The sequence below is a fragment of the Hyperolius riggenbachi genome, chromosome 2 (genome assembly GCF_040937935.1).
Source record: "Hyperolius riggenbachi isolate aHypRig1 chromosome 2, aHypRig1.pri, whole genome shotgun sequence".
NCBI lineage: Eukaryota > Metazoa > Chordata > Amphibia > Anura > Hyperoliidae > Hyperolius > Hyperolius riggenbachi.
In genome coordinates, this window is record NC_090647.1 from 127,495,173 (window position 1) to 127,630,662 (window position 135,490).

The window sequence follows — 135,490 nt, forward strand, 5'->3', positions numbered from 1 at the left end:
GCAGAGGGTGATGCCGGTGACGGATCAGGGTTGCTAGCCATCTCTGGGCTAGGTACTGTAGTTCTCTTCCTCTCTGGGCAAAAGAACTGTATGTGGCCCGTCTCAACACCCAACTTATACAGGCGAACTGCTGGGGTGTCTGACTGGGGAGCAGCATTAGCAGTATCTGCAGGTCTCAGTGGCTTACAGCTCACCGAACCAGGAGGATTAGATGAAGTAGGCTTACCTCTTTTCCAGTTCCGGGACAGAGTTTTGTGACTGTCCAACACCAGGGTTCTCTGGTTGTCAGGTATAGGAACCTGATGGTACGCCCTCTCAGAGGTGCGTACAGGAAAGTCTCGTTCCGTGCCCTCTACCATGACAGGAAGTTTCACTGTGGGAGTCACGGGTAGAGGTTCACTTCTCTCCACCGAAGCACATGGTGAGGAGTGCAGATTCGCTTGAGCTAGATGGGCCAACTCCGCTTCATGCTGGAGCTTGAACTGACGAAGCCACTCTTAATGCACTTCCTCACGCTGGAGCATCCATGCCTCATGCTGGCGTGTCTCGGCCTATTGATTAAGCTGTTCAATGAAAAATTATCTCCTTCGGAGTCACCGGGAGGAGCTGAGGACAGACGCACGAGTCGGAGGGGGAGCGTCATGACGTGATGACGTGAGTTCCGGGCCCTCCCACGATCCAAGCTGAAACTGAGGAGCATGGCGTCTGGCGTCCCCGCAGCTGAGACGGAGAGACGCTGATCCCGGCTACCGGGTGTAGAGGCTGGGGGAAGGGCGGAGTGGCCTTACTGGCGTGTGGGATCCTAGAGGCCAGTGGAGACTCAAAGAACCGCCCCCCGGGTCACAGCAGAGAGGAGCACTAGGACGCTTGGTTGGAGCGGCTGAGTCTGCTCCATCACCGGGTGTTACTCCAGGGCTCCTGTGAGGACGTTCTGTGGTGCCCTCAAGAGGCTTAAAGGGAGGCATCATACGAAGAGCCTGGTACTTGCGGAGTAAAGGCCGCGTGGAGTTAGGCCTGACAGGTGAGGAGGAGGAGGAGGAAGGAGGAGGCTGTAGTCTCCACGCTGGCCTAACGATATACTGGACTTGGCACGCAAAGTCAGCTTAAGAAGTATGGCGGGGGGTACCAAGAAAAAAGGCACAGAATCTGGTGCTGGCCCAGCAAGTAACCAGGGGATTAATGCCCATAAAACCCCACAGAGAGGGACGATTGATTTCTTTACCCCAGCTGGAGCAAGCAGTCCACGTGAACGGACAGTCGAACATAGTGGTTCCCCACAGAGTCAGTCAAGTAAAAAAAACGCAAGTCTGGAGGAGGTTTGGGCCTACCTTAAGACCCTACCAACGAAGCAGGACATAAGTGAGCAGACGGAGCAGATTCTTGCAGCCACTCATGCTGAAGTAGCAGGGGTAAGGGAAGAGTTGTCTGCTGTTAAAGCTAAGATGGAATTACTTGAGGGGGAATCACGGGAACTCAAAACCGCTATAGCGGAGTTGCAGCAATATAAAAGCAATCAAGTGAAGCTCAATAGAATCCTGTGTGCACAGATGGAGGATATTCAGAACCGATCGCGGCGGCAGAACATCAGGATTAAGGGGATCCAGGAGTCAGTAAATGCAGAGAGCCTGCGAATAACGGTGCAGGGAATTTTTAATAGGATACTGCAAAGACCGGAAGAGCAATCGATAATAATCGATAGGATTCATCGTGCCTTGAGACCAACGCCAAAAGCGGGAGAAAGAGCCAGAGATGTGATCTGTTGCCTACATTACTACGCAGAAAAGGAGGCCATCATGGCAGCAGCATGGAAGAACCCTGAGATATCCCTAGAGGGAAAACCGATTCAGCTGTTCCAGGACCTGGCGGCGTCAACACTCCAGCAAAGAAGAGCCCTGAAGCCTCTGCTACAAGTTTTGCAAAAGGAAGGTGCTGGATATAGGTGGGGACATCCGTTCTCCCTAAACATTAAAAAAGGTGCGGTAGTATTTGTTTTAAGAAACCCGGAGGAACTCCCCGATTTATTTCGGGTATTGAATATACCGGCAGTAGCAGTACCAGACTGGGATCCAGAGGGCATCATGCTGGGTAAGACGCGGAATTTCCGCTGAAAAACTTTAGTGACATTGCTTTTGGTTGAAGATTAGCCCCAGATGTTATTGAACTATCCTATACGCCCCTATCGCCCCCATTGCTCTATACTCTTTTATAAGAAGAAGGGGGGCTCTTGGAGAGACTCATATCTGGCCTCAGAAATTGTACAGGGAATAAGAGCTCTAACCAGGAGAGAGTGGGCCGATATGTATCGAGAGGCTTATATGTGTAGTTCTCTGTTTTTTTTTTCGTTTTTTTTATCTTTTTTTTGTTGTTTCTCTTTTCCCTTTTAAAACTGTAATATAATAATATAGCACATATAGAATCGGGGGGGGGGGGGGGGGGGTGCGAGGGGGGGGGTGGGAGGAGAAAGAGGGAGGGGAAAAATTACTGGGGAGTCAAGTGCCACATGAGGGGAGGGAGGCGCTCTGGGGAGATGCCGTTGGGGTTTCCCTCCAGACTGCACCCTTAAAAATTTATAGGAGGTTGTGGGATAATCTTTACACAGATTTGTTAGATAATGAGGGGGGATTGGTGGGGGGTGAGGAGTGTTGATTTGCTATTTTACTGTTTGCCTTGATAAAAAGGGATCCACCTAAAGAGTTCACTAAAAGGTTGAGTTTAGGTAGTAATAGATGTTATGATTGATTAGATTGTAATACAGTATGTTGTACTAAAAGTTTATTCTGGATGAAATATAGAGAAAGGTGTGGGGTTGAAGCGTCACTAGAGGAGGGGGGTGCGCTCTGGGAGGAGGCTGTGGGGGCCCCCACCCAGACCGCACCTCCAAAGATGTATTGGGGTGGGCAGGGGTGATTTTGCACGAGGTTGGATAAAGGGGAATACTGGGGAGATGTGTGTCATGAGAGGGGAGGGAGGCGTTCTGGGGGGACGCCGAGGGGGCTTCCCTCCAGACCGCATCCTTAAAGATTCATAGGAGGCCGTGGGATGATATTTACACAGATTTTGGGATAACGGGGGGGGGGGGGGAGTGGGGAGGGGAGGGAGGCGCTCTGGGGAGACGCCGTTGGGGCTTCCCTCCAGACTGCACCCTTAAAAATTTATAGGAGGTTGTGGGATAATATTTACACAGATTTGTTAGATAATGGGGGGGGATTGGTGGGGGGTGAGGAGTGTTGATTTGCTATTTTACTGTTTGCCTTGATAAAAAGGGATCCACCTAAAGAGCTCACTAAAAGGTTGAGTGTAGGTAGTAATAGATGTTATGATTGATTAGATTGTAACACAGTATGTTGCACTAAAAGTTTATTCTGGATGAAATATTTTTTTTTTTTTTTTTTTTGTTTTATTTATTTTTTTTTTTTCCCCCTCTCTTCTTGTTTTTTTTGCCTTTCCCTCTCTCTTCTGATTCCCCTTTTGTTACGTGCCCCCTTGAACAGGGGGAAGTTGGGACTTGGATATGAGAAATTAGAAAGTGTGGTAGATTATGTTTGGGGCACTAAGGGGAGACGCGAGGCCCTTTTCCCTGGACCTGTATATATGTTAAAAGCATGTGAAGAGAAATTGGAGTAATGGAGAAGGCAGGGGATAGGAGGGAAATAGGAAGCTCGGGGTGGGGGGGGGGGGGGGAGCCCAGGAGTCCGAGATGATGACTCAACCTCCAGAGGGGCAAGAAGCCCATGAAAAGGGGAGTAGAGAACTTCCCCATATGAGAATAACTCTCGGGGTTCCCCGAGAGGGGACGAGTGGACGACGTCCACTACAACCTTGGAGGCTGTTGACACAGCCTATTTTAATCCTGTTTCTTGATTCTTTTCTTTCTGTTTTCTTGTTCTCTTTCTGTTTCCCTGCCTCTCCATCTGCCCCCCGGTGCCTTGATGGGGGGACAGGGGTACAAGATGAGTTGTGGTACCAAAAGGATAGGATAAGTGGGATTTTAGATGGTGCAACTTAATATGTTCTCCCTCAATGTCCATGGCCTAAATATCCCCGAAAAAAGATCAATACTCCTACAGCAGCTAAGTAAATCACAAATTCAGATTGCGTTTTTGCAGGAAACACATCTTAGAGGGGATCAGCACCCCAAAATAACGAATAGGAGATTCCCGGTAGCAATATACAGTAATAACCCAGACGCTAAAAGTAGCGGGGTAGCAATAATGTTTGCGGGTAGTGTAAGGATAGAGGGAATGGAAGTATGTAGGGATCAGCAGGGGAGATACCTGATGGTCAGAGGACGCTTTAACTCACGTAAAATGACCTTGGGAGTGTTATATGCACCAAACTGGTGGTGGTCGCAGGAGATTTAAATCTTGCATTGGATCCCTCATTGGATTCCTCCACGGGGAGATCTTTTCTTTCTCTGGGAGCCATTCATAAAGCTAGACAAGCCTTGACTAAACGACAATTAATTGATATATGGCGCGTTCAGCACCCGACCACTAGGGATTACACCTTTTATTCCCATCCCCACAATTCCTATTCTCGAATAGATTATTTTTTGATTTCACATAACTTACTCTCGGAAGAAATTAATACTATGATAGACCCCTCCCTGATCTCTGACCACTCCCCTATTAAATTGCAAATTGGGTATGGTAGGGAGAGGGGTGGCCCTTGGAACTGGAGATTGAATGACTCTCTTCTAAAAAATGAGGAGATAGCAGGAAAAATAGCGAGAGATATAAAGTTTTATTTTGAAGAGAACTCTGGGGATGGAATCTCCCCCGTGGTACTGTGGGAGGCGCATAAAGTGGTTATAAGGGGGGCCCTGATAAAGGAGGGTAGTAGACAAAAAAAAGAACGGGAAAGAGAGATTAGGACGTGTCTGGCAGATATTGAAAGATTGGAGTCTTTGCATAAGAGCTTGCTGGCCGGAGATAAATTAGAAGAACTAACCTCGAAAAAAGAGAGGCTTAAGAATATTTTATTCTCAAAGGCTAAGTATGCGATCTCCAGATGTAAAAGGAACTTCTATGAGTTTGGAAATAAGGGGGGAAGACTATTAGCTAGAACATTAAAGCAGCAACAGAGATCTAACTATGTCCCGTTTTTGTGTGACTCACAGGGCCAGAAGCACTATAGAAACAAGTCCCTCACTCGTATGTTTGGCACTTTCTATGAGAGGTTATATAACATAGAAGAGGACCCCATGGGGACAGGGAGAGAATGGAGGAGTATGTGGCAGCCTCGGGCATGGGTAGATTAGACCCCCAGGATATAAGTAGCATGGAGGAAAGGATAACATTGGAGGAACTCTCTGAGGCGGTGGGGCAAATGTCGGGGGGGAAAGCGCCGGGACCTGATGGCTTCTCGTTCGAATATTATAGAAAGTACAAGGACATTCTTGCTCCTTTTTGGTTGAGGGCTTTAAATGCCTTAAGTGGAGAGAATGGGGGTCAGGGGCGACTTGGACGGGACTCTTTGGTATCGCACATCTCCGTAATACTGAAGGAGGGGAAGGATCCCGCCTCCTGTACAGGATATAGGCCCATATCCTTGCTTAATATAGATTTAAAGGTGTTTGCAAAAGTCCTGGCAAACAGAATGGCGGGTTGTATGAAGGACCTGGTGCACTTTGACCAAGTGGGGTTTATACAGGGGAGAGAGGCTCAGGATAATACAATCCGATCGGTGGACATAATTCAGTGGGCCGGATCCTCGCCTGACCCTGTGGTGCTGCTATCAACAGACGCGGAAAAAGCGTTTGACAGGGTCAGGTGGGGATTCATTGAGGTAGTACTAAGACACATAGGCTTGGGCGAAAATATGTGTTCCTGGGTTATGGCAATGTATAGAGATCTGTCGGCTAGGATCAAGGTGAATGGGACACTTTCCTCCCCTATTGAAATAAAGAATGGCACCCGCCAAGGCTGCCCTCTCTCCCCCCTGATATTTGCCCTTACATTGGAGACATTCCTAAGAACTGTTAGAAAGTACGTAGATATCTCGGGGGTGAAAATAGGGCAGGTAGAGCATAAGGTCGCCGCGTATGCGGACGACCTATTATTTTTTATATCAAAACCTAGACTGACTCTACCTAACCTTCTTAAGACCTTTGATGAATATGGATCAATCTCTAACCTAAAAATAAATTGGGATAAATGTGAGGCCCTGGTACTTGGTGCAAAAAAGGAAGAGGTAATGGGGATAAAGAAAAATTTCCCTTTCAAGTGGGCTGAAAATTCCCTAAAATATTTGGGTATTAGATTGGCACCAAGTGTATTGGAAATGGTGAAGTTGAATTATATCCCATTATGGAATACTCTCAAGAGAGATTTAGATAGATGGAGTAAGCTCCAACTGTCATGGTTTGGGAGGATTAACACTCTGAAGATGAATATCATGCCGAGGTTGCTATATCTCTTCCAGACTCTCCCTGTCCCTCCCCCCAGGGGTTATTTGGACGAGGTAAGTAGAACTTTTATGAGCTTTGTTTGGCGGGCCAAAAAAGCAAGAATAAAACAAACTCTCCTAATGCAACCGAAATGTAAAGGGGGACTCGCAGTGCCGGATCCACACAGGTATTTCAAAGCTGCAGTTCTCACTAGGATAATTGATTGGAGTAAGAATAAGGATACCAAACAGTGGGTCTCTCTGGAACAAGAGTTCATTGAGGAATCAATTGACGCCATTCCCTGGCTGCCATACTTGCCTAGGTGTTTTTTATCGGCAGGGGTGTTGATTGAATATACACTTAAAACATTTAAAAGATTAAATAAAAAGTTATCACCAGGCCCCTCCCCGTTAATGTCGATTCTAGGGAACCAAAAATTTGGACTGGGAACACAAAGTAGGAATTATAAGCAATGGAGAGGGGGGGAAAGATTGCAGATCAGAACACTAATCGAAAACAAATTGTGGAAAAATGAGGAGGAGGTGGCACAGCTGTTGCATGTGGAGAGGGTAGACTCTTGGAGTCTAAACCAGTTTAGACATTTTCTCATGACCCTGGGTACTAGGGAGCAACTATCGAGGGATTTGACACAATTTGAGAAACTCTGTGTGGAAAAGGGACAAACAAAGGGTACGTTGGCAAGAATATATTCGTATTTGGGAGAGGGAGTAGATGGGACACGGATATACAAGGAAAGCTGGGAGAGAGACCTGGGTAAAGAACTGAGTATAGCTCAATGGAATAGGGTAATTAAAATGTCATGTGGTGCATCAGTATCAACAAGGCTGAAGAAATCAGGCTATAAGATAATGACACGTTGGTATTATACCCCTGCGAAACTTAATAAGATCTGTGGTGCTGATCCCCTTTGCTGGAGATGTGGGGAGGAAAGGGGGGAACTTTTTCATATACTATGGAGCTGTAGAAAACTATATCCCTTCTGGAAGGGGGTTAGGTACTATATATCTAAGTTGGCCGGGATCCCAGTCTCGGAGGACGCAAGCGTCTATCTTCTGCACCTCAATAGTGGAGGTAAAAAAAAATACAGAGGTTCTTTAGGAATGCACATGATAAATGCGGCAAGGATCGTAATATGTAGAAAATGGAGATCACAGATAGTCCCAACCATGCAGGAATGGCTGAATGAGATAAACCAGACACAGAGAATGGAGGAGCTCTCCAGTATAATCTATGGGAGAGAGGAGAGGAGTTGGGATAGATGGATAGAATTTAAGAGCTCGGTAGAATATCAGGGACTCGTTGTGAGAGGGATGGAAGAAATGAATGGTCATCGGGACATTGACGGGGAACAATGAGTTGGTTCAATTGAATAATAAAGGATAGGGGTACCAACTTTTAAGAACTGGGTCAGGGAGACAGGAACCTTAATCTTTCTTATCTTTTTCCTCTAGTTTCTTTCTTTTTCCGCTTATACTCACTTTTTCTGGTGATTGCTCCGTGATTTGATTCTCTCTACTAATAGGGTGCCCAGGATGGTACTATCCCCCCCCCCTTTTTCTTCTTCTGCCACGCCCACTCGAGAGAGCATGGCCTTAGCAGTGGTATATGGTAGAGCTCGGCCCCCCGTAAAAAGAGAGGGTACAGTGGAGAAGGGCTAAACGTGGGGAGTGGTGGGCGGTGGGTGGAGGCGGGGGGGGGAATGCTAATTGAGATCGGGGGGTTATCCCCAGGTGGGGGGGAGAGTCGGATATATGGAGCTAACATATCTAGGTGTTTGTAATTTGATTGTATGGAAAAAAAAATTAAATTCTTGATAAAATAAAGAATATGAAAAAAAAAATACTGACACATGCATTTTTCTCAACAATGACAGGTGCAAAAACATGTAAATGACAATCAGTTGGCTGTACGTTTGAATCTGATACCTCCCGCACGGCTGCGTTAGGTACAGTAAAGATAGCAGGTAAGGTGTCCCCATCTCCCTGTTTCCCCACAGGTGAGTACAGTACCTGGTTTTGTTCAGGGAGTCCTACTTGGATCTCCTGCATGTCAGCAGGGAATTCCGAAGGGCACACAAGCGTGCCTAGATCAGCGCCAAGCACAGTAGAAGAAGGAATCTCATTGAAAGCCCCCTCTTGAAAACCCAACCCCCATCCAGCCTTCTCAGGACCTGAGACAACAGGGTCGTGGTTGCGCCCGACTTCAGTCAGGGCGAGGAGCTTCCGTGGGAGAATATCTTTCTCAATGGCAAGGTTGGAACGGACTGAGGAAACGTCCGCTTCCAAATCTCTGGAGCAAAAGACGATCTGGTTGTTCCCTGAAGCACTCTGAAGATCTCTGGAACTGTAGGGCATCTCTGACACACTGACAGGCAGTGCAGAGGGTGATGCCGGTGACGGATCAGGGTTGCTAGCCATCTCTGGGCTAGGTACTGTAGTTCTCTTCCTCTCTGGGCAAAAGAACTGTATGTGGCCCGTCTCACCACCCAACTTATACAGGCGAACTGCTGGGGTGTCTGACTGGGGAGCAGCATTAGCAGTATCTGCAGGTCTCAGTGGCTTACAGCTCACCGAACCAGGAGGATTAGATGAAGTAGGCTTACCTCTTTCCCAGTTCCGGGACAGAGTTTTGTGACTGTCCAACACCAGGGTTCTCTGGTTGTCAGGTATAGGAACCTGATGGTACGCCCTCTCAGAGGTGCGTACAGGAAAGTCTTGTTCCGTGCCCTCTACCATGACAGGAAGTTTCACTGTGGGAGTCACGGGTAGAGGTTCACTTCTCTCCACCGAAGCACATGGTGAGGAGTGCAGATTCGCTTGAGCTAGCTGGGCCAACTCCGCTTCATGCTGGAGCTTGAACTGACGAAGCCACTCTTGATGCACTTCCTCACGCTGGAGCATCCATGCCTCATGCTGGCGTGTCTCTGCCTCATTCTGGAGACGAAGTTGCAACAGCCGTTCATCAGACCGGCGTCGCCTCTCTTCAAGAAGTAGCTGCAGGTATGCAGGGTTGCCAGTGTCCCTCAGGTGCTGCAGCAGCTGCTGTTCCACCCGATCAGCAACGGGGAAGGATTGTCCAGGGCTGTCGGTTCCTCTGTGAGTGTCATCCGCAGCATCTTTGGACGCAACAAAGTCCCTGTGGGTACTTTCCGTCTCCTGAGCTGGGTCAGCAACATCAGCACTTTCAGGATCAGGGGTACCGGGTCTCTCTGGACCGGGTTCAGGCGAGGCTTCCATCGCCTGGCCATCTGCTTCCAGGAGGATTCTCCTCAGCCCAGCTTGGGTTTTTCCCCAAATATCGATGCCACGAGCCTGACAAAGGTTTTGTAGGTCGGGCACGGACATGTTTTGGTAATTGACTTGCTCAGACATAGCCAAATAAAAAACGTAACAATCTGGTTCTATGCTATATCAAACTGCACCGTCTATGTGCTCAGAGCTTAAGCTCTGTAGAACAGTTACTTAAATAATAATGTTCTATTGTTCTGAAAATGATCTTCAAACAACTGCAAAACTAACAGCAATTTGGACTCCGCCCCACTGCTGCATACCAATGTGACGAACAGCCCCGCGATCTCGTCTAACTTACTCGAGTACCATCAGAGATTAATCGCCTCTGATGACTTGTAAGACTGTGAGCAAGTTGACGTTAAAATACTGGTTGCTGGGTCGTCATGGAATAATGCGACAACGCGCGCCAATCTTGTCTAATCTGACACCGTTACCATTCAGGGAATAGGCACATCCGATGGTTTGTAATATGGTGAACAGAGTGACGCCAAAGATTGGTCGCACCGCTGCCGGCAATGTGACGTATGCGCAGTCATCCACCAATTCCTGTTCCCTTTGCTGCAGTTTACCATAAGGCCTCAGACCCTGAGGGAATCTCGAAGACAGTCAGAACTGCAGGCAAAGTAACCTTTTGGATTGGTTAGTGAGTCCACACATAGTCCAATTTCGATTGTATATACAATCGATACAATCTGTGCTCTCATATAGAGGCCAGGTCGCTGCCACCAATCCGCAATAAAAGTGTGCGAATGCGCTAATTATAACTCTAGCTAAATCCTGTAGGAAAAAGGGTTAATTTGACAACCTTTCTAGAGATAGCAAAACTAACAATATTTAATATCAAAACAGTTATGGTAACATGTCTCTCTGAAGATGTGAATTCTTTTGGCGGAGATTTGTTTCAGAACAGCACTTAGACGAATGATTTTGTAAAAAATAATGCAGAACAAAATATAGCAATAGAAACAAATGGATACAGAAATAATAAGGGTTCAATATGAAAGTAATAGCTGATTACAGTCTGAGCAGTTTGTCAAGTTACCGTGTCCTTTGCGATAAGTCCCACAGAGATATGTAGTCCAATTCTGGAAAGTTCTGTGGAATGGGTATTAATCCTTTTATCATCCAGCCCAAATCCGTGATGGTACAGGATGGCTGGGGTCTCTCCCTCCAGGCTGAGTGTCAGTCGGTTTTAATCCTTTCCCTGCCAGAGGGTGTGGATGGTAATAAGAGAGGTTTTCACCCTTAACAATCTTACCTTAGGCTGCTGAAGTCCGCCCCTATTGTCTGAGGGACAGAATTGGAAGTTTCTCCAAGTATGCCATAACTCAGCGGATATCTGATATATCATATAAAACCCAACATTTTACATTCCGTCAGCATGCGCTGAACCAATCGATATCAAACTCGTTGGAGTGCCACCTTCCCTGCCTATGTAATCAATATCCCAGGCTGTGAGATGACTAGGAGATCGATTAACGTCTCAGAAGGTGTGCTGTGCTGGTCGCATGGTGCACTATGAGTTGTGGACCACTGGGCCCAAACGGTTCCGCAATATCCATCGAATTATGGACTACTATGCAGTGAGATATCAAAAGCTCATTAAGCCAGGGACATGTCTCTGGGTATTCTCAGGACAGGCAGGAATGTGAATGGGTCCTAATGAGTTTATGAGGGGATCTGTTCCTCTCCTTATCTTTAAAACTAGGATGGGAGAAATTTCCTGGAGAATCTTTATTGCCCCCCTTTTAGATAACCTTTTTCCTGTGTGGATGGTCTGGTTTTAGGGTGAATGGCTTCTTTCAGTAAGTACAAACAAACACTCCCTCACATCCCCCAGGGCAGGGGTGGTGAGATGGAAGAGCACTGAGTTTCTAAAAGCCAGGCATATGAATTAAAGGGGCTCTCCAGATCACAGTTTGGGCACATTTACATACGCTTGCAGCAATGGCGTTTGCGAAATCGTGACATACAACCAGAATCGCTAGTGTATAGCAAGCCTATAGACCCTGCAAGGGATGCAGCCATGGCGGTGACGGAGATGGGGGGTTGTCTTGATTCAGAAGCCATAAGGGGCCCCGTTGGGGGAGAAGTTTATTTTCCCTGTCCTGTGAGACTGGCAACTAAGGGCACGGAGAGAAAAAAAAAAACTTTCTGCACAATTGTTCTAATGTCTGCATCTGTTTAGCTACTGACTAGGAACCATACAAAGATTTGAAGACAGTCCCTATTCAGTGTTCAGCAGGCTCTTGTGTACAGCGTCCAGCCCCCAACCTCTCTACACCTTTCCAAGTCCTCTGTACTGTAGTGTAGTGATGCTGGAGAAGTCTGCAGAGCCAGTTCTACTCCATCAGAGATGGACAGAGTGAGTGTAACAAGCTGAGGCTCCGAGCACACTCGTCTGTCGGTTTTCTGTATGCATTTCCTGCACACCATGTGTGTCTGTATGTATGAAAACATGCACGTTTTGTAACAGATGCTAATGTAATTGATAGAGAAAATGCCTGCAGTGCTTCACTTTTGTCTGTTTTTTATCTGCATGAGGACAACACATGTAAGTGTGCACTAGTCAATTGAATAACAATGTTTCTCAGTTTACCTGTACAGAAAGCGAGGGGAGATGGAGGGGCCCCATCTAAAGTTTCGCAGGGGGGCCCAGTGATTTCTAGTTACGCCCCTGTATAGTTTATAAGCTTTATAGAACCACATCACCCCAACATGAAGACAGCCTGTTGTCATGTCATAATTCAAAAAAACAGAGCACAGTAAGTGATGTTCAATAATGTCATTTATTAAATATTTTGCTTTGAAAAGTGAGTTCCAGTATTTTCATTTCCAGGTGAGGTCTTGTATGTTTCTCCAACTAAGTGATGTTACACATTCTAAAACAAAGAGAAGATGGAGAAGATAGCATGATTAAAATACAACCAACTCAAAAGTGTCAGTCTGAGGACAGTCCGGGAGATTTATAAAATGAGAATTCACTATAACAAGGCACATATGTAATACATGTAAAGCTGTTAAACACCAGATGATTGTTTTTTTTTATACTAGTGTCAAAGGGGCCGATTCAATTCACTTTTTCTCCTAGGTTTTCTCCAAGAATTTTTCAAAATCTTTCCAAGCGCTGGAGCGCAGCGTCACCATTGCCACAGGTCTCCGCCTTCAATGATGCTCACTGTGCTACCACCAACTATACTAGCTATACTGGAGCAGCTATACTGGGGGCAACTATACTACCTATACTGGGGGCAACTATACTACCTATACTGGGGGGCAACTATACTATCTGTACTGGGGCAACTATACTACCTATACTGTGGGGCAACTATACTACCTATACTGTGGGGCAACTATACTACCTATACTGGGGGGCAACTATACTATCTGTACTGGGGCAACTATACTACCTATACTGTGGGGCAACTATACTACTTATACTGGGGCAACTATACTATCTGTACTGGGGCAACTATACTAGCTATACTGGAGCAGTTATACTGGGGGCAACTATACTACCTATACTGGGGGCAACTATACTACCTATACTGGGGGCAACTATACTACCTATACTGGGGGGCAACTATACTATCTGTACTGGGGCAACTATACTAGCTATACTGGAGCAGTTATACTGGGGGCAACTATACTACCTATACTGTGGGGCAACTATACTACCTATACTGGGGGGCAACTATACTATCTGTACTGGGGCAACTATACTAGCTATACTGGGGCAACTATACTAGCTACCTAAACTGGGGACAACTTTATTACATATACTGGGGCAACTATGCTATGTATTCTGGGGCAGCTATATTACCTATACTGGTGGCACCTATACCTGGCATTGCCTGACGTAACACGCTTAGTCTGCCGCACTCGCTCCTTTCCATTTTTTTGGGAGGGGGGCTCACTGCTGGCCCATCACTGCCACTTACGGCCATACTGACTAACTGTAAATCTCAAGAGACGCCAAGCATAGCTTTTCTGAATAAAGAAAGAAGCCACTGCGGAGTTGTTCATCTTATACTGGCAGGCTGGCCCTCAGTTTACCAACTGGCTGGCCATAAATGACAAGGAGGCTTGGTGTTAATTGTCATTGCACAGTATGATTCATTCTCCTTAGCCCCTCCCCTCCATTAATGTAACAACTGGGGCACAGAGGCATGCCAAGCATGGTGCCCCTTCTGTGTGGGTCAATAGCAGATGTATGGCAATAATGGCATTACCTTCTCCTTTTCCTTTGTGGGAGGGATTATATAGATATGAATGTCAGGCTTATAGGGATATATACATGCATACATGACTTTTTACAGTATCTAACAAATATATGAGGAGAAATGTGTGAGGAGAAGTTGGTCTGTCAATATGAATTTTAGTTATGGTTCAAATAAGGCTGGAAATAAGAAAACATTCAATATAGGTGTGAAAGCTTGCAGACATTGTATATGGATATCAAATGAAAACTTACGCTGTTGATCCAGTCGATGTAAGCGGACACTCTGGTGAACACGGTGGGCTTCTGGTAAGCATTGCATCCAAATGCATACACAAAGCTGGTTACACCATGGACCTCGTATGCACCATTAACGAGACAGTTCAGAGGTCCACCGGAATCACCCTGTTATGTGAACACAGAGAGGATATCAGTACTAACATTTAAAAGCTATACCATTATTTTAATTAAAGCTTAATTTTTCATACCATCATAATTAGTCAACGTCTTTGGGCTATATGCAATTAATTTTTTCTCCTGAGTTTTTTGTTTTCAGCACTATGTGATGGAAAACGTACCAAAAAGTGAGTAAAAAAAAGCTTGCTGGTGGTTTAAAAGGCACTTTATTGACAAGTTTGAAAATCTCCCCTAGGAGAAAACTTAAGAGAAAAGGCTAATTGCATATGGGCCCTTGTAATCTGTTTAGTATAGAATTAAAAAGCTATCGGGCTTACACTGCAGCCAGCCTGGGCTCCATTGCCTCCAGCACACACCAAGGTGGTCTTCAAAGTGCTGCCCCAGAAGGATCTGTTAGAGCAGGTTGAGTAGTCAACAAGGGGCAGAGGAGCCTCCTGGAGGATGGAGGGATAAGATCCATAAGCTGAAAGAAAATTCATCAGCAATATTTTAGCAAGGAAACAGCAACATATTTAGCATTGATTGTATAGAATACCCTGAATATGTGACCTTCCTGGAATTGCAATTAGGAATATCCGTGTTTGATTTGGGTTCATATTTTTCTACATTTTTTATTAATGAATTTTTTTTCTAAGCTTATAACTTCATAGGGAGATAGAGATTGGTTGATATAAAAGTTTCATTTACAGATCAGGTCATAATTTCATATCTTTTCCTTTGTTTTTAAATCAGATTCTTTTTATAAAATAAGAGTTTACAGTGCAGTAGAAGCTAAACTTGTTTTTATATATTGAGGTTTTTTAGACCAGCTCGATCTGCTTCCATATTTTTCCCTTGTTAGATTGTGCATTATAATCAAGCCTTGCAAGTAAGATAAAATGTATGCCATCTTATGGTTGCACAGCCCATTGTGATGGATTGATGTTAATGGTTAATATCTGTGGTCAACTTGGCTCCAGGGGCGTAGCAATAGGCCCTGCAGCGCCTGCGCCCGCGGGGGGGCCCGTCCCCCCCCTGGGGCCCGCTCGGGGCCGTTTTTTGGGGGCTGGAGGGGTGGCAGCATGAGGGGAAAGCCTTGCCCACAGTCGGCGGGGAGAGGGGAAGTTCCCCCCTCTCCCTCACCTCGGGGCTCTCCACTCTGCGCCCCCCTCCAGCTAGTGAATGTGTGTGGGCAGCGGGCAGCAGCGGCGGCGGGATACATACCTTCTTCCTTGCGTTCCATCACCGCCTTCTCGCTCTAGCGGCTGACGTCACTTCCGGAAGCGGAAGTGACGTCAGCCGCTAGAGCGAGAAGGCGGCGATGGAACGCAAGGAAGAAGGTATGTATCCCGCCGCCGCTGACGTCACTGCAGGGGGATTTTCAGGTGTCTGCTGCCCATATTATGATTTTCAGGTCACTGCTACCCACATTGTGATTTTCAGGTGTCTGCTGCCCACATTATGATTTTCAGGTGTCTGCTGCCCACATTACGATTTTCTGGTCACTGCTGCCCACATTATGATTTTCAGGTGTCTGCTGTCCACATTACGATTTTCTGGTGTCTGCTGCCCACATTACGATTTTCAGGTGTCTGCTGCCCACATTACGATTTTCAGGTGTCTGCTGCCCACATTAGGATTTTCTGGTGACAGCTGCCTACATTGCGATTTTCAGGTGTCTGCTGCCCACATTGCGATTTTCTGGTGTCTGCTGCCCACATTACGATTTTCAGGTGTCTGCTGCCCACATTGCGATTTTCAGGTGTCTGCTGCCCACATTACGATTTTCAGGTGTCTGCTGCCCACATTACGATTTTCAGGTGCCTGCTGCCCACATTACGATTTTCAGGTGTCTGCTGCCCACATTACGATTTTCAGGTGTCTGCTGCCCACATTACGATTTTCAGGTGTCTGCTGCCCACATTACGATTTTCAGGTGTCTGCTGCCCACATTACGATTTTCAGGTGTCTGCTGCCCACATTACGATTTTCAGGTGTCTGCTGCCCACATTGCGATTTTCAGGTGTCTGCTGCCCACATTACGATTTTCAGGTGTCTGCTGCCCACATTACGATTTTCAGGTGCCTGCTGCCCACATTACGATTTTCAGGTGTCTGCTGCCCACATTACGATTTTCAGGTGTCTGCTGCCCACATTACGATTTTCAGGTGTCTGCTGCCCACATTACGATTTTCAGGTGTCTGCTGCCCACATTACGATTTTCAGGTGTCTGCTGCCCACATTACGATTTTCTGGTGTATGCTGCCCACATTAGGATTTTCTGGTGACTGCTGCCCACATTGCGATTTTCTGGTGACTGTTGCCCACATTGCGATTTTCTGGTGACTGCTGCCCACATTGCGATTTTCTGGTGACTGCTGCCCACATAAGGATTTTCTGGTGACTGCTGCCCACATTAGGATTTTCTGGTGTGTGCTGCCCACATTATGATATTCTGGTGACTGCTGCCCACATTAGGATTTTCTGGTGACTGCTGCCCACATTACGATATTCTGGTGACTGCTGCCCACATTAGGATTTTCTGGTGACTGATGCCCACATTGCGATTTTCTGGTGACTGCTGCCCACATGGCGATTTTCTGGTGACTGCTGCCCACATTGCGATTTTCTGGTGACTGCTGCCCACATAAGGATTTTCTGGTGACTGGTGCCCACATTACGATTTTCTGGTGAACTCTGCCCACATTATGATTTTCTGGTGAACTCTGCCCACATTATGATTTTCTGGTGAACGCTGCCCACATTACGATTGTCTGGTGAATGCTGTCCACGTTACAATTTTCTGGTGACTGGTGCCCACATTACGATTTTCTGGTGAACTCTGCCCACATTATGATTTTCTAAAGGCCCACATTACGATTTTCTGGTGAACTCTGCCCACATTATGATTTTCTGGCCCACATTACGATTGTCTGGTAAAATGCTGCCCACTTTACAATTAATTTACAGTGAAACGCTGCCCCATTACGATTATTTGGCACCTATGGGGGGGGGGGGCCGCATCCAAATATTCGCAGGGGGGCCCAGTGATTTCTAGTTACGCCCCTGCTTGGCTCTGAAGTGTATAGTCAGCTTATACTGAGAAGTACTTTCTGGTTATTAATATTTTGGGGTTATTGTTTGATTTATATGATTTAATTTATAATTATTCTGACAACTTGTGTATTTAATAAATTAATTATTTGAAAAGTAAATAGTTGCTTTGACTTTTCACTCTTTGTACCAGTAGCTTGAGAAACTCACTATAAGAACTTAAGGGTGGGTGTTTAAAGGAATACTATCGATACCCAAGTGTTCTAAAATGACAATGTACAAATAATGTCTAAGTAGCTGTGTAAACATTTTCTTACTTTTCATGTTAAATATCAGAGGCAAAAGCTGTAATTTATTGAGGGTAGGATTTAGCTATATTGGGACAAATCAATTGCAGAAGGGGTGTCTTCTTCAATGCACAGCCAGAGTTGCATATCAGACTACAGAAAGCAAATATCAAACATATCAAACTCTGAAAGCAAAAACAGTATGAAAAAGCTGTGACAATTAGTTACATTTCCTCTGCTCTCTTCAGACACGTCAGTCAGAAACACAGGACATAGGAGCTGCAGCTGTTGGGAGCTCTCTTCTCTGTCACACACAGAGCTGCATATAGAGTTAACTGATCAAGTGTGAGGGGAATTTCCCCTCTCCTCATGGCTCAGTCAGCCATCAGTTTTAGCGTCAGTAAAGTTTGGATGTATATTGATAACAGTAAACAAAGAAGTTGCTACTAAAATATACACACCAGCACTTAGCATCACTTCCCAAACAATTCCTGTGTCAATTGAAAAAAATATGTGAATCGATAGTATTCCTTTAATATAATAAGACTCCTCCCATTTTTTTTGTAGGAGGCCTTAGCTTTTGATTTTATACATCCAGTTATAGTTTATATAACCGTATCGTATAAAAACGGCTGACACTCCCACTTTATGCATTCACTTGTACTCTAGTGGCACCGCCTTTAATAACCCCCTGGTGGTAGTCTAGTGGTATCCCTTGCCTTTTTAACTAATAGTAGTCTAGTGTTATCTCCCCCCCCCCCCTTATCACTGGTAGTCTAATGGTCACTCCCTCCAATTCCCCCTTGCAGAGATCAGTGTGACTGTAAGTATTAGTCACCCTTTCTGGTTCCTGTGGCAATGGGCACTGTCCTCCTCTCATTCATACCACCGACCTTTAGTGTCAGCATGTATTGGGCCCCAGCTGATAAGGTTGTCAAGCTGGGATTCATTACATGAGGACTCAAGAGGATTGAGGTCTGAATGAGAGGAGATGAGAGCCAATCACCGCAGGAACCAGGAGGGGTTATACTTAGCCACCCACACTTCCAGCTGCTACTGAACCAAGCTAGAGAGTTCCAGACACCAGACACCAGTGTATTACACCCTGGTTAGTGCCCTACTTCTTCCCTGCTGTGATGGGCACAAAAGCATGCTAGTGTGCGGGCTGTGCTCATCAATGCTGCAAACTAAAATTCATTTCCTTCTGGTACAACTGGTGGCAGGGAGGATGTAAATGTACTGTTGTCAGTGCACAAGTTTTAATTAGTATTCCACTTACTGGTGAGTCTTCCCCATCCACTAATGGTGCAGCTGTGGTTATGAGCCAAGATAGTTCCTTCAGCGGGAAGAGAAGCCAGTTTTACGTAGCTGTTTATAGTAGCACTGGAAGCCAGATGCAGGATAGCAATGTCATAACTGCAGAGAGAATGACAGACATTTATACATGACAATTTGTCACTATTGCAGACACTGGTGCACATGACAGGTGGGGGCCCCTGGCCTACCTCCACGCGGAACCCCCAACATGGGGGAGAGCACTTCCTAGCACATCTTAGCACATACTAGGCTTAGCACATCCCAGTCTTTCTTTGAGTAATTGTTTTCCAAGAATTGGTGTTTTTAGGCATTTGTATGGGAAAATACAGGTGTAAGGTGCAGAAAACACTTTTTTTTTTGCCCTTCCTAGTTTTCATATCACAAGTAACACTATTATAAAGCATCTCAACGTATATTCTTTGGGTCTTCCTGGTTATAAAAATACCATATAAGCCATATTGCATTACTAGTTGGGCATGTAGTGGAACATTATTGCCAGTCTGTGTGTCTGTAGTGATCGGATGCGATCGCTGGTGTGCACAGTTTGGAAACTCCAGTGCGGTACTAAGGTTTCGCTAAGCAACAGCACAGCAATGCATCTGAACAGCATTTGGGCCCAAGCTGTATAGTGATTGCATCAGATTGCTATAGGTGTCAGATGGCTAAAGCAGCAATTATTGAATTTTAAATAGGTGCAAGAGCATCGGCAATGAGGGTGCACATTGTCAGATTCCTGGTTATAATCACATTGAAACCCTGGGCCATATGCAATTTACTTTTTCTCCTGTGTTTTCTCCTAGGAGATCATTTTGGAATCATCTTTGATTTAAAGAAAAACAACTTTTTGGCCCTTTGCAATAGAAATAGTACCAAAAAGTGGGTGAAAAAGTACAGTGAAAATTATTTTGAGCATTTTCTTGGTTGCTGGTGGTTTGAGAGGAATTGTTTATAATTTCTTCTGGAGACTTAGATAGTAGTTTTAGACAAAGCAAGGTCACCATGTCTTCCTATATATTAGGAATTAAATATTATGCTGAAATTAGTGACGGCAGCAATCCTCAAATGTTACGGTAAACTTAAAATGGCAGACTGATAAAACATTTTAAATTAACAGATTATACTTTATAATCTTTATAAAATTAATATATACAATTCATATTTGTAATACTTCTTTACAAAGCAATAATAAAATTAAATTATTTAGATAATGATCAGTATGCCCCTTATTCTATAAGTATGGTTAAGGTGTTTAAATATGTATTCAATTATAATAGGCTGTAAGCTACAGGTCTACTGTACATGCTTTGCTGGGTCAAAATGGTTGACCCCATTTCAGGAAAAGGACAGACACATTCCAAACTAATTAGAAGAAAGACATATTATCAGAAGTGCGTCATAAAAGATAAAATGAAAATTTTTGGAATGTATGTAGAAGAGCCATGATTGCTTGGCTATAAAGGCCTTATCAGATGGAAGAAGGAAACGCTACTTGGAACTTTTTCATATTATGTATACCGTATATGCTGAATAATAGGAAAATACATTTTTTATATAAAATCAAACACCAAGTGCTCTGATTCATTTCAAGGTATACCCTCAATCTATAATTACTGTTATAGAGGGTTCAGACCCCGCTATGCCAGATTTATATGATAACAATGCTTTAAAGGATAACTGAAGTGAAGAGAATATGGAGACTGCCATATTTATGTCATATTTATTTATTTTTAAACATTTATAATTGCCTGGCAACCCTGCTGATTTATTTGGCTACAGTGGGGTCTGAATAGCACCAGAAACAAGCATGGAGCTAATCTTGTCAGATCTGACAATATTGTCCGAAACCCCTGATCTGCATATGCTTGTTCAGGGTCTATTGCTAAAAGTATTAGAGGCAGAGGGTCAGCAGGACAGCCAAGAATTTGGTATTGATTAAAAGGAAATAAATATAGCAGCCTCCATATACCTCTTATTACAGTTATCCTTTAAAGGCTTGATCCTTTACTGAGTTAGCGATCATGCAAAAGTAAAGAACTGCTCAGGTTTTTGACAACGTGTGCACATGCGGGAGCGCCCATACATGCTTCTATAATCTTTGTTGACCCGTTGATGCCTTGTCACATAAGTCCTGTTACCTTTATTTTCCATGTTTTGCAAAATTAAAATTAAATATTGTATTTATATTTTATAAGTTGGTATCGTACCCAGCGCCAACATTTTTGGTGTCCCAGGAAGTATGAATACGGATTGCAGACACAGAGATCTCCTGTTCAGTTCCGTCATTGTTGCTCAGGTCATGTTCCCCCAACACCACACGATAGGTTTCAGGTCTTAACACAGATAAAGGAATAGTTAGTTTAAATTATATATATATATATATATATATATATATAAGTACATAAGTACCATTTTATATACTGTATTTAAATCATATTCTCTGTTTCAACCAGTAGTTACCAACAGTTCTTTTTGTTTTATGGGCCCAAAATATATTTTATTTATTAAATAAACTGGTATGACGGAACCCTTTACAGATTCACAATTAGTTGAATTAGCTAAATGTCACTACTTTTCCTGTATGTCTTTATAAACCTCCATCATCCTGCTGTTGGGGCAATGATGATGCATATCTAAAGGAATACTAAGGATGAAAACTACGTACCCACATTGAGATTTTTTGGATGATTTTTCCCCCGACCAGTGACTTTCTGCATGACCAGCGATCATGTGACTTGGGTACGTGTATAAGATTAGACGAATTACGCTTTGCGATGCATGGCAATTATGACTGTCACGGCGGATTGGATCTTTAAGATCCCCGATGACACCCCCCACGCAAAGTGCTGCAATCGTTTGAACTCTTGTTCGCGTCTGTCGTGTGCCATCATGTGACGTTGCGTGCTCCCTCGGTTAGGAGGATGGATTGGGAAAAAGCTTGTCCGTCGGGTTGCATAGCTGAACGTTCCCCCAATCCATCTACCAGAGGGTACAGGCCTTAAGGATGTAGCATTTTTATGTTTTACAACCCTGGAACTAATCATGTTGTCATAGCAGTCATAGCTTCCTTCCAGGAAGCGGAGACCTGAGTCACATTATATTAGCATTGCAGTGCACTCTGTTCTGTTCTCTGAGGAACAAGAAGCTGACATACAGGTACACAGCATCATGCTATGTTTGGAAGAGCCCTGACTAGAAGGATTGACATGAAGGAATTTCATGACTGCCACTTCAAACATTTAAGGTCCCTTTTACACATGCAGGATATACCTGCGCTGCGTTACCCTATTTTACTGCAAGGGGCCGCAAAAGCAATCAAAGTCTATGGAGACTTTCACACTTACTGCGGTCCCTTGTGGTGCGCTGGAATTATCTGAGCCAACGTTAGGACAACAGCGCATTACCCTATGCACCGCGTTTAATGCATGTTGCTTGGGGTAATGGTAGGGTAAACAACGGAGCACGTTGCAGCGCACATGTGCAGACTGACAGGAATCCCAGTGACGTATTTCCTGCCCAGCATGGAGTATGTAACTGAGTGGGGGCGGTGTTATGCATATGACCCTGTCAGCGCACTCTGCAGCAGGGTCATATGTTTGTAATTTTTTGAGCTTTGGTGGGAAGCAGCAGGGGCATCACATCACCAGCAAAACACAAAAAAAAAAAAGATGTAAAACTGGCCTAAAAAGCATTGAATTTTTTTTTCCCGATTTTACTTTTACATTAGGGTTGTATGGTTGAGTGCTGTATAGGGCTGCCATCTTATTTCACTCCTTAGCATCCATCTTTTTTTTTTGCACTTATTGCCTGGTGCTACTGGACATTTTTTTTATATGCTTTTGCAATATGATATCTTATAATCTGTTGCAAAGGTCATCTGAGACTTTTGCAAAAATCAGATTCATGTGATAAGAATAAACTCTGGCCACTGAACTATGATATTGTTACCTATCCACACAGTGAGCGGCAGTCAGGACGCGGTTGGCACGGATGAGGGAGCCTCCGCAGGTGTGGAACCAGCTGCTGCCAGAGATGAACTGGAGAGATACCTGGGAGAGAAAACATTATAATGATGACATTGTATAATCAGTGGCCGAACGTGTAAGCCTGTCCCATTGGGCCAGAACAAGCTTTCCCTTTGCCCATGGCAATTACCTGCTCATGGTGATCAGGGGGTGGGTGGGCACATTATGAGACACTACAGCAATTGGTTTTGGGTCATACTCTGGGAGACAAGGCTTCCAGCCCAGAGCTAAGTGGGTGCACAAAGGTGAATCACAATCTCTCCAAATGGTGGGCTCAGCCTGACAGGGCTCCTGAAAACACAGCTCCCATCCTGCTTTAGGATGCTTGAGTAGGTACTGTACAATGCACTGATGTAGCAATAGCCCCCCTTACTCCTGCCATCATGGAGGAGGGGCTTCAGGGGCCCGCTTCCATGGCCACCTTTCAGAGCAGTGACAGCAGAGTGTCACACCTTACCTGGTTCATGCAGTGGGACAGGTCCTCACTTCTCTCTTCAGGGCAACTCTTCTCCATGCAGTCCATCTCCTTGTGGCTCCCATCTCTGCACATCATGTGATGTGGATTGGGAGATGCAAAGTAAAGTATGAAGCTCAGCTGCCACTTCTCTGCTGTATCTTAGGTGGGGGAGGGGGCTACCTAAAACTTGGTTCTTGGGGGATTCAGATTTTCAGATTTTGCTGACGGGGCGGGAGGAAGGGCAGCCAGCAACAACTAGTTACACCCCTTATTTAAACAGAATGTGTGTTGCTCCACCATCGGGTAATGTATAATTGCAAATTAGGGTTGCTGCGGTATACTGGTATACTGCAGTTTGATTTTGCATGGTAATCATACCATGCACAGTCCTCTATTACCGGTTTTGGGGGAGGGGGAAGATGCAGCAGTGGGGGGCACGAACAGCAGCAGGGGTGGGATGCAGCAGCGGGCGCAGAAACAACAGCGGGGTAATCAGACACTCACATTGCCAGTATCCAATCGCTGCATGTACAACTTACTTCTTCCTGTTCCTGCGTTTCATCTCACTTTAATAGTGCCTACATCGTTCCCCACTATCCACAGCGACCTGGAGGAGGAATAGTATTTAACACCACCAGGACTTTTGCATGAGCAGGGTGTGCTGTTTTACAGCTTTACCTTGCGCCCAAATCTCCCGGTGGCTTAATCATATGTATGCCGAGGGAGTGGGGCACATCTGGCTACCATACTGGAGGTGGGGGGGCACATTATTTAATATAAGGGGAGGCCCCGGAGCAAATACTTGTGTAATACCGTATACCGCTTATACGTTCATACCGTGGTATTTTTTTAGACGACTATCATACTGTGAATATTTCATACCATTGCAACCCTACTTGCAAATATGTGGAATTAGCCTGTTTATGAGAATTACAGAATACCCAGATAGCTCAAGGTTACCCAGAGCCAGTAGGACCCAGAGCCAGTATGACAATCAGAGACAGTGGGGTTTTTTGTTTTGTTTGGTTTTTGTTGGGTTTTTTTTCAGGCATTTTGGGGATGACCCAGAAGACTTGGCAAGATTTGGCCCTGTGTGTCCTAAGGAGGTGTGTCTAGCATGTGAAACAGCTGTTATTGTGGTAACAGGAAAAAAGGGTGCAGGCAGCTAGTGGACAAAAAGGACGCCACCATTCACTACCATAGTGCGTAATATGTTGGCGCTTTATAAATACAATAAATAAATAAATAAAATAGTAAATATTGTTTAATGGGCGGCGAACAGGAAAAAAGATTAATAACGTTTTATAAACGGCACCCGGAGATTTTTAATGTTTTATAACTGTGCTTGTGATGATTTACGTTTAGAAAATGTACCTGTGACGAATAACTTTTATAAAAATACTAAACATATTTATCTTATTTAACTAAGACATTACAGTATTTTACTTAAGTATACATACTTACTGTTTGCAAAACATTATTATTCACAAAATAAAGTGATCAGTACGTAACGTAAATTGCAATATATTTTTTAAAGTCACTATTTGTAAAACATTATTATCCACATAATAAAGCGATCACTAAGGGGGGGGTGGTTAGGGTTAGGCAACACCAGGGAGGTGGTTAGGGTTAGGCATCACAAGGAGGGTCTTAGGGTTAGGCACCACCAGGAGGGTCTTACGTCACTTCCGGTTGTAAAATCCGGAGTTTTGTTCGCCGCACGTCCGTTCAGCTGATCTGATACACTTTGGTGACGTCACACCGCAGCGTTTCAGCCAATATCGTTGGCCCTCATCAGGAGGATTTAATCATACCTCAATGTGTTTCAGCCAATATCGTTGGCCCTCATCAGGAGGATTTATTTTCTTGATGAGGGCCAACGATATTGGCTGAAACGCGTTGAGGTTTACTCTGAAATTTGCAACACTCTGCTACAAAGATCTTGAACTTGGCTAGCCGCTAAGCGCGCAGCGGCAACCAGAAATACAAAGTTCTAATGGTCTTAGGTGACGTCACCGAAGTGTATCAGATCAGCTGAAAGGATGTGCGGCGAGCGGAACTCTGGACTTTACAACCGGAAGTGACGTATGCCGCGAATAGAAACCGACAGCGGAGGTAACGAGTACATGAATACTGAGGAGGGGTCCATCTATGTACGACAGATTACCGGTAAGCGGACTAGAAGCCGGGCAAGGACTGGTGTCAGGCAAGGATTGCACTGCGGAAACGTGAGTGATACGCATATAATCAATTGTGGGTGCCTGAGAATAATTGGAATATTGATTAGCCCATATGACCTAATGCTGGGAATAGTACGAACTCTGCCTTTCTTTGCACATGTTTTTTGGACCGTTTTTGGAGAGATTTTAACGGTGTTATTGGTTTTGATGAAATTTAGGAACACTGCAGCCATTTCTAGTTTTTTGCATTTTTTTGGTTTGAATTTTGCTTTTTCATTTTTTCTGAAGTGCCCTTCTGTGAAGGATATGAGTGTTGGGAGTGTATGGTGAAGTAGTGTATTTTTATTTGTTATGTGAATAAAGTATGTTGGGAATCTTTGATTATTCTGTATTTTAACTGATCAGTTTGTCTGCAGAAGCGCATTGTTGTGTAAAAGCTTTCAGTTAAAATGGGGAGATGTGAACTGACTCATAGGGAAACATGGAAATTTCCGCCAACTGGTAAACCAGCCCTATACTATTTTTTGCAGTTTCCAAAAAATATAGTTAAAAAAAAATGTCGGGGGTTATACTGTATTATGAGCTTTATACAAGCTTTTCTTATAGCTATCCATTTTATATACAAGCTTCCTTTACATGATAACAATGCAATGTGCCCCTGTGAGCTTCTATGTATATGAATATCAGCTTCTGCTGTAGCCTTATGTCTCACCTGCCATGGCCAGGCATTCTTAGCGGAATTGGTTCCTCCCACTACACGTGCATTGTCCTGAGAATCTTCAATGTACTGAACATCAAGGCAGTGTCCTTTAGGAAGAAGAGATACATTTAATGACATTTCATTTTATCATTATTGGTTATGGTTAGTCATTCATCTATGAAGTGTCAGGTCTAGTGTAAGATATACAGGTGTCAGGTCCTCTTCAAAGGCCAATCTGCCAAAAATATTGTTTCCATTTTAGTTTGATTTTGGTCAGCTTAACTCAGTGCCAGCTTGTTATCTCTAATGCTGAGAATAAACAATGAGTTTTTAGGCAGATTTACTGGCCTAGCAATTTTCCCTGAACGTTTTTCTGATTGATTCTCTGATAATTTTTCTGATGGATTTCCATTCACTTCTATGAGAAATCAATCAGAAAAACAAACAAAATTAGATTGGACCTGTTGGAAATTATCTATCGAGCCATCTATCTGCCAAAAAACTCATGGTGTATTCCTAGCATAAAGTTCTCTGGTAGCAGGATGTCCCATGAGATGCCGCAGAGTACAGCAGAGAAAATGAATTGTTGGATTAACAATAGCTGTGGACAATGGTGTAGCTAAGTAACTAGGGGCTCCTGTGCAAGTTTTACATTGGGCCCTTCTTAAGCAATTGATATGGAGCACTAAACATACATCTGCAGTGACAGAGAGTTGTAAGCAGGAGAAAGAGAACACTTTGCTGATGATCAACATTATTCAAAGCCCATATAGAGGTGGTCATTACCAGCATAGAACCAATAAAGAGCGAATACAGCAGTTGAAGGAGGGCCCTTAACCATTTATTGCAGTGGAGGCAGTATATCTATGCCCCAGTGGTAACTAATAATGGTTCCAGGGCCGTAGATATTCGTACCTCGCTCCCGATCACGTTCTCGGCCAGCCCGCTAGCACAGTTTCCATTCACCGATCTAAGTGCCGGTTTCAATGATCACTGGCATCAATGAGATGCTGTGTGCTTATTAACAAAATAGAAGTGAAAACATACACGTATTACTTTCTGATAAACCGAGGGGGGGGGGGCATCTAGTGGCCAAATAGTAAACTACACCCTAGTACAGTACATTATATGCAAATACTTTTCTTTCCTATTAAAATTAGCCCCTTCCCTCCCCCACTATCCCATAGTTACCAAAATAAAATATTTGTATTATACTAAAAATCAATGACATAAAAAAATACATAAATACTTATCTTAGGGAATTAACTTTTTTAATATGTATGTCATGAGGGTATATTACTGTTATTTTGGGGCTTGTAATTAGTGCTGAATGCAAAACTGTAAAAAAATTCTCCTTTACTTCCAAATAAAATATTGTCACCATACATTGTAGTAGAGATATAATTTAAATGTTGTAATAACTGGGACAAATGGGCAATTAAAAGGTGTGGCTTTTATCCACAGCAGAATGTTTTATTTTAAAACTATAATGGCGGGAAACTGAGAAATAATACATTTTTTACATTGTCTTCTTATTATTCCCATTAAAATGCATTTTGAATAAAATAATTCTTAGCAAAATGTATCACCCAAAGAAAGCCTAATTGGTGGTGAAAAAAACAAGATATAGATCATTTTGTTGTGATAAGTAGTGATAAAGTTAATGGCAAATGAAAGGGAGGACCGTTGAAAGGTGAAAATTGCTCTGGTCCACAAGGGGTCCACTCTGTATATTAAATAAAACACCATATGTAAGACAAAGTGAAGTGGTCACTTTAAATACACTATATATCAAATAAGTACCATATTGCAGTCTTAATTATCTCTATATTTATCTTTGAATTCATATATCTTACCAGAGAGGACGAATGCAGTGAGTAAGAGGAGCTTGAGCATTTTGGGTAAGTTGATGTGTTGTCAGCTATTACTGCAAGCACCTTTATATATACAGTGTAAGCTATTGGAAACATACATGGGAATATTCACAGATGTCCCATATGCTAAATGTGCAAGCTTTGTGTTTGCCTTTATCTCTTAATGAGGAAACCTAAAATGTTTATGCAATCTACACTTAACTAGAAAGTACAACTTTATGTGAAACTATGCAACTTTAAAGTGACACTGGAGCAAAAATAAACCTTATGATATAATGAATTGTATGTGTAGTACAGATAATAAATAGAACATTAGTAGCAGAGAAAAGAGTCTCATATTTTTATTTTCAGTTATATAGCTTTTATTTTTTGTATAACATTGCATCATACTGTCATATTTGCAATTACAAACCACACTCTGTATTTTAAACTATGAAACAGAACAGAGCTAATGACCATTTGAACTCGCCTGCAGTAAAACCTTATCTGAAGCTGCCTCTCACTGTTTCTTTGATGTATAAGTTGTCAAAAACCCGAGCGGTTCTTGCCTTTTTCATGATTGCTAACTCAGTAAAGGACCAGCCTTTAAAGCGTTGCTATCATATAAATCCGGCATAGCGGGGTCTGAACCCTCTATAACAGTAATTATAGATTGACGGTATACCTTGAAATGAATTAGAGCACTCAGTATATGAGTTTAAATAAAAAATTGTATTTGCTTATCATACAGTATATATACAGAATATGAACAGTTCCAAGTAGCGTTTCCTTCTAACAGTATTCCATCTCATCAAGGCTTTAGAGCCAAGCGCACATCAATCTTCTAAGTACATTCAAAAAAGAATATAACAGTTGTGTTATGTAGAATAAGATCAAAAGCAGTCTCATCTGTATCAATAGCTGTGTATCTAGTAGCTGTGTAAAACTTGTAGTAATCTTCTTAAAGAAATAGCATAAAAATAGCTTCTAAAAAAACTTCTTGCTAACATCTTAACAGAACGTAATGCTGAGAAATGAATAAAGTAAATCACCAGTAGAGATGGCCCGAACCTCCGACTTCCGCGAAAGGTTCGGTTAGCACGAACTTTCGCGAACCGCAATAGACTTCAATGGGGAGGCGAACTTTGAAAAGAAACACTTATGCTGGCCACAAAAGTGATGGAAAATATGTTTCAAGTAGTCTAACACCTGGAGGGGGCATGGCGAAGTGGGATACACGCCAAAAGTCCCGGGGAAAATCTGGATGTGACGCAAAGCAGCGTTTTAAGGGCAGAAATCACATTGAATGCTAAATTGCAGGTCTAAAGTGCTTTAAAACATCTTGCATGTGTATACATCAATCAGGGAGTGTAATTAGAGTACTGCTTCACACTGACACACCAAACGCACTGTGCAACGCACCGCAAACAGTTGTTTGCGTAGTGACGGTCGTGCTGGACTGGTGCGCACCATGGCGAGAGTGCAGGCCGTGGCGGTTTTCAAGCCCATATGGTCGCCAGGCTGTGGTAACTTAATGATAGAACAACAGTGACTGTCCAGCTGATCAAATTTGATCTGTCCACAAAGAAGCAACAACCTTATTATCTTCTTGTATGTAGGTAGGCATAGGTAGGTGCCTCAGTATAAGTAGATAGGCATAGGTAGGTGTCCCAGTATAGGTAGGTAGGCATAGGTAGGTGTCCCAGTATAGGTAGATAGGCATAGGTAGGAGACCCAATATAGGTAGGTAGGCATAGGTAGGTGCCCTAGTATAGGTAGGTAGGTAGGCATAGGTAGGTGTCCCCGTATAGATAGTTAGGCAGGGCCTGGCTGGCACAGTAATAGCAATTACCAAGGTCCAGCTGCAACAGATAGGGCTGTATAATTCAGTGTCAGTGGGCAACACAAAAAAAAAAACACATCAGGAGAACATTAGCTCTCAAAAGAGCTGTTGAGGGGTGCTATTTTAGCAATAACAATCAGCCAGGAGCAAGTAACAAGCCTCCCAAAGCCTAACTAATCTTTCCCTATGAGAGTGTGCCAGCAGCTGTCCCTTCACTAATTAATGCAGGCACACGAGTGAGTGTAATGGCCAGTGTTGCCTGCCTTTTATAAGGGGGAGAGTGGCTCCAGGAGAGAGTGTAGTCTGGCCTGCTGACTGTGATGTGTAGAGGGTCAAAGTTGACCCTAATGGCGCACTATGGGGGCGAACTGAACTTCCGGGAAAAGTTTGCGTTACATGGCAATTGCGAACCACCGGAAGTTCGCCTGGAGCCGTTCGCTGGTGAACCGTTTGGGCCATCTCTAATCACCATAACATTAAGCATATTACCCCTTCTCTGTCATCTCTTCAGCATCTAAAACCACTTGTGGGAAGGTAGCTTCTGCCTCGTGTGTCTTCTCAGGAGATTGGAAGGCTAGTGCAAATTATAAACTTTCAGCTCCTACTTTTATAGGGATTGGATGCAATATGGCTGCCTAATCCCAGGTTCTGATTGACATTTAAAATAACCATAACAGATTTCTATATAAATTCCTTAATTACCTTAGCTTGTGAGAAAATAACGTCATTTGGAGTGTTTGACATTTTGACATTTGATTAAAATGTCATATTTGACGCAGTAAATAAAAATGGACGTCACCAGCCATCTTGTCTGCTGATTTGACTTATTTGACCCAGACATTGGGACTTTCAAACATTAAACAATGTCATTTATGATGCATTTTTGATAATGTGTCCTTCTGCTAATTAGTTTGGAATGTGTCTGTCCTTTTCCAGAAATAAAGTTGGTCAGGTTGACACAGTAACACTGTAAAGTGTCTTCAACAATTTAAGGTTTATTGAAGCATACAGGGCTTATAAATATGAAGCTATTATATAATTCTTCTTAAAACAATTACCGTATTTTTCGGACAATAAGACGCTCTGAACCAAAAGACGCAACTAGATTTAGAGGCCAAAAATCAAGAAAAAAAAATATACTAATCTTGGTGTGTCTATGGTGCAGGGGTGTCTTGTGGAGCTTACCCCTATCCCCAAGCTATTACCAAGCTACACTGCCCAGCTAAGTAACCCCTGCTGCCCCCAGCTACAGTAACCCACACTGCCTACTTACACTAATCCCAATTATACTCCAGTTACAGTAACTCTCACTGCCCACCTACACTAATCCCCACTGCCCCCCAGCTACAGTAACACTCACTGCCCACCTCCACTAATCCCCACTGCCCCCAGCTATAGTAACACTCACTGCCCACCTCCACTAATCCCCACTGCCCCAAGCTATAGTAACACTCACTGCCCACCTCCACTAATCCCCACTGCCCCAAGCTATAGTAACACTCACTGCCCACCTCCACTAATCCCCACTGCCCCCAAGCTATAGTAACACTCACTGCCCACCTCCACTAATCCCCACTGCCCCCAAGCTATAGTAACACTCACTGCCCACCTCCACTAATCCCCACTATCCCCACTGCCCCCAAGCTATAGTAACACTCACTTCCTGGGGCTATCCAGGAACAGGGGAGAAGGCAACATCAGTTTATACACCAGCATCCCCCACCCCACCACACATTATCCCAAAACAAGAAGCTCGGTTGCATGAAAGGATGAACTTTTCACTGTGAGATGACAGAAGCATGGAACTTAACAGTTAAAAGACAGACAGATCAGCTTTCACATTAACAATAAACTGCACAGCCCCCTTCCTCTCCGCACAAAGCACACATTGCCACCAACTCGCACATGTAGAATGGCTACTTACCCCAAGCAACCCCAACTGCTGGCCGTCCCATCCTGAATCTCTGTTGAACTGCTTCGGAGGGCTTTCTGGTCCATGGCCACGCTGCAACTGGAAGTGGAATGGCGGAGGATGCGGTAATGAGCACTGACTACCGGCACTGCGGCAATGACTCCAGACTCCCGGCGCTGCGATGGCGCCAGACTCCCGCGCTGCGATGACTCCAGACTCCCAGTGTTGCGGTAATGACTCCAGACTCCCGGCGCTGCGATGGCGCCAGACTCCTGGCGCTGCGATGGCGCCAGACTCCCACGCTGCGATGACGCCAGACTCCCGGCGCTGCGATGACTCCAGACTCCCAGTGTTGCGGTAATGACTCCAGACTTCGGCGTTCCGATGACTCCAGACTCCCGCGCTGCGATGAAGCCAGACTCCCGGCGCTGCGATGACTCCAGACTCCCAGTGTTGCGGTAATGACTCCAGACTTCGGCGTTCCGATGACTCCAGACTCCCGCGCTGCGATGAAGCCAGACTCCCGGTGCTGCGATGACTCCCGACTCCGGCGCTGCGGCAATGACTCCAGACTCCCGGCGCTGTGATGGCGCCAGACTCCCATGCTGCGATGACGCCAGACGCCCAGCGCTGCGATGACTCCAGACTCCCAGTGTTGTGGTAATGACTCCAGACTTCCGCGCTGCGATGACTCCAGACTCCCGCGCTGCGATGACGCCAGACTCCTGGAGCTGCGATGACGCCAGACTCCTGGCGCTGCGATGACGCCAGACTCCCGGCGCTGCGATGACGCCAGACTTCCGCGATGCAATGACTCCAGACTCCCAGTGTTGCGGTAATGACTCCAGACTTCCGCTCTGCGATGACTCCAGACTTCCGCACTGCGATGACTTCAGACTTCCGTGCTGCGATGACTCCAGACTTCCGCGCTGCGATGACTCCAGACTCCCTGCGCCGCGGTAATGACTCTCGACTACCGACGCTGTGGTGCACCTGTAGTGAAAGTGCCCAGCATGCACCACTATGCCACCACCGGCCGCTCTCTCCCCGATCTGCTCAAGCAACTCGCGGGCACAGCCTAGGTTCATGCAGAAGCTGGAAATACATCCACGTCTGCCACACTCCAATCACTGTGGAGTCACCAACTAGCAATTCCTGTGACCATCCCATAGCGCATTCTAATTGGGCAGGGGTTACAGGAGTCAGAACAGGGTAAGAAGCTGCTGCGGTGACCGCAATGTGACTCCAGGCACCGGTCTGAATTTTAGCATTTGGACCATAAGATGCAGGGACTTTTCCTCCCCTCTCTTGGGGGAGAAAAAGTGTGCGTCTTATGGTCCGAAAAATACGGTAATCATATAAGATATAAGATATCATATAACATATTAAAACTTAATATGAAATCATGTTCTATATATTTGTCTTTCTGATGAAGAAATAAATATAATTTCCACCGCCAGATGTCATTATTTCATCATGTAAATATCAAGCTGTATTAATAATATTAATTATAAGACTATGAAACTGCCAGGTGGTATAATTGTCCTAAATACGGGTCAATAGAAAAAACCTTGTAAAATTGTTCTAAAGGACTTTCATAGTCAAAACATCCTTGTAGAACACATCTAATGTGTTTTGAAACTTTCACTGCAGAATCCAGCATTTAAATATATTTCAAAATAATACATTTTATTATAAGTTTTAACAATAATTATTTCTTTCTTTGGAAGGACTGTATTGATTATTAATATTTAGGTTCATAATATGTATGTATAATAACTGTGCAAATATGTATACATATGATTGCTGCAGTAATGTGACTTTTAAAGATGTTTCTTTCCAGTCTTTACACAGTACGCTTATCTATAACATTGACATCTGAAAGATTATTCTAACTTAAACAAGAATGTTTTTAGCTTCTGTAATGAAAATAGTATAATTATGAGTTTCACTGTTGGGAATATGCTGAGATGTCTCAGAGCAATATTTTAAAGAAGTACTCTAACTTTACAGTTTACAATGAAATTTTGCATAGAACATTAAAACTTAAAACATACACATATGACAGCTTTTCCTGCATAAATAAACCACTAGAATTCTGACAAAGTGCTTCAGAAAATAGGACTGTCTCCGAGCCAATTACGGTCGAAGAGCTCAGAGAAGCTCTTTTGCATAGATAACAACTGATGTTTCCTAATGCTGGGAATACTCAATAAAGTTTTTTTGGGGGACAAATACATGGCTCTATAGATAATTTCTGACAGGTCCGATCTTATTTTGATCACTTTCCTGATTGCTTTTTTTTATAGAAAAGATTTCCTGTTAAGGGCTGGTTCAGACGGACGCTTGTGCAGCGTTTACCGCCAGCGTTCAGGGCTTGGCGTTAAACGCTCCCATTCAAGTGAATGGGAGCATTTGTACCAAGCTTTTACGCGCGTTTACACGAACGCGGCGTTCGGGTCCCGATTTTCACTGGCGTTCAAGGAGCCCCTGGAAGCTACATGTTGCTTCCAGGGGCGGTTAACCATGACGGGTAATGTCCCCCTAGGGGAATAAAAAACGTGAGCACATCCGAACGCAACGCGAACGCTGCTGAAAGCCCGAACGCATTGCCACTGTGACGCCAATGAACGCGACGCCTCCAAACGTCCGTCTGAACCAGCCCTTAAACTGGTCAAAAGAGTGTAGGTGTATACTGGTATTTTTTTTTAGGGTCACATAGATCTATGTACAGTACATAAGTTGTCTTCTAAGTGGGTGTGTGAATGCTCACAGCAGGAACACTATTTGAATGAACACCTTGGCTTGATGGCTGTACTAGTAGCAATCAGGTCATATTTACTATATAACCCGGTGTGACTCACAGTGGAAGATAACATGTATTTGTTTTATTAACAGTGTCAGGTGTTATTTTAAACTAGTGAAACTTGTCAGTATTGTTTCTGTAAAGGTTACAATTTTTCCAAGTCAGGGGTTATCCAACCGAAAACGTTTCATCACCAGGGATGAGCAAAAATGCCCTGACGTTATCATGAAAAGATTGTTGAAATTACAATTGTTCCACGAATTTTCCCAGAAACATTGTTAAGTTGCAGTAAAGTAAACGAGTCGATTTTAATGTAAATAGCAAAGCCCCTATGCATGTTACAACCACCAAATATGCCATTAGTGTGTTGGAGAGCATTGGCAATGGATAAAAATAAAAACAAGTTGCAAAAGATCTTGTGGTTTTCCAGGAATGGCAGTTTATGTGACAGCAGGCCAACAGGATTTTGTGCATGATGCAGCAGTTGGACGTGGAGGTGGTAGAAGGTTGAGAAAGGGTGGCATAATGTAGGAACTTGACCAAGTTGCAGCAGTCTCTGCCGTTGAAACAGCAGGAGACCATGTTGCTAGCTGGCATCATGAACTGGATGACATCTAGGGTGAAGGCCACTTATAAAGGTGTCTAGAAGTGACAATAGAACCAAGGATGGAGAACCAGAGACAGTAGCATGGGTCAGCAAGAGCAGTAGCAATGAATGTCCTCTGTTCAGCTTTTGGCAGGGACACTGCATTGATAAACGGCATGGAGATCTTGGAGATCTGGATGTAGTGCATCATCAATGCTGCCCAGAGTTGTCAAATATAAATGAGGTGCATAGAGGCCTGAAAGGCAGCAGCAGCAGGAGGGGAAGGTGGCAAGCCGTGAGACTGAGCACAGACCGCATAGGTAACTGGCATTGAGAGCTGGGTGTTGTGCATTGTCAGCGTGACCTAGAGTTTGTGAAACATAAGCTAAGTGCACACAGGCCTGACAGGCATCAGCAGCAGGAGGAGAAGGATGAGACGGGCCCTGTGTCAGAGCCTGGACCACAGCGTGGACGTCATCAAACGAGTACTTTGAAGTTATAATAGAGAAGTATGCTGCCAATTACAGAAGAGCCTCCCCCACTACAGGGAAGGTGAGTGATACAATAACAGAAACTCTGCATCAGAGGGAGGGAGGGGAGAAACATGGGGACATAACGCTGCAATGGGGGGGGGGGGGAAACCACAGGGGCAGAATGCTGCAAGTAGAGAGGGGGAGGGAAGCCACTAGACTGTCAAGGATATGGGGGATACCTCCATGCCTGCTGCCACTAACTGCCCTCAGGAGCTTACAGTCTAACCCATGCCTGATGCCACTAACTTTCCTCAGGAGCTCACGATCTAATCCCTTCTTCATGCCACTAACTGTCCTCAGGAGCTTACACTCCCTTTCTCATGTGTAGGGTCTTCATGATGTGAATGGCACCACACTAGCAATCTTGCTATCAAAGAGATAGAAAACAGGCATAATGTTTGTGTATGGATGCATTAGATCATTAACTTCATATTGTGCTTGGCTGAGAGAGACCTTTAGGAATCCCCTCTTGAAAATCCTGTATTTGCCCTGATAGGGTATAATAATAATTATTCTAGTATTTTGTATAGAGCTTTTCTCCTGTTGGGCTCAAAGCGCTTGTGAAGCAGCCGCTAGAGCAGTTGCAGTGTTAGGGAGTCCTGACTAAGAACTCCTTACTGAATAGGCGCTGGCTTGCTGAGATTTGAACCCAGGTCGGAGCCCTTAAAGGACCTCTGTTGTGAAAATCTTAAAATTTAAAATATACGTAAACTTATACATTTAAAGAAAACCTGTAACAAAGAACACCTCCCCTGAGGTTACTAACCTCGGGTGGGGGAAGCCTCTGGATCCTATTGAGGCTTCCCCATCCTCCTCGGTCCCACAGCAGTGGCCATGAAGCTCCCCGAACAGCGTGGATGTAAATATTTACCTTCCCGGCTCCAGTGCAGGCGCAGTATCGGCTCTCCGCTCAGAGATAGGCGGAAATAACCAATCTCTGTCGTCCCGCTCTACTGCGCAGGCACAAGTCTCCTGCACCTGCCCAGTAGGGCAGACCAGACAGAGATCGGCCATTTCCAACTATTTCCGTGGGACGAGCCGCAACAGTGCCCCCCCCCCTCCCCCCCGTCAAGGGAGGGTTGACGGACACTTCGGGGGAGCCTGCGCTGGATTGCCTGCAGCTACTGGGGAGGGGGAAGGCTCATTGGGACCCTGAGGCTTCCCCCTCCCGAGGTGAGTACCCCCCAGGGTAACTTTTTTTTGTTACAGGTTCTCTTTAAGAAGAAGGTTTCTTCCAGAGTAAAATGAGCCATAAGTTACTTTTCTCCTTTGTTGCTGTCACTTACAGTAGGTAGTAGAAATCTGACAGAACTGACAGGCTTTGGACTGGCCCATCTCCTCATGGGAGGTTTACAGAGATTTCTTTTTTTTTTCAAAATGCACTTAGTTAATGGCAGTTGCTCTGTCCAACTGCCAAAAAAGTGTACGATGAGCAGGGAGGCTGGTCAGCATCTTTGTACAAATCTTTTTCATTGAGTGTCTTTATAAAGAATAAAGGCCATGCTGAGAATCGCCTATGGAGAGATGGACTAGCCCAAAACCTGTCGGTAATGTCAGATTTCTCCTACTTACTGTAAATGCCAGCAACATAGGAGAGAGAGTAATTTATGGCTCATTTTACTCAGGAAGAAACGGACTTCTTATTTGTATGTGTTTTAAATTTTAAGATTTTTGCAACAGTTCCTCTTTAAGCATTACAATATTTATTACACTATCCAGCTACTAATTGTCTATATCAACTATTGGCTTACTGGTGGTAGTTTTATCTGGGTTCTCCTTCTCCTTCCTTATGTCTAACCATCTCCCCCCAGTAGACTCCTTCCCAGTACCTAAACTTAAACCATTCTCCCCAATGTAAAGTCCTTCCTGATGCTTAATCTAAATCTTCTATGCAGGATTGATCGTAACAGATGAATTATGAATTTGTCAGAATTCCATGTTCCGCTGGTAAATACCATATTTTGCATTTTGGTTTTCATGTTCAGAAGGCAGTTTCCATTGGAGTCAATGACGCCAATTTCCGTGGTTGCTAACAAAGTCCTGTACATGACATCATTACCAAATTTGACCATGTCTTTTTGAGAAAATGGATTTTAACCTCCCTAGTGTTGAACTCCCTAGTGGTATTATTTCTGGATTTTAGGGTCTTTACTGCATGTTTCAGACCCTAAAATCCGGAAAAAATCATGCTGCCATAAAGCCAGCAGCAGCCCCTACACTCACTCACCTCCCTGGGCTCCAGTGCTGCAATTTTCCCTTTGTTCTCCGGGTGGCGCTGTAACTCTGTAGTGAGATCACTGAGGGCGATCGCACCCGAGTGATTCAGAGGCTCTGAGGACAGGAAAGGAAATGGCTACCGACATCTGGATCCCCCGGGAGGTGAGTAAAAATGACCGCTGCGTGCTATACTCTGCATAGAGCTCCCGGCGGCTAGCCCGAACTTAGCTGGGGCTTACTGCCAGGGAGGTTAAGGATAAGCCTGACTCATCCATTAAATCTAGCTAGGAACGGTATGGATGATTTAGGCTCTTCCAGCAAGTACATTAATGCACCTGCGGCGTCGCTGGCATGCGGGATCCCTCACTGACACCTCGTGGCTTCCCTGCAAGCACATTCCTGATGTCTTCTCAGTGATCTCCAATGGAGATCTCCGCTCTTCCTCCTTAATTGATTCTTGTCCCTCAGCGATCACATGTCCCCCGACGTGACCCTGTGATGACGTTTCCTGAGCCCCCCTTGGTGTCGGACATACGCAGCGGCATGACATCAGACGGCAAGTTAATTTTTTTTGTATTAGATGCAATACAAACATATGTATTGGATGCAATGTTAAAAATTCTAAGTGCTTTTGAAAATGAAACATGTGAGATTCCATCAAGAGGAGATGAACTAGTCTGAAACCTGTCAGTAAGAAGTCAGAAACATCAGATTAAAAACACTTATTGTAACTAACAGCTACCTAGAAATAAAGTAATTTACAGTGCATTTTACTCTGGGACAAAGGTCTTGTACTGTATGTATGTGTACACATGTCTTTTTAAATGTCACAGTTTTCGTCATAGTGTCCCTTTTAGATAACACCTGGCACTGTTACTAAAAAAGATAAAGTTTATCTTCCAATGTGAGTCACACCGGGATATATAGTAAAATTGATCTTGTTGCCATTAGTCCAGCTATCAAGGGAAGGTGTTCTTTCATAGAAATAGTGTTCCTGCTGTGAGCCTTCACACGCCCACTCAGAAGATAACTTATATACTGTACATAGATCTATGTGGCCCTGAAAACATACTATACACTTACACAATCTCTTTTGGCTAGTTTTAACAAAAGCTATAATCATCAATAAAATATTATTTTTTTAATACGAGTTAAAGATCAAAGGTCTAAGGGTAAAGTAAACCGAGCACCATTTTTAGCACCCAGGGCATCTCAATAGCACAATAAAAATGTGTGCAATGTGTCTTGTTATAAAAAAAACTTCCATTTACCTTTTACTTTTACATTTAAAAGTTAGCAGAGGTTTTATAAGCCTACTTCAGCCGATTTCTTAGCCTAGATTCAAAGAGCTTATCCAGAGGGAAGGTGTGAAGATAGCATCTGTGACTTCTGTAAATAAAGACAGCTAGAAGGAGGGGGATATGGCAGCTGCTATAGCTATTAGAAACCAGGAGAAATTCCAGGGAAAAAAGGTGCTTAGTTCCCTTTAACCACAAATTGACAAAAATGCTTAGACTTGAGTTTTGATTGTAAATTATACTTCGCTGCAGACCTTTATGTAGGAAGGAAAGATGATTAGAAACTGAAGTTTGAATAGAGAAAGTTGATATATAGTAAACCCCTCATTATCTGATACTGTAACATTCTGTGGAGATGCAGCTGCGGGCGGTCAGGATGCCCCCGCAGCTGCTTCGGTTTCCTGTCGGGCATTTCTCATGTCTCCTCGGCGTGTAGCACGCCAAGGGGATTGTCAGTGGCTCATAGGGTGGCTTTGTCGTGCGCGCGCACAGACAGGACCTTTATGCGGGGAGGAGGCGCGTCAGCTGACCTGCTGGTCGGCTGACGTCAGAGGAGACTCTCGGCAGCTCTGATTGGCTGATGGGTGTGGGCGTGGCCAAGGGGTCTCCTCCGCTTCTTAAGCCTCCGAGAGTCACTCGCAACTTGTCTGCTGTTGCGAATGCTTCGTGTAAGCACTTAGACCTTAGTTCCAGCGTGCTTTGATCTGAGAGGAAACCAGGGATTTCACACAAGACTAGGAATTATATTACTACTGTTATTATTGCTTGATTATCTGTGTATGACTCTGGCTCTCTTCTGACTACTCTTACGCTATAAGATTCTGTACTTTCGCCCATCTGATCCTGTTGCTGACTCTGCCTGAAATACCTTTATCCTTCTGCCTGCCGATTCTGTACTGTATCCTCCTGTCTGTTGCCGAACCGATCTGTCTGACCACTCTACTCACCAGTGAGCCCTTGTCACTGGTGAGGTTCCTTACTGATAGTACCCACCAGCTCCTCTGGTGAGGTTCCTTACTGATAGTACCCACCAGCTCCTCTGGTGAGGTTCCTTACTGATAGTGCCAACCAGCTCCTCTGGTGAGGTTCTGCTAAAACTAATCAGTATTACTGTTGCACCAAGCACTGTACACTTGCTATTACCTTGCTTACTATACTTGAATTATTGGTGATTCTGCAGATCACCATATAATCAGGTATAGTGTCTGATTTATTGGTGATACTGCAGATCACACAATAACCAGACTTCTGTTTGTCACACCAATCGTTACAGATACCAACGGGGATTGGCTGATGCCGGATAAATGTAGTTTCTGGTTGCTTGAGTTTCAATGTAAAAATAGGCCTAGCTAAAGCAGTACTATACCTCACTCTATATACATACAATGGACTCTGTATTAATGTTAAAATACAGTAAATTAAAACAAATTAAGACAAAACAGACTTAACTAAATGTAACTGTACCATCTAAAGAAGTGAAAAAAAAAAGCTTTATGCATCCTGCAAGGCAAGGACTATTTTCTGGTTGCTTGAGACTTCTGGTTAACTGAGTTCTGGATAACATGGGTTTTACTGTATTGCCAAACTCACTAAAGGTCTTATGAGTGGTAGCAGGTCTCTTCGCTTTCAGTCATTTATCAACTACTGCAGGAGGATATGCCATGGCTAATAGGCCTTTCTCTCAAATTACCAAATTCCAGGCCATCCTTGATTGATACGAATTTGGTAGATGATCATTAATATTCAATTGGAGCAACAAAGGGAACTAATACTGGGAATACACCATGAACATTTTTGGCAGATATATGGATCAATAGATAATTTTCGACATGTCCGATCAGCTTTTCGATCATTTTTCTAATCGATTTCTCATAGAAGTGAATGGAAATCGATCTGAAAAACGATCGGAAAATTGATCTGACAGTAAATCTGTTGAAAAATATCATTGTGTATTTCCGGCATTAGGCCTTTTGAGCTGATAAATAATTACTGCTAGGATGGATAGACTGTGGATTCTGAGCATTTGAAGAAACCTGAACATTATGGGCATTAAGAAAAAGCATAAGCTTTTTGAAAGCTCCAAGTATGAACACTGCCTGGAGGTCTTGAAACCAGGAATATCTGAAAAACCTGTGATCTGTTGAAATGGCAAAGAAGTTTGCCATCATAGATTCCCACTTCTGATCTTTTAGCTGGAAAACAGAAGGATGTAGGGACCACTTAATTCTCGTGTGTGTTCTGGCTTCTAGGTATATAAGCTATTTTATGAGTTGTCCTCTGCTAACATCAAGGTGTGGTAAATATCTTTCAGTAAAGATCTACTCTGCATCTTCTTATATAAAACTGAACTTGTTATCCAGGCCAACAAACAATGAATAGCTTTCTACTTGTGAGGAAAAAATAACTAAAGATTGGATGAGAGCTCATTGTTATTGGACACTAGAACCAAATGCTTGTGCTGGGAAATTCCAAACTGTTTGAGCAGACTGATCTTGGAAAATGACACCCCAGATCCCACAGTGTTAGTATCTGATATTAAGACGTTCCAGTTTGGCTGCAAGAATGTTAATATTTTGCACATTCATCCACCAACTCAGGGACATTTGGTTGCAGGAGACAGAATAATTTGTTGTGGATTTATGTTGGACTTGTCCCACTGGCTAAGAAAGTTCACCTGGAAAGGTAAAAGTTGCCAATGCACCCATTTTACTGTCAACATTGTTAAAAACCTGATGCCTGAGGCTTTTATACAGATTCTGGCTGACAATGCTTGAAAGCATTGCAGGTTGCTCAATTTCTTTATTTGAAGTCGAATATAACCCTGCATTTCATCTTTGCTCTAAAACATTATTTACAGCATATTAAATGCAACCAGTTGTTTTTTTTTTCACTAGACCAGCATTCGAAGGGTTACACACAGAGCTTGAAAGTTGAGTGCAGTGAATTGCAGACACATCCAAACTTTAGATAATGTTATCTTGTGTTTACTTAAATGTATCAAGTGAGGAATGTGACACATTCTCTGACTGTGCAGGAGCTGCTGGAGAAAGAGAGACACTGAAAGCATGTCTGCCTGCAAAACAGCAACTAATGAAAACAGTTATTAATAAAATGCAAAGTTAGCTCACAAAGCAAAAAACTGTACTTTTGGAAACCTATAAAAATGAATAATAATACTTATGCACAAATGCAAATATGATAACCGTATGGCATATAAAAAGTAGGTAATCATGTTTTTATTGAATATTATGTCAGGGTTTTAAACCGCTTTAAGTCTCCTTTGTGAATAAAAGAAAGTGTAGCGCAATGTATGTACATTTACAAAAGTTAGGAAAACAAATTCCCTCACTAAAGATGTCTGAGAGGGCACTTCTGCCCTGAGTTTACATAGACTGGCAATGCCTATGCCCGGTACCTGCAGATAGGTGCCAGGAGAGGAGAGGCTCACGGCTGAGAGAGTACAGGAGGGAGTTCCTGGGGAGCATGCCCTAAATAATAACAAATAACAAGTTAAACCACCTCCCACCAGGCAGCAGAAACAAAATAATAGGAAAAACCTTTTTTTTAAATGTAAGTGCAGAACTTATCAGAAATCATAATGCTCATCCGGATCCGGGTACCCTGGTAAACCCGGGTATCCGACCATTTTTCCGCTATCCAGTCAGATCCAGATTCCGGATACCTGGGGCCGGCCCCGGATAGCTCTATGCAGGTATCTGGCCGCATAATCCGGATACCCGAGGGGAACCCGCGGATATCCGACGGATATCCGGATCCGGGTACTGTAACAAGGGAGATTATGTCATTGAGCCAATCAGAGGGCTCCCAGCCAATCAGAGGGCTCCCAACAGAAGCCCTAGCAACCAATCACAGAGGGGAACTCTGGCCAGCCCCACCTGACCTCATTGAGCCAATCAGAGGCCTCCCAGCCTAAGCCCTGGGACCCAATCACAGAAGGGAACCCTGGCCAGCCCCCCTGTGTAATAAGAGGGCTGGCATAATGAGACAGATCGTCCTTGCCTGTGTGGCTGGCTGTCTGGTCACTGACAGACTTGCTCCAGTGCTGTTGGCTTAGCAAGTGCTGCCTGTATACAGTGATAAACCTAAAGCTTTGAATGCTAAACACCTTCACTACACTATTGTTCTATTGTTTTTTTTTTAGATAGCTAGTGTAATTGTTTAATTTCATTCACTCAGTTAGGTCCTGTCTGTGTCTGTGTGTGCTGTGCAGGCCAGCAGGACAGTATAGGTTAGGGAATAGGATTACTGTGTTATTGTATTGTATTATATAGTTAGTTAGTACTGCAGTTAGTTGTTAGAGAGAGTAGTACTGTGTTAGCTTACTACAGGTTACTGCAGTGCTGCTGTGCTGAGCATTGTCAGTGTGACAGTTAGACAGATAGTGTGCACTGTCTGTCCTCTACTCTGCGGTCTGTCACTCCGTGCTGATTTGATTTAAAGTCCAACCCCGATTTCATTAAAGTAAAAGTACCCCACATCATCTGGTGACATCATCACGTATAGGTTGTACTGTGTCTGCTGGCACCGGCAGCCGGGGGAGGGGCAGCAAGGGCAAGAGGACAGGGAGCAACATTACGGCCACCCTCAGGTCTGCCGTGTCAGTGTCGACCCCAGCGGGCAGCCTACCCTCAGTCAGCGAGCTTTTCGCTCCAGGCGCCACGATTGAACTCAGGGCTGTTAGCCACAAGGAGTTTGAGGAGGATGTTCTGGGTTTTGAGGAGGGGGGGGTATGATGTTGATGATGGGATGAAGGACCGTGACTACCATCCACAGGATGGGGATGTCAGCTCTGACTCTGAGGAGGAGGATGCGTCGGTGGGTTTCGCACTGAGGATCAGCATTGCAGACAGTGGCCGTGGAATGCGGGACCCACCACATCCTTCTGCCACTACCACCAGCCGCACCACTAAACCCCCAACTGCCACAGGGAGAAAAGCCGCAGCATCCCATTCAGGCCACAGGGGAATGTTCACCTCCCCAATCTGGCGGTTTTTCACTCTGCCCTCATTGGACAGCAAGTTTGCCATATGCAATGTGTGCAAACTACAGATGAGCAGAGGTTGTGACCCCTACAAGTATGGCACCTCCAACTACATCACCCATCTGGCCAAAAAACATGTTGTTGAGCATGAGGAGTTCAAGAGGCTGAAGCAAGCTGGCACTGGCTCCCACCGCCACGGTGCCACAGGCCACTGCTGCTGATACCGCCACCTATATTCAACCCAAAACACAATTGCGGTGTCATTTTTTGGAGGTGTCTGGGCTGAAAACTGTCATGTCCCAGTTACGATTGGACTTTGGACACAATGTGGGCTGCACGACCGCTGTCTGGAACCTAGTCCTGATGTTAATTGACAGCTTTTTTTTGTTGTTGTTGTTTTCATTTTATGTCCACCAAATAATAAATTAGTGTTTCCTTTTAAAAAAACATGATGCTACATGCATCATTTACCCTAAAAATCTTTTTAAAGCTATTTAACCACTTGAGGACCATAGTCTTTCTACCCCTTAAGGACCAGAGACTTTTTCTCCATTCAGACCACTTCAGCTTTCACGGTGTATTGCTCGGTCATACAACCTACCACCTAAATGAATTTTACCTCCTTTTCTTGTCACTAATAAAGCTTTCTTTTGGTGCTATTTGATTGCCACTGCGAGTTTTACTTTTTATTATATTCATCAAAAAAGACATGAATTTTGTAAAAAAAATTACTTTTTTAACTTTCTGTGCTGACATAATCATTTTTCAAATAAAGTACAATTTCCTATACATTTGAGCGCGAAAGTTATTCTGCTACATGTCTTTGATAAAAAGAAAAACATTCAGTGTATATTTATTGGATTGGGTAAAAGTTATAGCGTTTACAAACTATGGTGCCAAAAGTGAATTTTCCCAATTTTAAGCATCTCTGACTTTTCTGCCCACCTGTCATGTTTCATGAGGGGCTAAAATTCCAGGATAGTATAAATACCCCCCCAAATGACCCCATTTTGGAAAGAAGACATCCCAAAGTATTCACTGAGAGGCATGGTGAGTTCATAGAAGATTTTATTTTTTGTCACAAGTTAGCGGAAAATGACACTTTGTGACAAAAAAAAAAGAAAAAAAAAGTTTCCATTTCTTCTAACTTGCGACAAAAAAAAATAAAATCTGCCACGGACTCACTATGCTCCTCTCTGAATACCTTGAAGGGTCTACTTTCCAAAATGGGGTCATTTGTGGGGTGTGTTTACTGTCCTTGCATTTTGGGGGGTGCTAAATTGTAAGCACCCCTGTAAAGCCTAAAGGTGCTCTTTGGACTTTGGGCCCCTTAGCGCAGTTAGGCTGCAAAAAAGTGCCACACATGTGGTATTGCCGTACTCAGGAGAAGTAGTATAATTTGTTTTCGGGTGTATTTTTACACATACCCATGCTGAGTGGGAGAAATATCTCTGTAAATGGACAATTGTGTGTAAAAAAAATCAAACAATTGTCATTTACAGAGATATTTCTCCCACCCAGCATGGGTATATGTAAAAATACACCCCAAAACACATTATACTACTTCTCCTGAGTACGGCGGTACCACATGTGTGGCACTTTTTTGCACCCTAACTGCGCTAAGGGGCCCAAAGTCCAATGAGTACCTTTAGGATTTCAAGGGTCATTTTGAGACATTTGCTTTTAAGACTACTCCTCACAGTTAAGGGCCCCTAAAATGCCAGGGCAGTATAGGAACCCCACAAATGACCCCATTTTAGAAAGAGGACACCCCAAGGTATTCCGTTAGGAGTATGGTGAGTTCATAGAAGATTTTATTTTTTGTCACAAGTTAGCGGAAATTGATTTTAAGTGATTTTTTTCTCAAAGTGTCATTTTCCGCTAACTTGTGACAAAAAATAAAATCTTCTATGAACTTACCATACTCCTAACGGAATACCTTTGGGTGTCTTCTTTCTAAAATGGGGTCATTTGTTGGGTTCCTATACTGCCCTGGCATTTTAGGGGCCCTAAACTGTGAGGAGTAGTCTTAAAAACAAATGTCTCAAAATGACCCTTGAAATCCTAAAGGTACTCATTGGACTTTGGGCCCCTTAGCGCAGTTAGGGTGCAAAAAAGTGCCACACATGTGGTACCGCCGTACTCAGGAGAAGTAGTATAATGTGTTTTGGGGTGTATTTTTACATATACCCATGCCGGGTGGGAGAAATATCTCTGTAAATGACAATTGTTTGATTTTTTTTACACACAATTGTCCATTTTCAGAGATATTTCTCCCACTCAACATGGGTATGTGTAAAAATACACCCCAAAACACATTATACTACTTCTCCTGAGTACGGGGATACCACATGCGTGGCACTTTTTTGCACCCTAACTGCGCTAAGGGGCCCAAAGTCCAATGAGTACCTTTAGGATTTCACAGGTCATTTTTGTTTCAAGACTACTCCTCATGGTTTAGGGCCCCTAAAATGCCAGGGCAGTATAGGAACCCCACTAATGACCCCATTTTAGAAAGAAGATACCCCAAGGTATTCCGTTAGGAGTATGGTGAGTTCATAGAAGATTTTATTTTTTGTCACAAGTTAGCGGAAATTGATTTTAATAGTTTTTCTTCACAAAGTGTCATATTCCGCTAACTTGTGACAAAAAATAAAATCTTCTATGAACTCACCATACTCCTAACAGAATACCTTTGGGTGTCTTCTTTCTAGAATGGGGTCATTTGTGGGGTTCCTATACTGCCCTGGCATTTTAGGGGCCCTAAACCGTGAGTAGTAGTCTTGAAACCAAATGTCGCAAAATGACCTGTGAAATCCTAAAGGTACTCATTGGACTTCGGGCCCCTTAGCGCACTTAGGGTGTAAAAAAGTGCCACACATGTGGTACTGCCGTACTCAGGAGAAGTAGTATAATGTGTTTTGTGGTGTATTTTTACACATACCCATGCTGGGTGGTAGAAATATCTCTGTACATGACAATTGTTTGATTTTTTTACACACAATTGTCCATTTACAGAGAGATTTCTCCCACCCAGCATAGGTATGTGTAAAAATACACCCCAAAACACATTATACTACTTCTCCTGAGTACGGCGATACCACATGTGTGACACTTTTTTTGCAGCCTAGGTGCGCTAAGGGGCCCAACGTCCTATTTACAGGTCATTTTGAGGCATTTGTTTTCTAGACTACTCCTCACGGTTTAGGGCCCCTAAAATGCCAGGGCAGTATAGGAACCCCACAAGTGACCCCATTTTAGAAAGAAGACACCCCAAGGTATTCCGTTAGGTGTATGGCGAGTTCATAGAAGATTTTATTTTTTATCACAAGTTAGTGAAAAATGACACTTTGTAAAAAAAAAAACAATAAAAATCAATTTTCGCTAACTTTTAGATGACAGGTTTTATTGGGCCTGATCTGATGGATAGGAGTGCTAGGGGGGGTGACAGGAGGTGATTGATGGGTGTCTCAGGGGGTGGTTAGAGGGGAAAATAGATGCACTCAATGCACTGGGGAGGTGATCGGAAGGGGGTCTGAGGGGGATCTGAGGGTTTGACCGAGTGTTCAGGAGCCCACACGGGGGGCAAATTAGGGCCTGATCTGATGGGTAGGTGTGCTTGGGGGTGACAGGTGGTGACAGGAGGTGATTGATGGGTGTCTCAAGGTGTGATTAGTGGGGGGAATAGATGCAAGTAATGCACTGGCGAGGTGATCAGGGCTGGGGTCTGAGGGTGTGGGCGGGTGATTGGGTGCCCTAGGGGCAGATAGGGGTCTAATCTGATGGGTAGCAGTGACAGTGGGTGATTGATGGGTAATTAGTGGGTGTTTAGAGGAGAGAACAGATGCAATGCACTTGGGAGGTGATCTGACTGCTGGTCTGCAGGCGATCGGATGGTGTGGGTGGGTGATCAGATTGCCCGCAAGGGGCAGGTTAGGGACTGATTGATGGGTGGCAGTGACAGGGGGTGATTGATGAGTGGCAGTGACAGGGGCTGATTGATGGGTGGCAGTGACAGGGGGTGATTGATGGGTGATAAGTGATTGGCAGGTGATTGACAGGTGATCAGTGGGTTATTACAGGGAAGAGCAGATGTAATTAATGCACTGGTGAATTGATAAGCGGGGGTCAGAGGGCAATCTGAGCGTGTGGGCGGGTGATTGGATGCCCGCAAGGGGCAGATTAGGGTCTGATCTGATAGGTGACAGGTGGTGATAGGGGGTGATTGATGGGTGATTGATGGGTAATTAGTGGGTGTTTAGAGAAGATAACAGATGTAAACAATACATTTGGGAGGTAATCTGACGGCGGGTTTGCGGGCGATCTAATGGTGTGGGTGGGTGATCAGATTGCCCGCAAGGGGCAGGTTAGGGGCTGATTGATGGGTGGCAGTGACAGGGGGTGACAGGGGGTGATTGATGGGTGATAGGTGATTGGCAGGTGATTGACAGGTGATCAGTGGGTTATTACAGGGAAGAACAGATGTAATTAATGCACTGGTGAATTGATAAGGGGAGGTCAGAGGGCAATCTGAGCGTGTGGGCGGGTGATTGGGTGCCCGCAAGGGGCAGATTAGGGTCTGATCTGATAGGTAACAGTGACAGGTGGTGATAGGGGGTGATTGATGGGTGATTGATGGGTAATTAGTGGGTGTTTAGGGTAGAGAACAGATGTAAACACTGCACTTGGGAGGTGATCTGATGTCAGATCTGCGGGCGATCTATTGGTGTGGGTGGGTGATCAGATTGCCCGCAAGGGGCAGGTTAGGGGCTGATTGTTGGGTGGCAGTGACAGGGGGTGATTGATGGGTGATTGACAGGTGATTGACAGGTGATCAGGGGGGATAGATGCATACAGTACACAGGGGGGGGGGGGTCTGGGGAGAATCTGAGGGGTGGGGGGGTGATCAGGAGGGAGCAGGGGGCAGTTTAGGGACTAAAAAAAAAATAGCGTTGACAGATAGTGACAGGGAGTCAGTGGGTTATTAGGGGGTGATTGGGTGCAAACAGTGGTCTGGGGGGTGGGCAGGGGGGGGTCTGAGGGGTGCTGTGGGCGATCAGGGGGCGGGGGGGAGCAGATCAGTGTGTTTGGGTGCAGACTAGGGTGGCTGCAGCCTGCCCTGGTGGTCCCTCGGACACTGGGACCACCAGGGCAGGAGGCAGCTTGTATAATACACTTTGTATACATTACAAAGTGTATTATACACTTTGTAGCTGCGATCACGGGGTTAACATCCCGCCGCCGCGATGTTGCGGCGGGTGGGCGGAGCCAGTTGCCGGGGGAAGCGCGCGTCATCAATGATGCGATCGCTCCCCCGGCATGTGAAAAGGACGCAACGCCCTTAGGCGTATTGCGGTCCTTTAGGGATCCACTTTGCCGCCGCCCATCGGCTGTGGGCGGTCGGCAAGTGGTTAAAGGGCACTTCCGGTTTTTCTATCCGGATACCCGAATAGGTTGGGTACCAGCGGGTAATTTGGTCGGATATCCGAATTCACTCGAATATCCGCAAGGTCGGATCCGGATATCCGAATCGGATCTGGGTATCTGGGTACCCGGATCCGGGCAGGTTTTAAAAAATACTACCCGAGCAACCCACAAGGGAGGTCAGAGTAAAGAGCACTGTAGACAGGGGGTACAGAGTTACTCATATTCACTTTAACTCTGTTATTTTTTGTGAGTTCATTTCCACTTTTTGTCAGAGACTTAATTGCATAGTTTCCCATGTTGTACTTTCCAGCTACGTGTAGATTGCGTCAACAGTTGACGTTTCCTCATTAAGAGATAAAGGCCAACACAAATCTGGCAAATTTAGCATATGGGACATCTGTGAACATTCCCATGTATGTTTCCAATAGCTTACACTGTATATATAAAAGTGCGTGCAGTATTAGCTGACAACACATCAACTTATCCACAATGTTCAAGCTCCTCTTACTCACTGCATTCGTCCTCTCTGGTAAGATATATGGATTCAAAGAATAATATAGAGATAATTAAGACTGCAATATGGTGCTTATTTAATATACAGCAAAGTCCCCGTTATCCGGAATTCAGGCAACTGGAAGTCTCAAGTAACCGGCATGCCTGAGATATAACGGGGCCTCTTTTGGGGTGCTTTCTGTGGATGCTGGCAAGCAGTAAAATTCTTACCAAGCCTCCAGCAATGGCTGACAGAGACCCTGTACCTCCTTGCGGGCTCCTAGTGGCTTTCAGCGTCTGTGTACAGAAGCCGGCGGGTCACATGACCTGATGCACGTCAGCTGACACTCCAGCTTCTGTGCAGTGGGGAAGCCGGAAAGCCAATCGTATCTCGTGGGGAAATACATGGAGACTGACTTTGCTGGAGGCTCGGTAAGTATCTAACAGGGACATTTGGCCCCTTTTCGGCCGGTTGCTCAAGCAACCGACAAGCACCGGTATCCAGAATCAAGCAATCCCCACTGATGTAGGATACTGGGGATTGTGCTGTACAGAGTATTTTAAGTGACTTTTAATTTTATTATAGATAATAATGTGTACTTAACGTTATGAAACAATATGATTTTCTTTCACTGCCATTCTCATGTCAAAACATTCTGTCATTGTAGAGATCTAGGCATGTGGTAATGTGCAGCAATGTTAGAGAGATGAATAATAACATTCCCCAAAGCTATTGTGAATCCAACAATCAGTTTTCTCTGCTGCACCCTCATGGCTCTGCGGCAACAAACAAAACAAAGGGGACCTCCTGCTACCAGAGAGCCTCAGAGGTAACGAGCTGGCACTAAGTTCAGCTGACCAAAATCAAACTAAAATGGAAACAATATTTTTGGGCAGATTGGCCTTTAAGGAGATGACCTGACACCTGTGTGTGAACTTTTTTTTTTTAATTTATAATATTATATATTTATAATTCATATATGAGTGATTAACCAATAAAAATGCATGTCATTAAATGTATCTCATTCCTCTTCCTAAAGGACACTGCCTTGATGTTCAGTACATTGAAGATTCTCAGGACAATGCACGTGTAGTGGGAGGAACCAATTCCGCTAAGAATGCCTGGCCATGGCAGGTGAGACATAAGGCTACAGCAGAAGCTGCTATTCATATACATAGAAGCTCACAGGGGCACATTGCAGTTATTATGTAGAGGAAGCTTGGATATAAAATGCATAGCTATAAGAGGCAGCACATTGGCATAGAGGTTAGCGCTCTTGCCTTGCAGCACTGGGTCCCTGGTTCTAATCCCAGCTGGGGCACTATCTGTGAGGGGTTTGTATGTTCAGCTTTTGTCTGCATGTGTTACCTCCAGGCACTCCAGTTCCCTCCCACATCCCAAAAACATACAGATAAGTTAATTGCCCAAAATTGGCTCTAGACTACATTACATACACAGACATATGACAATGGTAAGGATTAGATTGTGAGCTCCTTTGAGGGACAGTTAGTGACAATATATATACTGTACAGGGTTGCGTAAGATGTTGGCGCTATACAGGGCCGGGCCGAGGCAGAGGCTGGAGAGGCTCCAGCCTCAGGGCGCAATGTAGGAGGGAGCGCACAATTCATTCAGCTGTCATTCCTAATTGTGTTTGAAGCAGAAAGAAATAAGAAAAGGGGATACATGACAGTGACTGCAAGCCAGATAACTAGAGAGTAAGGTGTTGGGGAGGTTGGGGGCCATGGTGCACCTATTAGTCTAATAGCAATCAGTGTGTGATGGCTGGGGTGGTAGGGATGGAGGGGCGCACTTTGCTGTCTCAGCCTTGGGTGCTGAAGGACCTTGTCCCGCCTCTGGCGCTATATAAATACTGAATTATATTAATAAGAAGAAAACCATGTATAATCCCCATACTACTATAGCAATGCATCTACCACACATTAAAGTATACCCCTAACATATAATTTTTCCACCTTTTTTTAAATGTTGGAAACTGCAGAAAACAGGACTGGTTTACACTGGATCAGTTAGGAGGGTCATAGTGACTCACCTGTCCTGGCTGGCGCGGTGCTCCATGCGTCTGTGGCTCCGTGCCTTCCCTTCTTCATCCCCGCTGACCACACCTTGTCAGTGACCTGATGGCATGCACTGGGTCATGGAGGAGAGGCATGCACTGGGTCATGGAGGAGAGGCATGCGCTGGGTCATGGAGGAGAGACATGCACTGGGTCATGGAGGAGAGACATGCACTGGGTCATGGAGGAGAGACATGCACTGGGTCATGGAGGAGAGGCATGCGCTGGGTCATGGAGGAGAGGCATGCACTGGGTCATGGAGGAGAGGCATGCACTGGGTCATGGAGGAGAGGCATAGCTGTGAGGATGAAGATGGGAACGTACGGTGCCATGAATTAAGGGAGGAGTTGCTGCCACACTCTTCAGGGGCCCTTGGGGACACAATTAAGTTTGGGGGAAGCTGGCTTGGGGGAATTAAAGGACCACTATCGCAAAAAAAGTCTGACATAACCGACAGGTTTTGGGCCAGTCCATCTCCTCATGGGGGATTCTCAGGGTTTTCTTTGTTTTCAACAGCATTTCCTAAACAGCAGTTGCAGTGTGTAAGTGAGTAGAGAGGCCGGCTGGTATCATACTATTTTGGCAGTTAAACTGCTGTTCAGGGAATGCTGTTGAAAACAAAGAAAATCTTGAGGGCCCCACTTAAAGGGACTCCGAGCAGTGAATAAAAACAAAATTTGAACTTGGGGCTTTCTCCAGCCCACCGTAGGTCGGGAGGTCCCTCGGCGTCCTTCTGGCTCCTCTCCCAGTCCCTGCTCAGAAATGGCTCCCGGCAACACCGGGACCGAGTGCCGGGCTCCCTCTTCCTGAAAGATGACGCTAGTCGTCATCACGCCGGCTGCATGCGCAGTACTGTCACGCCGGCCGCTGTGATGACGAAAGACAGCTGGCATGATGACAACATCTTTCAGGAAGAGGGAGCCCGACACTCTGTCCCATGTTAACCAGTGGCTCAGTTCACACTATATGTGTTTTAACTAAAAAGATTTTTCATAATGCACTGCTATGGAGAAGAAAAAAAACGCGTACCAACTGATTAAGTGTAAATGGGGCCTAAGAATCCCCCACGAGGGGATGGAATGGCCCAAAACCTGTCGGTTCAGATTTTAACTGCCTACTTTTTCGCGATAGTGGTCCTTAGGAGAAGGCCCCTAATGCCACTTTGTTGGGGGGTCTGTCAGGCATGTCCCCAGGTTAATTGTGCCCGGTGGTCCCGTTGTTACTAGATCCAGCCCTGGAATCAGTTGCTTTCAGTTATACTGTAACTGATCGGACAACTGATGTGCATCACAGGTGAAGGAAATGACCATGTTTCCCTATGGGTCAGTTCATATCTAGGCATTTTAACGAGAGCTGCTTCACAATGCAGTTCTGCAGACAAACTGGTCAGTTAAAATGTGTCAGTTTTTCAGCATTCAGTGTAAATCAGCCCTAAAGGTGCCCATCAACAATACAATCTTGATGGTACAATCAAACCAAATCTACGTAGTAGAAAGGTAAACTTAGAGAATACACTTTGCATGGATACTTTAGGTAGTTATGGAGGTGGTGAGACAGTACATTCAAGATTGTATCACTAAGGGGCACCTTAAAAATCTAAAACATTAGGGCAAATATTCTGGGTCACCCCCGATGTGCCTGCAACCCCCCCCCCCCAAAAAAAAAACACAGTCTTTGTCACACTGGATCTGGGTCCTATTGGCTCTGAGTCACCATGAGCTATCCGGGTATTCTGTAATTGTCATAATACAGTGCAATCATTATAATGTTTTCTCTCCCAGGTATCTCTCCAGTACATCTCTGGCAGCAGCTGGTACCACACCTGCGGAGGCTCCCTCATCCGTGCCAACCGCGTCCTGACTGCCGCTCACTGCGTAGATAGGTAAAAATGTCAAAACTACAAACAGTTTGGTGGCCGAAGTTTATTCCTTTCACAGAAGAATCTTATTTTACAAAAGTCTCAGATGACCTGAGCATCTTGCTACAGATTATAAGGTCCTGCAAAAGTATGTTAAAAAAAATTCCATTAGCACCAGGCAGTAAGTAGTAAAGATGAATCTAAGGAGCAAAGTAAGATGGCAGCCCTAAACACCATTTAGCCATACAACCCTAATTTAAAACTAAATTCAGGGTTAAAAAACACTCCTTACTTCTAAAGGTCTTGTTGTGGCAATCATGGATTTCCTCCATGTCTATCCTCCTAGTCAGTGGACTTACAAGCACAGTATGATGCGGTGTACGTTAGCTTTCTGTCCCTCAGAGATCTCAGCAAAGAAATAGAGCACCCCCCAGAGGAGAGGAGGAAGACTCACCAGCTACCTAAACTAGGGGTGGTACAATCTGGCAACCCAGACTCAGGGGTCACTCTCCAGCTGCCTAAACTGGGGGGGCTGCTTATACTTGGTCTAATCCTTTCCAGAGAAAACATTGTACCACTTGAAGTTAAACTGTGGGAATAATCATATCTCTAAGGCAGTGTTTCTCAAACCTGTCCTTGTGACTCCCCAAAGGTGCACGTTTTGCAGGCAACCTCACCTATACACATGTGGGGTAATTGGAGTCTCAGCTAGGTGGATTTGATGTAGCTGAGACACTAATTACCCCACCTGTGCATAGGTGAGGTTGCCTGCAAGACATGCACCGTTGGGGAGTCACATGGACAGGTTTAAGAAACTTGTATCCAGTGGCATTATCACAATGCAAAATCCACTGCAGACTACCTGACCCAATGACTATTTGAGACTATAAGAGTAATGATAAAAAATATTAGTGTGTGTGTGCGTGTGTGTGTGTGCGTGTGTGCGTGTGCGTGTGCGTGTGCGTGTGTGTGTGTGTGTGAACGTGGGGAAGATGGGTAAATAAATACATTACAAAACGAGAAGTTAATAAATAAAAGACAGATCAAGAAATGATGTATACGAGCTATGTTATTTGTTCATGTCGTTTGATCCACAATGAGCCAGCATGTCATCATTTATGCTACTGGCAGACAAGAAAAAACTAGACAGAGCCAACTTCCATTATCTATAACCACACTCACCAATGTGATAGGCTAAAAGGTTGTTTTTTTATAGATTTACAAATGCACAGAGGGAAATACTGTTTGCTTGGCAGTTGGAAACAGACGTTATTTCCCACAATGCAACAAGGTTCAAAGGAAACTGACATGACCGTGGTCATGACATCACCCTGTGGGAGGGGTTTCACCACACTTTCAGACACACACACCCCTAATGATCTAATCAAGAAAAGGTAAATGTTTCCTATGGGAAAGGGCGTATCTGCTACTGATTGGGGTGACATTTAATGTTTGGTTAAAATCCTCTTAAAGGCTTGGATTCCCATGAAAATGTAGTCTTCTGCATAACTTTAAATTGACTTTGCCTACCAATGTGAATTATGATCTGGCCAGTGACCAACGATATAAAAAAAAAAAAAACCTGTCAAAACATTTCCTTGTTTACCACCAGGGCAGTATTCCACTGTTGGCATAAGGGACATACCAGAATTCTTATTTATCTGTTTACGTCATTGGTTCAATTCTTTTCCAGAAGACTGCACACAGTACCATTTCCAGTATCCTCTGTATTGTTTTCAGGTTTACAGCACGTATTTTTTATGCACAAGTGCAGCTGTACTGCACCTGTATGAGTATTGCCGCACCTGTAGAGTAGCACAGAGCCACTCATGGGCGACCTGCTTTGGCTTACCGTGCAGGTGTGACCGTGCAGGTGCAGTGCAGCCACTCTTGTACACAGCAGGAGCATGGCCACAAAACACATCAGACAACAGCTTGCCAGATATGCTTAGAGGGTCCATAGATGGTAACAGTGAGGCAAGGAGGAGAAGGGAAGCTTCTAGATTATCCAGAGGCTTTCATCTGAGTACATATGTTCCGTGTACTAATTTGGCCGCAGGTAGAAGCCAAAAGACGGCTCTTCCTGAGCAAGGTAATCTTGTTGAATGAAACAAATATTTCCCCCCTGATTGCCTATTTTTTTCCCTTTGCTCACGTAATTTGGGGTCCATCGATCACCTTAATTATGGTTATTTTATAGTAATTCTGCCTGAGCCGCTATAGCCATAATAACAAGAACTCCTAGTACACTTTATTACATAGTTTTACCTCAAGCCCTTTTTAAGAGTACCAAAGATATGAACTAAGCAGTTTCCAAGTAAGAAAAAGATATTTTGGGCAGTAAAAAAAAAACTATTGGTAACTACTGGTTGAAACAGAGAATTCATTTTAAAAATATAAAATTTTGCTTATATTATATAATATTATATGCTATAAAATTAAAAAAAGAAAATCAATAGAGTTGAACCTTTCTTTAAGCTCACTGTACCTTTATCTGTGTTTAGAGTTGCCACCTATCGTGTGGTGTTGGGGGAACACGACCTGAGCAACAATGATGGAACTGAACAGGCGATCTCCGTGTCTACAATCCGCATTCATGCTTCCTGGAACACCAACAATGGGGCTGCCGGGTATGACGCCAACTAACAAAACCTAAATATATTTCATTTAAAACATTTTGCAAAATATGGAATATAAACCTAATAGGGCATATGTGACAAGGCATCAATTGGTCAACAAAGTTTTAAAAAGCATGTATAAGCGCGCTCCTGCCCAGGCATGCACGCTCCACCAACGCCCATGCTCGCGCACCCATTCATAGCTTAGTGATTGCTGCTGTTGGAAATTGAACAGTTAAAAAAAATTATTACAGTCACACTAAAAAATATATTTATTTAATTTGTATTATTTTTGCTGGAAGAAAGAATTGCGGATACCTTTAATGACTGCCGCCTGTAGCCATTGGATGCGATTACTAAGGTGACAGTTCGGGTCCCAAATGCTCTTCAGATGCATTGCTGTGCTGTTGGCTAGCAAGCAATACCTCTTTACAGCATATCTAATCACTACAGACACACAGGCTGGTGATAATAGTCCACTACATGCCCAACTAGTAATGAAATATGGCATACGGTATGTGGTATAATTTTCCCCTGGAAGAGCAAAAAATATATTTTGAGGACAGCGTTAAATAATTGTGGAACTTACAGTATGTAAAAATTAGTAATGGTGAAAGGTTAAAGAAATTAGTATTTTCTGCATTCACACCTGTATTTTCCTATTAAAATGCCTATGAAATACAACTATTTTTGAAAAAAAAAATTGCCCAAAGATAGCCTAGGTTGTCACAGGAAAAAAAAATAAAACAGCTAATTAAATTTCAGCCATTCCTTTTAAATGGGAAAATGCAAACTGCAGCCTGCAGACACTGTTAATTGCAGGGTTCTCAAACTTGGCACAGTTGGTCACTGGGTGACTGATATTTATATTCAGAAAAGTAGGGGAGCCTACAACAGCCATTCAAAATTCACAAATTGATTTTCAAGGGGAATATTTAAATGTCTGCCATTCTTATATTGTTAATGGCAGAGGCCTCAAGCTGGCTACAGTCGTTCACTTGGTGACTGGGATTCACAATAATAAACAGCCATAAACAGCCAATCAGATTTCTTTAATTGATAAACTGCTTCCATTCTCACATTATTGATGCCAAGGACCCCAAAACACACAAACGTGGTGATTGAGTGACAGTGTGCCATGGTTACAAACAGTGGGCAGAGCCAACAACAACCAATTTTTTAAAGGGTTCTTAAACTTGGCACAGTTGGTCACTAGATGAATGGTGTTCAAATTCAGAAAAGGGGCAGCCACAAACAGCCAATCAGATTTCTTTGATTGATTTCAATAGAAAAATTTGAACTGCTTCCATTAGCACAGTATTGATGCCAAGGAGCCCAAAGCTAACAAACTTGGTCACTGATTGAATGTGTGTCAAGGATAGAAAAAGTGGCTGGATCCAACAACAACCAAATACATACCCAAGCAACACTGGGTATGATATAATATAATATATAATACATCAAAAAAGTTATTGCGGTTTCAATAGTGAGACAGCTTACATGTCAAAATTGTCAGAATTCTTAAGTGGTAAAAACCCAGCAACCTGGAGGTGGCCAACAATAGTTTCAAAAAAACTTTGCTCAGCTATACTGATGCTAACTGCTACCTATGTGAGATTACCTACATGTCTTTCATTCTCTCTGCAGTTATGACATTGCTGTCCTGCATCTGGCTTCCAGTGCTACTATTAACAGCTACGTAAGACTGGCTTCTCTTCCAGCTGAAGGAACTATCTTGGCTCATAACCACAGCTGCACCATTAGTGGATGGGGAAGACTCAGCAGTAAGTGGAATACTAATTAACCCCTTGTGCCTTGCCATTCACATCCTCTCGGCCACCAGTTGAAGCAAAAAGATTTGAATGTTAGCCTGTAGCGTTGATGTCACACACACAGCAAAACTCAATAGCACATCTGTGTCCCATGCCTAAATAGGTCATATGTACTTACTCTGTGTATGTCCCTCATTTCAAGTGAATTGCACCTTAGCCTAAATAGCTGGTATAGCTGTATGTATCTATTCTATTCTATGTCTGTTCTTCATCGCATGTGTATTTGTACTACTATGTTTCAATGCCGTTTTGTACTACGCTCAATGCCGATGTGTACCACAAACAATTCCAGGTGCGGCAACTGCTGCACTTGGCGAAATAAATCTGATTCTGATGAGCACAGCCCCGTGCTAGCACGTGTCTATGCTCATCAGAGCAGGCAACAAGTAGTGCACTAACCAGAGTGTAATGCCCTGGTGTTCTATCTCCAATCCCTCCTAACCCCTCAATCACCCCAGCACAGTTTGGCAGCTATAAGCATGGCTAAGTATGACTCACCTCTCCTGGTTCCTGCAGTGATCATCTCTCTCCTCCTCTCACTCATACTGATGACCTTATCAGCCAGGACCCAGTACATGGAGACACAAGAGGCTGGCAGTATGAGTGAAAGGAGGAGAGAGCCGATTGTCACAGATTGTCAACCAGGAGGGATGAAAATACCTACAGGCATGCTACTAGCTGCCAATCTCTGAGTAGGGGGATGGGAATGGGATACGTGATCAGCGGACTACCATGATACAACTGCCACAGTTGCGCAGTGGGACATGCAAGTGCCATTGCAACATGGCATTTGCATTGCAAAATGGTTTTCATCAATGGGGTTGCACTTTCCAGTCACTATAATTAGTTGGTAACCATGCTCTACTTTGCGGTGATTGCTACACATGGATGGGGTAATCAAACAGTGCAGTCAGTACAGTCTGCTATTCCGATGTCCCTGCAGATTGCGTAGAATCACATAACCTATTACACAGCTGAAAATGCAAATGTGGGAAAGAAGCCTAAAGCACAATCTACACGATACGATTCTTTGTGCGATTCGAGTACGATTCTATTTACGATCCGATTAAATCCGGATCACAAAACAGTGGCAAATCAAATTGAATCGAATTGAATCTCAATCGGACATGTCGGATTTCATCGGATCGTAAATAGAATCGTAATCGAATCGCACAAAGAATCGTATCATGTAGATGGGGCTTAAGAGTTATGTTACTGGCAGGTAAATATTTATACCAGATTTTAAAATATTGTGCCAAGGTTTTGCTACTAAGTATACTAAAAAGAAAGCTAACTATGTTGCTGTTTCCATTGCTAAAATATTGCTGATCCTTTTTTCTTTTAGCTGGTGGGTCTTCTCCCTCCATCCTCCAGCAGGCTCCTCTGCCCGTTGTTGCCCACTCAACCTGCTCTACCAGATCCTTCTGGGGCACCACTGTGAAGACCACCATGGTGTGTGCTGGGGGCAATGGAACCCAGGCTGGCTGCGATGTAAGTCCGATAGCTTTCTAATTCTAGTTTTTACTATACTAAACAAAATACAAAGACGTTAAAGCTAATTGTGATGGAATGAAAAATGAGGCTTTATGTAAAATAATGGTATAGCTTTTAAATGTTACCACTGATATTATCCTCTCTGTGTTCACATGACAGGGTGATTCCGGTGGACCTCTGAACTGTCTTGTCAATGGTGCATACCAGGTCCATGGCATTGCTAGCTTTGTGTCCTCCCTTGGATGTAACGCTTACCAGAAGCCCACTGTGTTCACCAGAGTGTCCGCCTACATCTCCTGGATCAACAGCGTACGTTTTGTTTTATTAATATCCATATACAATGTAATTTCTTATTTACAGCCTTATTTAAACCATAACTTAAATTCATATTGACAGAAAACCTCCTTCTCATACATTTCTCATCATATATTTGTAGGATACTGTAAATATGCATGTGTTTATCCCTGTAACCCTGACATCCATATCAATATATTACCTCCCCTAGTGGTTTTGGGTCATTCTGAGCTGCTTCGGTTACTCTGTCTAACTAAGGAAAAGGAGGCTGTTACTGAATAACATCTGCTCATGGCCAGCGAAGAAGGGGCACCATGCTTGACATGCCTCTGTACCCCAGTTTTCACACATTAATGGGGGTGGGGGAGAGACTAAGGAGAATGGATCATACTCAGGGCCGGCCCGCTCATGAGGCGGGGTGAAACTTTTGCCTCAGGCGGCAAAGTTCTAGGGGTGGCATCCGCCCGTCCGTGGGTGCGGGGGTGCCGGCCGCCGAGCTGGAGGGGTAGCTGGCAGGGCGGGGTATTGGGCCTAGCAGTGGGGAGGGGGGTCGGACCCCCCCCCCCCCCCCCCTCACCTGGGTCCCCCGATCTGCGCTCCCCTCCAGCTTTAAATGTAGCGTAAGCAGCTGACAGACAGTAAGAGGCACGGGCGGGGGATCACTCACCTCTTCCTCGTTCCAGCGTGCGCTCCACTGACGTCACTTCCTGCAACGCCGCCCACTGTATTGTACGTGGCCGGCGTTGCAGGAAGTGGCGTCAGTGGAGCGCACGTTGGAACAAGGAAGGTGAGTGATCCCCCGCCCGTGCCTCTTACTTATATTTACAGTATCCCCACCGCTAGGCCCAATACCCCCGTACTGTGCAATGGCAATCAACACCAAGCCTCCTTGTCCAGTATGGTGAGCCAGATGGTAAATTGTGGGCCAACGTACCAGTATAAGATGGACAACTCCTCAGTCGCTTCCTTATTTTATTCAGAAAATCTATACTGGGCCTTTCTTAACATCCTTAGTGGTTATCACGAGTCCAGCTCGGGGTGGAAAAAACATGCTAGGAGCGATTACCCCGAGCTGAACTTGTGGTAGCCGCCAGAAGGTCTATGCAGAGCAATGCACACAGCGAGCAGTTTTACTCACCTCACAGGGGATCCTGACATCAGCTGCCATTCTTCTTCCTCTCCTCCGAGGCTCTGCTTCCCCCTGGTGAGGTCGCCATCTGTCCTCATGATGACAGCCAGCAATCTCACTATAGGGTTACAGCTTACGGAGGGAGGAAGAACTACAGCGCTGCATCCCAGGGAGGTGAGTGGGTGCTGGGCTGCTGCAGATCTCTCTGCAGTGTGATTTTTTCCCAGGCTTTAGGGTCTAAAAGCATGCTAAAAAATTGCACCACTTTTAGACCCTAAAATCCAGAAAGAATCAGACCACCAAGGGGGTTAAGATAGTCAGTATGGCCAAACAGGGCAGTGATGGGCCAGTAGTGAGACTGGGGAGTGGGAGGTGGGGTATTTAGTACAGATTTTAGAGGGAGAATTGTTTTTTTGCAGCTGTTGGGTTTTTTTTTGCAGCTGAAGCCATGCCTTCCTACACACTAATAGCATAGCTTGGCTTCAGATTTATGGGGGAGAGGAGCAAGCTGCTGAAGGAAATGGGGATCTATGAACTGGTGCAGCAAATATCTTACAATTTTTTTTATTTTGCAAAAACTGCAATTTTTTTTATAATTTGTATTATACACAATTTATTATTGCTTATTTTGAACAAATATACAGGTTTTCTTAACTTGTGCTTTATTAATATTTCATTACAGCAGCTTAGCTTGCTTCAGACACCTCCATCCTTAGCAGCTCAAAATTGGTACTGTGCCAAATTAAAACTTGCCCTAAGCTAGTTCTTATATGTGCATCTCTTTACTCTCTTAAATCTGTCACATTTTGGCACAAAATCATTATTTTATGTTTTCCATATGTGCATTCACTACACATGCACCCAATGGCGTAGCTAAGGAGCTGTGGGCCCCGGTGCAAGTTTTACATGGGGCCCCCCAAGCACTCTATACATAACAATTGATACGGCGCACCAAAACCTGCTAAGGACAACCACAGTGTCAGAGTTGCAAGAAGGGAATGGGGAACAGTTTGTTAATGATGACTACTATTCAAAGCATCTATAGAAGTGATTATTACCAGCACAGGACCAACAGAGAGCTAATACTGTGATAGAGGGTGGACACTTCGGGGCCCCTCTGGCCCAAGGGCCCTGATGCGGTCGCTACCTCTGCACCCCCTATTGCTACGCCCCTACATGCACCTTCTTATAGTGAATTGTTGTTTCATAAATGTCTTAAGACTGACACTTTTGGGTTGGTTGTATTTTAATCATGCCTTCTTCTCTTTATTTTAGAACGTGTAACATCATTAAATTGGTTGGAGAAACATACTAGACCGCACCTTCAAATATAAAGACTGGAACTCTCTTTGCAAAGCAAAATATATAATAAATTATATTTTTTATCATCACTTACAGTCTTACTGTGCTCTGTGTTTGTGAATTATGACATGACAACAAAGGAGATATGACATATGAATGATTTGAAGCAGCTACAAGTTTCCAACTGCAGTTCTGCTGTTGTTATAAAAGCAAGCCTGTACTACAAAAGAAAAGCAAGATAAGGAGAAGGAAGCCTCTGTATAGTGCTGAGGTCTCCCATCTCCTCCTGGACCACACCATTGTCACACAGTGATCATCTTAATATATCTGACAAAAGCTTGTTAGATATGTTTTTACAGCTGTGCTCCTCTTCTGGGCTGGACTACTGACCAAGCACACCAAGCAATTGATTGTGGCCCAGTGAAAGGTCAATGACCCAATGTACAGTGCAGGGAAAGTCCTGTCCTGCTAGTCATTTGACCCAGTCTGCTTCCCTAGTAAAATGATTCAAATGATTTGGTTCAAAGATGCGGATCTTTTCAATGATCCGATTCAAGTGATCCGAATCCTTAAAAAGATCCGGACTTCCTATCACTAACCTGGAGCAGCTGCTTTGAGAGCCACATAACGCGGCTCAATCTAACGTCCAACTTCAACACCACCATGCGTTGGGTTAGGGGCACCTTATGCGACCATAACGTCCCCTAAAACGCAATGTCTTGGTGTGAAAGTAGCCTTACTTTTTCTCCTGAGTTTCCTCCAAGGTGATATTTTTAAACTTGTAAATAAAATGCCTTTTAACCCATTTACAGACATTTATAGCACTCTTTCGCCTACTTTTTGGTACTTTCTAAATTGTAGAGTGCTGAAACGTTATTTTAAACAGAAGCTGAAAAATGATCTCCTAGGAGAAAACTCAGGAGAAAAAGTGAATTGCATATGGTCCTGTGTCTCTCGCCAAAGCTCTGTTGTGTCTACCTGATCAACTGTCTGCTCTGTAGCAGCCAGCAACCCAGCCGGGGCTACAGCTTCTGCACATGCGTGAGTGTGGGCACATACCGCTCGTCATCACACTTCCGTGACCAGGAGCATTCTGGGCAGGCACAGTACTACTGCACCTGTGCAGAACGCTCCCTGCCACAGGAGTGCGACCACCAAGGTCGCCGGCTGCTACGGAGCAGACAGTGGAACCATGAGGCACAGTGGAGCTGTGGCGAGAGACACAAAGACTTCTAAGGGCTGGAAGAAGCACCAGGTAAATACAGCAGTATGCACTGTATTTATATTAAATGCACAGCATTGGCCCAGTCTGGCTCTGATTTTCCCAGGCTCTGAAGCCCATGCGGGTCCTTGCTACTGTGCAGATGCAGTGCGGCCATGTGCCCTTGAGTTTCAGGGGTCCCAGTGCTGGAGCAGCCTGATGGAAGAAAAACACGGGGACAGCCTCTAGAGCACCGGTGTCAAACTCAAATACAAAGTGGGCCGAAATTGAGCTCTGGGAGCAAGTCGCGGGCCGACCTCAATGTCTAGTGGCCACCTCTCTCCCTTATAAAGTTCCCTGGTGTCTATTAGCCTCCCCTCCATCCCCTATACAATTCCCTGATGTTTAGTGGTCCTCCATCATCTATACAATTCCCAGATGTTTAGTGGTCCTCCCTCCCCTATACAGTTTTCTTGTGTTTAGTGGCCCCCTTCTTCCCCTATACAGTTCCTTGGTGTCTAGTGCTGCCTCCCTTCCCCCCATATGGCTTCCCTGGTGATCTAGGGTTTACCATTCAATATAGCTTCTCTGGTGGTCTAGAGTGGGCCAAACCTAATGTACATTAGGGAAATCAGGCCAAATCTGATGGCTCCAAGAGCCAGATTTGGGTTTACTTTAACAGAATGGAACAACCTTGCTTTTCATTAGAATGTGGGATGCTTAGGCCTGATATCATCTAGACTTTTGCATTCTCCCAGGGAAGGATCACTCTTACAGCAATATTACATGAATAAGAGTTTAAGGGTTAGTCTAGTCCACAGTGCATCAGTTGCATTGCAGAATAATTCTGCATGTCAACTCACTGCCCATATTATTCTATGGGGCTGTTCACATCTTCGCATTGTAACTAATTGAGTTATTATAACTCACTGTATGCCGGCTCTGAATGAATGTCCAGGTCCAGTCTCCATTCTAGTTCACACACATTATAATGCATGTGTTATGCAACACACCGCTGTGTGTTGCCACAGCCTTATGAATAAATAGTGGAACACGTGACCATTTATTGTAAAATATCTTATTTCAAAGAACAATTTTCTTTTTTGAGGAAAAAAACAGTTGTCTTAAAATTAGCATTACGGATCAGCGCTCAGCAAGATGTCGGCCCTCTCATGCAATCAAACTTCCCCGTGGTTCGTAGCTCTGCCTCCTCGCACGTAGCCCCTGCATGAGAGGGCCGACATCTTGCTGAGCGCTGATCCGGAGCGGCGCACAGGGAGAGTCCGGTCAAAACTCTATGCTATTGAAATCACCTGATGTTTGTGAGTGCTTTTAAATTTTATATGTTTATTTTATTAAACGGTGTTGCACTATGAAAAGTATTATGTTTATTTGAGGTACTATTGGTCTAAAAGGAATGGATTAGTGTGCCTCTGTAGTGGGGGAACACAAAGTATTGCTACACAGGAGGAGGAAGCTTCTGTTTTGTGTAAGACACAGTGTGACTGCAGGAAGAATAAGTTCCTGTCTTGATGCAAGACACAGTGTGACTGCAGGGAGACGGCCAGACAGCTGAGAAGGGGGCTTAAACCCTTCGCAGCGAGATTTGGTGCTATCTAAGAGTCAAAGGATCTAGTGAGTCTGATCATAAACTTTAGTACACGTGAATTTCCTCTGTGGGATCTCTGGATATTATTGCAGTATCACTGAGAGACTGTGTTACACATATGATGAATTAACTCCACAGTGCGATAGGGGTGGGTAGAGGCTGGGTGTTTATTGAAGATCAAACAATCTTAACAATCTGGAATGAGATGGAGGGCATTCTTTCATTAGGGCAGGGTCAGTGTAACTACATAAAATCATACATAACACAGCATCATATTGCTCAGAAATAACATTAATGCAAATACAGTGCAGCATATCACATATAACAGCAATCTGCATAACATGTGCTCACTATGTCTGCCACATGCAATTAGGGTTGCCAGGTTGGCTGATGGAGAAAACCGGACAGGGGGTGGAGTTAGGGGTGGAGTTAGGGGCGGAGTCAGAAGCGCACTTTTATGTAGAGTGGGGCTAAGCAATGGGCTTTTTAAAAAAAATTTTTATAGTATTTATATCGCACTGACATCTTCTGCAGCACATTACAGAGTACATAGCCATGTCACTAACTGTCCTCACCAGTAGTACTGGTCCAGTGCACATAAGAGACAGTTTTTCACCAGTAACTGCACATAAGAGACAGCTTTTCACGAGTAAATGCACATTATAAGACACACCTTTTCGCCAGTAAATGCACATAATAAGAGACAGCTTTTCCCCAGTAAATGCACAAGAGACAGCTTTTCACCAGTAAATGCACATAATAAGACACAGATTTTCACCAGTAAATGCACATAATAAGAGACAGCTTTTCACCAGTAAATGCACAAAAGAGACAGCTTTTCACCACTAAATGCACATAATGACAAACAGCCAGTGTTCCCAGTATATGTAGCCAGGGATATATGTGCCCAGTATATGTAGCCAGGGGGTATATATGTTCCAGTATATGTAGGCAGGGGTGTAAATGTCCCAGTATACGTAGGCAGGGGTATATATGTCCCAGTATATGTAGCCAGGGGGTATATGTGCCCAGAATAGGTAGCCAGGGGGTATATGTGCCCAGAATAGGTAGCCAGGAGCTATATGTGCCCAGAATAGGTAGCCAGGGGCTATATGTGCCCAGAATAGGTAGCCAGGGGCTATATGTGCCCAGAATAGGTAGCCAGGGGCTATATGTGCCCGGAATAGGTAGCCAGGGGCTATATGTGCCCGGAATAGGTAGCCAGGGGGTATATGTGCCCAGAATAGGTAGCCAGGGGCTATATGTGCCCAGAATAGGTAGCCAGGGGGTATATGTGCCCGGAATAGGTAGCCAGGGGCTATATGTGCCCAGAATAGGTTAGGTAGCCAGGTGCCCCCCCCCCCCCCCCCCCCCGCAGGAGGAGAACAGTGCAGCAGAGAGAGAGCTGGGAGCAGCGGTGGAGAAGGGGGGCAATCTCCCCCCCCTTCCCTCACCTTAGGGTGCTCTCTCTTCCCCGCTGTCTCCTCCAATATGATGTGCAGGCTGGCGGGTGGCTGCGGGCGGAACTTACCTCTGTGTCGCAGGCGCCGGAAGTTCGGGTCCCGCAGCCGCTGAGATTCGACTCAAAAAAGATCCGGATCAAAGATTCGAATCATTCATGAGCCGGACAAAACTATTCAGACTGATTAGTGTTGTCCGGCTCATGAATGATTCGGATCTTTGATCCGGATCTTTTTTGAGTCGAATCTCAGCGGCTGCGGGACCCGAACTTCCGGCGCTGGAGCGACACAGAGGTAAGTTCAGCCTGCAGCCACTCGCCAGCCTGCACATCATCCTGGAGGAGACAGCGGGGGAGAGAGAGCACCCTAAGGTGAGGGAAGGGGGGGGAGATTGCCCCCCTTCTCCACCGCTGCTCCCAGCTCTCTCTCTGCTGCGCTGTTCTCCTCCTGCGCTGCGGGGGGGGGCTCTAAACCGGACAACTTAATTGTCCGGTTTAGCATGCCTTTTTTCACCGGACACAGCGCACAAAAACCGGACTGTCCGGTGTAAAACCGGACACCTGGCAACCCTACATGCAATGTCCTAAAATCAGTCACTGCACTGGGTATCAGGGAAGCTGCCCTGAGTCTATACTGTTCTAACCTCTTTCCCTAGCATATGAGAGATCATAAACTGTCTAACAAGTAAAGTTTAGCAAAACTAACACTTAGAAAAAGAATCATCATACATGGAATGAGATGGAGGGCATTCTTTCATTAGGGCAGGGTCAGTGTAACTACATAAAATCTCCCCACCAACCTAGAATGTACAAGTGGTTCCCTCTAACACAGGAAGTGCTACAGCTATGCTGGGGAGAACTTGTGTGTCCTCTCTATAGAATCCCAGGGTTTCAAATCTGGATCTTTTATGATTATATACATTTATGAAACTGACAGGAAAACATTTATTTTGGGGGGTGCCTATTTTATACATACTTTACACTCTCCCCCACAAAAGTTTATGTTGTCCCCAACATAAGCAAATCTGATATTCCAAAATGCATGAACACTGTTCTGTTGGAGTCTGACAGTTGTTTGGGAATTAAGCGTTTAGTGAAGGAATTATCCTCTCTCTGTGATAAATTATTCCCATGTTAGTTTAATCACAGGTTCTTACCAGGTCTATTGCGCGCCATAGTTCTTAATGAGGTCTACTTGCTAATACAGCAAGTTTTGTCTGCAAATCCTTTTTTTTTTATCACAACTTTGTGTGCAAAGAAACTTTTATCAGACTCAAGGATGATGGTGAACTAGGGGACACTCTATGGATTTCCTTGTCCCTTACTTTAATCTTAGAACAATACTTTGTCCTTGTACCTGTTATCCTAGTTTCACTTTCGGCCAACTTTTTTCACTTTCTAGTTTCATCATCCCTTGGAATACTACTTGTGGTTCATAAACCATGAAATATACATCAGTATGCATTTACCAAAACATCATAAAATAACATTAACTGCATAGGTCCATGAAAGTCCTAAAAATTAAGGCATTAAAACTCAAACTTTCAACATATTATTCTGTGTTTACCAGTCTCTGCAATCTCCAACAAAGTATTCTGGACTCAAATACCATTCAGGGTAAACAGATGAAATATTACCACAGTCCATAGCATGTACTGTTGTGGTTCTTGGTACAAGTCTTGGTTCACCCAAAGAATCATAGGTTAAAGTCTTTGGCTGTCTTCTGTTTCTGGTGGGTGGTTTTCTGCATAGATGCTCTGTGTCAGCATCATCCTCATGGTCACTGTGCTCACTTTCAACATTGTCTCTGGAATTTTCAGATGCTGGAATCTCTTCTGCATTATTTCCTGATAAGCATTCTGGTGTTGGAGTCTGATCTTCATGAAGATCATCTCTTGTACTATCCTCTGTAGGAAGTTCAGTCATATCCAACTCATGAGGATAAAATTCTTCTGCTTCTGGATTTAGTTGTGTACTATCTTCCCTTATAAAGTCATCGGATAAAGGAATGAAAGTCCTCCATTGTTCTTGTTCATTGTCTGATTCACTTTCTGACTCCACATCTGAGTTTTGCTTAGACTGATGTGTGTTCCTTTGGTTCTTGACTGGTTTTGTTGTGACAACCGTTCTTGGCATGACTTTACTTGGGTCTGCTGGTAGAAAGTCACATGGCAATAGCAGATTTCTATGTAGAATTCTTGATCGACCTTTGCCAGTCTCTGGTTTAACTTCATAAACTGGACTATCTTCATTCTGTCTTTTAAGAACTACATATACAGAATCTTCCCAGTAAGATCTCAATTTTCCTGGACCTCCTTTTTCAGTAAGATTCCTTACAAGTACTCTGCTACCTGGTAAAATATCAGATCCATGGGTTTTCTTGTCATAATATTCTTTACCTCTTCCTGCTGCTGTCTTGGCAGTCTTTGAAGCAATTTCATAGGCTTCATTCATTCTCTTTGTCCAAGCTTTCACATATTCTGTGTAAGTCTTGTATTTTTCAGTTACAGGAGTATCAAACATGTTGTCAATTGGTAGTCTGGGCGATCGTCCATAAAGTAGGTAAAATGGAGAATGTCCTGTAGCCTCACTTCTAGTACAATTATATGCATGGACAACTTTAGCAAGAGAGTTTTTCCAGTCTTTCTTTGACTCTGGTGATGGAGTACGGAGCATGGAAAGCAGGGTGCGATTGAATCTTTCAACTTGTCCATTGCCTTGAGGATGATATGGAGTTGTATGGGAATTTTGGATGCGACCATACTTGCTTAAGGCTGCAAATAGTTGTTTCTCAAATTCTCTGCCCATGTCATGGTGAATTTTTGTAGGAAATCCAAATTTCAGAACATAGTTATTGAATATTTTATCTGCAACAGTCTTTGCCGATTTGTTCTTTGTGGCATATGCTTGAGCAAATCTGGTAAAATGATCTATTACAACTAGTGTTGGGCGAACAGTGTTCGCCACTGTTCGGGTTCTGCAGAACATTACCCTGTTCAGGTGATGTTCGAGTTCGGCCGAACACCTGATGGTGTTCGGCCAAACTGTTCGGCCATATGGCCGAACTAAGAGCGCATGGCCGAACGTTACCCGAACGTTCGGCTAGCGCTGTGATTGGCCGAACGGGTCACGTGTAGTGTTGGGCGAACATCTAGATGTTCGGGTTCGGGCCGAACATGGCCGCGATGTTCGGGTGTTCGAGCCGAACTCCGAACATAATGGAAGTCAATGGGGACCCGAACTTTCGTGCTTTGTAAAGCCTCCTTATATGCTACATACCCCAAATTTACAGGGTATGTGCACCTTGGGAGTGGGTACAAGAGGAAAAAAAATTTAGCAAAAAGAGCTTATAGTTTTTGAGAAAATCGATTTTAAAGTTTCAAAGGGAAAACTGTCTTTTAAATGCGGGAAATGTCTGTTTTCTTTGCACAGGTAACATGCTTTTTGTCGGCATGCAGTCATAAATGTAATACATATAAGAGGTTCCAGGAAAAGGGACCGGTAACGCTAACCCAGCAGCAGCACACGTGATGGAACAGGAGGAGGGTGGCGCAGGAGGAGAAGGCCACGCTTTGAGACACAACAACCCAGGCCTTGCATGAGGACAAGAAGCGTGCGGATAGCAATTTGCGTTTTGTCGCCATGCAGTCATAAATGTAATACCGATGAGAGGTTCAATAAACAGGGACCGGAAACGCTAACCTATCACAGATGTTCATTGTTCATGTTACTTGGTTGGGGTCCGGGAGTGTTGCGTAGTCGTTTCCAATCCAGGATTGATTCATTTTAATTTGAGTCAGATGGTCTGCATTTTCTGTGGAGAGGCGGATACGCCGATCTGTGACGATGCCTCCGGCAGCACTGAAACAGCGTTCCGACATAACGCTGGCTGCCGGGCAAGCCAGCACCTCTATTGCGTACATTGCCAGTTTGTGCCAGGTGTCTAGCTTCGATACCCAATAGTTGAAGGGTGCAGATGGATTGTTCAACACAGCTATGCCATCTGACATGTAGTCCTTGACCATCTTCTCCAGGCGATCGGTGTTGGAGGTGGATCTGCACGCTTGCTGTTCTGTGTGCTGCTGCATGGGTGTCAGAAAATTTTCCCACTCCAAGGACACTGCCGATACCATTCCCTTTTGGGCACTAGCTGCGGCTTGTGTTGTTTGCTGCCCTCCTGGTCGTCCTGGGTTTGCGGAAGTCAGTCTGTCGGCGAACAACTGGCTAGAGGAGGGGGAGGATGTCAATCTCCTCTTTAAAGTCTCCACAAGGGCCTGCTGGTATTCTTCCATTTTGACCTGTCGGACTCTTTCTTCAAGCAGTTTTGGAACATTGTGTTTGTACCGTGGATCCAGAAGGGTATAAACCCAGTAATTGGTGTTGTCCAGAATGCGCACAATGCGTGGGTCGCGTTCAATGCAGTCCTAGGCCGAAGAGGTCATAGCCTAGGGTCACAAAAACCTGTTTATTTGGGCTATTTCAATGGTAGTGATGGTGACGTACATAAATCTCAGCCATGGCCGTTAGCAACGTCTGAATTTCACGAAATGTCTCATGCAGGTAGAAGACATATTGTTAGACTTGGATTCAAAAGATGGGGTCCCTAAATCTCTGCAAACCAGAGTTACAGGGGTCCAAAATTGGTAAAATCCCCCATAGGCTTTCATTGGGCCTCCTATTTACAGTTCCAAAATCTCACATCTTTTCAAAGGGCAATTGATCAGCAGTGGCAAATTTTCTAGCATTGTAGGGACCCTTAGGGGGAACATGACTGGTGAGTTCCGGGCCCCTAGGCCAAAGAGGTCATAGCCTAGGGTCACAAAAACCTGTTTATTTGGGTTATTTCAATGGTAGTGATGGTGACGTACATAAATCTCAGCCATGGCCGTTAGCAACGTCTGAATTTCACGAAATGTCTCATGCAGGTAGAAGACATATTGTTAGACTTGGATTCCAAAGATGGGGTCCCTACATCTCTGCAAACCAGAGTTACAGGGGTCAAAAATTGGTAAAATCCCCCATAGGCTTTCATTGCCTCCCTATTTCACTTTCCAAAATCTCACATCTTTTTAAAGGGCAATGGCTCAGCAGTACCAAATTTTCTAGCATTGTAGGGACCCTTAGGGGGAACATGACTGGTGAGTTTCGGGCCCCTAGGCCGAAGAGGTCATAGCCTAGGGTCACAAAAACCTGTTTATTTGGGTTATTTCAATGGTAGTGATGGTGACGTACATAAATCTCAGCCATGGCCGTTAGCAACGTCTGAATTTCACGAAATGTCTCATGCAGGTAGAAGACATATTGTTAGACTTGGATTCCAAAGATGGGGTCCCTACATCTCTGCAAACCAGAGTTACAGGGGTCCAAAATTGGTAAAATCACCCATAGACTTTCATTGCCTCCCTATTTCACTTTCCAAAATCTCACATCTTTTCAAAGGGCAATGGCTCAGCAGTACCAAATTTTCTAGCATTGTAGGGACCCTTAGGGGGAACATGACTGGTGAGTTTCGGACCCCTAGGCCAAAGAGGTCATAGCCTAGGGTCACAAAAACCTGTTTATTTGGGCTATTTCAATGGTAGTGATGGTGACGTACATTAATTTCAGCCATGGCCGTTAGCAACGTCTGAATTTCACGAAATGTCTCATGCAGGTAGAAGACATATTGTTAGACTTGGATTCCAAAGATGGGGTCCCTACATCTCTGCAAACCAGAGTTACAGGGGTCCAAAATTAGTAAAATCCCCCATAGACTTTCATTGCCTTCCTATTTCACTTTCCAAAATCTCACATCTTTTCAAAGGGCAATGGCTCAGCAGTACCAAATTTTCTAGCATTGTAGGGACCCTTAGGGGGATCATGACTGGTGAGTTTTGCCACTGCTGAGCCATTGCCCTTTGAAATGGTGTGAGATTTTGGAACGGTAAATAGTAGGCCCAATGAAAGCCTATGGGGGATTTTACCAATTTTGGACCCCTGTAACTCTGGTTTGTAGAGATGTAGGGACCCCATCTTTGGAATCCAAGTCTAACAATATGTCTTCTACCTGCATGAGACATTTCGTGAAATTCAGACGTTGCTAACGGCCATAGCTGAGATTTATGTACGTCACCATCACTACCATTGAAATAGCCCAAATAAACAGGTTTTTGTGACCCTAGGCTATGACCTCTTTGGCCTAGGGGCCCGAAACTCACCAGTCATGTTCCCCCTAAGGGTCCCTACAATGCTAGAAAATCTGGTACTGCTGAGCCATTGCCCTTTGAAAAGATGTGAGATTTTGGAAAGTGAAATAGGGAGGCAATGAAAGTCTATGGGGGATTTTACCAATTTTGGACCCCTGTAACTCTGGTTTGCAGAGATTTAGGGCCCCCATCTTTGGAATCCAAGTCTAACAATATGTCTTCTACCTGCATGAGACATTTCGTGAAATTCAGACGTTGCTAACGGCCATAGCTGAGATTTATGTACGCCACCATCACTACCATTGAAATAGCCCAAATAAACAGGTTTTTGTGACCCTAGGCTATGACCTCTTTGGCCTAGGGGCCCGAAACTCACCAGTCATGTTCCCCCTAAGGGTCCCTACAATGCTAGAAAATTTGGTACTGCTGAGCCATTGCCCTTTGGAAAGATGTGAGATTTTGGAAAGTGAAATAGGGAGGCAATGAAAGTCTATGGGGGATTTTACCAATTTTGGACCCCTGTAACTCTGGTTTGCAGAGATGTAGGGACCCCATCTTTGGAATCCAAGTCTAACAATATGTCTTCTACCTGCATGAGACATTTCGTGAAATTCAGACGTTGCTAACGGCCATGGCTGAGATTTATGTACGTCACCATCACTACCATTGAAATAGCCCAAATAAACAGGTTTTTGTGACCCTAGGCTATGACCTCTTCGGCCTAGGACTGCATTAAACGCGACCCACGCATTGTGCGCATTCTGGACAACACCAATTACTGGGTTTATACCCTTCTGGATCCACGGTACAAACACAATGTACCAAAATTGCTTGAAGAAAGAGTCCGACAGGTCAAAATGGAAGAATACCAGCAGGCCCTTGTGGAGACTTTAAAGAGGAGATTGACATCCTCCCCCTCCTCTAGCCAGTTGTACGCCGACAGACTGACTTCCGCAAACCCAGGACGACCAGGAGGGCAGCAAACAACACAAGCCGCAGCTAGTGCCCAAAAGGGAATGGTATCGGCAGTGTCCTTGGAGTGGGAAAATTTTCTGACACCCATGCAGCAGCACACAGAACAGCAAGCGTGCAGATCCACCTCCAACACCGATCGCCTGGAGAAGATGGTCAAGGACTACATGTCAGATGGCATAGCTGTGTTGAACAATCCATCTGCACCCTTTAACTATTGGGTATCGAAGCTAGACACCTGGCACAAACTGGCAATGTACGCAATAGAGGTGCCGGCTTGCCCGGCAGCCAGCGTTATGTCGGAACGCTGTTTTAGTGCTGCCGGAGGCATAGTCACAGATCGGCGTATCCGCCTCTCCACAGAAAATGCAGACCGTCTGACTCAAATTAAAATGAATCAATCCTGGATTGGAAACGACTACGCAACACTCCCAGACCCCAACCAAGTAACATGAACAATGAACATCTGTGATGGGTTAGCGTTTCCGGTCCCTGTTTATTGAACCTCTCATCTGTATTAAATTTATGACTGCATGGCGACAAAACACAAATTGCTATCCGAACGCTTCTTGTCCTCATGCAAGGCCTGGGTTGTTGTGTCTCAAAGCGTGGCCTTCTCCTCCTGCGCCACCCTCCTCCTGTTCCATCACGTGTGCTGCTGCTGGGTTAGCGTTACCGGTCTCTTTTCCTGGAACCTCTTATATGTATTACATTTATGACTGCATGCCGACAAAAAGCATCTTACCTGTGCAAAGAAAACAGACATTTCCCGCATTTAAAAGACAGTTTTCCCTTTGAAACTTTAAAATCGATTTTCTCAAAAACTATAAGCTCTTTTTGCTAAAAAAATTTTTCCTCTTGTACCCACTCCCAAGGTGCACATACCCTGCTAATTTGGGGTATGTAGCATGTAAGGAAGCTTTACAAAGCACGAAAGTTCGGGTCCCCATTGACTTCCATTATGTTCGGAGTTCGGCGCGAACACCCGAACATCGCAGCGATGTTCGGCGAACGTTCGCGAACCCGAACATCTAGGTGTTCGCCAAACACTAATTACAACTAGGATGTACTCGTATCCACCTTTGCATGTTTCCAGATGAAGGAAATCAATAGAAACCATCTCAAAAGGATATGTTGTTTCAATGTTATTCAGAGGAGCTCGGGTTGGCTTGTTTGGATGTTTTGCCTTTAGACATTTACACTGACGAGTAATGTAATGTTCAGTATCACTTTGCATATGTGGCCAAAATAATCTCTCTCTGATGAGATTTACAGTTCTTTCAACTCCAAGATGTCCCATGTCTTCATGTAGCTCTTTGAATACTAAGTGATGATACTTCTTAGGCAACACTAATTAGGATCCTGAAGATGTTCTTCTTCTCAAAATTCCATCAGTGTCTAGGTACAACTTAGGCCATTGTCTCATGAGTATAGACAGGTCAAGAGACTCACCTTGTCTCTCTTGTTTTGCTGGGAAATGGTTCTGACTCTTGTACTGCCATATTTTTCCAATCACTGGATCTTCCTTTTGTGCTTTTCTGATTGTTTCTTTTGAAATCTGGATATCTCTTTGTACTGTATCTGTTTCAGAAGTTGTATCAGCTATTGTCAGAGGGCACAACCAAGGCATTTTGTCTTCCTGCTGAACTTGCATTGATTGAATGATAGTACTGATGACTTTGGGATCTACTTCCTGAGTATACTGTTGCATATGTTGTTCTGGACTCAAAGGCAACCTTGAAAGTACATCTGCATCCACATTTCTTTTTCCTGGGCGGTACTTGATAGTAAAGTTAAAGTCGGCTAATTCAGCAACCCATCTGTGACCTGTTGCATTTAATCTTGCTGTTGTGAGTACATAAGTAAGTGGGTTGTTATCAGTATACACCTCAAATGATGGACAATAGTACAAATAATCTCGAAATCTGTCACAAATAGCTCACTTCATTGCTAGAAACTCCAGTTTTCCTGAGTGCATGTGGTAGTTCTTTTCAGCTGGTGTAAGAGTTCTAGATCCATAAGCAATAACTTTGAGCTTTCCATCATTCTCCTGATATAACACTGCATCTAGGCCTTCTTGAAAAGCATCACAATAAAGTACAAAGGGTCTAGAGAAGTCTGGATAACCCATAACTGGTGGACGTGTCAAGGTTTCAATTAGCTGGCTTAAAGTTGCTTGATGGTGATCAGTCCATTCTATTGAACATTGAGAAGGGAGTTGACCTTTCCATTTTTGTACAGCTTTTGGTTGCTTTCTGGATGTCTTAGAAGGTGTGGCTTCAGCAGGTTCTGAAGGTGCTGACAACAAATCATACAAAGGTTTCGCTATTCTGGAGAAATTTTAAATGTATGGGCGGTAATAAGAGATAAATCCCAATATTTTCCTGAGTTCTCCGACAGTCTTTGGTCTTTTATCTTTCAGTGCAAGAACAGGGGCAATTTCTGCTGGATCCATGGAATGTCCATCTTTTGACACAACTCTGCCCAAGAACCTGACTTGATCTTTGAACAATTCACACTTTTTGGCTGTTAGCTTGACTCCATGCTGTTGGTATCGCTGGAGAACTAGTCGCACATGTGCTACATGTTCAAGAAATGATTTACTATGCACAAGGTTGTCATCGAGATAAGGCTGGCAAATTTCATCTCTCAATCCAGTCAAACAAGACTCCATACTTCTTTGGAATTCCGCAGGTGCAGAACTAAGGCCAAAGGGAATGCGGATCCATTCATACAAACCCCAAGGTGTGATAAAGGCTGTTAAGAGTCTACTGGATTCTTCCACAAAACCTTGATGATAAGCTTTACCTTGATCTAGTACAGAGAACCATGAACTTCCCCCTAGACTATCAAGCATGTCTTGAATTCTTGGAATTGGATGGCGATCAGAGATGGATTTTTGGTTCAGCTCTCTGTAGTCACAGCATAGCCTCAAGCTACCATCCTTCTTTCTTACACAAACAATAGGTGAGGAATATGAAGATTTTGACTTTGTAATCCAACCACGGTTCAGCAGATCTTGCAGGTACTCTTTACTTCTGCATGAAGAGGCTTAGGAACTGACATGTAAGTCCTCTTGACTGGCGTATTATCTTTTAGACGAATCTGTAACTGTAACGAAGGAATGCATCCAACATCTAAGCCATCTTTTGCAAAGGCATTGCATTCTTCTCTCAACATTTGCTTTACTATTTGTTGTTGCTCATTGGTCAAGTGATCTAGAGATACTGGTGGATCCCATGATTCTTGATTAGTCGGTTCTCTGGTGGAGTAACTTTGGTTGTCAATCATATTTTCTAGTTCCGGTTGAGAGGGGTGGTCTTCCTGGCTTATGGAATGGATAGGTACCTGCTGTACTTGTTTTATCTTCAGTGGTGCAGGGTAGGCTGTCTTTATCTGCTCAATATATCCAAGCTTGGTTTTGCCTGATAAAATGATGTCTTTCTTAGTTGAGTTCCATACTGGTATCTTTAACTTGGAGAATTGTCCTTTTTGTGTTGTTACTAAAACTTCATTGATACACAGTCCATTAGGCCACTGACAAGCATTGTCTGGGGTAAAGAGTACTTCCTGCTTTTGCATGACAGGCTGTGTATGAACATGACACCTGATACTGGTAACTGTGTTTGCAGGGATTCTTTGGCTCTTCGTCCTAACTACTGGATTGCTGGTCTCCATACAATCGGACTGCAGTAGTTTAACCAGGAGCTCTGCTGTGTTTGATGACACTGGCATAGCTGTTGCTAACATTGCTGCATTATCAGAGGTAGAATGCTTTCCTTCTTCTGATGCTTCTTTAAATAATTCCTGAATCACATTATAGCCAATGATTGGTTGTTCAGCGACTCTGGGATCTTCTGATACGATTACTGGCACCAGTAGCTCTTTAATGCGGTTGCTGTTAGAAGTTAACTGGAAGGTTACTTCAATCCATCCATGGAAAGGAATGTCCGTTTTGTTTGCTGCTTTTACACATAAAACTCCAGGGCCTAGTAACTCTTCTAGTGATCTCAGTACTGTATGTGGGAGAACTTTCTGCCTCCAGGTTTCATTGACCAAACTAACCTGTGATCCTGTGTCCCATAAGGCAATGACTGGAATATTGTCAATCTTACAATTCACATGGCATCTCCTTCCAATAAGATCCAGTAACTTTCGTTGGTGTCTTGATGTCAAATTCTTCACTTTTAGTTGCGGTCTACCAGCTTTACTAGGTTGGTTCTGTGGATTATAGCCTTGTACCTCTGGTGAATGATCTAAACATAGACTGTCCTTTACAGAGCTTGTTGCTATAGATGATTTTCTTTCACTGGCTTCTTGGGACTCTGTTGAGTTGCAGGTTACTGTCTGTCCCTTGACAGCAACCCTCTGCCTTTTCCCTGGTCCTGTTTATTCACTCTGCATCCTTTTGCTAAATGTCCCAACTGACCACATTTGAAGCAGTGATTACATGCAGTTTCTTGATCTGAACTTTCACAATATTCACAGAGCTTCCTTCTAGTACCTTGTGTGACTGTCAGACTTTTATATGCAGGTTTCTGTCGTTCTGTGCCATGTAGGAAAAGTGCTTTCATTTCTTCTATCTCTTTCTACATCTGTAGAATTGCTTTTTTTTAGATCAGGTTTTCTGTTTTGGAGCCGCTGATCTGTTGGAGTACAGATGGTTGGCTGTGCCATTGGCCCTACTGAGGTAGTACTGGCCACAGAGACTGGCTTTGGAGGCTGGCATAGAGTATTAGCTTGACACTCAGTTAGTTTCACAGGCTTGCTGAGTTGACACCTCTTCTGCTTTTGTTCTCTTTCCATCTCCATATTAGCTGCTTCATTCATTTTTTCTATTAATAGCTCATCAGTCACAGAAACATCCTTTAAATATTGTTTTAGCTGGAACTTTATATAATCACTTATCAGTCCAGTGCTTACTGATCTCAAGAATTTCTTTTGTACAAGTTCAGCTCCAAACTGCTCATCCCTGTCTGCTCCCTCAGATACAAACAAAAGTCGGTCTTTCAATTCAATTGCCCAGAATAGAAAGTTCTGAGGCGATTCTTTGTTATCTTGTGAGATGTTAATTAGCTGCTGGTACAAGTCAGAAGCATTCTCCTCCTTGTAGTGGCTTTTTAAGATAATTCTCAGTTGCACTAAGGTCAGTTCACTCTTCATTTCTAGCATGCCTCTAAGACTCAGTCCAGGACTGATAGCTTTGACTACTGCTTCTACAATCTCTGATTCAGTATATCCTCTTTGCAGTCCTGAGTCAATCTGGTGCATGAGGTTAGTGTAAGATAGTTTGTCTTTCTGTCCCCTTTCACCAATCTGACCTGAGATCTTAAAGTCTTTCCGTATTGCAACTTCTGGCAGTTTGCTGAAGTGAGGTGTTTTAGTAACTGTCACTGGTCCTTGTTGTGCAGAACTATCTGTATATTCTTTATTTTTCATGCTGAGTTCCTTTATACGCTGTTCCATCAATCTAGTGGTCTCTTGAAACGTTTCCTGCATAATGCGGTACTGTCCCTTTAAATTCTCTATTTGCTGTGATTCACTCTCAAATTGTTCCTTACTATCACATGTTACATTCTTCAGTAATTCTGAGATGAACTGCTTGGTTTCCTGCAGAAAGAGCATAGCAGAGTCTTCCTCCTCAGTCTCTACCAATTCATCCAGCACATCTTCAATTACTCTCCTAAAATGTAGGTGCGTTTTGCCTCTCACCATACTCTGTTCTGGTGCTTTCACAAACTGGCAGATCTTCATCAAATCATCAGTTGTCATCTGAGTTAGAGATCTGCTGATGTCTTCCTGTACACACTCCATGTTCATTCCTCTGATCCCTGTGCAAACCGACGGTCTCTTCTTGTCACTGCTAACTTTTTATCTTCACCCAGCCCCACGTTGGGCGCCAAAATTGTTACACATATGATGAATTAACTCCACAGTGCGATAGGGGTGGGTAGAGGCTGGGTGTTTATTGAGGATCAAACAATCTTAACAATCTGGAATGAGATGGAAGGCATTCTTTCATTAGGGCAGGGTCGGTGTAACTACATAAAATCATACATAACACAACATCATATTGCTCAGAAATAACATTAATGCAAATACAGTGCAGCATATCACATATAACAGCAATCTGCATAACATGTGCTCACTATGTCTGCCACATGCAATGTCCTAAAATCAGTCACTGCACTGGGTATCAGGGAAGCTGCCCTGAGTCTATACTGTTCTTTTTTTTTTTTTTTTAATATTTAGATTTTTATTTATGCCTACAGAATTTTCATACATACAAATGACCACAATTCAAGTTATATATAGACTCCATCCGACGTACATATACAGTGGTTTACAATGGCCATTATTGCACTATACTAAACAGTCTATTTTCTATTCACGATTATTCCTTCCTTCTCCATTATTTTGATTCTAATACTTTATCTCTCTAATTGTATTTTGAAAACAAAGAAAAAGAACATGACAAAAATACAAAAAAAAAACAAAAAACAAAAAACAAACAAACAAACAAATCACTTGTTATTCCATGTCTTATCTTTCCGAGGTGGTGTAACCATTTCCTGTATTCCATTATCCAAAAATTAATAATCTTTATTCATCTATCTGCCAGGGAGAGTAGACGATATTTAATACATCATAAGATAAAATAGGTTAACTATTCTTATCATTCTTACTTCTAGAAAGAAGAAAATTCTGCGTATCTTTCATTTTCCTTAAACTCCAGCCACTTTCTCCATTTTACATAATATTTATCTGGATTGTTCATTTTCAGGAAATGTATTTCATCAAATGTCGACAGTCTATTTACTACCTCACACCACTCCTTTATTGTAGGAACTGTTTGCGACTTCCAATATCTGGGTACTAAACACTTAGCTGCATTGAATAATGAAGGTATAATTGATTTTTTATAGCTCTTTACCCCTGTTTTAATACCATGTAATAAGATAACCCAAGGGTCCCTCAAGATCGTTTTTCCCAGAATTACTTCCATCGCCTCAAGAATAACATTCCAGAAAGACGTGATTTTTGGGCAAGTCCACCATATATGAAAGTGTGTTCCAATACCCCCACAGCCTCTCCAACATTCAGCCGAACTTTCAGAGTATATCTTGTGTATCTTGTCTGGGGTCATATACCATCGAGTCTATACTGTTCTAACCTCTTTCCCTGGCATATGAGAGATCATAAACTGTCTAACAAGTAAAGTTTAGCAAAACTAACACTTAGAAAAAGAATCATCATACCTGGAATGAGATGGAGGGCATTCTTTCATTAGGGCAGGGTCAGTGTAACTACATAAAATCTCCCCACCAACCTAGAATGTACAAGTGGTTCCCCCTAACACAGGAAGTGCTACAGCTATGCTGGGGAGAACTTGTGTGTCCTCTCTATAGAATCCCAGGGTTTCAAATCTGGATCTTTTATGATTATATACATTTATGAAACTGACAGGAAAACATTTATTTTGGGGGGTGCCTATTTTATACATACTTTACAACTGTATTACTTATTGCAGGTGATTGGGTTCTGCTATACTGTGAATTGCATGCTGGCAACGCTGTTATATTTTCTTTTGCATTTCTTATGGGACAAAATAACCTATTACAATAGCGCACCGGCGGTTATAAATTAACTTTGTGTGAACGTAGCACAGTGTATATAATTGTTTTTAATACAAATACATTCTTTGAAAATCATACAATGTGATTTCCTGATTTTTTTTTTTTAAATGCTGTCTCTCACAGTGGGAATGCACCGACAATGTGAATTTCAGACCCCTCCATGATTTCTAAGTGGAAGAACTTGCAAAATCGCAGGGTGTTTAATTACTTATGTTCCTCACAGTACATGTGACGAACAGCCCCGCGATCTCGTCTAACTTACTCCAGTACCATCAGGAATTAATCGCCTCTGATGGCTTGTAAGACTGTAAGCAAGTTGACGTTAAAATACCGGTTGCTGGGTCGTCAGGTAATAATGCGACAATGCGTGCCAATCTTGTCTAATCTGACACTGTTACAATTCGGGGAATAGGCACATCTGATGGTTTGTAATATGGTGAACAGAGTGACGCCAAAGATTGGTCGCACCGCTGCCGGCAATGTGACGTATGCGCAGTCACCCACCAATTCCATTTCCCTTTGCTGCAGTTTACCATAAAGCCTCAGACCCTGAGGGAATCCTGAAGACAGTCAGAACTGCAGGCAAAGTAACCTTTTGGATTGGTTGGTGAGTCCACACACAGTCCAATTTCAATTGTATATACAATCGATACAATCTGTGCTCTCATATAGAGGCCAGGTCGCTGCCACCAATCCGCAATAAAAGTGTGCGAATGCGCTAATTCTAACTCTAGCTAAATCCTGTAGGAAAAAGGGTTAATTTGACAACCTTTCTAGAGATAGCAAAACTAACAATATTTAATATCAAAACAGTTATGGTAACAAACAGTTATGGTAACATGTCTCTCTGAAGATGTGGATTCTTTTGGCGGAGATTTGTTTCAGAACAGCACTTAGACAAACGATTTTTTAATCGTTTATTTAAAGAAATAATGCAGAACAAAATATAGCAATAGAAACAAATGGATACAGAAATAATAAGGGTTCAATATGAAAATAATAGCTGATTACAGTCTGAGCAGTTTGTCAAGTTACCGTGTCCTTTGCGATAAGTCCCACAGAGATATGTATTCCAATTCTGGAAAGTTCTGTGGAATGGGTATTAACCCTTTTATCATCCAGCCCAAATCCGTGATGGTACAGGATGGCTGGGGTCTCTCCCTCCAGGTTGAGTGTCAGTCGGTTTTAACCCTTTCCCTGCCAGAGGGTGTGGATGGTAACAAGAGAGGTTTCCACCCTTAACAATCTGACCTCAGGCTGCTGAAGTCCGCCCCTATTGTCTGAGGGACAGAATTGGAAGTTTCTCCAAGTATGCCATTACTCGGGGGATATCTGATATATCATATAAAACCCAACATTTTACATTCCGTCAGCATGCGCTGAACCAATCGATATCAAACTCGCTTGGAGTGCCACCTTCCCTGCCTATATAATCAATATCCCAGGCTGTGAGATGACTAGGAGACCGATTAACATCTCAGAAGGTGTGCTGCGCTGGTCGCATGGCGCACTGTGAGTTGTGGACCACTGGGCCCAAACGGTTCCACAATATCCATCGAATTATGGACTACTATGCAGTGAGATATCAAAAGCTCATTAAGCCAGGGACATGTCTCTGGGTATTCTCAGGACAGGCAGGAATGTGAATGGGTCCTAATGAGTTTATGAGGGGATCTGTTCCTCTCCTTATCTTTAAAACTAGGATGGGAGAAATTTCCTGCAGAATCTTTATTGCCCCCCTTTTAGATAACCTTTTTCCTGTGTGGGTGGTCTGGTTTTAGGGTGAATGGCTTCTTTCAGTAAGTACAAACAAACACTCCCTCACATCCCCCAGGGCAGGGGTGGTGAGATGGAAGAGCACTGAGTTTCTAAAAGCCAGGTATATGAATTAAAGGGGCTCTCCAGATCATAGTTTGGGCGCATTTACATGCGCTTGCAGCAATGGCGTTCGCAAAATCGTGACACCTCCCCCCGAACTCATTGAGGTGGGGCTAGGCATTCCCACAATGCCTTGAACTGAGCAACTTACTCCTTTGGTGTTGTAGGGTTCGCCACAGTGGGAAAGACCATCTGATCCGGGGTTTACTCCGGAAGACGGAGTAACTCCTGACTGCAGCATCTCCCTAATCTCTCCCTTCACCTAAGTCATGGCAATCTGATCTGTGTCTGTTCCAACAGTCAGATTTTCAGCTGACAGCTGTCCTAGTACCAGGGATGAGGGATCGCGGTGTTGCTCCAATGTTGGGCGGAACACAGTGATATCATCCGGGTAAGCGTCTGCACAACCACGCTGGCCTTCCAACAGGTCACTCCAGGCTTGTTGAAAGGTGGTTGGGGCCTTCATCACCCCAAAAAGCATCTGCATTAATGCATGTGGGCCAAAGGGCATGATGAATGCAAATTCCTTGCGCACTTCAGACATGGTTGGAATCTGCCAGTATCCGTGACTCAGATCCATGATTGTTAGATAGTTTGCAGACGCCAGCCAATCCAACAGATCACCGATTTGAGGCATGGAATACACAACGGTTATGGTGATGTCGTCCGACCTCCTATAGACCTCACAGAACCTGGCGGCCTGTGGGCTAGAGGATTTTTGGAAGACCACGATCTGTAACATCTCAAACTTCCTTTTCTCTTCTGCTTGCACCGCAGGAGCGGTGAGATAGGGGATCTGCCGTAAGGGCTTGTGGGTCCCCGCGACCCTTCTGTGAACTGCAGTATTGGTCTGCCCAGGGTCCTGGCGAAGGTTTCGCTGTGGGTGCGCAGTGTGCTCCAGCGAGGCCTTCTGGGAGTAAGAGAGGTGGGGTGTGACGTTCACATCATCCGCCACTTCTAGTGTGGGAGCTATCAAGCCTAACAGGGGATCTGTCTCTTCCTGTTCTAACTGGCTGTACACTCCTAGGACTTCCCGTGGTCTGTCTGCATGGGCTCCTAACACATTCACAGGGATCATGCTTTCACCTGGGGTGTCTGCTACCTGGGGAATGGGGTCACTGAAGTATTTACCATTCTCCCTGCATACCTTTAATTGAGATTCAACTGCTGGCAGCTTAGCGGTCAGGACCGCAAGCACATCCAGGTTGGAGTTGCTCTGTAGTACCCTCACGGATGTGGGACTACAAGTCTCAGTCAGCTGTTTAGTAGGGTCTGCGGTCAGCTGCTGAGAGACATACTCCCTGCTGGGGTCAGAGCTGACAGGCATGCCTGTATGCTCTGAGCTCAGGTTACTGGAAACACTGGGAGTGTCTTCCAGCACAGTTACACAGGGATTGTCATCATCACACAATATGTCACTTACAGACTTGTCACAGGCCTGGTGATCACAGCGATCAGAGTGGGCTGGAACCCCTTCTGGTGGCTGTGAGCTCAGGCTCTTAGCCATATGACATGCACTGGCTAAAGTGGGCACAACACAATCTACATCACATTTTGTGTAAATCACATCAATATTGACATTGGCTTGGGGGACAGAGATATCAGGGGAAGTTGAGCCTTCTCCAGATAGTCCTGAGACCAGACTACTGATGACACTGAAAGAATCATCCAGCTTACTCTCAAAATCATGCACAACATTATCACAAACATTTGCATAACATGACATGTCGTATTTAGAAGGAGTGTCACCCGCCTGAAGGTCAGAATCGTCCGAGGGAGTCCCTCCTGTCAGCTCTGCAGCTGGCCATGGCTAATGTACTGGCCAGAACAGGTACAGCAGCATTTACATAACAATTGTTAATACTGACACATGCATTTTTCTCAACAATGACAGGTGCAAAAACATGTAAATGACAATCAGTTGGCGGTACGTTTGAATCTGATACCTCCCGCACAGCTGCGTTAGGTACAGTAAAGATAGCAGGTAAGGTGTCCCCATCTCCCTGTTTCCCCACAGGTGAGTACAGTACCTGGTTTTGTTCAGGGAGTCCTACTTGGATCTCCTGCATGTCAGCAGGGAATTCCGAAGGGCACACAAGCGTGCCTAGATCAGCGCCAAGCACAGTAGAAGAAGGAATCTCATTGAAAGCCCCCTCTTGAAAACCCAACCCCCATCCGGCCTTCTCAGGACCTGAGACAACAGGGTCGTGGTTGTGCCCGACTTCAGTCAGGGCGAGGAGTTTCCATGGGAGAATATCTTTCTCAATGGCAAGGTCCAAATCTCTGGAGCAAAAGACAATCTGGTTGTTCCCTGAAGCACTCTGAAGATCTCTGGAACTGTAGGGCATCTCTGACACGCTGACAGGCAGTGCAGAGGGTGATGCCGGTGACAGATCAGGGTTGCTAGCCATCTCTGGGCTAGGTACTGTAGTTCTCTTCCTCTCTGGGCAGAAGAACTGTATGTGGCCCTTCTCACCACACAACTTATACAGGCGAACTGCTGGGGTGTCTGACTGGGAAGCAGCATTAGCAGTATCTGCAGGTCTCAGTGGCTTACAGCTCACTGGACCAGGAGGATTAGATGAAGTAGGCTTACCTCCTTCCCAGTTCCGGGACAGAGTTTTGTGACTGTCCAACACCAGGGTTCTCTGGTTGTCAGGTATAGGAACCTAATGGTACGCCCTCTCAGAGGTGCGTACAGAAAAGTCTCGTTCCGTGCCCTTTTCCATGACAGGAAGTTTCACTGTGGGGGTCACGGGTAGAGGTTTACTTCTCTCCACCGAAGCACATGGTGAGGAGTGCAGATTCGCTTGAGCTAGCTGGGCCAACTCCGCTTCATACTGGAGCTTGAACTGACGAAGCCACTCTTGATGCGCTTTCTCACGTTGGAGCATCCATGCCTCATGCTGGCATGTCTCTGCCTCATTCTGGAGACGAAGTTGCAACAGCCGTTCATCAGACCAGCGTCGCCTCTCTTCAAGAAGTAGCTGCAGGTATGCAGGGTCTCCAGTGTCCCTCAGGTGCAGCAGCAGCTGCTGTTCCACCCGATCAGCAACGGGGAAGGATTGTCCAGGGCTGTCGGTTCCTCTGTGAGTGTCATCCGCAGCATCTTTGGACGCAACAAAGTCCCTGTGGGTACTTTCCGTCTCCTGAGCTGGGTCAGCAACATCAGCACTTTCAGGATCAGGGGTACCAGGTCTCTCTGGACCGGGTTCAGGCGAGGCTTCCATCGCCTGGCCATCTGCTTCCAGGAGGATTCTCCTCAGCGCAGCTTGGGTTTTTCCCCAAATATCGATGCCACGAGCCTGACAAAGGTTTTGTAGGTCGGGCAAGGACATGTTTTGGTAATTGACTTGCTCAGACATAGCCAAATAAAAACCGTAACAATCTGGTTCTATGCTATATCAAACTGCACCGTCTATGTGCTCAGAGCTTAAGCTCTGTAGAACAGTTACTTAAATAACAATGTTCTATTGTTCTAAAAATGATCTCCAAACAACTGCAAAACTAACAGCAATTTGGACTCCGCCCCACCACTGCCTACCAATGTGACGAACAGCCCCGCGATCTCGTCTAACTTACTCCAGTACCATCAGAGATTAATCGCCTCTGATGGCTTGTAAGACTGTGAGCAAGTTGACGTTAAAATACCGGTTGCTGGGTCTTCAGGTAATAATGCGACAACGCGCGCCAATCTTGTCTAATCTGACACCGTTACCATTCGGGGAATAGGCACATCCGATGGTTTGTAATATGGTGAACAGAGTGACGCCAATGATTGATCACACGGCTGCCGGCAATGTGATGTATGCGCAGTCACCCACCAATTCCTGTTCCCTTTGCTGCAGTATACCATAAAGCCTCAGACCCTGAGGGAATCCTGAAGACAGTCAGAACTGCAGGCAAAGTAACCTTTTGGATTGGTTGGTGAGTCCACACACAGTCCAATTTCGATTGTATATACAATCGAGACAATCTGTGCTCTCATATAGAGGCCAGGTCGCTGCCACCAATCCGCAATAAAAGCGTGTGAATGCGCTAATTCTAACTCTAGCTAAATCCTGTAGGAAAAGGGGTTAATTTGACAACCTTTCTAGAGATAGCAAAACTAACAATATTTAATATCAAAACAGTTATGGTAACATGTCTCTCTGAAAATGTGAATTCTTTTGGCGGAGATTTGTTTCAGAACAGCACTTAGACGAACGATTTTTTAATCGTTTATTTACAGAAATAAGGCAGAACAAAATATAGCAATAGAAACAAATGGATACAGAAATAATAAGGGTTCAATATGAAAGTAATAGCTGATTACAGTCTGAGCAGTTTGTCAAGTTACCGTGTCCTTTGCGATAAGTCCCACAGAGTTATGTAGTCCAATTCTGGAAAGTTCTGTGGAATGGGTATTAATCCTTTTATCATCCAGCCCAAATCCGTGATGGTACAGGATGGCTGGGGTCTCTCCCTCCAGGCTGAGTGTCAGTCGATTTTAACCCTTTCCCTGTCAGAGGGTGTGGATGGTAACAAGAGAGGTTTCCACCCTTAACAATCTGACCTCAGGCTGCTGAAGTCCGCCCCTATTGTCTGAGGGACAGAATTGGAAGTTTCTCCAAGTATGCCATAACTCAGCGGATATCTGATATATCATATAAAACCCAACATTTTACATTCCGTCAGCATGCGCTGAACCAATCGATATCAAACTCGCTTGGAGTGCCACCTTCCCTGCCTATGTAATCGATATCCCAGGCTGTGAGATGACTAGGAGATCGATTAACGTCTCAGAAGGTGTGCTGTGCTGGTCGCATGGCGCACTGTGAGTTGTGGACCACTGGGCCCAAACGGTTCCGCAATATCCATCGAATTATGGACTACTATGCAGTGAGATATCAAAAGCTCATTAAGCCAGGGACATGTCTCTGGGTATTCTCAGGACAGGCAGGAATGTGAATGGGTCCTAATGAGTTAATGAGGGGATCTGTTCCTCTCCTTATCTTTAAAACTAGGATGGGAGAAATTTCCTGCAGAATCTTTATTGCCCCCCTTTTAGATAACCTTTTTCCTGTGTGGGTGGTCTGGTTTTAGGGTGAATGGCTTCTTTCAGTAAGTACAAACAAACACTCCCTCACATCCCCCAGGGCAGGGGTGGTGAGATGGAAGAGCACTGAGTTTCTAAAAGCTAGGCATATGAATTAAAGGGGCTCTCCAGATCATAGTTTGGGCGCATTTACATGCGCTTGCCGCAATGGCGTTCGCAAAATCGTGACATACAACCAGAATCGCTAGTGTATAGCAAGCCTATAGACCCTGCAAGGGATGCAGCCATGGCGGTGACGGAGATGGGGGGTTGTCTTGATCCAGAAGCCATAAGGGGCCCTGTTGGGGGAGAAGTTTCTTTTCCCTGTCCTGTGAGACTGGCAACTAAGGGCACGGAGAGAAAAAAAACGTTCTGCACAATTGTTCTAATGTCTGCATCTGTTTAGCTACTGACTAGGAATCATACAAAGATTTGAAGACAGTCCCTATTCAGTGTTCAGCAGGCTCTTGTGTACAGCGTCCAGCCCCCAACCTCTCTACACCTTTCCAAGTCCTCTGTACTGTAGTGTAGTGATGCTGGAGAAGTCTGCAGAGCCAGTTCTACTCCATGGACAGAGTGAGTGTAACAAGCTGAGGCTGTGAGCACACTCGTCTGTCGGTTTTCTGTATGCATTTCCTGCACACCATGTGTGTCTGTATGTATGAAAACATGCACGTTTTATAACAGATGCTAATGTAATTGATAGAGAAAATGCCTGCAGTGCTTCACTTTTGTCTGTTTTTATCAGCATGAGGACAACACATGTAAGTGTGCACTAGACAATTGAATAACATTGGTTCTCAGTTTACCTGTACAGAAAGCGAGGGGAGATGGAGGGGCCACAACTAAAGTTTCGCAGGGGCCCCAGTGATTTCTAGTAATGCCCCTGTATAGTTTATAAGCTTTATAGAACCACATCACCCCAACATGAAGACAGCCTGTTGTCATTTCATAATTCAAAAAAACAGAGCACAGTAAGTGATGTTCAATAATGTCATTTATTAAATATTTTGCTTTGAAAAGAGAGTTCCAGTATTTTCATTTCCAGGTAAGGTCTTGTATGTTTCTCCAATTAAGTGATGTTACACATTCTAAAGCAAAGAGAAGATGGAGAAGATAGCATGATTAAAATACAACCAACCCAAAAGTTTCAGTCTGAGGACAGTCCGGGAGATTTATAAAATGAGAATTCACTATAACAAGGCACATATGTAATACATGTAAAGCTGTTAAACACCAGATGATTGTTTTTTTATACTAGTGTCAAAGGGGCCGATTCAATTCACTTTTTCTCCTAAGTTTTCTCCAAGAATTTTTCAAAATCTTTCCAAGCGATGGAGCGCAGCGTCACCATTGCCACAGGTCTCCGCCTTCAATGCCGCTCACTGTGCTACCACCAACTATACTAGCTATACTGGAGCAGTTATACTGGGGGCAACTATACTACCTATACTGGGGGCAACTATACTACCTATACTGGGGGGCAACTATACTACCTATACTGGGGGGCAACTATACTATCTGTACTGGGGCAACTATACTACCTATACTGTGGGGCAACTATACTACCTATACTGTGGGGCAACTTTACTACCTATACTGGGGGGCAACTATACTATCTGTACTGGGGCAACTATACTACCTATACTGGGGCAACTATACTAGCTACCTAAACTGGGGACAACTTTATTACATATACTGGGGCAACTATGCTATGTATTCTGGGGCAGCTATATTACCTATACTGGTGGCACCTATACCTGGCATTGCCTGACGTAACACGCTTAGTCTGCCGCACTCGCTCCTTTTTTTCCATTTTTTTTGGGAGGGGGGGCTCACTGCTGGCCCATCACTGCCACTTACGGCCATACTGACTAACTGTAAATCTCAAGAGACGCCAAGCATAGCTTTTCTGAATAAAGAAAGAAGCCACTGAGGAGTTGTTCATCATATACTGGCAGGCTGGCCCTCAGTTTACCAACTGGCTGGCCATAAATGACAAGGAGGCTTGGTGTTAATTGTCATTGCACAGTATGATTCATTCTCCTTAGCCCCTCCCCTCCCTTAATGTAACAACTGGGGTACAGAGGCATGCCAAGCATGGTGCCCCTTCTGTGTAGGGCCAATAGCAGATGTATGGCAATAATGGCATTACCTTCTCCTTTTCCTTTGTGGGAGGGATTATATAGATATGAATGTCAGGCTTATAGGGATATATACATGCATACATGACTAGTTACAGTATCTTACAAATATATGAGGAGAAATGTGTGAGGAGAAGTTGGTCTGTCAATATGAATTTTAGTTATGGTTCAAATAAGGCTGGAAATAAGAAAATATTCAATATAGGTGTGAAAGCTTGCAGACATTGTATATGGATATCAAATGAAAACTTACGCTGTTGATCCAGTCGATGTAAGCGGACACTCTGGTGAACACGGTGGGCTTCTGGTAAGCATTGCATCCAAATGCATACACAAAGCTGGTTACACCATGGACCTCGTATGCACCATTAACGAGACAGTTCAGAGGTCCACCGGAATCACCCTGTTATGTGAACACAGAGAGGATATCAGTACTAACATTTAAAAGCTATACCATTATTTTAATTAAAGCTTAATTTTTCATACCATCATAATTAGTTAACGTCTTTGGGCTATATGCAATTAATTTTTTCTCCTGAGTTTTTTGTTTTCAGCACTTTGTGATGGAAAACGTACCAAAAAGTGAGTAAAAAAAGCTTGCTGGTGGTTTAAAAGGCACTTTATTGACAAGTTTGAAAATCTCCCCTAGGAGAAAACTTAAGAGAAAAGGCTAATTGCATATGGGCCCTTGTAATCTGTTTAGTATAGAATTAAAAAGCTATCGGGCTTACACTGCAGCCAGCCTGGGCTCCATTGCCTCCAGCACACACCAAGGTGGTCTTCAAAGTGCTGCCCCAGAAGGATCTGTTAGAGCAGGTTGAGTAGTCAACAAGGGGCAGAGGAGCCTCCTGGAGGATGGAGGGATAAGATCCATAAGCTGAAAGAAAATTCATCAGCAATATTTTAGCAAGGAAACAGCAACATATTTAGCATTGATTGTATAGAATACCCTGAACATGTGACCTTCCTGGAATTGCAACTAGGAATATCCGTGTTTGATTTGGGTTCATATTTTTCTACATTTTTTATTAATGAATTTTTTTTTCCAAGCTTATAACTTCATAGGGAGATAGAGATTGGTTGATATAACAGTTTCATTTACAGATCAGGTCATAATTTCATATCTTTTCCTTTGTTTTTAAATCAGATTCTTTTTATAAAATAAGAGTTTACAGTGCAGTAGAAGCTAAACTTGTTTTTATATATTGAGGTTTTTTAGACCAGCTCGATCTGCTTCCATATTTTTCCCTTGTTTGGTTGTGCATTATAATCAAGCCTTGCAAGTAAGATAAAATGTATGCCATCTTATGGTTGCACAGCCCATTGTGATGGATTGATGTTAATGGTTAATATCTGTGGTCAACTTGGCTCTGAAGTGTATAGTCAGCTTATACTGAGAAGTACTTTCTGGTTATTAATATTTTGGGGTTATTGTTTGATTTATATGATTTAATTTATAATTATTCTGACAACTTGTGTATTAAATAAATTAATTATTTGAAAAGTAAATAGTTGCTTTGACTTTTCACTCTTTGTACCAGTAGCTTGAGAAACTCGCTATAAGAACTTAAGGGTGGGTGTTTAAAGGAATACTATCGATACCCAAGTGTTCTAAAATGACAATGTACAAATAATGTCTAAGTAGCTGTGTAAACATTTTCTGACTTTTCATGTTAAATATCAGAGGCAAAAGCTGTAATTTATTGAGGGTAGGATTTAGCTATATTGGGACAAATCAATTGCAGAAGGGGTGTCTTCTTCAATGCACAGCCAGAGTTGCATATCAGACTACAGAAAGCAAATATCAAACATATCAAACTCTGAAAGCAAAAACAGTATGAAAAAGCTGTGACAATTAGTTACATTTCCTCTGCTCTCTTCAGACACGTCAGTCAGAAACACAGGACATAGGAGCTGCAGCTGTTGGGAGCTCTCTTCTCTGTCACACACAGAGCTACATATAGAGTTAACTGATCAAGTGTGAGGGGAATTTCCCCTCTCCTCATGGCTCAGTCAGCCGTCAGTTTTGACGTCAGTAAAGTTTGAATGTATATTGATAACAGTAAACAAAGAAGTTGCTACTAAAATGTACACACCAGTACTTAGCAGCACTTCCCAAACAATTCCTGTGTCAACTGAAAAAAATATGTGAATCGATAGTATTCCTTTAATATAATAAGACTCCTCCCATTTTTTGTAGGAGGCCTTAGCTTTTGATTATATACATCCAGTTATAGTTTATATGACCGTATCGTATAAAAACACCTGACTCTCCCACTTTCTGCATTCACTTGTACTCTAGTGGTACCGCCTTTAATAACCCCCTGGAAGTCTAGTGGTATCCCTTGCCTTTTTAACTAATAGTAGTCCAGTGTTATCTCCCCCCCTTATCACTGGTAGTCTAATGGTCACTCCCTCCAATCCCCCCTTGCAGAGATCAGTGTGACTGTAAGTATTAGTCACCCTTTCTGGTTCCTGTGGCAATGGGCACTGTCCTCCTCTCATTCATACCACCGACATTTAGTGTCAGCATGTACGGGGCCCCAGCTGATGAGGTTGTCAAGCTGAGATCCATTAAATGAGGACTCAAGAGGATTGAGGTCTGAATGAGAGGAGATGAGAGCCAATCACCGCAGGAACCAGGAGGGGTTATACTTAGCCACCCATGCTTCTAGCTGCTACTGAACCAAGCTAGAGAGTTCCAGAGATTGGACACCAGTGTATTACACCCTGGTTAGTGCCCTACTTCTTCCCTGCTGTGATGAGCACAAAAGCATGCTAGTACACTGGCTGTGCTCACCAATGCTGCAAACTAAAATTAATTTCCTTCTGGTACAACTGGTGGCAGGGAGGATGTAAATGTACTGTTGTCAGTGCACAAGTTTTAATTAGTATTCCACTTACTGGTGAGTCTTCCCCATCCACTAATGGTGCAGCTGTGGTTATGAGCCAAGATAGTTCCTTCAGCTGGAAGAGAGGCCAGTCTTACGTAGCTGTTAATAGTAGCACTGGAAGCCAGATGCAGGATAGCAATGTCATAACTGCAGAGAGAATGACAGACATTTATACATGACAATTTGTCACTATTGCAGACACTGGTGCACATGACAGGTGGGGGCCCCTGGCCCTGCCACCACGCGGAACCCCCAACATGCGACACCAAAGGGGGAGAGCAAGTGGCCCCTAGTGCTAATCTGTCACTATCGGTACAGCAGTAACCTTTTTATTATTTATGCCATCCATGATATATATGACAGGTGGGGGCCCCTGGCCCTGCCACCACGCAGAACCCCCAACATGTGACACCAAAGGGGGAGAGCACTTCCTAGCACATCTTAGCACATACTAGGCTTAGCACATCCCAGTCTTTCTTTGAGTAATTGTTTTCCAAGAATTGGGGTTTTTAGGCATTTGTATGGGAATATATAGGTGTAAGGTGCAGAAAATACTTTTTTTTTGTTGCCCTTTCTAGTTAAAAAAATACCATAAGCCATATTGCATTACTAGTTGGGCATGTAGTGGAACATTATTGCCAGTCTGTGGGCCATATGCAATTAACTTTTTCTCCTGAGTTTTCTCCTAGGTGATATTTTGAATCTTGTCAATAAAATGACTTTTAAACCATCAGCAAGCAAAACATTGCTCAAAATAATTTTGATAGTATTTTTTACCTACTTTTTGATACTTTTTCCATTGCTAAGTGCTAAAATGTTATTTTAAATCAAATATGAAATGTTTTCTCATAGGAGAAAACTCAGGTGAAAAGGTGAATTGCATATGGCCCTGTGTGTCTGTAGTGACCGGATGCGATCGCTAGTGTGCACAGTTTGGAGACTCCAGTGCTGTACAGAGGTTTCGCTAAGCAACAGCACAGCAATGCATCTGAACAGCATTTGGGCCCAAACTGCATAGTGATTGCATCAGATTGCTATAGGTGGCAGATGGCTAAAGCAGCAATTATTGCATTTTAAATAGGTGCAAGAGCATCGGCAATGAGGGTGCACATTGTCAGATTCCTGGTTATAATCACATTGAAACCCTGGGCAATATGCAATTTACTTTTTCTCCTGTGTTTTCTCCTAGGAGATCATTTTTCATCTTTGATTTAAAGAAAAAACAACTTTTTGGCCCTTTGCAATAGAAATAGTACCAAAAAGTGGGTGAAAAAGTACAGTGAAAATTATTTTGAGCATTTTCTTGGTTGCTGGTGGTTTAAGAGGAATTGTTTATAATTTCTTCTGGAGACTTAGATAGTCGTTTTAGACAAAGCAAGGTCACCATGTCTTCCTATATATTAGGAATTAAATATTATGCTGAAATTAGTGACGGCAGCAATCCTCAAATGTTACGGTAAACTTAAAATGGCAGACTGATAAAACATTTTTAATTAACAGATTATACTTTATAATCTTTATAAAATTAATATATACAATTCATATTTGTAATACTTCTTTACAAAGCAATAATAAAATTCAATTATTTAGATAACTGATCAGTATGCCCCTTATTCTATAAGTATAGTTAAGGTGTTTAAATATGTATTCAATTATAATCGGCTGTAAGCTACAGGTCTACTGTACATGCTTTGCTGGGTCAAAATGGTCGACCCCATTTCAGAAAAAGGACAGACACATTCCAAACTAATTAGAAGAAAGACATATTATCAGAAGTGCGTCATAAAAGATAAAATGAAAATTTTTGGAATGTATGTAGAAGAGCCATGATTGCTTGGCTATAAAGGCCTTATCAGATGGAAGAAGGAAACGCTACTTGGAACTTTTTCATATTATGTACACCGTATATGCTGAATAATAGGAAAATACATTTTTTATATAAAATCAAACACCAAGTGCTCTGATTCATTTCAAGGTATACCCTCAATCTATAATTACTGTTATAGAGGGTTCAGACCCCGCTATGCCAGATTTATATGATAACAATGCTTTAAAGGATAACTGAAGTGAAGAGAATATGGAGACTGCCATATTTATGCCATATTTATTTATTTTTAAACATTTATAATTGCCTGGCAACCCTGCTGATTTATTTGGCTGCAGTGGGGTCTGAATAGCACCAGAAACAAGCATGGAGCTAATCTTGTCAGATCTGACAATATTGTCCGAAACCCCTGATCTGCATATGCTTGTTCAGGGTCTATTGCTAAAAGTATTAGAGGCAGAGGATCAGCAGGACAGCCAAGAATTTGGTATTGATTAAAAGGAAATAAATATAGCAGCCTCCATATACCTCTTATTACAGTTATCCTTTAAAGGCTTGATCCTTTACTGAGTTAGCGATCATGCAAAAGTAAAGAACTGCTCAGGTTTTTGACAACGTGTGCACATGCGGGAGCGTCCATACACGCTTCTATAATCTTTGTTGACCCGTTGATGCCTTGTCACATAAGTCCTGTTACCTTTATTTTCCATGTTTTGCAAAATTAAAATTAAATATTGTATTTATATTTTATAAGTTGGTATCGTACCCAGCGACAACATTTTTGGTGTCCCAGGAAGTATGAATACGGATTGCAGACACAGAGATCTCCTGTTCAGTTCCGTCATTGTTGCTCAGGTCGTGTTCCCCCAACACCACACGATAAGTTTCAGGTCTTATCACAGATAAAGGAATAGTTAGTTTAAAATATATATATATATATATATATATATATATATATATATATATATATATATCACATTATATCACATAAGTACCATTTTATATACTGTATTTAAATCATATTCTCTGTTTCAAACAGAAGTTACCAACAGTTCTTTTTGTTTTATGGGCCCAAAATATATTTTATTTATTAAATAAACTGGTATGACGGAACCCTTTACAGATTCACAATTAGTTGAATTAGCTAAATGTCACTACTTTTCCTGTATGTCTTTATAAACCTCCATCATCCTGCTGTTGGGGCAATGATGCTGCATATCTAAAGGAATACTAAGGATGAAAGCTACGTACCCACATTGAGATTTTTTGGATGATTTTTCCCCCGACCAGTGACTTTCTGCATGACCAGCGATCATGTGACTTGGGTACGTGTATGAGATTAGACGAATTACGCTTTGCGATGAATGGCAATTATGACTGTCACGCCGGATTGGATCTTTAAGATCCCCGATGACGCCAACGCAAAGTGCTGCAATCGTTTGAACTCTTGTTCGCGACTGTCGTGTGCCATCATGTGACATTGCGTGCTCCCTCGGTTAGGAGGATGGATTAGGAAAAATCTTGTCCGTCGGGTTGCATTGCTGAACGTTCCCCGATCCATCTACCAGAGGGTACAAGCCTTAGGGATGTAGCTTTTTTATGTTTTACAACCCTGGAACTAATCATGTTGTCATAGCAGTCATAGCTTCCTTCTTAGCACTACCTGTTAGGTAATGTAGCTCACTGGGATGGTTTTTTGATCAGTATGTCCACAAGATGGATGGATGAATGTATATAGCTGACATGGGACTTTCTCAGCTAAAGTTGATTTACACTTTCCTATCATCCAGGAAGCGGAGACCTGAGTCACATCCTATTATCATTGCTGTGCACTCTGTTCTGTTCTCTGAGGAACAAGAAGCTGACATACAGGTACACAGAATCATGCTATGTTTGCAAGAGCCCTGACTAGAAGGATTGACATGGAGGAATTTCATGACTGCCACTTCAAGCATTTAAGGTCCCTTTTACACATGCAGGATATACCTGCGCTGCGTTACCCTATTTTACTGCAATGGGCCGCAAAAGCAATCAAAGTCTATGGAGACTTTCACACTTACTGCGGTCCCTTGTGGTGTGCTGGAATTATCCGAGCCAACGTTAGGACAACAGCGCATTACCCTATGCACCACTCTTAATGCATGGTGCTTGGGGTAATGGTAGGGTAAACAACGGAGCACGTTGCAGCGCACATGTGCAGACTGACAGGAATCCCAGTGACGTATTTCCTGCCCAGCATGGAGTATGTCACTGAGTGGGGGTGGTGTTATGCATATGACCCTGTCAGCGCACTCTGCAGCAGGGTCATATGTTTGTAATTTGTTGAGCTTTGGTGGGAAGCAGCAGGGGCATCACATCACCAGCAAAACACAAAAAAAAAAAAAGATGTAAAACTGGCCTAAAAAGCATTGCATTTTTTTTCCCCGATTTTACTTTTACATTAGGGTTGTATGGTTGAGTGCTGTATAGGGCTGCCATCTTATTTCGCTCCTTAGCGTCCATCTTTTTTTTTGCACTTATTGCCTGGTGCTACTGGACATTTTTTTTTTAATATGCTTTTGCAATATCTTATAATCTAATGCAAAGGTCGTCTGAGACTTTTGCAAAAATCAGATTCATGTGATAAGAATAAACTCTGGCCACTGAACTATGATATTGTTACCTTTCCACGCAGTGAGCGGCAGTCAGGACGCGGTTGGCACGGATGAGGGAGCCTCCGCAGGTGTGGAACCAGCTGCTGCCAGAGATGAACTGGAGAGATACCTGGGAGAGAAAACATTATAATGATGACATTGTATAATCAGTGGCGAATGTGTAAGCCTGTCCCATTGGGCCAGATCAAGCTTTCCCTTTGCCCATGGCAATTACCTGCTCATGGTGATCAGGGGGTGGGTGGGCACATTATGAGACACTACAGCAATTGGTTTTGGGTCATACTCTGGGAGACAAGGCTTCCAGCCCAGAGCTAAGTGGGTGCACAAAGGTGAATCACAATCTCTCCAAATGGTGGGCTCAGCCTGACAGGGCTCCTGAAAACACAGCTCCCATCCTGCTTTAGGATGCTTGAGTAGGTACTGTACAATGCACTGATGTAGCAATAGCCCCCCTTACTCCTGCTGTCATGGGGGAGGGGTTTCAGGGGCCCGCTTCCATGGCCACCTTTCAGAGCAGTGACAGCAGAGTGTCACACCTTACCTGGTTCATGCAGTGGGACAGGTCCTCACTCCTCTCTTCAGGGCAGCTCTTCTCCATGCAGTCCATCTCCTTGTGGCTCCCATCTCTCTGCACATCATGTGATGTGGATTGGGAGACGCAAATTAAAGTATGAAGCTCAGCTGCCACTTCTCTGCTGTACCTTAGGTGGGGGAGGGGGCTACCTAAAACTTGCATCTTGGGGGTTTCAGTTTTTGCTGGGGGGGAGAGGAAGGGCAGCCAGCAACAACTAGTTACACCCCTCGTTTAAACAGAATGTGTGTTGCTCCACCATCGGGTAATGTATAATTGCAAATTAGGGTTGCTGCGGTATACTGCGGTTTTATTGTGCATGGTAATCATACCATGCACAGTCCTCTATTACCGGTTTTGGGGGAGGGGGAAGATGCTGCAGTGGGGGCATGAACAGGAGCAGGGGTTGGATGCAGCAGCGGGCGCAGAAACAACATCAGACCCTCACATTGCCAGTATCCAATTGCTGCATGTACAACTTATTTCTTCCTGTTCCTGCATTTCATCTCATTTTAATAGTGCCTACATCGTTCCCCCTATCCACAGCGACCTGGAGGAGCAATAGTATTTAACACCACCAGGACTTACGCATGAGCAGGGTGTGCTGTTTTACAGCTTTACCTTGCGCCTAAATCTCCCGGTGGCTTAATCATATGTATGCCGAGGGAGTGGGGCACATCTGGCTACCATACTGGAGGTGGGGGGCACATTATTTAATATAAGGGGAGGCCCCGGTCCAAATACTTGTGTAATACCGTATACCGTTTATACCTTCATACCGTGGTATTTTTTGAGACGACTATCATACTGTGAAGATTTCATACCATTGCAACCCTACTTGCAAATATGTGGAATTAACCTGTTTATGACAATTACAGAAACCCAGATAGCTCATGGTTACCCAGAGCCAGTAGGACCCAGAGCCAGTATGACAATCAGAGACAGTGGGGTTTTTGTTTGGTTTTTGTTGTTGTTTTTTTCAGGCATTTTGGGGATGACCCAGAAGACTTGGCAAGATTTGGCCCTGTGTGTCCTGAGGAGGCGTGCCTAGCACATGAAACAGCTGTAGACCAGGGGCTGTTATTGTGCCTGTTTGCCATGTGTTCAATAAACAAAGCTTGCTTGGAGAGGACCGGAGTCCGTATCTTTTGTTCCTGTTGTGAATTTGGCATAATGTTTTGGATTGTAAAGGTGTTCGTTTAAAGGAACGCAAGGTTTGAACCCGACCTGTGTGTAGGTCATCACGATTTTCATGATTTTTCAGGAGACCTTACTATTACTAAACACATACGATTTTAAAAATGCAGCACAACGCAGCCAGTGTGTACAGGCCCTAAGGGCTGTTTTACACTGAACGCTGAAAAACTGATATATTTTAACTGATCAGTTTGTCTGCAGAAGCGCATTGTGAAAAAGCTTTCAGTTAAAATGAGTAGGTGTGAACTGACTCGTAGGGAAACATGGAAATTTCCGCCAACTGGTAAACCAGTCCTATACTATTTTCTACAGTTTCCAAAATATATAATTAAAAAAATTGTCAGGTATTATACTGTATTATGAGCTTTATACAAGCTTTGCTTATAGCTATCCATTTTATATACAAGCTTCCTTTACATGATAACAATGCAATGTGCCCCTGTGAGCTTCTATGTATATGAATATCAGCTTCTGCTGTAGCCTTATGTCTCACCTGCCATGGCCAGGCATTCTTAGCCGAATTGGTTCCTCCCACTACACGTGCATTGTCCTGAGAATCTTCAATGTACTGAACATCAAGGCAGTGTCCTTTAGGAAGAAGAGATACATTTAATGACATTTCATTTTATCATTATTGGTTATGGTTAGTCATTCATCTATGAAGTGTCAGGTCTAGTGTAAGATATACAGGTGTCAGGTCCTCTTTAAAGGCCAATCTGCCAAAAATATTGTTTCCATTTAGTTTGATTTTGGTCAGCTGAACTCAGTGCCAGCTTGTTATCTCTAAGGCTGGAAATAAACAATGAGTTTTTAGGCAGATTTACTGGCCTAGCAATTTTCCCTGAACATTTTTCTGATTGATTCATTGATCATTTTTCTGATCGATTCCCATTTACTTCTACGAGAAATCAATCAGAAAAACAAACAAAATTAGATCGGACCTGTTGGAAATTATCTATCGAGCCATCTATCTGCCAAAAAAACTCATGGTGTATTCCCACCATAAGGCTCTCTGGTAGCAAAAATCCCATGAGATGCCGCAGAGTACAGCAGAGAAAATGAATTGTTGGATTAACAATAGCTGTGGACAATGGTGTAGCTAAGTAGCTAGGGGCCCCGGTGCAAGTTTTACATTGGGCCCCTCTTAAGCAATTGATATGGAGCACTAAAAATACATCTGCAGTGACAGAGAGTTGTAAGCAGGAGAAAGAGAACACTTTGCTAATGATAAACATTATTCAAAGCCTATATAGAGGTGGTCATTACTAGTGTTGGGCGAACAGTGTTCGCCACTGTTCGGGTTCTGCAGAACATCACCCTGTTCGGGTGATGTTCGAGTTCGGCCGAACACCTGACGGTGCTCGGCCAAACCGTTCGGCCATATGGCCGAACTAAGAGCGCATGGCCGAACGTTCCCCGAACGTTCGGCTAGCGCTGTGATTGGCCGAACGGGTCACGTGGTTCGGACCCGAACGCGCTCTGATTGGCCGAACTGTCACGTGGTTCGGGTAAATAAATACCCGAACCACGTCATATCTCCGCCATTTGTCTGTGGGTTTAGCTTTGGGTAGGCAGGCAGGGTAGTTCGCGCTCCAGCCACGCTAGCCAGGGTCCCCCCCAGTCATTGTGTGTCGCTGCTGGGAATAGTAGTACACCGCTCGCTCAGCATTCTGTTTACTGCCACTCTGTGTACCTCGCTCAGCCACACTATATAGCATTCTGTTTACTGCCACTCTGTGTCTGCTGGGAATAGTAGTACACCGCTTGCTCAGCCACACTATATAGCATTCTGTTTACTGCCACTCTGTGTACCTCGCTCAGCCACACTATATAGCATTCTGTTTACTGCCACTCTGTGTCTGCTGGGAATAGTGGTACACCGCTCGCTCAGCCACACTATATAGCATTCTGTTCACTGTTCTGTGTCTGCTTGGAATAGTGGTACACCGCTCGTTCAGCCACACTATATAGCATTCTGTGTACTGTTCTGTGTCTGCTGGGAACAGTAGTACACCGCTCGTTCAGCCACACTATATAGCATTCTGTGTACTGTTCTGTGTCTGCTGGGAACAGTAGTACACCGCTCGCTCAGCCACACTATATAGCATTCTGTTCACTGTTCTGTGTCTGCTGGGAATAGTGGTACACCGCTCGCTCAGCCACACTATATAGCATTCTGTTCACTGTTCTGTGTCTGCTGGGAATAGTGGTACACCGCTCGCTCAGCCACACTATATAGCATTCTGTTTACTGTTCTGTGTCTGCTGGGAACAGTAGTACACCGCTCGCTCAGCCAGAGTATATAGCATTGTGTTTACTGCCACTCTGTGTACACCGCTCAGCCAGACTATATACCATTGTTTACTGACACTCTGTGTACACCACTCAGCCACACTATATACCATTGTTTACTGACACTCTGTGTACACCGCTCAGCCAGACTATATACCATTGTTTACTGCCACTCTGATTCTGCTGGGAACAGTAGTACACCGCTCGCTCAGCCAGACTATATACCATTGTTTACTGACACTCTGTGTACACCGCTCAGCCAGACTATATACCATTGTTTACTGACACTCTGTGTACACCACTCAGCCACACTATATACCATTGTTTACTGACACTCTGTGTACACCGCTCAGCCAGACTATATACCATTGTTTACTGCCACTCTGATTCTGCTGGGAACAGTAGTACACCGCTCGCTCAGCCAGACTATATACCATTGTTTACTGACACTATATAGCAGACTATATAGCATTGTGTGTACACCGCTCAGCCAGACTATATGCCATTGTTTACTGACACTCTGTGTACACCGCTCAGCCAGACTATATACCATTGTTTACTGACACTCTGTGTACACCGCTCAGCCAGACTATATACCATTGTTTACTGCCACTCTGATTCTGCTGGGAACAGTAGTACACCGCTCGCTCAGCCAGACTATATACCATTGTTTACTGACACTCTGTGTACACCGCTCAGCCAGACTATATACCATTGTTTACTGCCACTCTGATTCTGCTGGGAACAGTAGTACACCGCTCGCTCAGCCAGACTATATACCATTGTTTACTGACACTATATAGCAGACTATATAGCATTGTGTGTACACCGCTCAGCCAGACTATATACCATTGTTTACTGACACTCTGTGTACACCGCTCAGCCAGACTATATACCATTGTTTACTGCCACTCTGATTCTGCTGGGAACAGTAGTACACCGCTCGCTCAGCCAGACTATATAGCATTGTGTTTACTGCCACTCTGTGTACACCGCTCAGCCACACTATATAGCATTGCGTACTCTGCCAGTCAGTGTGTATATTGCTGGGATCAGTAATACTCCACTCACCGTCAACCACTATATGAGCTCAACATGAGTTCCCCAGAGACCTCCGCTGTGAGCAGCACTCCCAACAACAGCAACAGCCAACGCCCCACGCAAGCTATAACATCCACCCCAGCAGCCAGTGGTCAGCAGCAGCCCTCCCCGGAGGAGAACGTTGTGTCCATCAGTCCGTCGCCAGAGCGATTAATGAGGGCTGCCATTGAGGAGATGATGGGGCCTGATGTGGAGGAGGAGGTCTGGCTCAGGCCAGCATCCCAAGTTAATGTTGAGGACGATGAGGGGTCTGTGTCTGGGGATGTTGGGGTGGCAGAGGTGGTGGGTGGGTCAGACTCAGGAGAAGAGTTGTATGATGAGGATGATGATCGGGACCATCTGTATGTGCCTCAGAGTCCGACCCCGGAAAACATGTTGTATCGTGTGTTTAGGTACTAAAATCTGCGTTCCCTCCCAGTAGTGTTGGGCGAACAGTGTTTGCCACTGTTTGGGTTCTGCAGAACATCACCCTGTTCGGGGTGACTATATAGCAGACTATATAGCATTGTGTTTAATGCCACTCTGTGTACACGGCTCAGCCACACTATATAGCATTGTGTTTACTTCCACTCTGTGTCTGCTGGGAACAGTAGTACACCGCTCACCCGCCACTGTATAGCATTGTGCTCTGTGTCACTGCTGACAATAGTGGTACACCGCTCACCCACCACTGTATAGCATTTCTGTACTGCCACTGTACTGCTGCCAGTCAGCGTGTACTTTAAGGATAAGTGAAATGAGGAAGAAATCCGGTGAAAGAGGGAGGGGCAAGGGAAGAGGTGTTTCCCCTGACGGTTCACGTACAGGCCACAGGGGAGCACCCAAGAAAACCCACTCAATACTGCCCATGTTGTCCAGGACAACAACCCTCACAGATCCAAAAGAACAGGACCAGATAATTACTTGGATGACCTCTCAAGCGTCCAGCAGTGGGTTAAGCAGCACCAGCACATCACGCACGAGGTCCGAGTCCTCAGCCAGTTAAAGTCTGGGCTTTCTTTGAAGACTGCACTGAGGATGTTACCATGGCGATTTGCAAGGTGTGCAAGACCCGCCTGAGCAGGGGGAAAAGTATTAACAACCTCTCCACCACCAGCATGAGCCGCCACATTCTATCCAAACATCCCACTCTGTGGGCAAACGCGGCAGGACAGGGTACCACCAGCAACACTGCCTCCCTTGGGTTCACCAGACTCACCACCAGACCCGCCTCAGCAGCAGCAGTAGCCCAGCCATTGCGTGGTTCACAACATTCACAAACATCAGACGATGCTGACACTGTCACTTTCCGGACTAGTGCTCTTGAGGTCTCCCAGTGTTCATCAAACACAACAACCAACAGCCCTTCGGTGTGCAGCGCTACGGTTGAGTTGTCTGTTTCTGAGATGTTTGAGCACAAGAGGAAATTGCCAGCAAATGACCCCCGGGCCGTGGCAGTAACAGCCAGCCAGCATAGCCAAGCTTCTGGCCTGCGAAATGCTGCCATATCGAGTGGTGGAGACAAACAGCTTCAAGGGCATGATGTCAGTGGCCATCCCACGTTACGTGGTTCCCAGCCGCTACCACTTTGCGCGCTCTGCAGTGCCTGAGTTGCATGAGCACGTGGTCAGCTAAATAACCCGAAGCTTGAAGAATGCCGTTGCCTGCAAGGTTCACCTCACCACTGACACCTGGACGAGTGCGTTCGGCCAGGGTCGATACATCTCCCTTACCGCGCACTGGGTGAACCTTGTGGAGCCTGGCAGCGATTCCTCACCTGCTACGGCGCGGGTGTTGCCCACGCCGCAAACAGCTGGATAACAACAGCAGCACCTACCTCTCTGACTCCTTCTCCTCCAACGCATCTCAAAGCTGTACCTCATCCGGAAATGCTAACCCAGCACCAGCAGCAGTAGGATCGTGGAAGCAGTGCAGCACAGCTGTTGGCATGCGTCAGCAAGCGTTGCTGAAGCTGATCTGCCTTGGGGATAAGCAGCACACAGGGGAGGAAATTTGGAGGGGAATAAAGGAACAGACGGATTTGTGGCTGGCACCGCTGGACCTGAAACCGGGCATGAAGCTAGACACCTGGCACGAACTGGCAATGTACGCAATAGAGGTGCTGGCTTGCCCGGCAGCCAGCGTTATGTCGGAACGCTGTTTCAGTGCTGCCGGAGGCATCATCACAGATCGGCGTATCCGCCTCTCCACAGAAAATGCAGACCGTCTGACTCAAATTAAAATGAATCAATCCTGGATTGGAAACGACTACGCAACACTCCTGGACCCCAACCAAGTAACATGACCGATGAACATCTGGGATGGTTTAGCGTTTCCGGTCCCTGTTTATTGAACCTCTCATCTGTATTACATTTATGACTGCATGGCGGCAAAAAGCATTGCTGCTATATCCGCACGCTTTTTGTCCTCATGCAAGGCCTGGGTTGTTGTGTCTCACAAAGCGTGGCCTTCTCCTCCTGCGCCTCCTCCTGTTCCATCACGTGTGCTGCTGCTGCTGCTGGGTTACCGTTGCCGCGTGGTCCCTGTTTATTGAACCTCTTATCTTTATTACATTTATGACTACATGGCGGTACAAAGCATGCTATCCGCACGCTTTTTGTCCTCATGCAAGGCCTGGGTTGTTGTGTCTCACAAAGCGTGGCCTTCTCCTCCTGCGCCTCCTCCTGTTCCATCACGTGTGCTGCTGCTGCTGCTGCTGCTGGGTTAGCGTTGCCGCGTGGTCCCTGTTTATTGAACCTCTTATCTTTATTACATTTATGACTACATGGCGGTACAAAGCATGCTATCCGCACGCTTTTTGTCCTCATGCAAGGCCTGGGTTGTTGTGTCTCACAAAGCGTGGCCTTCTCCTCCTGCGCCTCCTCCTGTTCCATCACGTGTGCTGCTGCTGGGTTAGCGTTGCCGCGTGGTCCCTGTTTATTGAACCACTTATCTTTATTACATTTATGACTGCATGGTGGTACAAAGCATGCTATCCGCACGCTTCTTGTCCTCATGCAAGGCCTGGGTTGTTGTGTCTCAAAGCGTGGCCTTCTCCTCCTGCGCCACCCTCCTCCTGTTCCATCACGTGTGCTGCTGCTGGGTTAGCATTACCGGTCCCTTTTCCTGGAACCTCTTATATGTATTACATTTATGACTGCATGCCGACAAAAAGCATGTTACCTGTGCAAAGAAAACAGACATTTCCCGCATTTAAAAGACAGTTTTCCCTTTGAAACTTTAAAATCGATTTTCTCAAAAACTATAAGCTCTTTTTGCTAAATTTTTTTTTCCTCTTGTACCCACTCCCAAGGTGCACATACCCTGTAAATTTGGGGTATGTAGCATATAAGGAGGCTTTACAAAGCACAAAAGTTCGGGTCCCCATTGACTTCCATTATGTTCGGAGTTCGGGTCGAACACCCGAACATCGCGGCCATGTTCGGCCTGTTCGGCCCGAACCCGAACATCTAGATGTTCGCCCAACACTAGTCATTACCAGCATAGAACCAATAAAGAGTGAATACAGCAGTTGAAGGAGGGCCCTTAACCATTTATTGCAGTGGAGGCAGTATATCTACGCCCCAGTGTTAACTAATAATGGTTCCAGGGCCGTAGATATTCGTACCTCGCTCCCGATCACGTTCTCGGCCAGCCCGCTAGCACAAACAGTTTCCATTCACCGATCTAAGTGCCGGTTTCAATGATCACTGGCATCAATGAGATGCTGTGTGCTTATTAACAAAATGGAAGTGAAAACATACACGTATTACTTTCTGTAATTTGGGTATGAGCAACACACAACACATTAGGGATAAACTGAGGGGGGCATCTAGTGGCCAAATAGTAAACTACACCCTAGTACAGTACATTATATGCAAATACTTTTTTTTCCTATTAAAATTAACCCCTTACCTCCCCCACTATCCCATAGTTACCAAAATAAAATATTTGTATTATATTAAAAAAAATGGCATAAAAAATACATAAATAGTTATCTAAAGGAATTAACTTTTTTAATATGTATGTCATGAGGGAATATTACTGTTATTTTGGGGCATGTAATTAGTGCTGAATGCAAAACTGTAAAAAAAATTCTCTTTTACTTCCAAATAAAATATTGTCACCATACATTGTACTAGGGGCATAATTTAAATGTTGTAATAACTGGGAGAAATGGGCAATTAAAATGTGTGGCTTTTATCCACAACAGCATGTTTTATTTTAAAACTATAATGGAGGGAAACTGAGAAATAATAAATTTTTTATATTGTCTTCTTATTATTCCCATTAAAATGCATTTTGAATAAAATAATTCTTAGCAAATTCTTAGCATGTATCACCCAAAGAAAGCCTAATTGGTAGTGAAAAAACAAGATATAGATCATTTTGTTGTGATAAGTAGTGATAAAGTTAATGGCAAATGAAAGGGAGGACCGTTGAAAGGTGAAAATTGCTCTGGTCCACAAGGGGTCCACTCTGTATATTAAATAACACCATATGTAATAAAAAAAAAGTGAAGTGGTCACTTTGAATACACTATATATCACATAAGTACCATATTGCAGTCTTAATTATCTCTATATTTATCTTTGAATCCATATATCTTACCAGAGAGGACGAATGCAGTGAGTAAGAGGAGCTTGAGCATTTTGGGTGAGTTGATGTGTTGTCAGCTATTACTGCTCGCACCTTTATATATACAGTGTAAGCTATTGGAAACATACATGGGAATACTCACAGATGTCCCATATGCTAAATGTGCAAGCTTTGTGTTTGCCTTTATCTCTTAATGAGGAAACCTAAAATGTTTATGCAATCTACACTTAACTAGAAACTACAACTTTATGTGAAACTATGCAACTTTAAAGTGACACTGGAACAAAAATAAACCTTATGATATAATGAATTGTATGTGTAGTACAGATAATAAATAGAACATTAGTAGCAGAGAAAAGAGTCTTATATTTTTATTTTCAGTTATAAAGCTTTTGTTTATAACATTGCATCATACTGTCATATTTGCAATTACAAACCACACTCTGTATTTTAAACTATGAAACAGAACAGAGCTAATGATCATTTGAACTCGCCTGCAGTAAAACCTTATCTGAAGCTGCCTCTCACTGTTTCTTTGATGTATAAGTTGTCAAAAACCTGAGCGGTTCTTGCCTTTTTCATGATTGCTAACTCAGTAAAGGACCAGACTTTAAATTATAGATTGACGGTATACCTTGAAATGAATTAGAGCACTCAGTACATGATTTTAAATAAAAAATTGCATTTGCTTATCATACAGTATATATACAGAATATGAACAGTTCCAAGTAGCGGCTTTAGAGTCAAGCGCACATCAATCTTCTAAGTACATTCAAAAAAGAATATAACAGTTCTGTTATGTAGAATAAGATCAAAAGTAGTCTCATCTGTATCAATAGCTGTGTATCTAGTAGCTGTGTAAAACTTGTAGTAATCTTAAAGGATACTGCAGCCCACAGGCTGCGGAGAAATAAAACCTGCAATGTGTAGGGAAAGAAAAGGACATACTCACCGCTCCCCTCGCTCCCTGCCGTCGGGTCCCGCTCGCCAGTCACAGCTCCCGGTACTGACCGACTCTCCTGACCCCTGACCCGGACATACTGCACTGCGCATGCGCAATATGTCCTGTAATCTTCGCTTCTGGCGTCGCATCATGACGCCAGAAGTACGGACACTCCCCCGCCTCCTGCGTGTGCGCTCCAGCGGCTCCACTATGCTAGCTTTATAGTGGAGCCGCTGGAGCGCACACGCAGGAGGCGGGGGAGTGTCCGTACTACTGGCATCATGATGCGATGCCGGAAGCGAAGATTACAGGACATACTGCACATGCGCGGCGCAGTATGTCCGGGCCAGGGGTCAGGAGATTCGGCCAGTATCGGGAGCTGTGACTGGCGAGCGGGACCCAACGGCAGGGAGCGAGGGGAGTGGTGAGTATGTCCTTTTCTTTCCCTATACATTGCAGGTTTTATCTCTCAGCAGCCTGTGGGCTGCAGTATCCTTAAAGAAATAGCATAAAAATAGCTTCTAAAAAAACTTCTTGCTAACATCTTAACAGAACTTAATGCCGAAAAATGAATAAAGTAAATCACCAGTAGGGATGGCCTGAACCTCCGATTTTCGGTTCGTGAACCGGGTTTGGTTTGTGCTAACCGGGTTCGGTTCGGTTCACGCGAACTTTTGCGAACCGCAATAGACTTCAATGGGGAGGCGAACTTTGAAAAATAGAAACACTTATGCTGGCCACAAAAGTGATGGAAAATATGTTTCAAGGGGTCTAACACCTGGAGGGGGGCATGGCGAAGTGGGATACACGCCAAAAGTCCCAGGGAAAAATCTGGATTTGACGCAAAGCAGCGTTTTAAGGGCAGAAATCACATTGAATGCTGAATTGTAGGCCTAAAGTGCTTTAAAACATCTTGCATGTGGATACATCAATCAGGGAGTGTAATTAGAGTACTGCTTCACACTGACACACCAAACGCACTGTGTAACGCACCACAAAAAGCTGCTTGCGTAGTGATGGCCGTGCTGGACTGGTGCGCACCATGGCGAGAGTGTAGGCCATGGCGGTTTTCAAGCCCATATTGTCGCCGGGCTGTGGTAGCTCAATGATAGAACAACAGTGACTGTCCATCTCCTCTTGCTCTTCCTCAGTGACAGCATGCAACTCCTCTTCCTCCCCCCCCAGCCACGAACAATACCACAGGAACGTGGAGCAGCAGAAGCCCCCTGTGACGACTGCTGCGGTTGTTCTTCTTCCGCCGCCTCTTCCTCCTCCACAGAAACACCTTCCTCATCATCATCATCATCCGAGTCCTTCCCCACACGACTCCTCTTCCCTCTGTGCTGCCGCAGGTGTTGAGGAAACATCTGGTTCGGATGAAAATTGCTCCCACGCCTCTTCCTGCCGTAACTGTTCTCGTTCACACTCCTCCACAGCTGTATCCACCATTCTACGCATGGCATGCTCCAGGAAGTAAGCGTAGGGGATCAAGATGCTGATGGTGCCCTCAGGGCAACTCACCAGTTTGGTCACCTCCTCAAAGGGCTGCATGATCCTGCATGCATTTCGCATCAGTGTCCAGTTGTTGGGCCACAACATCCCCATCTTCCCAGATTGTGTCCTTCTACTGTAATTATACAGGTACTGGGTGACGGCTTTCTCCTGGTCTAGCAGGCGAGAGAACAGAAGCAGGGTGCAATTCCAGCGAGTCGGGCTATCGCAAATCAGGCGTTTCAAGTCAAGTTGTTTCTACGCTGAATGTCTGCAAAGCGTGCCATGGCCGTGTAAGACCGCCTGAAATGCCCACACAACTTCCTGGCCTGCTTCAGGACGTCCTCTAAGCCAGGGTACTTGGCCACAAATCTTTGCACAACCAGATTCAGCCCTTGTGCCATGCAGGGTACATGTGTCAGCTTTCCCAAGAGTGCGAGAGTGCAGGCCGTGGCAGTTTTCAAGCCTATATGGTCACCGGGCTGTAGTAGCTCAATCATAGAACAACAGTGACTGTCCAGTTGATCAAATTTGGGCTGTCCACAATGAAGCAACGAAATTATTATCTTCTTGTATGTAGGTAGGCATATGTAGGTGCCCCAGTATAGGTAGGTAGGCATAGGTAGGTGTCCCAGTATAGGTAGCTAGGCATAGGTAGGTGCCCCAGTAGTTAGCTAGGCATAGGTAGGAATCCCAGTATAGGTAGGTAGGCATAGGTAGGTGTCCCAGTATAGGTAGATAGGCATAGGTAGGTGCCCCAGTAGTTAGCTAGGCATAGGTAGGAGACCCAGTATAGGTAGGTAGGCATAGGTAGGTGCCCTAGTATAGGTAGGTAGGTAGGAATAGGTAGGTGTCCCCGTATAGGTAAGTAGGTGCCCCAGTAGTAAGGTAGGCATAGGTAGGTGTCCCAGTATAGATAGATAGGCAGGGCCTGGCTGGCACAGTAATAGCAATTACCAAGGTCCAGCTGCAACAGATAGGGCTGTATAATGCAGTATCAGTGGGCAACACAAAAAAAAACACATCAGGAGAACATTAGCTCTCAAAAGAGCTGCTGAGGGGTGCTATTTTAGCAATAACAATCAGCCAGGAGCAAGCTAACAAGCCTACAAAAGCCTAACTAATCTTTCCCTATGAGAGTCTGCCAGTAGCTGTCCCTTCACTAATTAATGCAGGCACACGAGTGAGTGTAATGGTCAGCGCTGCCTGCCTTTTATAAGGGGGGAGGTACTCCAGGAGAGAGTGTAGTCTGATTGGCTGCAATGGTCCTGCTGACTGTGATGTAGAGGGTTAAAGTTGACCCTAATGGCGCACTATGGGGGCGAACTGAACTTCCGGAAAAGTTCGTGTTACATGGCGAACGCAAACCACAGGAAGTTCGCCTGGAACCGTTCGCAAGCGAACCGTTCGGGCCATCTCTAATCACCAGAACATTAAGCAAATTACCCCTTCTCTGTCATCTCTTCATGCATCTAGAACCACTTGTGGGAAGGTAGCTTCTGCCTTGTGTGTCTTCTCAGGAGATTGGAAGTCTAGTGCAAATTATGAGCTTTAAGCTCCTACTTTTATAGTGATTGGATGCAATATTTTCTGCCTAATCTGGACTTTCCCTAAATCCCAGGTTCTGATTGGATGAAACTTCTGTGCGCAGCTCGCTATCTTTGTTTTGAATACTGTAAATAGTTGACATTTAAAATAACCATAACAGATTTGTTTATAAACTCCTTAATTACCTTATCTTGTGAGAATTAACATCATTTGGAGTTTTAGACATTTTGAGATTTGATTAAAAGGTCATATTTGACACAGTAAATAAAAATGGATGTCACCAGCCATCTCGTCTGCTGATTTGACTTATTTGACCCAGACATTGGGACTTTCAAACATTAAACAATGTCATGTATGATGCATTTTTGATAATGTGTCCTTCTGCTAATTAGTTTGGAATGTGTCTGTCCTTTTCCAGAAATAAAATTGGTCAGGTTGGCACAGTAACACTGTAAAGAGTCTTCAGCAATTTAAGGCTTATTGAAGCATACAGGGCTTCTAATATACTTATTTAAATATAAAGCTTATTATATCATTCTTCTTAAAACAATTAATCATATAAGATATAATTGCATATTAAAACTTAATATAAAATCATGTTCTATATATTTGTCTTTCTGATGAAGAAATAAATATAATTTCCACCGCCAGATGTCATTATTTCATCATGTAAATATCAAGCTGTATTAATAATATTAATTATAAGACTATGAAACCGCCAGATGGTATAATTGTCCTAAATATGGGTCAATAGAAAAAACCTTGCAAAATTCTTTACATTCTAAAGGACATTTATAGTCAAAACATCCTTGTAGAACACATCTAATGTGTTTTGAAACTTTCACTGCAGAATCCAGCATTTAAATATATTTCAAAATAATACATTGTATTATAAGTTTTAACAATAATTATTTCTTTCTTTGGAAGGACTGTATTGATTATTAATATTTAGATTAATAATATTTATATATAATAACTGAGCAAATGTGTATACATATGATTGCTGCAGTAATGTGACTTTTAAACGTGTTTCTTTCCAGTCTTCACACAGTACGCTTATCTATAACCTTGACATTTGAAAGATGATTCTAACATAAACAAGAATGTTTTAGCTTCTGTAACTAAAATAATATAATAATGAGTTTCACTGTCAGGAATATGCTGAGATGTCTCTGTAATGATCGGTGTCAGCACACAGAGAGAATCTGATTATTGGTGATCTGCAGAATCACCGATAATCCAAGTATAACTAACCTCTGGACACCTATATAGTGTGAGTGTTTGCTGCAACAGTAATGACTTTGAGTAAGACCACCCGAGGAACAGGTGGTCTTTAGCAGTATGGGCGATACTGCCTTCTGAGAAGTGCAAAAACCTTCCAGCAGCCTGAGACCTCCAAAGGGGTGGAGTCCCAGGCTGAAAGTAGGAAGGACCTGTGAGTGAGTGACACCTGAAAGGTGGATGTCACTAGCAGGTCTGGAGACTATCTCTTAAAGGAGAGAGATAGCTCTCAAGGTCGGGCAAGCCAGGTCGGCAACACACGGACAGGCAAGGTACAGAGATAGAAGGCTGATTCGGTATCCAAAGGCAGGCAGGGTTGGCAACAGATAATCAGATATGCGTAGGTACCGAATCAGAAAGCAGAGGGATAGTCAGAAAAGCAGTAGGTCATAACAGATATCAAACAATGCCTAGTCTTGGGTGTGAGGTCCGTGGTCTCTACACCCTGGAACTAGTCTGGAGTATAATATGATGGTACACAGTATCCCTAGTCTTGGGTGTGAGGTCCGTGGTCTCGACACCCTGGAACTAGTCTGAAGTATAACCGAATGATAACACAAAGTCCCTAATCTTGGGTGTGAGGTCCATGGTCTCGACACCCTGGAACTAGTCTGAAGTATAACAGAATGATAAACAGAAGTAATCTGGCTCAATGTGAATTCCCAGGTCCTCCTGGTTCTAATACACTGTAGGATCTGACTAAGGTCTGAGTGCTTCCACGTAAGTGTTCGCAACAGCAGACAACTTGAGACTGACCAGCAGTGACTATATATAGAGCAGCGCTCTCCGGCGCCATCCATCAGTGATTGACCAATAGTCACTTGCTCTGAGGTTAGCTGACCAACCTGGTCAGCTGATCCCTCCTCGGCTGTCATAAAGGTTCTGCCTCTCAGCGCGCGCGAGCGTATTTCTCAATCTGTGTGAACTAACAGACCCAGCCACACCAGACGCACGCTGCTGCGTGCAAACCACCGCGCTGGACGCGGAATCAGCCGCCTTGCTGTCAGTACACGCGGCGGCTTTTCCGCGTTCCATTACAGTCTCAGAGCAATATTTTAAAGAAGTACTCTAACTTTACAGTTTACAATGAAATTTTGCATAGAACATTAAAACTTAAAACATACACATATGACAGCTTTTCCTGCATAAATAAACCACTAGAATTCTGACAAAGTGCTTTAGAAAATAGCACTGTCTCCGACACAATTACGGTCGAAGAGCTCAGAGAAGCTCTTTTGCATAGATAACAACTGATGTTTCCTAATGCTGGGAATACTCAATGAGGTTTTTTGGGGGGCAGATACATGGCTCTATAGATAATTTCTGACAGGTCCGATCTTATTTTGATCACTTTTCTGATTGCTTTTTTTTATAGAAAAGATTTCCTGTTAAAACTGGTCAAAAGAGTGTAGGTGTATACTGGTATTTTTTTAGGGTCACATAGATCTATGTACAGTACATACGTTGTCTTCTAAGTGGGTGTGTGATTGCTCACAGCAGGAACACTGTTTGAATCAACACCTTGGCTTGATGGCTGTACTAGTGGCAATCAAGCCATATTTACTACAGTATATATCCCGGTGTGACTCACAGTGGAAGATAAAATGTATTTGTTTTAGTTACAGTGTCAGGTGTTATTTTAACCTCCCTGGCACTCAATTTCCCCAGGATTTCTGTGCAAAAAGTGATAAAATTAATTTTGATATTTTTCCTGTAACTTGCCAAAATGTGTCAAGCAAGGGTCTAGTATATAGTGCAGGAGATTATTGGTGTGTATGCACATTTATACTGTTCACAGCATGTTTTGTATGGACGGATAATCTGTCAATACCGCTAGGGAGGTTAAACTAGTGAAACTTGTCAGTATTGTTTCTGTAAAGGTTACAATTTTTCCAAGTCAGGGGTTATCCAACTGAAGACATTTCATCACCAGGGATGAGCAAAAATGCCCTGACGTTATCATGAAAAGATTGTTGAAATTACAATTGTTCCACGAATTTTCCCAGAAACATTGTTGCAAGTTGCACTAAAGTCAATGAGACGACTTTTAATGTAAATAGCAAAGCCCCTATGCATGTTACAACCACCAAATATGCCATTAGTGTGTTGGAGAGTATTGGCAATGGGTGAAAAATAAAAACAAGTTGCAAAAGACCTTGTGGTTTTCCAGGAATGGCAGTTTATGTGACAGCAGACCAACAGGATTTTGTGCAAGATGCAGCAGTCGGACATGGAGGTGGTACCTGAGGTTGAGAAAGGGTGGCATAATGTAGGAACTTGACCAAGTTGCAGCAGTCTCTGCCGTTAAAACAGCAGGAGACCGTGTTGCTAACTGGCATCATGAACTGGATGACATCTAGGGTGAAGGCCACTTATAAAGGTGGCTAGAAGTGACAATAGAACCAAGGATGGAGAACCAGAGACAGTAGCACGGGTCAGCAAGAGCAGTAGCAATGAATGTCCTCTGTTCAGCTTTTGGCAGGGACACTGCATTGATAAACGGCATGGAGATCTTGGAGATCTGGATGTAGTGCATCATCAATGCTGCCCAGAGTTGTCAAATATAAATTAGGTGCATAGAGGCCTGAAAGGCAGCAGCAGCAGGAGAGGAAGGTGGCAAGCCTTGAGACTGAGCACAGACCGCATAGGTAACTGGCATTGAGAGCTGGGTGTTGTGCATCGTCAGCGTGACCTAGAGTTTGTGAAACATAAGTTAAGTGCACACAGGCCTGACAGGCATCAGCAGCACGAGGAGGAGGATGAGACAGCGTGGACGTCAGGGCCATTTCTACCCCCGTGCGGGGCGTGCCGCCGCCCGGGGCGCTATAATGGAGGGGGGAGCCGGAGCCGCGGGGAGGGCAGCCCTCCCTCTCCCTCCCTCTCCCGGGCGCCCTCCGTGCTCCCCCCTCAGATGCAGAGCGAGCAGCCGGGAAGCGCTGTTTGCAACTCACCTGCCTGGCTCCAAGCGCTGCTCTCTCGCCGCTGGTCTGTCTCTTCTCTCTGCATACATGCTGATACACGCGGCTTCCGGCTAAACAGGAAGCAGCTCCGGCTCCCCCCTCCACTATAGGGGACAGCTAGCTATCTAACCTATCCTGGGTGCACCTACCTAATCTAACCTACGTTGGGGGCAGCTACCTAATCTAACCTACGCTGGGGGGCACCTACCTAATCTAACCTATACTGGGGGGCAGCTACCTATCTAACCTATACTGGGGGGGCACCTACCTAATCTAACCTACGCTGGGGGGCACCTACCTAATCTAACATACACTGGGGGGCACCTACCTAATCTAACATACACTGGGGGGCACCTACCTAATCTAACCTATACTGGGGGGCACCTACCTAATCTAACCTACACTGGGGGGGCACCTACCTAATCTAACCTACACTGGGGGGCAGTTACCTAATCGAACCTACACTGGGGGGCAGCTACCTATCTAACCTTCACTGGGGGGCAGCTACCTATCTAACCTTCACTGGGGGGCAGCTACCTATCTAACCTACACTGGGGGGCAGCTACCTATCTAACCTACACTGGGGGGCACCTACCTGTCTAACCTACACTGGGGGGCAGCTACCTATCTAACCTACACTGGGGGGCACCTACCTATCTAATCTATACTGGGGGGGCACCTACCTAATCTAACCTACACTGGGGGGCACCTACCTAATCTAACCTACACTGGGGGGCAGCTACCTAATCTAACCTACACTGGGGGGCAGCTACCTATCTAACCTTCACTGGGGGGGCAGCTACCTATCTAACCTTCACTGGGGGGCAGCTACCTATCTAACCTACACTGGGGGGCACCTACCTATCTAATCTATACTGGGGGGAGAACCTACCTAATAAAACCTACGCTGGGGGGGGGGGGCACCTACCTAATCTAACCTACGCTGGGGGGCAGCTACCTATCTAACCTACACTGGGAGGCAGCTACCTAATCTAACCTACACTGGGGGGCAGCTACCTATCTAACCTACACTGGGGGGCAGCTACCTATCTAACCTACACTGGGGGGCACCTACCTATCTAATCTATACTGGGGGGGGAACCTACCTAATAAAACCTACGCTGGGGGGGGCACCTACCTAATCTAACCTACGCTGGGGGGCAGCTACCTATCTAACCTACACTGGGAGGCAGCTACCTAATCTAACCTACACTGGGGGGCAGCTACCTATCTAACCTATACTGGGGGCACTTATTTAACCTGTATTGGGGGCACCTACCTAGCTAGCCTATACAGGTGGCCACTATACTGGCTACCTATATTGCAGGCACCTACCTAAATAACCTGTACTGGGGCACCTACCAATCTAACTTATACCGGGGGCGCCTGCCTATCTAACCTATACTGGGGGCAACTATACTGGCTACCTATACTGGAGGCACCTACCTGGCTAACCTATAGCGGGGGCAACTATACTGGCTCACCTATGCCTGGCTACCTATACTGGGGTACCTATTCTTGGCTACCTATACTGGGGGGACCTATACTAAGTGCAACTAGACCTGGCTAACCTATACTGCAGGCACCCATACCTTGCTCGCGGGGGGGGGGGGGGCGCAATTTTTACACCCTCGCACTGGGTGCATTTTAGCCTAGAAACTGCACTGGTGGACGTCATCAAACAAGTACTTTGAAGTTATAATAGAGAAGTATGCTGCCAATTACAGAAGAGCTGCCCCCACTACACGGAGGGTGAGTGATACAATGACAGAAACTCTGCATCAGAGGGAGGGAGGGGAGAAACATGGGGACATAACACTGCAATGGCGGGGGGAGAGGAGAACCACAGGGGCATAACGCTGCAAGTAGAGAGGGGGAGGGAAGCCACTAGACTGTCAAGGATATGGGGGATACCTCCATGCGTGCTGCCACTAACTGCCCTCAGGAGCTTACAGTCTAACCCATGCCTGATGCCACTAACTGTCCTCAGGAGCTTACACTCCCTTTCTCATGTGTATGGGCTTCATTAAGTGAATGGCATCACACTAGCAATCTTGCTATCAAAGAGATAGAAAACAGGCATAATGTTTGTGTATGGATGCATTAGATCATGAACTTCATATTGTGCTTGGCCCGAGAGAGACCTTTAAGAATCCCCTCTTGAAAATCCTGTATTCGCCCTGATAGGGTATAATAATAATTATTCTAGTATTTGTATAGAGCTTTTCTCCTGTAGGGCTCAAAGCGCTTGTGAGGCAGCCACTAGAGCAGTTGCAGTGTTAGGGAGTCCTGACTAAGAACTCCTTACTGAATAGGCGCTGGCTTGCTGAGATTTGAACCCAGGTCTCCTATGTCAGAGGCGGAGCCCTTAAAGGACCTCTGTTGTGAAAATCTTAAAATTTAAAATATAGGTAAACGTATACATTTAAAGAAAACCTGTAAAAAAGAACACCTCCCATGGGGGGTACTCACCTCATGAGGGGGGAGCCTCTGGATCCTACTGAGGCTTCCCCATCCTCCTCGGTCCCACAGCAGAGGCGACAAAGCTCCCCGAACAGCGTGTAATGTAAATATTTACCTTCCCGACTCCAGTGCAGGCGCAGTATTGGCTCTCCGCTCAGAGGTAGGCGGAAATAGCCGATCGCTGTCGGACCGCTCTACTGCGCAGGTGCACGTCTCCTGCACCTGCGCTGTAGGGCGGACCAGACAGAGATCGGCCATTTCCACCTATCTCCGTGGGAAGAGCCGCAACAGCGCCCCCCCCCCCCCCCATCGAGGGAGGTTTGACAGACACTTCGGGGGAGCCAGCGCTGGATTGCCTGCAGCTACTGGGGAGGGGAAGGCCTCATTGGGACCCTGAGGCTTCCCCCTCCCGAGGTGAGTACCCCCCAGGGGAACTTTTTTTTTTGTTACAGGTTCTCTTTAAGAAGTATGTTTCTTCCAGAATTAAATGAGCCATAAATTATTTTTCTCCTTTGCTGCTGTCACTTACAGTAGGTAGTAGAAATCTGACAGAACCGACAGGTTTTGGACTGGCCCATCTCCTCATGGGAGGTTTAAGGGGATTTTTTTTCAAAATGCACTTAGTGAATGGCGGTTGCTCTGTCCAACTGCCAAAAAGTGTACGATGAGCAGGGAGGCTGGTCAGCATCTTTGTATAAATCTTTTTCAGGGAGTGTCTTTATAAAGAATAAAGGCCATGCTGAGAATCCCCTATGGAGAGATGGACTAGCCCAAAACCTGTCGGTAATGTCAGATTTCTCCTACTTACTGTAAATGCCAGCAACATAGGAGAGAGAGTAATTTATGGCTCATTTTACTCAGGAAGAAACGGACTTCTTATTTGTATGTGTTTTAAATTTTAAGATTTTTGCAACAGTTCCTCTTTAAGCATTACAATATTTATTACACTATCCAGCTACTAATTGTCTATATCAACTATTGGCTTACTGGTGGTAGTTTTATCTGGGTTCTCCTTCTCCTTCCTTATGTCTAACCATCTCCCCCCAGTAGACTCCTTCCCAGTGCCTAAACTTAAACCATTCTCCCCAATGTAAAGTCCTTCCTGATGCTTAATCTAAATCTTCTATGCAGGAATGATCGTAACAGATGAATTATGAATTTGTCAGAATTCCATGTTCCGCTGGTAAATACCAAATTTTGCATTTTGGTTTTCATGTTCTGAAGGCAGTTTCCATTGGAGTCAATGACGCCAATTTCCGTGGTTGATAACAAAGTCCTGTACATGACATCATTACCAAATTTGACCATGTCTTTTTGAGAAAATGGATTTTAACCTCCCTAGTGTTAAACTCCCTAGTGGTATGATTATTTCTGGATTTTAGGGTCTTTACTGCATGTTTCAGACCCTAAAATCCGGAAAAAATCATGCTGCCATAAAGCCAGCAGCAGCCCCTGCACTCACTCACCTCCCTGGGCTCCAGCGCTGCAATTTTCCCTCCGTTCTCCGGGTGGCGCTGTAACTCTGTAGTGAGATCACTGAGGGCGATCGCACCCGAGTGATTCAGAGGCTCTGAGGACAGGAAAGGAAATGGCTACCGACATCTGGATCCCCCGGGAGGTGCGTAAAAATGACCGATGCATGCTATACTCTGCATAGAGCTCCCGGCGGCTAGCCCGAACTTAGCTGGGGCTTACTGCCAGGGAGGTCAAGGATAAGCCTGACTCATCCATGAAATCTAGCTAGGAACGGTATGGATGATTTAGGCTCTTCCAGCAAGTACATTAATGCACCTGCGGCGTCGCTGGCATGCGGGATCCCTCACTGACACCTCGTGGCTTCCCTGCAAGCACATTCCTGATGTCTTCATAGTGATCTCCAATGGAGATCTCCGCTCTTCCTCCTTCATTGATTCTTGTCCCTCAGCGATCACATGTCCCCCGACGTGACCCTGTGATGACGTTTCGTGAGCCCCCTTGGTGTCGGACATACGCAGCGGCATGACATCAGACGGCAAATTAATTTTTTTGTATTAGATGCAATACAAACATATGTATTGGATGCAATGTTAAAAATTCGAAGTGCTTTTGAAAATGAAACCTGTGAGATTCCATCAAGAGGAGATGAACTAGTCTGAAACCTGTCAGTAAAAAGTCAGAAACATCAGATTAAACGCACTTATTGTAACTAACAGCTACCTAGAAATAAAGTAATTTACAGTGCATTTTACTCTGGGACAAAGGTCTTGTACTGTATGTATGTGTACACATGTCTTTTTAAATGTCACAGTTTTCGTCATAGTGTCCCTTTTAGATAACACCTGGCACTGTTACTAAAAAAGATAAAGTTTATCTTCCAATGTGAGTCATACCGGGATATATAGTAAAATTGATCTTGTTGCCATTAGTCCAACTATCAAGGGAAGGTGTTCTTTCATAGAAATAGTGTTCCTGCTGTGAGCCTTCACACACCCACTCAGAAGATAACTTATATACTGTATATAGTTCTATGTGGCCCTGAAAAAATACTATACACTTACACAATCTCTTTTGGCTAGTTTTAACAAAAGCTATAATCATCAATAAAATATTAATTTTGTAATACGAGTTAAGGATCAGAGGTCCAAGGGTAAAGTAAACCGAGCACCATTTTTAGCACCCGTGGCATCTCAATAGCACATTAAAGATGCATGCCAACAATGTGTCTTGTTATAAAAAAAAACTACCATTTACCTTTTATTTTTACATTTAAAAGTTAGCAGAGGTTTTATTAGCCTACTTCAGCCGATTTCTTAGCTTAGTTTCAAAGAGCTTATCCAGAGGGAAGGTGTGAAGATAGCATCTGTGACTTCTGTAAATAAAGACAGCTAGAAGGAGGGGAATATGGCAGCTGCTATAGCTATTAGAAACCAGGAGAAATTCTAGGGGAAAAAGGTGCTTAGTTCCCTTTAACCACAAATTGACAAAAATGCTTAGACTTGAGTTTTGATTGTAAATTATACTAAACTAAGCTGCAGACCTTTATGTAGGAAGGAAAGATGATTAGAAACTGAAGTTTGAATAGAGAAAGTTGATATATAGTAAACCCCTCATTATCTGATACTGTAACATTCTGTGGAGATGCAGCTGCGGGCGGTCAGGATGCCCCCGCAACTGCTTCGGTTTCCTGTCGGGCGTTTCTCCTGTCTCCTCGGCATCTAGCATGCCGAGGGGATTGTCAGTGGCTCATAGGGTGGCTTTGTCGCGCGCGCACACACAGACGGTACCTTTATGCAGGGAGGAGGCGCGTCAGCTGACCTGCCGGTCGGCTGACTTCAGAGGAGACTCTCGGCAGCTCTGATTGGCTGATGGGTGTGGGCGTAGCCGAGGGGTCTCCTCCGCTTCTTAAGCCTCGGAGAGTCACTCGCAACTTGTCTGCTGTTGCGAATGCTTCATGTGAGCACTTAGACCTTAGTTCCGGTGTGCTTTGATCTGAGAGGAAACCAGGGATTTCACACAAGACTAGGAATTATATTACTACTGTTATTATTGCTTGATTATCTGTGTATGACTCTGGCTCTCTTCTGACTACTCTTACGCTATAAGATTTTGTACTTTCGCCCATCTGATCTTGTTGCTGACTCTGCCTGAAATACCTTTATCCTTCTGCCTGCCGATTCTGTACTGTATCCTCCTGTCTGTTGCCGAACCGATCTGTCTGACCACTCTACTCACCAGTGAGCCCTTGTCACTGGTGAGGTTCCTTACTGATAGTACCCACCAGCTCCTCTGGTGAGGTTCCTTACTGATAGTACCCACCAGCTCCTCTGGTGAGGTTCCTTACTGATAGTACCCACCAGCTCCTCTGGTGAGATTCCTTACTGATAGTGCCAACCAGCTCCTCTGGTGAGGTTCTGCTAAAACTAATCAGTATTACTGTTGCACCAAGCACTGTACACTTGCTATTACCTTGTTTACTATACTTGAATTATTGGTGATTCTGCAGATCACCATATAATCAGGTATAGTGTCTGATTTATTGGTGATACTGCAGATCACACAATAACCAGACTTCTGTTTGCTACACCAATCGTTACAGATACCAACGGGGATTGGCTGATGCCGGATAAATGTAGTTTCTGGTTGCTTGAATTTCAATGTAAAAATAGGCCTAGCTAAAGCAATACTATACCTCACTCAATATACATACAATGGACTCTGTATTAATGTTAAAATACAGTAAATTAAAACAAATTAAGACAAAGAACAGACTTAACTAAATGTAACTGTACCATCTAAAGAAGTGAAAAAAAAGCTTTATGCATCCTGCAAGGCAAGGACTTTTTTTCTGGTTGCTTGAGACTTCTGCATAACTGAGTTCTGGATAACACGGGTTTTACTGTAATACCAAATTCACTAAAGGTCTTATGAGTGGTAGCAGGTCTCTTCGCTTTCAGTCATTTATCAACTACTTCCGGAGGATATGCCATGGCTAATAGGCTTTTCTCTCAAATTACCAAATTCCAGGCCATTCTTGATTGATACGAATTTGATAGATGATCATTAATATTCAATTGGAGCAACAAAGGGAACTAATTCTGGGAATTCAATGCAAAAAAGTGTATATTAAAGTAGCTGAGCAAATCACTCAGAAAAGTGTAAAAAGATCTGTACAATACAAACATATGAACATGACATATACAGCCAGAATCATGACTCATGTACATAAATAAACAGCATAACACACATGGGGCCCTATGCAATTACCAAACTCGCCAGCGCTAAGTGCGTCAGCAAGGTCGCCTAATGCAATTGCATTTAACACCCCCCAGGGCGGAAAAGAACTCGCTTGGGCAATATAATCGCCCAGCAAGTTCCTTTCCCCCTATGCAATTGCATTTTGCACCTCCCGCCAAACATAGGTGCTATGCGAGCAGGCGAAAAGACCTATCGCCGGTGACTGCGGGCTGTTTTTGGCATCTGGGAGCCTCCTTTACTAAGGAAACCCCAGATCCCAGGGATTTAAATAGGTAAAGGAGTCAGTTTTGACTCCTTACCTATTTAAAATATAACAAAAAAACATACCTCCATCGTTCCGGATCGCCGCATGTCCCACGCCGCTTCTCCGCTCATCTCTGTCTCTGTGAGTATTGGAGCCCGGCAAAGCATCTTTGAGTCTCCCGCCGGGGCTCCCCATTCATCCACTAGGTGGCCCAATGAGAATCATCCTGATTCTCATTGGACCAATGAGAATCAGGATGATTCTCATTGGGCCACCTAGTATATCTTTATACTTGGTATATCTTTAAAGACGCAGCACCCATTTTTGTAAAATATTGTTGCTAAATGTCAGCTATTTTTGGGTGTGCATCCTCACATTTGTCTCTCTGTAACTAATTCTGGGAATACACCATGAACATTTTTGGCAGATATATGGATCAATAGATAATTTTCGACATGTCCGATCAGCTTTTCGATCATTTTTCTAATCAATTTCTCATAGAAGTGAATGGAAATCGATCAGAAAAACGATCGGAAAATTGATCTGACAGTAAATCTGCTGAAAAATATCATTGTGTATTCCCAGCATTAGGCCTTTTGAGCTGATAAATAATTACTGCTAGGATGGATAGACTGTGGATTCTGAGCATTTGAAGAAACCTGAACATTATGGGCATTAAGAAAAAAGTATACGCCTTATGAAAGCTCCAAGTATGAACACTGCCTGGAGGTCTTGAAACCAGGAATATCTGAAAAACCTGTGATCTGTTGAAATGGCAAAGAAGTTTGCCATCATAGATTCCAACTTCTGATCTTTTAGCTGGAAAACAGAAGGATGTAGGGACCACTTAATTCTCGTGTATGTTCTGGCTTCTAGGTATATAAGCTATTTTATGAGTTGTCCTCTGCTAACATCAAGGTGTGGTAAATATCTTTCAGTAAAGATCTACTCTGCATCTTCTTATATAAAACTGAACTTGTTATCCAGGCCAACAAACAATGAATAGCTTTCTACTTGTGAGGAAAAAATAACTAAAGATTGGATGAGAGCTCATTGTTATTGGACACTAGAACCAAATGCTTGTGCTGGGAAATTCCAAACTGTTTGAGCAGACTGATCTTGGAAAATGACACCCCAGATCCCACAGTGTTAGTATCTGATATTAAGACGTTCCAGTTTGGCTGCAAGAATGAAAAAATGTTAATATTTTGCACATTCATTCACCAACTCAGGGACATTTGGTTGCAGGAGACAGAATAATTTGTTGTGGATTTAGGTTGGACATGTCCCACTGGCTAAGAAAGTTCACCTGGAAAGGGAAAAGTTGCCAATGCACCCACTTTACTGTCAACATTGTTAAAAACCTGATGCCTAAGGCTTTTATACAGATTCTGGCTGACAATGCTTGAAAGCATTGCAGGTTGCTCAATTTCTTTATTTGAAGTGGAATATAACTAGTGTTGGGCGAACACCTAGATGTTCGGGTTCGCGAACGTTCGCCGAACATCGCCGCGATGTTCGGGTGTTCGCGCCGAACTCCGAACATAATGGAAGTCAATGGGGACCCGAACTTTCATGCTTTGTAAAGCTTCCTTACATGCTACATACCCCAAATTTGCAGGGTATGTGCACCTTGGGAGTGGGTACAAGAGGAAAAAAAATATTTAAAAAAGAGCTTATAGTTTTTGAGAAAATTGATTGTAAAGTTTCAAAGGAAAAACTGTCTTTTAAATGTGGAAAATGTCATGTTTCTTTGCACAGGTAACATGCTTTTTGTCGCCATGCAGTCATAAATGTAATACAGAGAAGAGGTTCCAGGAAAAGGGAGTGGCAGTAAACAGAATGCTATATAGTGTGGCTGAGCGAGCGGTGTAGTACTGTTCCCAGCAGACACAAAGTGGCAGTAAACACAATGCTATATAGTGTGGCTGAGCGAGGTACACAGAGTGGCAGTAAACAGAATGCTATATAGTGTGGCTGAGCGAGCGGTGTACTACTATTCCCAGCAGACACAGAGTGACAGTAAACAGAATGCTATATAGTGTGGCTGAGCGAGATACACAGAGTGGCAGTAAAAAGAATGCTATATAGTGTGGCTGAGCGAGCGGTGTACTACTATTCCCAGCAGACACAAAGTGGCAGTAAACACAATGCTATATAGTGTGGCTGAGCGAGGTACACAGAGTGGCAGTAAACAGAATGCTATATAGTGTGGCTAAGCGAGCGGTGTACTACTATTCCCAGCAGACACAGAGTGGCAGTAAACAGAATGCTATATAGTGTGGCTGAGCGAGGTACACAGAGTGGCAGTAAACAGAATGCTATATAGTGTGGCTGAGCGAGCGGTGTACTACTATTCCCAGCAGACACAGAGTGGCAGTAAACAGAATGCTATATAGTGTGGCTGAGCGAGGTACACAGAGTGGCAGTAAACAGAATGCTATATAGAGTGGCTGAGCGAGCGGTGTACTACTATTCACAGCAGACACAGAGTGGCAGTAAACAGAATGCTATATAGTGTGGCTGAGCGAGGTACACAGAGTGGCAGTAAACACAATGCTATATAGTGTGGCTGAGCGAGCAGTGTACTAGTATTCCCAGCAGACACAGAGTGGCAGTAAACAGAATGCTATATAGTGTGGCTGAGCGAGGTACACAGAGTGGCAGTAAACACAATGCTATATAGTGTGGCTGAGCGAGCGGTGTACTACTATTCCCAGCAGCGACACAATGACTGGGGGGACCCTGGCTAGCGTGGCTGGAGCTAGTGTTGGGCAAACACCTAGATGTTCGGGTTCGCGAACGTTCGCCGAACATCGCCGCGATGTTCGGGTGTTCGACCCGAACTCCGAACATAATGGAAGTCAATGGGGACCCGAACTTTCGTGCTTTGTAAAGCTTCCTTACATGCTACATACCCCAAATTTGCAGGGTATGTGCACCTTGGGAGTGGGTACAAGAGGAAAAAAAATATTTAAAAAAGAGCTTATAGTTTTTGAGAAAATTGATTGTAAAGTTTCAAAGGAAAAACTGTCTTTTAAATGTGGAAAATGTCATGTTTCTTTGCACAGGTAACATGCTTTTTGTCGCCATGCAGTCATAAATGTAATACAGAGAAGAGGTTCCAGGAAAAGGGAGTGACAGTAAACAGAATGCTATATAGTGTGGCTGAGCGAGGTACACAGAGTGGCAGTAAACACAATGCTATATAGTGTGGCTGAGCGAGCGGTGTACTACTATTCCCAGCAGACACAAAGTGGCAGTAAACACAATGCTATATAGTGTGGCTGAGCGAGGTACACAGAGTGGCAGTAAACAGAATGCTATATAGTGTGGCTGAGCGAGCGGTGTACTACTATTCCCAGCAGACACAGAGTGGCAGTAAACAGAATGCTATATAGTGTGGCTGAGCGAGATACACAGAGTGGCAGTAAAAAGAATGCTATATAGTGTGGCTGAGCGAGCGGTGTACTACTATTCCCAGCAGACACAAAGTGGCAGTAAACACAATGCTATATAGTGTGGCTGAGCGAGGTACACAGAGTGGCAGTAAACAGAATGCTATATAGTGTGGCTGAGCGAGCGGTGTACTACTATTCCCAGCAGACACAGAGTGGCAGTAAACAGAATGCTATATAGTGTGGCTGAGCGAGGTACACAGAGTGGCAGTAAACAGAATGCTATATAGTGTGGCTGAGCGAGCGGTGTACTACTATTCCCAGCAGACACAGAGTGGCAGTAAACAGAATGCTATATAGTGTGGCTGAGCGAGGTACACAGAGTGGCAGTAAACAGAATGCTATATAGAGTGGCTGAGCGAGCGGTGTACTACTATTCACAGCAGACACAGAGTGGCAGTAAACAGAATGCTATATAGTGTGGCTGAGCGAGGTACACAGAGTGGCAGTAAACACAATGCTATATAGTGTGGCTGAGCGAGCAGTGTACTACTATTCCCAGCAGACACAGAGTGGCAGTAAACAGAATGCTATATAGTGTGGCTGAGCGAGGTACACAGAGTGGCAGTAAACACAATGCTATATAGTGTGGCTGAGCGAGCGGTGTACTACTATTCCCAGCAGCGACACAATGACTGGGGGGACCCTGGCTAGCGTGGCTGGAGCTAGTGTTGGGCGAACACCTAGATGTTCGGGTTCGCGAACGTTCGCCGAACATCGCCGCGATGTTCGGGTGTTCGACCCGAACTCCGAACATAATGGAAGTCAATGGGGACCCGAACTTTCGTGCTTTGTAAAGCTTCCTTACATGCTACATACCCCAAATTTGCAGGGTATGTGCACCTTGGGAGTGGGTACAAGAGGAAAAAAAATTAGCAAAAAGAGCTTATAGTTTTTGAGAAAATCGATTTTAAAGTTTCAAAGGGAAAACTGTCTTTTAAATGCGGGAAATGTCTGTTTTCTTTGCACAGGTAACATGCTTTTTGTCGGCATGCAGTCATAAATGTAATACATATAAGAGGTTCCAGGAAAAGGGACCGGTAACGCTAACCCAGCAGCAGCACACGTGATGGAACAGGAGGAGGGTGGCGCAGGAGGAGAAGGCCACGCTTTGAGACACAACAACCCAGGCCTTGCATTAGGACAAGAAGCGTGCGGATAGCAATTTGCGTTTTGTCGCCATGCAGTCATAAATTTAATACAGATGAGAGGTTCAATAAACAGGGACCGGAAATGCTAACCCATCACAGATGTTCATTGTTCATGTTACTTGGTTGGGGTCCGGGAGTGTTGCGTAGTCGTTTCCAATCCAGGATTGATTCATTTTAATTTGAGTCAGACGGTCTGCATTTTCTGTGGAGAGGCGGATACGCCGATCTGTGACAATGCCTCCGGCAGCACTGAAACAGCGTTCCGACATAACGCTGGCTGCCGGGCAAGCCAGCACCTCTATTGCGTACATTGCCAGTTTGTGCCAGGTGTCTAGCTTCGATACCCAATAGTTGAAGGGTGCAGATGGATTGTTCAACACAGCTATGCCATCTGACATGTAGTCCTTGACCATCTTCTCCAGGCGATCGGTGTTGGAGGTAGATCTGCACGCTTGCTGTTCTGTGTGCTGCTGCATGGGTGTCAGAAAATTTTCCCACTCCAAGGACACTGCCGATACCATTCCCTTTTGGGCACTAGCTGCGGCTTGTGTTGTTTGCTGCCCTCCTGGTCGTCCTGGGTTTGCGGAAGTCAGTCTGTCGGCGTACAACTGGCTAGAGGAGGGGGAGGATGTCAATCTCCTCTTTAAAGTCTCCACAAGGGCCTGCTGGTATTCTTCCATTTTGACCTGTCGGACTCTTTCTTCAAGCAGTTTTGGAACATTGTGTTTGTACCGTGGATCCAGAAGGGTATAAACCCAGTAATTGGTGTTGTCCAGAATGCGCACAATGCCTGGGTCGCGTTCAATGCAGTCCTAGGCCGAAGAGGTCATAGCCTAGGGTCACAAAAACCTGTTTATTTGGGCTATTTCAATGGTAGTGATGGTGACGTACATAAATCTCAGCTATGGCCGTTAGCAACGTCTGAATTTCACGAAATGTCTCATGCAGGTAGAAGACATATTGTTAGACTTGGATTCCAAAGATGGGGTCCCTACATCTCTGCAAACTAGAGTTACAGGGGTCCAAAATTGGTAAAATCCCCCATAAACTTTCATTGCCTCCCTATTTCACTTTCCAAAATCTCACATCTTTTCAAAGGGCAATGGCTCAGCAGTACCAAACTTTCTAGCATTGTAGGGACCCTTAGGGGGAACATGACTGGTGAGTTTCGGGCCCCTAGGCCAAAGAGGTCATAGCCTAGGGTCACAAAAACCTGTTTATTTGGGCTATTTCAATGGTAGTCATGGTGACGTACATAAATCTCAGCTATGGCCGTTAGCAACGTCTGAATTTCACGAAATGTCTCATGCAGGTAGAAGACATATTGTTAGACTTGGATTCCAAAGATGGGGTCCCTACATCTCTGCAAACCAGAGTTACAGGGGTCCAAAATTGGTAAAATCCCCCATAGGCTTTCATTGGGCCTACTATTTACCGTTCCAAAATCTCACACCATTTCAAAGGGCAATGGCTCAGCAGTGGCAAAACTCACCAGTCATGATCCCCCTAAGGGTCCCTACAATGCTAGAAAATTTGGTACTGCTGAGCCATTGCCCTTTGAAAAGATGTGAGATTTGGGAAAGTGAAATAGGGAGGCAATGAAAGTCTATGGGGGATTTTACCAATTTTGGACCCCTGTAACTCTGGTTTGCAGAGATGTAGGGACCCCATCTTTGGAATCCAAGTCTAACAATATGTCGTCTACCTGCATGAGACATTTTGTGAAATTCAGACGTTGCTAACAGCCATAGCTGAGATTTATGTACGTCACCATCACTACCATTGAAATAGCCCAAATAAACAGGTTTTTGTGACCCTAGGCTATGACCTCTTTGGCCTAGGGGCCCGAAACTCACCAGTCATGTTCCCCCTAAGGGTCCCTACAATGCTAGAAAATTTGGTACTGTTGAGCCATTGCCCTTTGAAAAGATGTGAGATTTTGAAAAGTGAAATAGGGAGGCAATGAAAGTCTATGGGGGATTTTTACCAATTTTGGACCCCTGTAACTCTGGTTTGCAGAGATGTAGGGACCCCATCTTTGGAATCCAAGTCTAACAATATGTCTTCTACCTGCATGAGACATTTCGTGAAATTCAGACGTTGCTAGCGGCCATAGCTGAGATTTATGTACGTCACCATCACTACCATTGAAATAGCCCAAATAAACAGGTTTTTATGACCCTAGGCTATGACCTCTTTGGCCTAGGGGCCCGAAACTCACCAGTCATGTTCCCCCTAAGGGTCCCTACAATGCTAGAAAATTTGGTACTGCTGAGCCATTGCCCTTTGAAAAGATGTGAGATTTTGGAAAGTGAAATAGAGTGGCAATGAAAGTCTATGGGGGATTTTACCAATTTTGGACCCCTGTAACTCTGGTTTGCAGAGATGTAGGGACCCCATCTTTGGAATCCAAGTCTAACAATATGTCTTCTACCTGCATGAGACATTTCGTGAAATTCAGACGTTGCTATAGGCCATAGCTGAGATTTATGTACGTCACCATCACTACCATTGAAATAGCCCAAATAAACAGGTTTTTGTGACCCTAGGCTATGACCTCTTTGGCCTAGGGGCCCGAAACTCACCAGTCATGTTCCCCCTAAGGATCCCTACAATGCTAGAAAATTTGGTACTGCTGAGCCATTGCCCTTTGAAAAGATGTGAGATTTTGGAAAGTGAAATAGGGAGGCAATGAAAGTCTATGGGGGATTTTACCAATTTTGGACCCCTGTAACTCTGGTTTGCAGAGATGTAGGGACCCCATCTTTGGAATCCAAGTCTAACAATATGTCTTCTACCTGCATGAGACATTTCGTGAAATTCAGACGTTGCTAACGGCCATAGCTGAGATTTATGTACGTCACCATCACTACCATTGAAATAGCCCAAATAAACAGGTTTTTGTGACCCTAGGCTATGACCTCTTTGGCCTAGGGGCCCGAAACTCACCAGTCATGTTCCCCCTAAGGGTCCCTACAATGCTAGAAAATTTGGTACTGCTGAGCCATTGCCCTTTGAAAAGATGTGAGATTTTGGAAAGTGAAATAGGGAGGCAATGAAAGTCTATGGGGGATTTTACCAATTTTGGACCCCTGTAACTCTGGTTTGCAGAGATGTAGGGACCCCATCTTTGGAATCCAAGTCTAACAATATGTCTTCTACCTGCATGAGACATTTCGTGAAATTCAGACGTTGTTAACGGCCATAGCTGAGATTTATGTACGTCACCATCACTTTCATTGAAATAGCCCAAATAAACAGGTTTTTGTGACCCTAGGCTATGACCTCTTTGGCCTTGGGGCCCGAAACTCACCAGTCATGTTCCCCCTAAGGGTCCCTACAATGCTAGAAAATTTGGTACTGCTGAGCCATTGCCCTTTGAAAAGATGTGAGATTTTGAAAAGTGAAATAGGGAGGCAATGAAAGTCTATGGGGGATTTTACCAATTTTGGACCCCTGTAACTCTGGTTTGCAGAGATGTAGGGACCCCATCTTTGGAATCCAAGTCTAACAATATGTCTTCTACCTGCATGAGACATTTCGTGAAATTCAGACGTTGCTAACGGCCATAGCTGAGATTTATGTACGTCACCATCACTACCATTGAAATAGCCCAAATAAACAGGTTTTTGTGACCCTAGGCTATGACCTCTTTGGCCTAGGGGCCCGAAACTCACCAGTCATGTTCCCCCTAAGGATCCCTACAATGCTAGAAAATTTGGTACTGCTGAGCCATTGCCCTTTGAAAAGATGTGAGATTTTGGAAAGTGAAATAGGGAGGCAATGAAAGTCTATGGGGGATTTTACCAATTTTGGACCCCTGTAACTCTGGTTTGCAGAGATGTAGGGACCCCATCTTTGGAATCCAAGTCTAACAATATGTCTTCTACCTGCATGAGACATTTCGTGAAATTCAGACGTTGCTAACGGCCATGGCTGAGATTTATGTACGTCACCATCACTACCATTGAAATAACCCAAATAAACAGGTTTTTGTGACCCTAGGCTATGACCTCTTTGGCCTAGGGGCCCGAAACTCACCAGTCATGTTCCCCCTTAAGGGTCCCTACAATGCTAGAAAATTTGCCACTGCTAATCAATTGCCCTTTGAAAAGATGTGAGATTTTGGAACTGTAAATAGGAGGCCCAATGAGAGCCTATGGGGGATTTTACCAATTTTGGACCCCTGTAACTCTGGTTTGCAGAGATGTAGGGACCCCATCTTTGGAATCCAAGTCTAACAATATGTCTTCTACCTGCATGAGACATTTCGTGAAATTCAGACGTTGCTAACGGCCATGGCTGAGATTTATGTATGTCACCATCACTACCATTGAAATAGCCCAAATAAACAGGTTTTTGTGACCCTAGGCTATGACCTCTTCGGCCTAGGACTGCATTGAACGCGACCCAGGCATTGTGCGCATTCTGGACAACACCAATTACTGGGTTTATACCCTTCTGGATCCACGGTACAAACACAATGTTCCAAAACTGCTTGAAGAAAGAGTCCGACAGGTCAAAATGGAAGAATACCAGCAGGCCCTTGTGGAGACTTTAAAGAGGAGATTGACATCCTCCCCCTCCTCTAGCCAGTTGTTCGCCGACAGACTGACTTCCCCAAACCCAGGACGACCAGGAGGGCAGCAAACAACACAAGCCGCAGCTAGTGCCCAAAAGGGAATGGTATCGGCAGTGTCCTTGGAGTGGGAAAATTTTCTGACACCCATGCAGCAGCACACAGAACAGCAAGCGTGCAGATCCACCTCCAACACCGATCGCCTGGAGAAGATGGTCAAGGACTACATGTCAGATGGCATAGCTGTGTTGAACAATCCATCTGCACCCTTAAACTATTGGGTATCGAAGCTAGACACCTGGCACAAACTGGCAATGTACGCAATAGAGGTGCTGGCTTGCCCGGCAGCCAGCGTTATGTCGGAACGCTGTTTCAGTGCTGCCGGAGGCATTGTCACAGATCGGCGTATCCGCCTCACCACAGAAAATGCAGACCGTCTGACTCAAATTAAAATGAATCAATCCTGGATTGGAAACGACTACGCAACACTCCCGGACCCCAACCAAGTAACATGAACAATGAACATCTGTGATGGGTTAGCGTTTCCGGTCCCTGTTTATTGAACCTCTCATCTGTATTACATTTATGACTGCATGGCGACAAAATGCAAATTGCTATCCGCACGCTTCTTGTCCTCATGCAAGGCCTGGGTTGTTGTGTCTCAAAGCGTGGCCTTCTCCTCCTGCGCCACCCTCCTCCTGTTCCATCACGTGTGCTGCTGCTGGGTTAGCGTTACCGGTCCCTTTTCCTGGAACCTCTTATATGTATTACATTTATGACTGCATGCCGACAAAAAGCATGTTACCTGTGCAAAGAAAACAGACATTTCCCGCATTTAAAAGACAGTTTTCCCTTTGAAACTTTAAAATCGATTTTCTCAAAAACTATAAGCTCTTTTTGCTAATTTTTTTTCCTCTTGTACCCACTTCCAAGGTGCATATACCCTGTAAATTTGGGGTATGTAGCATATAAGGAGGCTTTACAAAGCACGAAAGTTCGGGTCCCCATTGACTTCCATTATGTTCGGAGTTCGGCTCGAACACCCGAACATCGCGGCCATGTTCGGCCCGAACCTGAACATCTAGATGTTCGCCCAACACTAAACGTGATCCGTTCAGCCAATCACAGCGCTAGCCGAACGTTCGGGGAACGTTCGGCCATGCGCTCTTAGTTCGGCCATATGGCCGAACAGTTTGGCCGAACACCATTAGGTGTTCGGCCGAACCCGAACATCACCCGAACAGGGTGATGTTCTGCAGAACCCGAACAGTGGCGAACACTGTTCGCCCAACACTAGCTGGAGCGCGAACTACCCTGCCTGCCTACCCAAAGCTAAACCCACAGACAAATGGCGGAGATATGACGTGGTTCGGGTATTTATTTACCCGAACCACGTGACAGTTCAGCCAATCAGAGCGCTTTCGGGTCCGAACCACGTGACCCGTTCGGCCAATCACAGCGCTAGCCGAACGTTCGGCCATGCGCTCTTAGTTTGGCCATGTGGCCGAACGGTTTGGCCGAACACCATCAGGTGTTCGGCCGAACTCGAACATCACCCGAACAGGGTGATGTTCTGCAGAACCTGAACAGTGGCGAACACTGTTTGCCCAACACTAAATATAACCCTGCATTTCATCTTTTCTCTAAAACATTATTTACAGCATATTATATGCAACCAGTTTTTTTTTTTTTTTACTAGACCAGCATTCGAAGGGTTACACACAGAGCTTGAAAGTTGAGTGCAGTGAATTGCAGACACATCCAAACTTTAGATAATGTTATCTTGTGTTTACTTAAATGTATCAAGTGAGGAATGTGACACATTCTCTGACTGTGCAGGAGCTGCTGGAGACAGAGAGACACTGAAAGCATGTCTGCCTGCAAAACAGCAACTAATGAAACCAGTTATTAATAAAATGAAAAGTCAGCTCACAAAGCAAAAAACTGTACTTTTCGAAAGCTATAAAAATGAATAATAATACTTATGCACAAATGCAAATATGATAACCGTATGGCATATAAAAAATAGGTAATCATGTTTTTATTGAATATTATGTCAGGGTTTTAAACCGCTTTAAGTCTCCTTTGTGAATAAAAGAAAGTGTAGCGCAATGTACAGTGGTGTGAAAAACTATTTGCCCCCTTCCTGATTTCTTATTCTTTTGCATGTTTGTCACACTTAAATATTTCTGCTCATCACAAACCGTTAACTATTAGTCAAAGATAACATAATTGAACACAAAATGCAGTTTTAAATGATGGTTTTTATTATTGAGTGAGAAAAATAACTCAAAACCTACATGGCCCTGTGTGAAAAAGAAATTGCCCCCTAAACCTAATAACTGGTTGGGCCACCCTTAGCAGCAATAACTGCAATCAAGCGTTTGCGATAACTTGCAACGAGTCTTTTACAGCGCTCTGGAGGAATTTTGGCCCACTCATCTTTGCAGAATTGTAGT

At 44.3% G+C, this 135,490-nt stretch overlaps 3 protein-coding genes across 3 annotated transcripts; 1 reads left to right on the top strand and 2 right to left on the bottom strand.

The window, feature by feature from the left end:
• Positions 1–12,489: 12,489 nt before the first annotated feature.
• LOC137544071 (chymotrypsin-like elastase family member 1) lies at positions 12,490–52,419 on the bottom strand. The gene is made up of 8 exons (XM_068265135.1): positions 52,355–52,419; positions 26,344–26,438; positions 22,918–23,018; positions 21,177–21,302; positions 18,935–19,071; positions 14,653–14,798; positions 14,174–14,323; positions 12,490–12,581 (listed from the first exon to the last, which is right to left on the bottom strand). The coding sequence occupies exons 1-8, from the start codon at positions 52,410–52,412 to the stop codon at positions 12,573–12,575; spliced, it is 822 nt and encodes a 273-aa protein (XP_068121236.1). The 5' UTR covers positions 52,413–52,419; the 3' UTR covers positions 12,490–12,572.
• Positions 52,420–53,658: 1,239 nt separating this feature from the next.
• LOC137544860 (chymotrypsin-like elastase family member 1) lies at positions 53,659–62,994 on the top strand. Its single transcript, XM_068265954.1, has 7 exons — positions 53,659–53,700; positions 54,160–54,260; positions 56,741–56,866; positions 58,502–58,638; positions 60,032–60,177; positions 60,340–60,489; positions 62,879–62,994. The coding sequence occupies exons 1-7, from the start codon at positions 53,659–53,661 to the stop codon at positions 62,885–62,887; spliced, it is 711 nt and encodes a 236-aa protein (XP_068122055.1). The 3' UTR covers positions 62,888–62,994.
• Positions 62,995–90,186: 27,192 nt separating this feature from the next.
• Positions 90,187–108,231, bottom strand: LOC137544861 (chymotrypsin-like elastase family member 1). The gene is made up of 8 exons (XM_068265955.1): positions 108,192–108,231; positions 100,702–100,796; positions 98,449–98,549; positions 96,553–96,678; positions 93,972–94,108; positions 91,799–91,944; positions 91,321–91,470; positions 90,187–90,246 (listed from the first exon to the last, which is right to left on the bottom strand). The coding sequence occupies exons 1-8, from the start codon at positions 108,229–108,231 to the stop codon at positions 90,187–90,189; spliced, it is 855 nt and encodes a 284-aa protein (XP_068122056.1).
• Between the last annotated feature and the right edge of the window lie 27,259 nt (positions 108,232–135,490).

Coding starts and splice junctions, on each gene's coding strand:
- LOC137544861 (XM_068265955.1), bottom strand. CDS start 108,231: ATGCTCAAGCTCCTCTTACTCACTGCATTCGTCCTCTCTG. Junction 94,109..96,552: donor ACCAAAAATGTTGTCGCTGG/GTACGATACCAA, acceptor TTCTCTCTGCAG/TTATGACATTGCTATCCTGC. Junction 90,247..91,320: donor ACATCGACTGGATCAACAGC/GTAAGTTTTCAT, acceptor TCGCTTGGAAAG/ATTTTGAAAAATTCTTGGAG.
- LOC137544071 (XM_068265135.1), bottom strand. CDS start 52,412: ATGAAGAAGGGAAGGCACGGAGCCACAGACGCATGGAGCACCGCGCCA. Junction 21,303..22,917: donor GCCGCTCACTGTGTGGATAG/GTAACAATATCA, acceptor ATCTGTGTTAAG/ACCTGAAACCTATCGTGTGG. Junction 14,799..18,934: donor TGGATGGGGAAGACTCACCA/GTAAGTGGAATA, acceptor ATTTTCTTTCAG/CTTATGGATCTTATCCCTCC.
- LOC137544860 (XM_068265954.1), top strand. CDS start 53,659: ATGTGCATCACAGGTGAAGGAAATGACCATGTTTCCCTATGG. Junction 54,261..56,740: donor GCCGCTCACTGCGTAGATAG/GTAAAAATGTCA, acceptor ATCTGTGTTTAG/AGTTGCCACCTATCGTGTGG. Junction 58,639..60,031: donor TGGATGGGGAAGACTCAGCA/GTAAGTGGAATA, acceptor TTTTTCTTTTAG/CTGGTGGGTCTTCTCCCTCC.